Genomic DNA, 140,894 nt, shown 5'->3' with positions numbered 1-140,894 from the left:
CTTAATGTACTGCAAGACTAAGTACTTTAATTAGTTCAAAGAGTACAAGGCTGATGCGGAGAAATGTTAAAGTAAAAGTCACTATGGTAAGATCGTAGTGGCAAGTACCTCTTGGGAGAATTTAGGAGTCACTTATCAGAAGTAGGGATTCAATCCCAACTAACTGCACCTGGTACACCCCAACAGAATGGTGTAGAAAAAAAAGGAAGGTATAGGACTCTTATGGAAATAAGTAGATTGATGATGAGTTATTTTGAAAATTACCAAATTCATTTTAAGGATATACTCTGGAAACAGAAGTGAACATAGTACCTTCCAAAGTCAGAATTCTCTACTCATATAGAATTGCTAAATAGGCATAAGCCTATTTTGAAGCATATTCGGATTCGGGTAGTCCAGCACATATGCTGAAGAGAGACAATGATAAGTTGGATAGGAATTCACTTGTTTGTAAGTTATCCTAGAGAAATGAAAGTAGGTTTATAGTCTTAAAAATCAGAAGGTTATTATTAGCATCAATGACCGATTTTTAGAAAAGGACTATGTAATAAACCACAAGCCCATAAGTAAATTTGTTCTTAAAGAAATTATAAAGGACATGTCTAATCTAGTACCAACTGTACAAGATGAAAAATCACAAGAAACTACAACATGTATCACAATTGATACACAATTATAGACAGTGCATCATCGTAGTGGGAGGATTGTCAAACAACCAAAAGGATTCATGTTTTGGGAGAGTTTTTGGACTTGATCCCAAATGAACATGAGTCTGATCCCGGAAATATGATGAAGCACTCCAAGATAAAGATGCAGTATCTTGGCAAAGAGCAATGAATACAGAATTAGAATATATGTATTCTAATTAAATCTGGAAGCTTATAGAACCACCAGATGGTGTAAAAGCCATTGGGTGAAAATAGGTCTACAATAGGAAAAGTAGGATAGACAGGAAGGTGGAAACTTTCAAAGCAAAGCTTGATGAAAAAGGAAACTTTTTCACTGGTAGTCATGCTTAAGTCTATCAGGATTCTTTTATCTATTTGGCAAGAGGATGTCAAGACAACATTCCTTAATGTAAGTCTTGAAGAAAGCATCCATACAAAGCAACCAGAAGGGTTCATTGCAAAGGCCAAAGAGCATCTTGTGTGCAAGCTCAATCAGTCTATGAACTGAGGCAAAGCTTCAAGGTCTTGGAACATCCGGTTTATCAAAGGAATCCAGACCTTTGGATTTATTGAGTAAACGGATAAGTCTTGTGTATATAAAAGGTGTGATGGAAATGTGGTGGTATTTCTTGTACTATACGTAGATAACATTTTTGGTAGTTGGAAATAATATCAAAATGTTGTCAGAAGTAAGGGTATGGTTGTCCAAATAATTTGATATAAAGGACTTGGGAGAATGTATATATTTTTGAGATCAAAGTAATAAGGGATCGCAAAAAAAGAATATTTTACTTATCCCAAGCTTCATATATCGAAAAAAAATCCTTGCTCGTTTTAAGTATGCAAAACTCCAAGAAAGGTTTCTTACCTTTTTAACATGGAGTAACTTTATCTAAAGAAATGTCTCCGTAGACATCAAAGGAGATAAAGGTCATGAAGGCAGTTCCTTATGCTTCGGCTATGGGAAGCCTAATGTATGAAATGCTGTGTACGAGACTGGATATCTATTTTGTCGTGGGCATAGTTAGTAGATATCAAAGCAACTCTGGATAAGGACATTGATCTACGGTAAAGCATATATTGAAGTACCTTAGAGGCACTAGAGATTATATGCTAGCTTATAAGGCAGATAATTTGTTTCCTGTGGGTTGCATGGATTTTAACATCCAATCGGAAAGGGACAATAGTAAGTCAACCTCGGGGTTTTGTGTTTACTTTAGGAGGTAAAGTCATAACTATGGAAGAGTGATAAGCATAGGTGTTTTTCTGGACTCTACCATAGAAGTTTAGTATATGGCAAGCCTCTGAGGTAGCCATAAAAGCTGAATGACTCAATAACCTCAAGATAGACTTAGATATGATTTCTGGTTTGTCCAAAGATTATTACAATTTATTGTAATTATATTTGTGCAGTAGCAAACTTGAAGAAACCATAAGTCTATAAGGCAAGTAAACACAATAGAGCGCAAGTACCACCCAATACGAGAAATCGTATAAACGAGGAGAAGTTGTTGCCGCCTAGATTGCATCAGGTGATGATCTATAGATCTTTTCACTAAGGTCCTTAAGGCAAGAGCTTTTGATGGGCATGTTGAAGGGTTGGGAATCAGATATATGGTAGCAGATATGGCAGCTTAGTCTTTTAGTATAAGTGGGAGATTGTTAGGAAGTATACTAAAAGCCTAGCTTTTGGTATAAAACATTTATCTAGAAATAAGAATCACATTGGTCAAATGTCTACATTTGTGATAAATGTAGTTGTTCAATTAATTTATATTGTAGATAACATGGTGTGTGGTGTCACACACAGAAGATCATGTTATTAGTACCTTAAAAATTATAAACAGTAGCTCATGACCAAAATGGAAAGGAACAAACCATTGGAAGGTCATAGTGTAATTAGGAGTTAGTTTATCTTAACTATATAATTACACTAGTACACTTAGAGTGTATTGAGTAGGACCATTTGAGGTCGTTTCTTTTATACTATCTTTATAAAGGAACAAATACCTCAGTTATTATGGAAGTGTGTGCTCTTAATCCTAATATAATAACAAGCACATATATTTGATATTTATTTCTTTAATTTATCAATGGGTGAGATTTAGTTCGATGAATCAATAAGCTCGATAAGTTGGGAAATGATATTACTTATAGTGTGTGTTGTTGATTATAGAAGGAAACTGTGTCCTAGTAATCTAGGTTGATAATGTCCCCAAGATGAGCTCATAAAGATTGTCATGTTAAACCCTGCAGGTGGATTTAGTCCGACATGACGATAAGGTTGAGTGGTACTACTCTTGAACTAAGATATTAATTAAATGAGTTGTCAGTAACTCACTTAATTAGTGGACATTTGACATCTTAAACACAGAGAGACTAACACACTCATAATAAGAAGGAGCCCAAAAATGTAATTTGGGATTGGTGCGGTAGTTCAATAATAGTTCTCTAGTGGAATGAATTATTATTGATAAAATTAAGTTGTATGTTCGGGGCGAATACGGGATGCTTAATTTTATCGGGAGACCAAAACCAATTCCTCCTCTCGGTCTCTATCATAGTCTCTTATTTATAGAGTACTATACCCACCTTCTATACCCACCTAAAGGGGCCGGCCAAGCTAGCTTGGGAACCAAGCTAGGGTCGGCCTAAGCATGGTTTAGGGTGGCCGGCCCTAGCTTGAACCCAAGCTAGAGGGGGCCGGCCACATTAAATTAAAAAAGAATTTTAATTTTAATTTTTATTATGTGGAAGATATAATTTATTACAGAGAATTAAAATTAAAACATCTCTCTTTAAAAGATCTACAAAAGATTAAAAGAAAGAGATTAGATCTCTTTCCTTATTTGTAGATTGGAAAGATATTTTATTTTTTCTCTTTGAAAATTATTCACATGTAGAAAATTAAAATTATAGAAATTTCTTTTTATCTACCATGAAGGGATTTTAAAAGGAAATTTTATTTTTTAAAATTTCCAAGGACAAATAAAGAAGTTTTAATTATTGATTGAAACTCTCCTAATTTTTCTATTTGAGATGGCCGGCCATGATTAGTTGATTAAGAAATTTTATTAAATTTTTCTTAATTAATTATTGTCAAAGAAAGTTAAGGAAATTTTATTATAAATAAATTTCCTTATTTGCTAAAGCCAAGGAATATAAAAGAAGGGGTAGGGATGTCTTCATGGGACAACCTCTATTATTCTCCCTCTCCTATTCCTTGGTGTGGCCGGCCAACATCTTCTCCCTCTCTTCCTCTTTGTGGTGGCTGAAACATCCCTCTTGCTTGGAGTTCTTGTGGTGGCCGGATACTACTTGGAGAAGAAGAAGAAGAAGGAGAGAAAGCTTGCATCCCTTGGAGCTTGGTTGGTGTTTTTCTTCTTCCTTGGTGAAGCTCTTTTGTTTTGGCCGAACCTAGCTAGGGAGGAGAAGAAGGTGGTTGGTGGTTTCTCATCTCGGAAGATCGTTGCCCACACAACGTCCGAGGTTAGAAGAGGAATACGGTAGAAGATCATGAGGTCTTTCTAGAAGGTATAACTAGTACTTTTTCCTTTTCCGCATCATACTAGTTATTTATGGAAATAATACCAAATACAAGAGGCTTACGATTCTAGAATTTCGAATATGTTTTTCGATGTTGTATTCTTTTGTTTTTTCTTTTCCTTGTGATTTGATTGTTCCTTTCGGTTAACCTAAAGTTATTTTAGGAAATTAAATATTAGCTTTCTATAAAAGGTTTTGTCTAGTCGGTGGTGGTTGCTCCTATATCCAAGAAGGTCATGTGCCTCGCCACGTCAGTACTGAGAACCAATTATGGAAATTAATATTTAATGAAATTAATAACTTAAGGTGACTTGGGTCGAACGTTTTAAGTTCCGCAGGAGATCCAAGTCAAAACCTAAAAGAATAAATAGATTAAGTTTTGGATCAAACGTGTTAAGTTCCGCAGGCGATCCAAAATTTAATTTAAAAGAACACATGGTAGCTAGGAAAAGGTTCAGACCTTTGTACAAAATTTTTGTATAGTGGAACCTCTAGGTTTTCCGAGTAGCCTATCCTCCTACCCTAAATCAGAAATGGGTGAGCTCAATGCTCTCATCTCCCGGTACACAATGACAGAGAGGGATCCCTGACGTGCTACCACACTGCGTCACACTACCTATGAGCGGACCAACGGAGCACCGACAGAGTAAAACTGACGTGCTACCATGCTGCATCACGCTACCCATGAGCGGACCAACGGAGCACCGACATAGATGAAACTGGCGATGTGCTCAACAATAATGGAGCAGACTATCACGCAGCATGCAATCATGCGAATGGTGCATGACACTAAGCATGTCAATATCCTGAACAACATAGCGATATCTATATATAAATATAAAATGTGTACCATAGGACAATGAATCAAATCAAAGGTACACAGATCAGATAAGGTATCAAAAATCCTAGGTCCTGAACATAATATAAAACATGGTTGTGTCACTACCCCTATAAGCATGTATAATCAGATAGGTACTAACATGATGTGCATAACAAATAAACAAACAAGCATGTAACAGATCGGGTAGTGATCAACCGAAGCAGATAAGAAAACACAATTGTAGCTATTTGTTAAAGACATTACTATGCATATCAAATGACATAAAGTCAAAGTACCCGCCTCCAATAGAAAGGATCGTATCCGGTCCAAACTCAACGTCGAGAGGCTCGTCTCGCGTCAAAGTCTTGTGTCATCAATATATATACTTTTATTTAGCTAACATTCAAAGGAATGGGTAAATAAAATCCTTAAGGCTAAATTAGGGTAAAACCCTAATCAACCTAACCATCGAGTATAATTCATCTACAACAAAAATGATCATACCTAACTAATATCAAATTCGAAACATGACTATAATTTACCATGTATCAAAACGTACCTAAATCACTCCATAACCAATGATGTATGTAACAATTCATACCTAAAACAATATGTATCAAGAGCGTGCCAACTCAATCCATACACCAAACCCTTACCTTACTGCTAGAGGAGGTTGCTACCTGAAGAAGTAGCTGCTGGAAACCCTCCTTGCTGCCCAAATCTATTTTGGTTAGCCACTTAACTAGAACACACCAAAACAAAACTAAATTCAGATTCAGGAGAAGAGCCCACCTCAATACTGGCCGCCAGAACCCTAGGTCAACGATGGTAGAGAAGGCTGTGGAGAAGGCGTCGGCTGTAGTAATCAACTCCGGCGCTATGGTGGCTCTGTGCCGGCATGAAAGAAACCCCTTAAGATCGGAAGAGGGTAGAGAGGAGGTGGCCGACGTTAGGGCAGAAGGTGCGGCGGTGCTGCTCGGATCGAGAGTCGTTGGTGGCGGCAGTGCTAAGTCGGAGGTGCACTTTGGGTTGTGGCCGACTGTCGTCACTAGGGCAGAGGGAGAACTAGGGCTCAACGTTGGTGAGGAGAAAAGGGATTCGGCGCTGCTAGGCGTCGGGAGAAGGAGAGGAAGGGAAAGCGGCAGTGGCGTTGGTTGTGCGGCTCGGGAAGGAAGGAGATGCACAGATCCGAAGAGGAAGAGGGGATCGGCTGGGGGAAGAAGAAGGGAAGTTTTTAAATCACCAAGGAGAAAAACCGTCGTCGGTTAGGGCTTCGGCGTTGGGCGCGCGGAGAGGAAGAAGGAACGACACAGTAATGGGGAGGAAAAGAAAATAAATAAATAAATCTTTTCCTCGCTTAAATGGGTAGCCAAACAGGCTTTCCCGAGGCCCACTTTTATCCCCGTAAACTTGTCCATACGAGCTCCGAAAAATTCCTGAAAAATTTCCAAAAATTCCAAAAATTTCCCTTATCATTATTTGTCATTTTCGATATTTTACATTCTCCCCCACTAATAAAAATTTGGTCTCCAAATTTCGTTATCTACCATCAACAAATACTAACAACAGGTAAAGAGTATAAAATGCTGAATGATAAATTAAATCACATACCTCAAATGAAAAGATGGGGATATCGAGCTCGGATAGTATCCTCGAGCTCCCAAGTAGCCTCCTCGTCCGAATGATGCTGCCATCCGACTTTAACCAGTTGGATTGTCCTATTCCGTAACTGACGCTCTTTCCGGTCCAAAATCCGTACCGGAACCTCCTCGTAGGTAACATCGGGCTGAAAAGGAACTGAGATATCTGTCAGCACACATGCTGGATTGGGTAGGTATCTCCTCAACACACGTGGAATACGTTGTGGATGCCTGCTAGGAACGGGGGTAGTGCCAACCGGTAAGCTACCGCTCTAATCCTCTCTAAGATCATGAAAGGTCCAATGTATCGCGGAGCTAGCTTACCTTTGAGGCCAAATCTCTTCACCCCTTTCGTGGGTGAAACTTGCAGAAATACATGGCCGCCTGTAGAGAATTCCAGGGGTATGTGTCTCCAATCAGCATAACTCTTCTGGCGGTCCTACGCCTCTGACATCCTCCGTTTGATAATACGGACCAACTATGCCTCATGCTAAGTTCTATAAGGTCCCAACAACTGGACCTCCCCAACCTCATCCCAGAGGGTGGGTGTCCGAACAAGGCCTACCATACAATGCTTCAAACGATGTCATCTGGATAACTGAATGAAAGCTGTTGTTGTAAGCGAACTCTACCAATGCCAAATGGTCCTCCCAATTGCCTCCAAAACCCATTATACATGACCTCAGCAAATCCTCTAGAGTCTAAATGGTCCGCTCTGACTGTCCATCTGTCTGCGGATGGAAAGTTGTACTGAAACGGAGCTGAGTGCCCAAGGCCTGCTACAGACTCTGCCAGAATCGAGACGTGAAACGAGGGTCTCTATTCGAAAGAATACTCAATGGGACACCATGTAATCTGATGATCTCCCTGCAATACAGATCTGCCAATAGATCCAGGGAATCTATCCTCCGGATCGCTAAGAAGTGCGCGGATTTGGTTAATCGATCAACGATTACCCAAATTACGTCATGGCCTCGTCGTGTCCTCGGCAATCCCACCACAAAGTCCCTAGTAATGTGTTCCCATTTCCACTCAGGAATAGGAATCCGCTGAAGTAAACCTACAGGTCTCTGGTGCTCAGCCTTCACCTGTTGACAGACAAGACATCTCGCTACAAATTCCGTGATGTCTTTCTTTATACCGTTCCACCAGTAGGAACGCCTTAAATCTCGATACATGCGGGTCCCGCCTGGGTGGATCGCAAATCGAGAGCGATGAGCCTCCTAAAGTAGCTCCTGTAAAACCGGATGAGACTGAGGTACGCATAATCTGTCTCGAAAGTATATAATACCCTCCTCATCTCATGTGAACTTGGTCTGCTGCCCGGAAGCTATCTGGCTGCCAATAAACTGCAAATGCTGATCACTGGCCTGAGCCTCTCGGATCCTCGTCCTAATCGATGACTAAGCAACCATGGTAACCAGAATACCCTGCTCTGTCGGTCCCTACTCCTCAAGGTCTAACCCGGAGAAACCCTGAATCAAGTCCGTGACTGAAGTCCGATGGCAAGCCAAAGTCCCTCTGGACTTCCTGCTGAGTGCATCGACAACCACATTAGCTTTCCCCGGATGATAGCTAATGGTACAATCATAATCCTTCAGGAACTCCATCCATCTCCTCCGTCGGAGATTAAGTTTCTTCTGGGTGAAAATATATTTGAGACTCTTATGGTTAGTGAGAATCTCAAATGTAATGCCGTATAAATGATGCCGCCAAAGCTTCAGAGCAAAGATGATGGCAGCTAACTCCAGATCATGAACTGGATAGTTCTTCTCATGCTCCTTTAACTGTCGAGAAGCATAGGAGACTACCCTGCCGTGCTGCATCAGAACAGCGCCTAAACCCTGAAGAGACGCATCGGTATAGAGCACAAATCCGTCCTCTCCAGAAGGTAAAACCAACACTGGAGCCGACACTAATCTCCACTTCAGCTCCTGGAAGCTAGTCTCGTAATCCTCGGACCACGTGAACTTCACGCCTTTCCTGGTAAGGCGTGTCAGTGGCATAGAAATCCGGGAGAAACCCTCGATGAACCGTCTATAATATCCTGCTAGTCCCAGAAAACTGCGGATCTCCTGTACTGATTTCGGCTGCTCCCAACTGGTGACAACCTCGATCTTCTGAGGGTCTACTGAAATACCTCTACTCGAGACCACATGTCCCAGAAAACTAACTGAGGATAACCAGAATGCACACTTGCTGAACTTCGCGTACAGCTGATGTTGTCGAAGAGTCTCCAAGACTAGGCGAAGATGCTGTGCATGCTCCTCTTCGGAACGTGAGTAAACCAATATGTCATCGATGAAAACGATAACAAACTGATCAAGATACTCCAGAAAGACCCGGTTCATCAGATCCATAAATATCGCTGGAGCGTTGGTAAGCCCAAATGGCATTACCAAAAACTCATAATGACCGTACCTGGTACGAAAAGCTGTCTTCTGAATATCAGATTCTTTGACTCTCAGCTGATGATATCCGTATCGCAGATCAATCTTAGAATACACTGATGTACCTCTGAGCTGATCAAACAAATCCTCGATCCGTGGTAAGGGGTACTTATTTCTGACGGTCACTGCATTCAGCTGTCTATAGTCAATGCATAATTTCAGTGTACCATCCTTCTTCTTAACAAATAACACCGGAGAACCCCATGGAGAAACACTAGGGCGAATAAATCCCCTGTCTAAAAGCTCCTGGAGTTGAACCTTCAGCTCGTTCAACTCTTTTGGTGCCATACGATAAGGAGCTTTCGATGCCGGCGCGGTCCCCGAAATCAGCTCAATAGCGAGCTCCACTTGCCTTCTGGGAGGCAAACCTGGTAGCTCCTCTGGAAATACATCTGGGTACTCTCGGACTACTGGAACATCGGAGAGATGCGAACTACTGCTGCCATCAGTACTAATCAAAGATAGCAGAAAACCCTGACAACCATGCGACAGCAGCTTCTGAGCCTGAATCACTGAAATGATTGATATGCCGTCGTCTCTGATGCCAGTGAAATTCCACGAGGGTTGGTTCGGAGGCCGGAATGTGACCACCCTCGTCTGGCAATCAACAGTGGCATGATATGCTGACAAACAGTCCATGCCAAGTATAATATCAAAATCGATCATTTCCAATACTAAAAGATCTACTGTAAGTATCAGGTTGCCAAAATCTAACGGGTAACCTTTGACCTCCTGAGTGACGTCCAATAAATCACCGGACGGTAGGGAGATGGTCAGTCACTGCAGTCTGAAAGTGGGTAGTCTACCAATCTCCCGCATAAAAGTATGGGATATAAAAGAATATGAGCTACCAGTATCTATCAGTATATATGTAGATAAGGCATAAATAGAAATCGTACTGCGGAAAACGGATCCATCGGCTCGCTACGCATCCTCTCTGGTGACCGCATGAATATGCCCAGTCTCTGGCAGAGGATGAGGTGGTAACGCTGCCTGTGACTGCTGCGTCTGGGCAGGAGCCTGCCACTGAGGCAGTACTGGATACTGTGCCAGAGAAGTCTGAGAGGGCGACGATTGATATTGTACAGATGGCTGGGACTGCGTCTGATACTGAGCCTGTGGCTGGGGCTGCAGCTGATACTGCCCCTGAGTCAGATAATGAGGTCCCGGAATGGAGCTCTGGGGTACTATGGGAGTACTGGGGTACTCCTGTTCGAGCATCCAAAATGCAGCTGCTAAAGGGGAAGCTGTTCCCTGCTGGCGATGGGAGGGTGAAAATCTCCGCCCTCCTTGTCTAGCCCTTGACTGACTGTGCTGTCCTCCCTGAGCAGTAACTCCGGGAGCAGTATGCTGAGCCTTCCACGGGTAATCTCGACTCTAGTGCCCAGGTAGTTTGCAATAAAAGCAAACTGGCTGTCCCAAAGAGCAGGCTGGGGTGATGTGATCTCTGGACCCACATCTGAAACAGCGAACATCGCTGGCGGGTTGTTTCCGATTCTGCTGTAGAGACCAGAAACGTCTTGAGGAAGACTGTCCTGACTTCTGAGGCCTACGTAATACCCCAGAAGTACCCTGATCTGGCCGACTGCGCCCGCTCTGCTGCTGTGTAGCCTGTGGCTGCTGGATCTGTCCAGATGTCTGACCCGACTGTTTCCTTTTTCTGTCGGGAAACACTCTCTTCTGAGTTGACTCAATCATGAGGGCTCTGTCCAAAGTCTCCAGGTAAGATGCGTTCCCAAAACCGGCAAGCCTTACTTGGAAATGTCCATCCAGCCCCTGAATGAACTGCTGCATACGTGAACTGTCCTCAGCCACTAGCTCTGGACAAAATCTGGCCAATCTGTCAAACTCTGCATTGTACTCTATCATCAACCGGTTGTTCTGTCATAGACTCAGGAAATCCTGCCGACGAGCCATCTGATAAGCTCGTGGGAAGAAGCGGCTCTCAAAAGCCTCTCTGAACCTGACCGAAGTAATGTTCTGCTCGCCGATGATGGAACGCTGAGTAACCCACCAGGGCCTCGTCCCGTAAGTGAAAAGCAGCCAGCTCTGCTTTCTCCCACTTGGAGCAAGCCATATAGAAGAAGGTCCGCTCCATAGTCTCTATCCATGACAGGGCCATACTCGGATCAAGGTCTCCTCGGAAGAGTGTAAATCGACTCTTCATCGACTCTGCTAACCCTGGAATCCTGGCTTGTGCCGCGACAATGTCAGTGAGGTGTGTCGGAACGGCTGCAGGAACTGGCTGAACCACTGGAGCTGGTGCTACAGGTGGTACCGCTGAATAGACCGGAGGAGGTACTCCCGGTGTTGCTGCATAGACTGGAGCATATGCCGACGGTGGCACTGCAGGGTCAGCATAGGTGGCCGCGGCTAGATGTACGGTAGGTAGTGGTACCGGATGTGGAGCAACCGGTGTCACTGGTGTAGGTGCTGCTGGGTACACCGTAGGTACTGGGGGCACATGTGCCATTGGTATTGGGTACACGGTAGGTCCAGGTGGCGGTGGTGCCGGGTACGCCGTAGGCTGGGGCGGAGCAGGTGCGGGGTATGCCGGTAGTACCCCTGGTGGTACCGTAAATACAGTAGGGATGGGTACACCTGGTACAGCCGAGGTAGGTACCTCTAAATGATCCATCGGGGTCTGAGAGCGCGACGCGCCCGTAGCATCCTGAGTCTGTCCCGGACTGACAGACTCAACCCCAGTAGGCATCTCTGGCAAGTCCAGAGATCCCAAGGTCCTCGTACGTGGTCGTCCAGCACCACGTCTCGCAGCAATACATGTAGATCTCCTCATATCTATTAAGTTATATAACAGATATTGCTACGAGTATAACAATCATAAAATAAACATCATACCTATTTGCCGTTTGGAGATGTTCCGTCGCTGTCCAGTCCCCATATTACCTCGGAATTCCGTACAAGAAAATCACCAGAAATCCATATAAATTAGAAACTGAAGTCCAAAACATAAACATAATGGACATCCGTGCTAATCCGAAATAAATACCCAAGTTTACTAGTAAACTCGGGCTAACTCCAAAAATCCAGAATACCATAAGCTGGTATCATAACCCACTCTGATACCAATAAATTGGTATCAGCTAAATCTCGAAAATCCGTAACATGAAAATCAAACAAGTATCGCCAACCTGCCTCTGATAACATAAACCCAAAACCTAAACCTAAATGTTCAATAATTTAGGGGGAGACTCCAAATTAGCTGACACCTCTAAAAATCAATAACTTACCCAGATGGGTTGTCACGCCCAGAGGAGTCCCTACCAGATGAAAATCCGGTAGCATCTCCCCTGTACCGGTGACAATATGAAACCTAAGTTATAGCCCTCAGAGTCTCTCAATCCTCGGACAACATGGTCGGTACATAAGCAATAATTTAAATAAACATTTCACGCAGTTATAATGGTACAACCTCAGGCTGACTATACAACAAATTTCAATTACGCAGTTAAATATAAAACCTACTCCACTACAATGCAACACAACCCACAATGAAAAACCATCGCAGTAGAAAACATGGGCAACATACCAAAATCTCGATATAGAATACACGAGTACAAGAACTATACATCACAAGTCTAGTTCACATAATAAGGAACTAAAGTATGGAAATAAAATTGACACAAAGTAGGGACTAGCAACGGGAACTTCCTGATGGCTTCAACCTGAAATAGGAAATAATCAACGGAGTGAGTTCAAGAACTCAGCGGGTATCGATTAGACATGCATAGTAAGTTATAACTATCAGTAATAATCATGCAGTATAGTCTTCTGGATAATAGCAGGAAATGCAAAACTGAACAACAAAAGAAGCTGCACTTACCAGGATCTCCTATCCGGATACAAGGGTTGTCAGACCAAATACCTCATGTCTCCTGCATGCATGTCAATCATATGCAACCACCAAAATGCAGCATCCAAAATGTAGCAATTACAAGCAATAAATACAATCCATGCATTTGATGCAAATGACATGGTCACCCCTGACACTAGTCAACCACCTCACACGCGATGGTGAGGTCGAGTGGGTAGGGCTATGACAGCTGTGCACTCTGTCATCACTACTCCTGAGTGACCGAGTGGATAGGATGCTATCGGAGTACACCTATCCTCCTATCACAAACATAGTGGGGGAGCCTAAGTTCTCATTTCCCTGTGTCATAGTCAAGAGGAGGGATCCCTGCCCGCTACCACGCTGCAGTCACACTAGCCATGAGAGGACCAGCGGAGCCCTGACAGAGCAAACTACACACACCCTGCCTGATGTACCACTAACCCATGAGTGGTTGTGTGTGCAGATCATGTAACTGGCGATGTGCTCAACTATAAAGGAGCCGACAATCGCTCAGCATGCAATCATGCAAAATGGTGCATGACACTAAAGCATGTAACTCCTAAAAATATCAACCTCCATATAATATATACTAAAAGAAAAACTGAGTCCATAACAAGGATCTAGGTATATATGCCAGATAATAAAACTAGGTACACATGCCAAGTATATCTAGTAGCTATGCCTATACCCGGTAATGCATTATATGTCACTACTTTTATGAACATAAATACACATGGCAATAATCAAGAGGTATAAACATAAATGCATAATAGATAACAATATGGGCATACTACGGGTATCAAGTAGTGACATCATAACCATTACTACTAGCTATAACGTATTACGCGTATCAGAATGATAATATCAAAAGAGATAAGTCAAGGTACCCACCTCAAAAATGAAGATCATATCAGATAAAGTTCATGTTGTAATGCCGTCTCAAACAGATCCTACATCAAAGTATTTTACTTAGCTAAGTTCCTTTGAAATAAATAACTAAATAAAATCCCCAACACTAGTTAGCGAAAACCCTAATCGATTCCTCCATAAATCTTTGATTAATCCCCTTAATCAATAATCCAATAAGGTATTAATTCCATCATCTTCTAAGCATTATGACTCATGCATGTATAACTCATCCACATGATCAAATGTTTACCACCATATTTAATAACCGATCTCATACACTAAATAGACTAGATTACTAAAACATCCACCTTAATCACTTACCCAATCCGTCTTCTTTGTTGACTCACAGCCGAGGATGGTTGTTGTCGGAAAGAGTGATCGACACTAGGTGTAGCTACTATCATTTAAACCAAATACCCCAAATCAATAATGTATGTAGATCCTACACTCAAATCATATACTAAGCTAACGAATTACCTCAATCCAAAATTGCAGCCGCTCGGTGAAGGAATCAAAAGTTACTGCAATGAAGAGGAATCTCTCCACTCAAACCCACATCCACTCAAGGAAGGTTGGCGTCGGCTGTTAGCGCGAGGAGGTACGACGATGTCAGTGCGATCGACGATATAGGGTAGAGACGCGAGAGAAAGGCTCGTCACTAGTTGACTAGCTCTTGTAGTGGCTGGAAGTGGGAGGGGATCGGGCTGTCGACGCTAGGGCAGAGGGAGGGTGGTCGGCTGCAACACAAGGCATCAACGTCTCAGAGTTAGCACCTGGCTTCGGTGATCGGGCTCGTAGCTGTCGGCGTCGGAGCTCTAAGGTTGGCGGCGCACGGACAGAGATGGAAGAGAAGATGAGGAATCAGCGCGAGGAAGAGAAGGCTCAAGTCTTTCCTTGGCCGAGGGGTTTTGTACTCGTGGGAGATGAGGCATCGTGAGGAGGCGCCGTTGGGTTGGGGAGGCGAAGAGCTCGGAAGAGGCAGCGGTGGCTTGACATCATGAGAGGGGAGAAGGAGAGGAAGGGAATCAACGTGAGGGATGGCTAGGGCACTGATTTTTATTTTTTATTATTATTTTTTATAATTTCGAACTTAGGTTTAGTCAAATCAAAACCTAAGTTTATTCCTCAATTAACTCCTATTTTTTTTGGTATTCCAAACAAGCTTTCACTTAGCCTATGAATTCATCTCCTTAAACTCGTCATACGAGCTCCGAAAAATTCTCAAAAAATTCTTAAAAATTTCTAAAAATTCCCTTATGGTTATTTGTCCTTTTCAGTATTTTACATGAGTAATTAGGACTAGTCTAAATATGGACAAAAGTTTAACTTGACCAACGGTGCTAGTAAAGTTTTGGATGATAGTAGGTTAGGGAAACTATGTCTATGCATGTATAGGAGGATATGACTTCGACCTGGTACATTTGGCTTAGTGGAACTAACTAAAGCTACTCCTTATGGATCATAACTAGTTAGACCAAGATTTTGTACTAAGTTCAGTGTAAAGGACTATTTGGAAAACCTCAAAGGCATGGTTACTCTAATGATATCCAAGTGACTCACCATAGCCTAGATGTTTATCCAAAAAATACCTATTGTGTGAGACCAAAGCTAAACTTGAATCTAACACAAAGTTAAACAAAACCTTGAAATTGAATCTAACTCATCTCACAAAATTATAGGATTCCTTGATTGAAAGATCGGGTGAAATGAATAAAGATTAAATTTAATTTTATTAAATTAATTAAACCCTAAAATCAGAATTAAATTAAATTTAAAAAAAATTTAAAATATTTTTAAAAATATTTTAAAAAATACTTTAAAAATATTTTAAAAAAATACTTTAAAAATGTTTTTAAAATGACTTTAAAAGTGTTTTTAAAAATTACTTTAAAAATGTTTTAAAAATTACTTTAAAAATATTTTAAAAATTACTTTAAAAATTACTTTAAAAATGTTTTTAAAAATTACTTTAAAAATGTTTTTAAAAGTTACTTTAAAAATATTTTAAAAATTACTTTATTTTAAATTACTTTAAAATATTTAAAAAATAATTTTCATAACTTTAAAAATTATTTTTACCTTAAAAATTATTCTAAAAATTACTATAAAAATTATTATTTCAAAAATTATTTTAATAACTCCACAAGGACTTTCAAATTAAATTAATAAATAAAATTAAACTAAGTAAACACTTGAAACTAAATCTAAATCTTAAAAATTCAAGTTAATCTATCCAATTGATAAATAAATTCCTAATTTCTTTGTATGAAACAAAGTGGATATTGGATAGTGGATGTTTCAGACACATGACTGGAGATCACACCAAGTTCACCCAACTAACTTAGGAAAACTTAGGAACAGTTACCTTTGGGAATAACGACAAACTCAAGGTAATTAGGATAGATAATATCGAACTCAAAACTAACTTTATTGTTAAAATGTGCTATTAGTTGATGACTTCAAATATAATCTGCTTAGTATTAGTCAACTGTGTGATTCTGGATATAAGATTAGGTTCTTATCTTCTGAATGCTTAATCAAGCACTTATATAACCCTAATATAAACCTAAAAGGGTTTAGGAAGGACAACATCTATGCAATCAATCTAACTGCCTCTTCACTCAAGTGTCACCTGATACAAAAAGATGAAACTTAGTTATGGCATAGAAGCATGCCCCACATAAACTTTAGGAACCTAATAAAATTAATGGTTTAGTTAGAGACTTATCAAAATTACCCAACTTAGATGCAACAATCTGTAATGCTTGTCAACAAGGAAAGCAGACTAAATCAACCCACAAATTAATTAACCAAAATCAAACTAACTCAATACTAGAATTATTGCACTTAGACTTATTTGACTCTCATGGAATCAAATCCATAAATGCGAGTCTCTATTGCCTAGTAATAACAGATGATTACTCAAGATTCACCTGGCTAAAATTACTTAAGAATAAAGATGAAACATTTGAAGTATTCAATAAATTATGTAAACAAACTAAAAAATGAAAAGATTTAAAAATCAAAAGAATCAGAAGTGATAATGGAGGAGAATTTAAAAAACACAACTTTAATCAATTTTGCCTTGAAAATGACTATCATCACGAATGTTCATGTCCTAAAACACCTCAACTGTTGGGTTTTTAGGGCCGCGAAAACCACTTTTTCGCGTCGCGGAAACCCCAAAACTCCCTAGCCAACGGATCCGTGCGAAGAGTATAGAACAAAAATTTTACATGTACGAGTTTCTTACCTAGATCGACTCTTAGATCTATATGTTTAGAAAATTACCCTTGATGGATGCCCTTTTCGAATCCCGCTCGTCCAAGGAAGTGCCGGATCTCAAGATTGTCAACGTAGACAATCCTCTAGAAGTATCCACACGAACAAGATGTGTTCTCTAACACACAAGGATGGAGAAGAGAACACCACAAGTGTGCTAGCACTTCTTGATGCTCTCGGATGGGATTTAAAGAAGAAGAAAGGAAAAGAAGAGAACACACTCCTCTAAAAAAATCTCTATGTGACTTTCACTAACCTTTCTTCTTGGATTAGACTCACTCTCCTTTCTTCTCCCTTGCTTGAAACCCACGACCAAGAGAAGAGAAGGAGCAAAAAGAGAGTTTGAGGAAGAAGATGATGTGAATGTGAGTGAATGAAAAATTCATTCTCATTCAAAACTAAAAAGGTAAACCCCATTCTCATTAAATGTGACCATTAAAGAGAATAGATTTGTAACCCCCATGTGGTGGCACACTTTGATGATGTGGCACATCATCATTAGTACTTCTAATGCCAAATCACTAATGATGTGGCAAATAGTCAAGTCAAACTTGACTCTTCCTCTTCCTCTCAAGTCAAGTCAAACTTGAATTAATCTCTCTCATGGTTGATCTAATCCAACCATTTAATTCAAGCCAATTTAATATAATAAATCTAATTCATTTAATTAAATTGATTCAATGAGTCATAATCTAAATTAGACTCATTGAACACATGAATCAACATGAGTCCAACTCAATTAGCCCAATTAGGATTACTCTTAATCCAATTTGATTCATCAAATGAATCTAATCCTCTTGGTTCATCATATGAACCTAATCTCCATCCACTTGTTCTTTGTGTGTGACCCAATAGGTTCTTGTAACGTTGGCAATGGCCCTAAACTCATTTAGAAGCATAAGTAATGAGCGGTATCTAGCAATACATCATTACTACCCAAGTTACAAGAATGTTGAGATCCAACATCATCTTGTGACTACTAATTGTGACTCCTCACAATATATGACAAGTGTCCTTCTATCCTAGACATCTAGATTGATCATTGTGAGGCATAGACCATGTCATCCTCTGACCAATCTAAATCTTGAACTCCAAGTAGACTCACTAAATCAAATGAGCTCAATATCTTATATTGACTCATTTGGGCATGGCCATGCACTTCGTGGTCTTACTCTATCAAGAATACCGATGTCTCTCCCGTCATATAGGAGGGATAGATCCCATCTACATCACTCACATCCCTCCGCATAATTTGTTACATACCCAGTAATCGCCTTTATAGTCCACCCAGTTACGGGTGACGTTTGACGAAACCAAAGTACATAACTCCTTATGTAGGGAACCATGGTGACTTCAGGTCTAAGGACTAGTAGTCATACTAATAGCCACATGAGAAAGTATATAACACTCATATAACAATCCATGATACTTTCTCATGGCGGGTCATTCAGTATACATTCTCCAATGTATACCCATGTGTCAACTTGATATCTCTATATCCATGAATTGTGAGATCAAGTCATCGAGTTGACCTACATGCTAGTCTTATTGCATTAACATTGTCTCTGAATGTTAATACTCGACTAGGAATGATTAAGAGTAGTGTTCCCTATATCATCTCACTATCGATTCAACCAATCGATTGATATAGGTAAGAACCTTCTACTCAAGGACGTTATTATACTTAGTTTATTTGGCACCAATACAAGTAAGTATAATAACTAAAAACCAAATGCCTTTATTTATATAGAATATGATACAACAAGTCCATAATATAATCATCAAATGATTGGCTCTAGGGCTCTAGCTAACAATCTCCCACTAGCACTAGTGTCAATCAGTGTAGGCTCTAAGCCCCAATGACCTAGTGTGACCATCATGCTTCCTCTGTGCCAAAGCCTTGGTCAATGGATCTGCGATGTTAGCCTCTGTGGGTACTCTACAAATCTTCACATCTCCTCTCTCGATAATCTCTCGAATGAGATGGAAGCGCCGTAGTATGTGTTTGGTCCGCTGGTGTGAGAGAGGTTCTTTCGCCTGTGCTATAGCTCCATTGTTGTCACAATAGAGCTCAATAGGGTCAGCAATGGCAGGAACCACCCCAAGTTCAGTGATGAACTTGCGAATCCAAACTGCCTCCTTTGCTGCCTCTGATGCAGCAATATACTCGGCCTCTGTCGTAGAATCAGCTACTGTGTCCTACTTCGAACTCTTCCAGCTCACAACACCACCATTTATGCAAAACACGAACCCTGGCTGCGATCGATAATCATCCTGGTCGGTCTGGAAGCTAGCATCACTGTAACCCTTTACAGCTAGCTCATCATCTCCTCCATATATCAAGAAATATTTTTTAGTCCTTCTTAAGTACTTAAGAATATTCTTGACCGCTATTCAGTGACTTTCACCTGGATCTGACTGGTATCTGCTCGTCATGCTCAAAGCATACGAGACATCAGGTCGAGTATATAGCATGGCGTACATGATAGATCCTATGGCTGAAGCATAAGGGATCTGATCCATGCGGTCTCTCTCCTCTCTAGAAGAGAGACCTTGAGTCTTTGAAAGACTCACGCCATGTGACATCGGCAGAAACCCCTTCTTGGAGTTCTGCATGACAAACTGAAGGAGTACCTTGTAAATGTATGTACTCTGACTTAGGCCAAGCAATCTCTTAGATCTATCTCTACAGATCTGTATCCCTAGAATGCGGGATGCCTCACCTAAGTCCTTCATTAAGAAGCAACTCCTTAGCCAGGTTTTGACAGACTGAAGCATAGGGATGTCCTTCCCAATGAGTAGTATGTCATCCACATACAATATGAGGAAGACAACTATATCCCCTACAACCTTCTTGTAGACACAAGGCTCATCTTCGTTCTTGATGAAACCAACTGTTTGATTGCATCATCGAATCGAAGATTCCAGCTCCGAGAAGCTTGCTTTAGTCCATAAATGGACCTATACAGCTTGCATACTCTGCTAGTATGCTGTGGATCTACAAAACCCTCAGGTTGTGTCATGTACACATCCTCGAGCAGGTTTCTATTCAGAAACGCGGTTTTGACATCCATCTTCCATATCTCATAGTCATGGTATGCTGCAATAGCAAGCATGATCCGAATGGACTTAAACATCGCTACTAGAGAAAAGGTTTCATCATAGTCAATACCATGAATCTGCTTGAAACCTTTAGCTACCAAGCGACCCTTATAGATAAGTCCATCCATGTCAGTCTTTCTCTTAAAGACCCACTTACACCCTATGGATTTTACCCCTTCAGGTGGATCAACCAAAGTCCATACTTGGTTGGTGTACATGGATTCCATTTCGGATCTCATGGCCTCTAACCATTTCTCAGAATCTAGTCTCATCACAGCTTCCTGATAGGTGGTAGGCTCATCATCTATGAGCACAACGTCATCATGGTCAGACAAGAGAAATGAGTATCTCTCAGGCTGACGACGTACCCTATTAGACCTGCGAAGAGGTAGGTCTACTTGAACTGGTTGTTGTTCCTCAACTCTTTGTGGAACAACATCATCCACAACACTTTGTGGTTCCAGTTCAACTTCCATTGAGGATTCAGTGCGATTGTTCGCATCTTGAACTTCTTCAAGATCGAACGTGCTCCCACTAGTCTTTCTAGAAACAAAGTCTTTTTCTAGAAAGACCCCAGTCTTTGCTACAACTACCTTGTGCTGACTGGGAATGTAGAAATTGTTGGAACCCCAAGGTGTTTTGATGTGATCAAACAAGCTAAGTTAGGTCCTGCGTTTGTTTAATCCTTGTGTCTAAGTGTGCAGGAGCTTAGGAACACAGGAAGTCGAGCGGAAGACGCGACTAGCGAGAAGGACGGCACGGGAGAGAACCGACGGGCTCGGTGCGTCTGAGGGACGAGGTGTCCGCGGAAGAGTACACCGGTGGACGAGAAGAGCGTGCGCGGCGCTCGAGGGACGAGAAACCGGGAAGGAAGGCTGCTCGAGGAGAAGGCCGGAACATGGGTTCGGGTGAGCCTTATTCCGAAAGGCCGAGATCACCCAAGCTAACGGAGCCGGAGCGAACAGACCCGGACCGAAACAAGCTAAACCGGAGTAGTAGAATCGGACCACAAAAAGTCAACAAAGTTGACTTAAGGCTCCGGCGAGCCCGGAGCATTCCGGGGCGCCCGGAACCCTTCCGGGCGCCCGGAGCTGACTTTTGACCAGGATCAAGATTTGACGCGATCTGATCGTTGGGGGATAGAATTTATCCCCCCGAGGGCGCCCGGAACCCTTCAGGGCGCCCCGACCAGTATTATAAATATAGTACTGGTCTGCACATTCATTTATCTCACTTGTAATCAATTCTTTACGTGCTTTCAGTTGTGTTCTTTTCATTTGTGCTGTCAACGTTGTAAAGAGGCTTCTCCGCCTAGAGGAGATCATAGTGCGCTTACTTTCCTTGGATTAGCAATCCTCTGATTGCAAACCAAGTAAATCTCTGGTGTATGATTTCTTTACTTAGTCTCTACTTTTTATTACAAGTGTTTATGTTATATAGTTGAAATCCGGGAAAGGTTCGAGTTTAATTTTGTAGGGCAATTCACCCCTCCCCTCTTGCCGGCCTCCAAAGGGACCAACAAGTGGTATCAGAGCAAGGCGCGCTTCAGGAGGACTAACCGCCGATCGAAGCAACAAGATGGTCGGACCAAGCATCGTCCCACCAAAATTCGAGGGGAACTTCGCAGACTAGAAGCGTCGTATGGAGGTATTCCTAAAAATAGATTTTGAAATTCGATTTATTATGAAATATGGTTTTGTAGCTCCAATAGATAAAGATGGAAAAGAAAAAGAAGAGAGCGATTGGACAAAGAAGGAGCAGAATGAGTCGGTAGCAAACAGCCGTGCGGAACATCACCTGCTGAGCGTGTTACCGCCTCAAGAGGTCAACCGCATCGGAAACTATTTATCTGCTAAAGAACTTTGGGAGAAGTTCTTGGAACTCCATGAAGGCACGTCCGAAGCAAAGCTCGCTAGAAGGGACATCCTCCGCAACAAACTGATGAACATCCGTCTGGAGAAAGGTGAGAAAGTAGCTGGTTTACACGCAAAGGTAAAAGAACTAGTTACTGGTCTCGAGAACCTCGGTGAAACGATAACAAATCGGGACACTATACGCTATGCGCTCAACGCGTTTCCAAGAACTCCGGAATGGACATCAATCGTCGACGCCTACTACATCTCAAAAGACCTGGAGGTAAGCACTTTAGAAGAGTTGTTTTCTACTCTTGAATTGCATGAAACCAGGTATGCAGGAACGACAAAGGATACAACCCAGACTATGGCGCTGAACGTAACCCAGAAGGATGAACTCGAGTCAGACTCCGAAGACGATCAAGAAGCATACATGGTAAGAAATTTTAAAAAGTTTTTTAGATCTAATAAATTTAAAATGCAGAATAAAAGGAATAAAAAAGGTGGAAGAAAGGTGCGGTGCTACCAGTGTCAGAAGGAGGGACACCTAAGAGAAGACTGCCCAGAACTCAAGAAGGCCAAAAGGAAGTCTCCCAAGAAACACAACCTAAAAGCAACTTGGGACGACACTTCTTCATCCGAATCAGAAGCTCAAGAATATGCCGGAATAGCACTAATAGCAAGCTACGATAGACAAAGTATATCAGAACCTAACATCGATGAAGGGGGAGCGACCTCGGATGAAAGCAGTGAAGCAGGGGGAGATTCAGGCTTCAAGTCCGATATGGTAAGTGAGGTATGCCTCTTATCCCCTGATCAACTTTATTTTGGCATTAAGGCAATGACGAAATCCATGTATAAATTAGAAAATGAAAATATCAAATTAAAAAATGAAATTTTGGAAACAAAAAGAATTTTAGCAAAATCATGTCTTATAGAGGATTTTGATAAATTGAAAATTGAAAATGAAAAACTAAAAGAAGAAATAGAAAGATTGAAAAAATATAAAAGTTCAAATATTTCTACTTTTAGCAATTATAGAGGTTTAAATTGGTATTATAGATTTCATCAAAGTCAAATTAGAAATATATCAAAAATCTATGTACCTAGAAAATACTTGGTTAACCCTGTAGGTAGGAATCTCTACTGGGTTCCAAAAACCTATTTAACCTAAAATTAGACTTAGCATTTTCAGCAAGGAAATTAAACGACTAATTTCATTATGAGGCTTTGTCTAAGGAAGTGGTTGTTGCTCCAATAACCAAGAAGGCCTAGTGTCTCGCCACGACCTGGAAGCCAAGTATCGAAATGAAAAGTTTAATTGACTAACTGAAAAAGCATTAATTTAATTTACCTAATGCTTTAAAAGAGTTATTCAATTGTGTTAGAAAATATTTAAAATTAATTTATAAATAAAAAAAAAATTTGGAAAATAATTTTTTTTAATTGACTTAGAAAATTTCTGAAAATTATTGACTTAGATATTTTTTAACTTAGGAATTTTTCTATGAATATTGTCTTAGACATTTTTCTTTGAAAATTGCCTTAGAAATCTTTTATGAAAAATAACTTAAAATTTTTTCTGTATATTGACTTAGATTTTTTTTTAAACTAGATATTCTCTTTTGAAACATTGCCTTAGAAATTAATATTAATTATCTTAGAAATTTTTATGAAAATTGACTTAGAAATTTTTTGAGTTATCTTAGAATTTTTTTTATTGCCTTATAATTTTTCTTAAAATTGACTTAGAATTTTTTTAAAGTTAACTTAGAATTTTTTTTATGATAATTTTGCCTTATCATTTTTTCTTAAAATTGACTTAAATTGTTTAATTAGAAATTTTTTTGGGAATGTTGAGATAAGTTTCAAACTTAAAATTTTTTTTATAAACACTTGTGACTGTTTTTATTTGAAAAGTGTTTGAATTTACCTTAGACTTGTTTATCACCCCAATTTTTATGTGATCAAAGGGGGAGAAGTATGTTAAGTCTAGGGGGAGATACTATAATTTTTCAATAGAAAAATATTTGGACTTAATGGAAAATAAATCGTTTTTATTGCATATGGTTACCCTAACTTAACTTGGGTTGCTCACATCAAAAAGGGGGAGATTGTTGGAACCCCAAGGTGTTTTGATGTGATCAAACAAGCTAAGTTAGGTCCTGTGGTGTTTTAACCTTGTGTCTAAGTGTGCAGGAGCTTAGGAGCACATGAGGTCGAGCAAAAGATGCAGCTAGCAAGAAGGACGGCACGGGAGAGAGTCGACGGGCTCGGAGTGTCCAAGGGACGAGGTGTTGCGGAAGAGTCCGCGGGCGGACGAGAAGGAGGCGTGCGACGTTTCCGAGGGACGAGAAGCCGGAGCGGAAGGTCCCGAACTAAGGCGAGTAAAGCCGGAGCAGAGGGTCCGGACCAAAAAAATCACCCAAGTTGACTTTGTAAGTTCGGGGGCCCGAAACCCAAATGTTATCATAATCGATGTGAACTTTGACCGGCACATCGGTGATAGAATTCTAGCCCACTATTGACGCGTGAACCCCTTCCAGCGCCCTGACGGATTCGCGTCAAACGCGATCTGATCGTTGGGGATAGAATTTTATCCCCTCCAGGGCGCCCGGAACTCTTTCCAGGCGCCCGGACCAGTACTATAAATATAGTACTGGTCTGCACATTCAGTTTATCTCACTTGTAATCAATTCTTTCTGTGCTTTCAGTTGTGTTCTTTTCATTTGTGCTGTCAACGTTGTAAAGAGGCTTCTCCGCCTAGAGGAGATCATAGTGCGCTTACTTTCCTTGGATTAGCAATCCTCTGATTGCAAACCAAGTAAATCTCTGGTGTATGATTTCTTTACTTAGTCTCTACTTTTTATTACAAGTGTTTATGTTATATAGTTGAAATCCGGGAAAGGTTCGAGTTTAATTTTGTAGGGCAATTCACCCCTCCCCTCTTGCCGGCCTCCAAAGGGACCAACAGAAATAGTATCCCTTAGTTTCCTTGGGATATCCTATAAAGTAGCACTTGTCGGATTTAGGTCTTAATTTATCTGAGACTTGACGTCTAACGTAAGCCTCACAACCCCAAATCCTCATGAAAGACACCTGGGCATCTCTCCCAGTCCATATCCTATATGGTGTCTTTATCACGGCCTTAGATGGAACTCGGTTGAGTATAAAAACTGCCGTGTCTAGAGCATAGCCCCAAAGGAATGTCGGAAGATCTGTGTGACTCATCATAGACCGTACCATATCTAATAAGGTACGATTCCTCCTTTCAGATACACCATTCCACTGTGGTGTTCCAGGAGGAGTGAGTTGGGATAGGATCCCACACTCATCTAGATAGTCACGAAACTCATGGCTAAGGTATTCTCCACCTCGATCTGATCGAAGTATCTTAATACTCTTGCCAAGCTGGTTCTGTACTTCATTCTTGAATTCTTTGAACTTTTCAAAGGATTCAGACTTATGTGTCATCAAGTACACATAACCATATCTACTGAAGTTATCAGTAAATGTGATGAAGTACCTATAACCGCCTCTAGCAGCGACATTGAAAGGGTCACATACATCACTATGTATAAGTCCTAACAAATCAGTCGCTCTTTCACTGTGCCCACTAAAAGGTGTCTTGGTCATCTTGCCTAGTAGGCATGACTTGCACGTCTCATAAGATTCAAAATCAAATGAGTCCAGCAAACCATCCTTATGGAGCTGGGATAAGCGCTTGTCATTTATATGACCTAAGCGACAGTGCCGGAGATAGGTTTGGTTCATGTCATTTGACTTGAACCTCTTGGTATTTATGTTATAGATAGGGCTCTCAAGGTCTAGAATATAGAGTCCGTTCATCAGAAGTGCACTACAATAGAATATATCGTTTAAATAGATGGAACAACATTTGTTCTTTATTGTAAACGAAAATCCTTTCTTGTCCAACAAGAAACTGAAATTATGTTCTTAGTCAAGGCAGGCACATAACAACAATCATCTAATTCTAGTACAAGCCCAGAGGGTAGAGATAGATAGTAAGTTCCTACAACAATAGCAGCAACCCGTGCTCCATTGCCTACTCGTAGGTCTACCTCACCCTTCGTCAATGCCCTGCTATTTCTCAGCGCTTGTACATTAGTACAAATGTGCGAAGCACATCCAGTATCTAATACCCACGATGAAGAAATAGAGAGGTTGACTTCTATAACATGTATACCTGAAGTAGAAATCTTATTTCTCTTCTTCTTAAGACCTTCCAGGTATTCTTTGGAGTTCCTCTTCCAGTGCCTTGCTTGTCCTTGATATAGGTGACAAAGATGTTCAACCATATCGTAAGCACCCATCAACTCATGTTGCTTTTGAAGCTCAGAGTTCATGGTCGCGAGCATAAGACAGGACACATCTAATGCGTCATCTTGATGCTTCTTGTGAGCATCTCGGTCTGCTCGTGTGGCAGTGGCAGGAGGAGCCTCCGGAATGGGCTGCTCCAGAACGTACAATTTATGTTATTAGATGAGAACTATTCTCAGGTTCCTGTACCAGTCCAGGAAATTTGCTCCGTTGAGCTTGTCCTTCTTAAGGACAGAACGCAGAGAGAAGGTGTTCGTATTCGACGTCATGGTAATGTACAACAGAAATAAATGCAGAAATAAATATCATATTCTTAATCATTTAATTAGGCCTTTAACTAAATGATGCTCCCACTGAATTTTATAATTCATGTGGGACAAGATCCACATCATACTAACCCTTGAGTTAGCTTTGGCTAATACACCCAAGACTTAGTATGATCGGTAGGTAACGATTACCAATTACATCTCTATGCAACCCTTGTTTATAGGATCAAGATCCGCATTGATATTAAAACTCGAGTTAGCTTTGGCTAATACGCCCGAGAATTAATATAAACGTGATTTTGTCCTACCTTTCCAACCGTTGGAAGAATGCCTATAGTTGTACTCGATCCAACCGAGTAAACTAGGAATACTCAATTTAATTGAATTTGTACTCACCCATGCGTTGATAAGCGGGACCAAGATTGTCCCTCCGTACCCTACCAAGATAATATGTGTTGCTCTGCTTTGGCAGATTCAACAACGACATGTGATTGAGGTAGTAGTAGGTATCACGGCACGGTAGGCATTTTGAGTTGTCGTGATTTAGATCTAATCTAAATGTCGATGTTGTATCATATACTCGATATAGATCTAATCTAATCGATAGAGTGCATCTTGTACACGATGTAGATCTAATCTAATCGTAAGGGTGCATCTTGTGCACGATTTAGATCTAATCTAATTCGTTAGGCACTAATTAATTACTTAATTAAACATACATCACATACACAAGTAATTAACTAAATTTTGTGATTATGTCATGGCCCTACTACGATCTTCTCAAGCCAATGAGAAGATCGGATGGTCAACCTAAGGTCATCAGCTTCTCAAGCTCCTTCCTTTGACCACCTCGTGTTGCTCGCGCCCTCCTAGTAACTCCGTCTCGAGTGGACCTTCCACCGCTTCAAAATTTACATTACAATTTTGAAACCCGAGATACATTCGAGTCTAAATCTAATTTACAACCAAAATATAAATAGGGAGGCACGACGCGCAGGTCGCGTATCAAATACAGCACACACAAACACATGACGGCACGCAGGCCGTATTATAAATTACAACACAAATCCAATCATATTGGGTCTTTTTGGGCCATGACTATCACAAAAATAATATATAATTCTAAATTATATATTTTTTCATAATTTTCTGTAATTTTTCATAATTTTTACAATTTTATGAGTAAATTTTTCCCCGCGATTCCGATTAGCGATTTCGGGCGCAATCGCGGAGCAAATCCCCTTGCAGGGTTAGGGGCAGTACCTGTGACGCCCCAGGGAGTCCCTGTCCGAAGAAATTTCAACAGCACCTCCCCTGTACGGGTGACAATCTGAAGCATTTTTACAGGCATAATATACATCAGCCACATGCGGCTGGAATATATACACAACCACGTAGTTAATAATCTCAGCGTACACGACTGGACAAGTATAACAACAACCACGCAGTTATATATATTTAAAACAACCCACTCGACTGAAACCAAAACCAACACAGCAGAAATACATAAAAACAAGCTCATACAAAACAAAACAACAAACTGCTAGCCGGCTAAGCTTACACCACACAACGACACAATACTCGGAAAACAAAACTGGAACACACCAAGCCAAAAACACACATATCATATACCAAGATAAAATAAACAAGAAGGCGGAGACATGTCTTATGATGTGACGTGGGGACCAGCAGGCAGAATACTCCAAGCGAATCCATAAACAATCTGGTACCTGAAAAATATAGAGTCCACGGGGGTGAGTTCAACAACTCAGCGAATACCAATAGACATGCCTAGTAAGATATATCTAACAGCAATAAACATGGAATACAGCTTCCTAATCATATATATAGGAAAGATGCAAAACTGAAAGGTAACTGAGGAAGCTGTACTCACCAGGAACTCCTATCCAGAACAAAAGGGTCGTCAAACCGAAAGTGTCCTAAATCCTGTATTCATGTCAAACATATGCATCCAACCAAAATGCAACAAACACAATCACAAGAAATAAATGCATCAATGCGTATGATGCCAATGATGCGTCCTGATCACCCCTGACGCCAGTCAGTCATCTCACATATAAATGGTGAGACCGAGTGGGTAGAGCTGTGACAACCGTGCACTCTGTCGTCACTGCTCCTGATGAGTGACCAAGTGGACGGGATGCTGTCGGAGTACACCTATCCTCCTACCCCAAATCATAAATAGGGGAGCGCAATGCTCTCATCTCCCGATACACAATGACGGGGAGGAATCTCTGCTGGCTATCACGCTGCGTCACACTACCCATGAGCGGACCAACGGAGCCAAACAAAGTCCCTGCTGCAACACACTCTGCCTGAATCGACCACTAACCCATGAGTGGTGGTGTGTGCAGATCCATGTAACTGGCGATGTGCTCAACAATAATGGAGTCGACTATCGCACAACATGCAATCATGATGCATGACAATATCCTGATCATCATAGAAAAATCCATATATATATAATATGGGTACCACAATATCAGTAAGTCAAATTCATGGATCCAGGGTATACTGGTCCTCTATGGTATAACAACCTATATCCTAAACATATCCCCCTCCATAACATATGTACCAACAATATGCACAGATCAAAGAAAAAGGGTCTAGGTACACAAATTAGATATGATATACAAATAGAGGTACACAAGTCAGGTATGGTATAAAAACCTAGGTATCAGATAATCTAGATACACATGCCAGAAAATAAAATCCAGAACCTAGTCCTAACCTCAGTAAGGTATGGTATGTCACTTACTCTAGGAACTAAGGTACTCATGGCAATAATCATGAAACGTAAACATGGATACATAACAAACGGCCAACAGATCATGCTATGGTATCAAACAGTGACTTACCAAAGCAAACATGATCATTGCTTGCTGCTATAAAATACTATGCATATCCAATAGACAATATCATAAAGATAAGTCAAGAGGTACCCGCCTTTATACGTAGTCAGTATCGCAATAAATCTCGTATCAAGACATCTGTCTCCAAACAAAGTCCTGCAAACACATAACGCATAGTACAACTAGGTCAAATATGGACTAGTGAGCTAAATCTATCATGAACCAAATAGTTAACTTTACCCTAATCTGATTAGGAATCCATTCTCGTTAATCCAATTAAATTAAACTCAATCCATGAACCCTTATCATCCTATAAACTCACCAAATTTTGTCGTAGCTAATGGTGGCTCACGACTGAAAGGGTTTCACCATCGAAAGATGATCTACTGCTACCCACTCTTTTCTTGTTGACATAATAATGCCGAATCAACCAATCCAAACTATCATTTCATAAATGCAATGAAATTCTACACATTTCTTACCTCAATCCAAATATGTAGCCACTGTTGATGCTAGAACAAGGGAAATTACTGGTTGGAGTGGCTGTCGGTACCAAGAACACACTATAGCACAGAACCTCACTGTTGGAATCTACCTCAACAATCAGATCAAGTAAGGGAATCAAGAAATTCAACAAGATAATCCATCTCTATTCAATTTCCAGCAATAATTCTGCACACTACCTCTTCTCTAATCTTATTACCTCAATCCACAAGCAAAGGCAAGAAGGTGCAACATCTGATCAGGAGGAAAAAAGGAATGAAACTGATCCACCCCATTCCCTAAAACAGAACAAGAAGGATTAATGTAGAACAGAGCCCAATCAACCGAAATCTGGCAACACCTTACCTTAAGGATCGATGCTAGGGCACGGAAGGTGAAGCCTGCTGTGGCCCTGTGCCGGCGATGAAGAGTCTCGGCGCTAGGTGGTGGCTCGGCTTCACAGAGAAGAGGAAGAAGTAGGGACCTCGGCTGGCGACGACGACTACTAAAATCTAGGGCTCGGCTCGAAGAACGCCGGCGCTTGGGTGGAGAAGGAGAAAAGAGGAAATGGTGGCTCTCGTCGCTGGCGGCCTGACTTTGGGCAGAGAAGACAGTGAGATCGGGAGAAGGTTTGGTGAGGAAGAAGATGAGAAGAGGGGAGAAGAGCTTCCATGGGCGTTTAGGGCATCGGTGAAGATGAACAAGAGGTGCGTCGGTTTCGGTGGTGAGGCAATGAAAAACGGCGTTTAGGGGAAGAAAGAAAAGAAAAAGAAAAAAATATAAATAAATAAACTTTTCCTCTCTTAAATGGGATAGCCTAAATAGACTTTCCCGGGGCCCCATTTTCATCCCCGTAAACTCATCCATATGAACTCCGAAAATTCTCGAAAAATTTCTAAAAATTTCGGAAAATTCATTTATCCTTATTCGCCATTTTTTTGGTATTTTACATTCTCCCCCACTAATAAAAATTTGGTCCTCCAAATTTCCTTATCGACCATCAGCAAATACTAACAACAGGCAAAGAGTATAAATACTGAACGGTAAATTTAACCACATACCTCATGTGAACATATGGGGGTATCGAGCTCGAATAGTATCCTCGAGCTCCCAAGTAGCCTCCTCATCCGTATGATGCTGCCATCCGACTTTAACCAGCCGGATAGTCTTGTTCCGGAACTGACTCTCTTTCCGGTCTAGAATCCGTACCGAAATCTCCTCATAAGTGACGTCAAGCTGAACCGGAACTGGGATATCTGTTAGTACATGTGTTGGGTCGGGTATGTATCTCCTCAGCATAGATACGTGGAATACATCGTAAATTCCTGCTAGGAACGGTGGGGGTACCAACCGGTAAGCTACCACTCCAATTCTTTCCGAGATCTGGAATGGTCCAATGTAACACGGAGCTAACTTACCTCTGAAGCCAAATCTCTTCACTCCTTTCATGGGTGAAACTCGCAGAAATACATGGTCGCCTATAGAGAACGCTAGGGGTCTACATCTCCGATCTGCATAACACTTCTGGCGACCCCGTGTCTCTAACATCCTCCGTCTGATAATACGGACCAACTCTGCCTCATGCTGAACTCTATGAGGTCCCAACAGCTGGGCCTCTCCAATCTCATCCCAGAGGGTGGGTGTCCGACAGGGCCTATTATACAATGCTTCAAAACGGTATCATCTGGATAACCGAATGAAAGCTGTTGTTGTAAGCGAACTCTACCAATGGCAAATAGTCCTCCCAACTGTTTCCAAAATCCAATACATAAGACCTTAGCAAGTCCTCTAGAGTCTGAATGGTCCGCTCCGATTGTCCATCTGTCCGCGGATGGAAAACTGTACTGAAACGGAGCTAAGTGTCCAAGACCTGCTGTCGACTCTGCCAGAAACGAGACGTGAACCGGGGTATCTATCCGAAATAATAGTCAAAGGGATACCACGTAATCTGATGATCTCTCGCAATACAGATCTGCCAATCGATCCAGGGAATCAGTTTTCCGGATCGCGAAGAAATGCGCGGATTTGGTTAATCGATCAACGATTACCCAAATTGCGTCATAGCCTCGTCGTGTCCTAGGCAGACTCACCACAAAGTCCATGGTAATATGTTCTCATTTCCACCCAGGAATAGGAATTCGCTAAAATAATCCGGCAGGTATCTGGTGCTCTACCATCACCTGCTGACAAACAAGACATCTAGCTACAAATTCCGCGATGTCTTTCTTCATACGGTTCCACCATAGGAATGCCTCAAATATCGATACATGCAGGTCCCGCCTGGATAGATCGCAAATCGAGAACGATGAGCCTCCTGAAGTAGCTCCGACAAAACCGGGTGAGACTAAGGTACGCACAATCTGCCTTGGAAGTATATAATACCCTCCTCATCTCGTGTGAACTTGGTCTGCTGCCTATATTTTGCAAATGCTGATCACCAGCCTGCCCTCTCGGATCCTCGTCCTGATCGACGACTGAGCAACCATGGTAACCAAAATACCCTGCTCTGTCTGTCCCTACTCCTCAAGGTCTAACTCGGAGAAACCCTGAACCAAGTCTGTAACTGAAACTCGGTGGCAAGTCAAAGTCCCTCTGGACTTCCTGCTGAATGCATCGACAACCACATTAGCTTTCCCCGGGTAATAGCTAATGGTACAAATCGTAATCTTTCAGAAATTTCATCCTTCTCCTCAGTCGGAGATTAAGTTTCTTTCTAAGTGAATAGATATTTGAGACTCTTATGGTCAGTGAGAATCTCAAATGTAATGTCGTACAGATAATGCCGCCAAATCTTCAAGGAAAAATAATGGCGATCAACGACAAGTCATGTACTAGGTAGTTCTCCTCATGTTCCTTCAACTGCCGAGAAGTAAGAGACTACCCTATCGTGCTGCAGCAAAACAGCGCCCAAACCCTGTAGAGATGCATCGGTACAGAGCACGAATCCGTCCTCTCCAGAAGGTAAAACCAAAAATCGTAGCCGACACTAATCTCCGCTTCAGCTCCTGGAAGCTAGTCTCGCAAATCCTCAGTCCAAGTGAACTTCACGCCTTTCTCGGTCAGGCGTGTAAGTGGCATAGCAACGCGTGGAAAACCCCCAACGAGCCTCCGGTAATAACTAGCTCGACAAAAGGGAGTTGCGAGTTTCATCTATTGACTATGACAACTCCCAACTGGTAACAACCTCTATCTCCTGTGGAACCACGGTATACTCCTACTGGTGACCGTGTATCTCAAACATCTCACAGGAGACTACCAAAATACGCACTACTGATTTTCACATATAGATGTTTCCGTCAAAACATCTCTATAACTATGCGAAGATGGTGTATGTGACTCACCTCAGATCCGAAATAGATCACAACATCGTCAACAAGACAATGGAAACCGATCCAAACATCCTAGGGATACCCAAATCATCGAGTCCATGCTAACATCTAGGGCACCGCAAGCCATAATGGTAAAACCAAGACACATAATGTCCGTATCACAGACATTCCTAACCATAAGATCCTCAACAATAAATAGATCTGATCCCCAACGATATAAATCACCAAAGAATATATCCTCCAGTTTGAGAGCAACGCTCCATCACACGAAATACCATATATGTGGGAGCAACGCTCTACCACAAGAAATACTCCATATGTGGGAGCAACGCTCCACCACAAATAATCCGAAATATGTATCTACAATAAACATGGGAGCAATGCTCCGCTACAAGCAATCCGCAATATGTGGGAGCAACGCTCCACCACAAAACAATCCCTAAATATGTGGGAGCTACGCTCTACCACAATAATCCAGAATATGTGGGAGCTACGCTCTACCACAAACGATCCATAACATGTGGGAGCTACGCTCTACCACAACAATACATAAGTGCCCAAAGCACCTAACTATCTAGCTAGAGACTGCACGAGATCTCTCTATCACAGATCACTGTGGGTAGCCTAGGGTATAACCACCCAATAAGCAAATCAAATCCATAGTCAACTCTATCATCCTCCTAGTGGGTCGATCACCCACTAATGGGAGAATTAGTTGACAGGGTAAAACAACCAATATCATAATGTAGACATTTAACATTCTACATTTAACATAGGCAGAATCATCATGATGCTACCAACCATACATCTGACACACGTGCACACACAACATATGTATGATCGACATAATCCTCCAATTAGTACACACCAAATATACTCACATCATAGGTATAAATCACCGTGATACCTCCAACAATGTATACCGAACCCGTGTGCATATATCATCGTAGGTAAAATCAACAATACCCCTCAAACAACACTCACATGACAAATATACACATATGCCAAGAGTATAATCAACATATACTTCAAATAAGGCATACTAAACCCAGGTGCACTCACAAATCACACATAATCAACAAGATACCTCAGATACCACACCAAACACATATGTACATATCACAACACATATTTAAATCGATAAGATACCTCCAATATGTCAATCAGGCACGTACAACTAACTAAATAGCTATAATACACAAGGAACCTACAATAACCATATCTAGATGGGAATACCCACACTATCTGCAAATGAACTATCCATCATAGAACTCCTTCAACTCATAACAATCATATGTACATGAAACAAAGATAGGAACAATCAACATATTTGACCCAATCAACCTGACATTCCGAAACGGCAGGGTCACCTTCTAAGTTATCCAACTAGATACATACCGTCTAAAATTAAAGTACCCATAGAATATGATACATCGATCCTTTATAGACTGACCAAAATCGACAATGATATACGATCAACTCAGTCTTTTCCACGTCAGTACAAAACATGTACTCAAATGTGCTCTAAATACCAAACTAAGCACAAACAACCCAAAGATTCAGATCGGACCAATAAAGCTAAATCGGTCATCTATTAACTAATCAAGAATACCTTAATCTTCCATAAGCTACTAAGGTATATCAATCTACGACTACCCAAGTTGACAAGCGTAAGTCAGTCTTCCACTGACCAATCTAACAAGAGTAAATCGATTATCTACTGATGTAATTAATTAAGATAAAATGGTATACTACTGGCTAGGTCAACATGAAGATATAGATACTATCCACTACCCAGCTAATACTAGCAGAGGCTGGTATATGCCTCAATATGCTAATCAACTAGTAGTAATAGAAGCTAATACTACTAATGGTATGATATGAAAAATCAACAGAGACTATATTCCTTAATCTCTATTAAGGTTGATCAAGATCAGTGGCTAACCCATCACATATAATATGTGCTACAACAACCAGACAGGTACTAAATAAAAAGTGCTAATACATGTCATAACTATCATGGTCAACTATGCATACACTAACAGAAGTATATGATAACAGTATACCAAGATACCTCCTATAGCTTGGAGATGTCCTGCCGCTACCAGGTTCCAAAACCCGAAAAGTCACATCAAGAAAACTAAAACACGAAATCCAAAAACACAGGAAATACGACCTGTAAACTGTGCTCTGATACCAAATAAATTGGTATCAGATAAATCTCGAAAATCCAAAACACATAGCAAGTATCGTATACCTGCTCTGATACCACTAAATTGTCACGCCCCGAGAGAGTCCCTGTCCGAAGAAATTTCGACAGCACCTCCCCTGTACGGGTGACAATCTGAAGCATTTCTACAGGCAAAATATACATCAGCCACATACGGCTGGAATATATACACAACCACGCAGTTAATAATCTTAGCCTACACGGCTGGACAAGTATAACAACAACCACGCAGTTATATATATTTAAAACAACCCACTCGACTGAAACCAAAACCAACACAGCAGAAATACATAAAAACAAGCTCATACAAAACAAAACAACAAACTGCTAGCCGGCTAGGCTTACACCACACAACGACACAATACTCTGAAAACAAAACTGGAACACACCAAGCCAAAAACACACATATCATATACCAAGATAAAATAAACAAGAAGGCGGAGACATGTCTTCTGATGTGACGTGGGGACCAGCAGGCAGGATACTCCAAGCGACTCCATAAACAATCTGGTATCTGAAAAATATAGAGTCCACAGGGGTGAGTTCAACAACTCAGCGAATACCAATAGACATGCCTAGTAAGATATATCTAACAGCAATAAACATAGAATACAACTTCCTAATCATATATATAGGAAAGATGCAAAACTGAAAGGTAACTGAGGAAGCTGTACTCACCAGGAACTCCTATCCAGAACAAAAGGGTCATCAAACCGAAAATGTCCTAAATCCTGTATGCATGTCAAACATATGCATCCAACCAAAATACAACAAACAAATGCAACAAACACAATCACAAGAAATAAATGCATCAATGCATATGATGCCAATGATGCGTCCTGATCACCCCTGACGCCAGTCAGTCATCTCACATATAAATGGTGAGACCGAGTGGGTAGGGCTGTGACAACCGTGCACTCTGTCGTCACTGCTCCTGATGAGTGACCGAGTGGACGGGATGCTGTTGGAGTACACCTATCCTCCTACCCCAAATCATAAATAGGGGAGCGCAATGCTCTCATCTCCCGATACATGATGAAGGGGAGGAATCTCTACCGGCTATCACGCTGCGTCACACTACCCATGAGCGGACCAACGGAGCCAAACAAAGTCCCTGCTGCAACACACTCTGCCTGAATCGACCACTAACCCATGAGTGGTGGTGTGTGCAGATCCATGTAACTGGTGATGTGCTCAACAATAATGGAGTCGACTATCGCACAGCATGCAATCATGATGCATGACAATATCCTGATTATCATAGAAAAATTCATATATATATAATATGGGTACCACAATATCAGTAAGTCAAATTCACGGATCCAGGGTATACTGGTCCTCTATGATATAACAACCTATATCCTAAACATATCCCCCTCCATAACATCTGTACCAACAATATGCACAGATCAAAGAAAAAGGGTCTAGGTACACAAATTAGATATGATATACAAATAGAGATACACAAGTCAGGTATGGTATAAAAACCTAGGTATCAGATAATCTAGATACACATGCCAGAAAATAAAATCCAGAACCTAGTCCTAACCTCAGTAAGGTATGGTATGTCACTTACTCTAGGAACTAAGGTACTCATGGCAATAGTCATGAAACGTAAACATGGATACATAACAAACGGCCAACAGATCATGCTATGCTATCAAACTGTGACATACCAAAGCAAACATGATCATTGCTTGTAGCTATAAAATACTATGCATATCCAATAGACAATATCATAAAGATAAGTCAAGAGGTACCCGCCTTTATATGTAGTCTGTATCGCAATAAATCTCGTATCAAGACATCTGTCTCCAAACAAAGTCCTACAAACACATAATGCATAGTACAACTAGGTCAAATATGGACTAGTGAGCTAAATCTATCATGAACCAAATAGTTAACTTTACCCTAATCTGATTAGGAATCCATTCTCGTTAATCCAATTAAATTAAACTCAATCCATGAACCCTTATCATCCTACAAACTCACCAAATTTTGTCGTAGCTAATGGTGGCTCACGACTGAAAGGGTTTCACCATCGAAAGATGATCTACTGCTACCCACTCTTTTCTTGCTGACATAATAATGCCGAATCAACCAATCCAAACTATCATTTCATAAATGCAATGAAATTCTACACATTTCTTACCTCAATCCAAATATGTAGCCATTGTTGATGCTAGAACAAGGGAAATTGCTGGTTGGAGTGGCTGTCGAAACCAAGAACACCCCATAGCACAGAACCTCACTGTTGGAATCTACCTCAATAATTAGATCAAGTAAGGGAATCAAGAAATTCAACAAGATAATCCATCTCTATTCAATTTCCAGCAATAATTCTGCACACTACCTCTTCTCCAATCTTATTACCTCAATCCACAAGCAAAGGTAAGAAGGTGCAACATCTGATCAGGAGGAAAAAAGGAATGAAACTGATCCACCCCATTTCCTAAACTAGAACAAGAAGGATTAATGTAGAACAGAGCCCAATCAACCGAAATCCGGCAACACCTTACCTTAAAGATCGATGCTAGGGCACGGAAGGTGAAGCCTGCTGTGGCCCTGTGCCGACGATGAAGAGTCTTGGCGCTAGGCGGTGGCTCGGCTTCACAGAGAAGAGGAAGAAGTAGGGACCTCGGCTTGCGATGGCGACTACTAAAATCTAGGGCTCGGCTCGAAGAAGGCCGGCGCTCGGGTGGAGAAGGAGAAAAGAGGAAATGGTGGCTCTCGTCGCCAGCGGCCTGACTTTGGGCAGAGAAGACAGTGAGATCGGGAGAAGGTTTGGTGAGGAAGAAGATGAGAAGTGGGGAGAAGAGCTTCCATGGGCGTTTAGGGCATCGGTGAAGATGAAGAAGAGGTGCGTCGGTTTCGGTGGTGAGGCAATGAAAAACGGCGTTTAGGGGAAGAAAGAAAAGAAAAAGAAAAGAATATAAATAAATAAACTTTTCCTCTCTTAAATGGGGTAGCCTAAACAGGCTTTCCCGAGGCCCTGTTTTCATCCCCGTAAACTCATCCATATGAACTCCGAAAAATTCTCGAAAAATTTCTAAAAATTCCGGAAAATTCATTTATCCTTATTCGTCATTTTTTCGGTATTTTACAGTACCCCTACCCACGATCTAACCATCGCGAGTTGCTCCTAAGCGATCCTACAGAGCCTTAGCCCGATGTCCCAAAATGTTTTGTGACGAAACATTGTCGTTACGGAAAAATCTTCTCTGTAGTCGAAGCCGACAAGTGTCTAAACACTTGTGCTTCGCTTCTACAAGAAAAAAATACCCTTTAAAACTATAAAAATCATGAAATTACAGAAATTCACAGAATGTTTATTTTTCATAAAAACCAAAATAAACTCGTACACGCCTTCGCACGTGGCTCTGATACCACTGTTGGGTTTTTAGGGCTCCGAAAATCGCTTTTTCGTGTCGCGAAAACCCCGAAACTCCCTAGCCAACGGATTTGTGCGAAGAGTATAGAACAAAAATTTTACATGTACGAGTTTCTTACCTAGATCTACTCTTAGATCTATATATTTAGAAAATTACCCTTGATGCGTGCCCTTTTCGAATCCCGCTCGTCCAAGGAAGTGCCGGATCTCAAGATTGTCAACGTAGACAATCCTCTAGAAGTATCCACACGAACAAGATGTGTTCTCTAACACACAAGGATGGAGAAGAGAACACCACAAGTGTGCTAGCACTTCTTGATGCTCTCGGATGGGATTGGAAGTAGAAGAAAGGAAAAGAAGATAACACACTCCTCTAAAAAAATCTCTGTGACTTTCACTAACCTTTCTTCTTGGATTAGACTCACTCTCCTTTCTTCTCCCTTGCTTGAAACCCACGACCAAGAGAAGAGAAGGAGCAAAAAGAGAGCTTGAGGAAGAAGATGATGTGAATGTGAGTGAATGAAAAATTCATTCTCATTCAAAACCAAAAAGGTAACCCCCATTCTCATTAAATGTGGCCATTAAAGAGAATAGATTTGTAACCCCCATGAGGTGACACACTTTGATGATGTGGCACATCATCATTAGTCCTCCTAATGCCAAATCACTAATGATGTGGCAAATAGTCAAGTCAAACTTGACTCTTCCTCTTCCTCTCAAGTCAAGTCAAACTTGACTTAATCTCTCTCATGGTTGATCTAATCCAACCATTTAATTCAAGCTAATTTAATATAATGAATCTAATTCATTTAATTAAATTGATTCAATGAGTCATAATCTAAATTAGACTCATTGAACACATGAATCAACATGAGTCCAACTCAATTAGCCCAATTAGGATTACTCTTAATCCAATTTGATTTATCAAATGAATCTAATCCTCTTGGTTCATCATATGAACCTAATCTCCATCCACTTGTTCTTTGTGTGTGACCCAATAGGTTCTTGTAACATTGGCAATGTCCCTAAACTCATTTAGAAGCATAAGTAATGAGCGGTATCTAGCAATACATCATTACTACCCAAGTTACAAGAATGTTGAGATCCAACATCATCTTGTGACTACTAATTGTGACTCCTCACAATATATGACAAGTGTCCTTCTATCCTAGACATCTAGATTGATCATTGTGAGGCATAGACCGTGTCATCCTCTGACCAATCTAAATCTTGAACTCCAAGTAGACTCACTAAATCAAATGAGCTCAATATCTCATATTGACTCATTTGGGCATGGCCATGCACTTCGTGGTCTCACTCTATCAAGAATACCGATGTCTCTCCCGTCATATAGGAGGGATAGATCCCATCTACATCACTCACATCCCTCTGCATAATTTGTTACATACCCAGTAATCGCCTTTATAGTCCACCCAGTTACGGGTGACGTTTGACGAAACCAAAGTACATAACTCCTTATGTAGGGAACCATGGTGACTTCAGGTCTAAGGACTAGTAGTCATACTAATAGCCACATGAGAAAGTATATGACACTCATATAATGATCCATGATACTTTCTCATGGCGGGTCATTCAGTATACATTCTCCAATGCATACCCATGTGTCAACTTGATATCTCTATATCCATGACTTGTGAGATCAAGTCATCGAGTTGACCTACATGCTAGTCTTATTGCATTAACATTGTCCCCCTGAATGTTAATACTCGACTAGGAATGATTAAGAGTAGTGTTCCCTATATCATCTCACTATTGATTCAACCAATCGATTGATATAGGTAAGAACCTTCTACTCAAGGACGTTATTATACTTAGTTTATTTGGCACCAATACAAGTAAGTATAATAACCAAAAACCAAATGCCTTTATTTATATAGAATATGATACAACAAGTCCATAATACAATCATCAAATGATTGACTCTAGGGCTCTAGCTAACATCAACAAAATACAATAGTAGAAAAAAAGAATAGATCTCTACTTGAAGCCTCTAGGACTATGCTAAATGAATACAACCTTCCAAAATATTTTTTGGCGGAGGCTGTTAGCATAGCCTGATATGTACAAAATAGAACCATAATTAATAAAACTTATAATAAAACCTCATTTAAACTCTATTATAGCAAACAACCTAATATCAAATACTTTAAAGTATTTGGAAGCCCAACCTACATACTAAACACAAGAGAATACTTAGGAAAATTTACCTCAAAAGTAGAAAAAGAAATTTTTGTAGGTTACTCATTAAACATTAGAGCTTGCAGAGTATATAACAAGGTTACACTAAGAATTGAGAAAACCATAAATGTAAAGTTTGAAGAATCTACCTTGAACTTAGAACCAACTCAAATTCAACTAATTAACTTTTTAAGAAGTAGTACAAGTTAAGGGGGAGAAAGTGAAAATCTAAGTCAAGAATATGAAGAAGAACATCAACCAAGAGGAAATGAACCTAATAGAACAATAAGGGTTAACCCAAACCATCCACTTGAACAAGTAATTGGTGACCCAGACCAAAGAGTCCAAACTAGATCAACCCTCAGAAACCTAAGTCAAATATCTCTAATTTCTAAAATTGAACCCAAAACAATAGAAGAATCCATACTCGATCCAGACTGGATTATAGCCATGCAAGAAGAAGTAGCCCAATTTGAGAGAAATAAAGTCTGGGAATTAGTACCACTACCTGATAATAAAAAGGTAATAGAAACAAAATGAGTATTCAGAAATAAGCTAAGTGAAAATGGGGAAATTATTAGAAATAAGATTAGACTAGTGGCTAAAGGGTTTACTCAAGTAGAGGGGCTTGACTATGATGAAACTTATGCCCCAGTAGCTAAACTTGAGTCCATCAGAATGCTATTTAGCTATGCAACCCATAAGGGATTTAAATTTTATCAAATGGATGTTAAGTCCACCTTCTTAAATGGGCTAATAAAAGAAGAGGTCTATGTAGGTCAACCACCAGAGTTTGAGAGTTAGATCATCCTGACTATGTCTTTAAACTTAAGAAAGCCTTGTATGGTCTTAAACAAGCACTTAGGGCTTGGTATGAAAAGTTGACCTCCTACCTAATTTTCAAAGGATTCAACCAAGGACAAATTGATCCAACACTATTTGTAAAATCAATCCAACAAGATATCTTTATAGCTCAAATATATGTAGATGATATAATCTTTGATTCAACCAATTCAGAATTTTTACAAGAATTTATAACCTTAATGGATCAAGAATTTGAAATGAGTCTAGTAGGTAAACTAACTTATTTTTTAGGATTACAAATTAAACAAACTACTGAAGGGAATTATATTTATCAACAAAAATATATCAAAGAATTACTTAAAAAATTTGGAATGGAAAATGTCAAAGAAATAAAAACACCTATGAAAACTAACACAACCTTAGATAATGACCCTAATTGAAAACCCGTAGACTTAAAATACTATAGGAGTGCTATAGGCAGCCTCATATACTTAACTGCAAGTCAACCTGATATTTAATTTGCAGTTAGTATGTGTGTTTGATACCAAACCTATGCTAAGGAATCCCACTTAACAAATGTAAAAAGAAATTTTAGATATCTAAAAGGAACACTAAATGTAGGAATTTGATATCCACGAACAACTAATTTTGAACTAATAGGTTACTCTAACTGAGACTATGCTAGTTGCAAACTAGATAGAAAAAGTACAAGTGGTGGATGCCAATTACTTGGACCATCACTTGTTAGCTGGTTTAGTAGAAAGTAACACTGTGTTGCTTTATCCACTATTGAGGTAGAATATATAACAATAGGAATGTGTTGCACAGTTGTAATGGATGATGCACGCTTTAAAAGATTTTAATTTAAACTTCAAAAATACAGAAGTACTAATTGACAATATTAGCTCAATTAACTTAACAAAAAATCTAGTGCATTATTCAAGAACCAAACACATCGAAATTAGACACCACTTCATCAGGGATCATGTCGCTAAAGGTGATATTGAACTCAATTACATTAAGCCCAAGTCCAACTTAGCTAACATATTTACCAAACCTCTCCTTGAAAGTAAATTTAGCGATTTACGTCGACAACTAGGAATGTGTTTAATAGACTAGGACCACTATTTTCAAAATTATTTTTCAAATAATTTGCAAATTCTAGGGTAAATTTTTTTTCTTTCATTTTTCTCAAAATTCCCTTATTCTTAGAATTTTTAAAATCAATTTTAACCTTAGTCTAGATCAAATCCATAGAAAGCATGTTCCTATAGATTTAGGACTTGAGCATCTCACCAACACATTGGTGCTACCTTGTTTGTGTATTGCCAAACTTAGAAAGGGGTGAGATGCATAGACATATTACATGAACTTAAGATACTTATATCAGTGCCTTCCTCTATTTGTCGCCTTCCTCCTCATTGACAAAACATTCCTCTTCCTCTCTTCATTGCCAAAATGTTCATTGCCTTCCTCTTCCTCTCTTTAGCCAGACATTCTGACTCGACGCTCTTGCTTCACGTCTCCCTGTCATTGTCGATTGGTCTCAGCAACTCGCCAAACCCTGAATCGCCAAAAGCTCCAGGTATTTTGCCTTTCACGATCCTTTTCTTTGAATTTATTTTTTTTCTTCCCCATTTCATTGTCAAATCTGAAGTGGGATATTAGGGCATTTTGAAAACTGTAAAAAGAGTAGAGATCTTCTTAAGACCAAATAAGAGCACGATGTTGTATTTGCATTATGTTTTGGCTACAAATCTTCTCGGGCTATAACTTATTGTTTAGGTTTGAATTGATATAAGTTCATTTTGCAAATCTAATTTAGTAATAATCAAATGTCTGTTAGAGCTCATTTCATTCACATGCCTCACAACTGGTATATGCTTTGAGTACTCTGTCACATTTGTTGTTATTTTAGAACCACAAATAGGAAAATACAAGAGTTAATGCTCAAGATTATTTCATGCTTTATTGATTATGGCATTCTACATTGTTGTTGTTTTTATGGATATTTAGTTAATGAATTGAAAAGACTTTTATTCATATCAAGATATACACAACTGATGGTGTGACCAGTGTGCATTGGAAAAAAATTTAAATTGGACTATTTGCATGTTTCAATAGTAGTCACCACTAAAAAAAATTATGATCCCACATTTCTTATTCTCAAACATGCATGAGTAAAGGTCAAACAAGAAAAATGAGTATGAAAGTGCTTTCAAACAAAAATAAGTACCAGGAACTAGAAAATGTACAGATTTTATTTGAAAGCTTGAAGGCTTATGAGCATACAGGAAAGACTTAAACACTTACTTCTCAAGTAAACTCTCAGATGACATCTGAATGAGTTTTGGAAGAGGTAGTCAGGGGTTTATATAGGAGTAGAGATAAGAACTGGGTACTTGTGGGCGACCCCATCGTATCCTCATATTCTACTTTACAACACACCCTTATCTTTTATTTTCGAGTAGAGATAAGAACCGGGTACCTGTGGGTGGCCCATCGCATCCTTATCTTCTACTTTACAACACACCCTTATACAATAATTCACAAAGTGATAAGAGTCAGTACAATAATGCACTGAGTGATCACCGAAAGTAGATTTAGATTGGACAGGTCATCTAAAGAAAATCTCTTTTTGGATTTTTAGGTCCACCATGTCCGCTTTAGATGCTAAACGATGGAGTCCTTTGTGCCGTATCCTTCACAAGGTAGAGGGCCTGTTCTAGTTGATTGTCTTGTTGTTGTACAACTGACAGCCAGTCTCCATACCAATTTCATCTTGTACTTCATCGCTTATACTCTTGAAGCTTGATGGAATGTATTTCTCTGTATTGTTGTTGTGACTTAATAGCCTGCTGGGCTGCTTCATTTTAGATTTGGCCCAACAACCTCTCTGCTTCATGGAGGATATCAAGCTTGAGTCCAATCTTGGTTCTTTCGTTGATTTCTTCAACTTTAACTCTGTATAGCTTGACAAGGTCTTGAGTATCATCTTTTGGAGGTGGGCTTCCGCCTTCAAGTTGGGCCTTTCCCTGAGCTCTAGGAGGGCAATTGCAATCATATGTAGCTGGTCCATTTTCTCTTCCTTCCATCTTGTCAGGATAATAACAGAGATTAGTCTTGACAGAGAATCTGCTAATTGGTTACATTTACCCTCTATGTGCTCAAAGGTTACTTCTGGTCCACTTCCTGTAATATAATCCACGAAGGCCATCCATCTCACCCTAGAGGGTTTATTTTGGGCTGATTTGTTGAAGAAGCTTATTAATGCTTAACAATCAGTCCGAATAATTATTTCCTTTTTATCCAAATAACAGATCTTCAAACTATCCATTATCTTCATGATAGCATGTATTTCTGCATCAATTGTGGATTTAATTGGGTAAAATCATCCACTGAATAGGTAGATACCTTTTCTGTGGATTTTGGGTCATTTTTCCTGGCCTTCCATTTACAGATCCCGCCCCATCCACTCATGCATCCATCAACTTCTAGGATAATAAAACTTTCTGGGGGTGGTACTTCGAGATTTGGTAGTTGTTGTACTTTGTCTTTGATTGCTTTTACCAGCTCCCAGTCTTGCTGATTCATTTTCCTTTTGCCTGTGCTACTTGTTTTGGCATATAAGGGGCTTAGCAATTTTTCCAAATTTGGGATATAATTGTTGGAGCAATCCCAATGGTCCGTGCGACCATGTTTTTTGGTGTTTGGGCAAAGGGTTTAAGTTAGGTTTACCCTTGTATTTGATATGTGTATTTGAGTTGTGCAGATTTGCAGGATACACATGTGACTCAGGTTGATGGCTTCGGGTTCGGTGAAGGATGGAGCATCCGAGGGACCGTGGACAAGGCAGCGAGGACAAGGGCCGAGGGAAGCGACTTTGAGGCATACGCGAAGGATGACATTGGGGATGAGCCGTGGGCTTGAATGCATCCGAGGAACGAGAGCCAAAAGAAGTAGGGTTGAAGGCAAGAAGTCAAGGCTGCAAAGAAGAGTCAAGTGAGTCATAATGGTGAGGGTACAAGTGCACGAGAGATTATACTCGGAGTAAAATCCAAGTTTTAGGATTTCACTGTAGCGTTACTGCAGCAGTACTGTAGCGTTACTGTAGCAGTCGACCACATATTTTAGCAATCGACTGTGCAGTCGACTAGGAGCGAACAAAATATTTTTATTCGTTCGGTTAGTGTGGAGCAGTCGACTGCTAGTTTTAACAATCGACTGGTATCGAGCCGTTGGGATGTAATGGTCAAATTTCCACAGAGGGCAGTCGTCTGCATGTTTTGGTAATCGACTGGTAGGCGGGATTAACCAAAGGAGTTCTTGTGAGGGTTGTGGTGAGGTTTCTCCACCCACAAGGAGCTATGTGAGCTAGTCAGAGTTTGTCGGAGAGTAATCCACCGAAGGATCGGGATCATCCACCTTACGGATAGCCGTGGAGTAGGAGCCCTAATCTCTGAACCATGTTAAACAGACGTGTATTGGTTTGCATTTCATTTCTTGTCTTAGTTTTAGTTTAGCTTGTTTGTTTTGTTTGTATTTCCGCTGCGCAAGCTAACAATAGTGTAGGAAGAGAGGATTTGGGGGTGCCGTCTATCCAACCCCCCTTCAAGCCGGCCACTGATCGCCCAATAAGTGGTATCAGAGCGAGGACGCTCTCCGTTGGACTAACCACCAAGGAAGCATAAGATGACCGACTTGATAGAACCGCCAAAGTTCGAAGGCGGAGGCCTATGGGACTTCACATATTGGATGATGAAGATGGAGGTATTCTTTAACATGGATTGGGACACCATGATGGTGGTCAAAGAGCCGTTCGAAGTCTCGAAGGACAAGAAGGGAAAGAGACTCCGACCGCATCATTGGACGGAGGAGTAAACCTCACGGTCAAAGGAAAATTCAAAGGTAATATCGATTTTAATTGATATTTTACCTAATAACATGATGAGTCGTGTAGGTGAATATGAGAACACCTACGATTTGTGGAGCAAGATAAAGAAGATTCCATGGGAAGAACCTTTGTCTACACAAGAGGAGGAAAAATCCGAAGAAACGGATGAAGAAGCTCAAGTAGAGAAGGATCAATTGGATGTGGAGACCAATTCAACATCAAAAGAAGAAGAGGAAGTGAATTTGGTCACATTTGAGGAAAATCCTTGGAGATCCTTGGAGAGTAAATCCTAATAGGTTTTCTGCCTATCCTAATAGGTTTTCTATAAATTTAGCCTTACTAGTTGCATCAGTAAATCCTTGGAGAGAAACCGGATTATTTGTAACTGATTCCCATCTCATAAATACTTCATCAAACCTTCCGAGTTCAGTGGGAATTAAAAACATTGCACCTGTTTGGTGGAAGGCTGAGGGTAGGTTCCACTGCTCAGAATAGTCTTTCGATTTAAATTTTCCATTCCCTCTATATCCTTCAAAATCTGGTCTTTGTTCATAGCCTGTCCCTATTTTTACCGCCGGGGAGTAATTGGGCGGTCCCATGGTTGTATCTTCTGGGGGTCGATATGGTGAAATGGCTGAAGAGGAGTATACTTGTTCTGAGAGTCTTGCTAATTGTGGATACTCTAGCTCCCAGTTTTCCTCCAATTCCTGACCAGCTGCCACTATTTCTGGGGTTATTTTTGTAGGGTATGGTAGTTCCTTTTCCCCGCCACCTTCGACTGCGCTAGAGAAATAAGAATTCAAGGAGTCCTGGATATCTTCTACATCAAAATTGGAAGTATCTATAGGTTGCTACACCTGGATTCCATTCTAGTTCCCCTGTACAAAAATTTGTACAAGCATAGAACTATCCTAGCCACCCATGCGCTCTACTGAACTTAAATTTGGATTGCAAACGATGCTTAACATTATTAATCCAAATTGTCCTTCAGAAGTTAAACTTGAATTGGAAATGAAACTTAACATTCTTACTCTAAGTTTAACCGATGTGTTCTTCATAAGTTAAACATTATTACAGAAGTTGATTAAATATCTATTTCAAAGATCGACTTCCAGGTTAAACATGGCGAGGCACTAGGCCTTCTTGGATATGGGATCATCCACCACTTCCTAGACAAAGCCTTTCAAGGAAATCAGACATTTAAACTTCTTACAGTAAACTAGGTTTAACTACAGAGATCTCAATAGAAGCACAATATCAAAACATGAAATCGAAACACAAAATTGATAACAAAAATGATAGCCTAAAATCGATGGCCTCTTATGTTTGTTTTTTCAAAATCTATACAAAGAAGATGAACTAGTTATGATGCAGAAACAAATAACTAGTTATACCTTTCTTAGTAGCTTATAAACCTCTTGATCTTCTATTGTATTCCTCTCCTTCTCTTGGACGTCGTGTGGGCGACGATCTACCAAGATGAAATCCACCCAAGTTTCTTCCTTTGCTTCCAAGTTTCGGCCACCAACTAACCTCCAAGGGATGCTAGACAAGAGAGCTTCCTTCTCTTCTTCTTCTACTTCAAGCAACCGGCCACCAAGAGAAAACCAAGCTTGATGCCGCCGACCTCCAAGAAAGAAAACAAAAGAAGAAGAGAGAAGGAAGAGGGCCGACCACCAAGGAAAAAGGAAGAGGAACAAAAGATGTTATTCTATCATGAAGGCACCCTCTACCTCTCTTTTATAATCCTTGGTGAATATAAAAAGGAAAGTTTTAAAACAAAAAATTAAAACTTCCTTTTATTCCTTTACATGGTCGACCACATCATGTCCAAACAAGAAAAGACTTTAAACAAAAATTAAAATATCTCTTTTAAGATTCCTTTTGTGGATAGCTATAAAAGACATGTTTTATAAAATTAAAATCTTCTCTTTTAAATCTTTTTGTGGATATCTATAAAAGAAAAGTTTTAAAATAAAACTCCTTTTAAATCATGGTTACAAAAAAAAAAAAGGAAAGTTTTATAAAAAATTAAAATATTTCTTTTAAACATTATAGATAACTACAAATAAGGAAAGATTTTAAATCTCTCTTTTAAACCTTTGTAGTAAGCTATAAAAGGAAAGATTTTTAAAAATTTAAAACTCTCTTTTAAAACCATGTGGATAGCATCAAAATCTTATTTTAAATAAAATTTTCCTTTTCTCTTCTTATATGGCCGACCCCTTGCTTGGGCACCAAGCAAGGCTTGGCCGACCCTAGCTTGAGCTCCAAGCTTGGCTTGGCCGGCCCCTTGCTTGGGCTCCAAGCAAGGATGTGGACGACCCTTAAGCTTAGTTAAGAAGCTGGGCTTTGGGTAGATATAAGGCTTTATAAATAAGAGTCTACAACAGGGACCGAGAGGAGGAATTGGTTTTGGTCTCCCGATGAGCTTGAGCTTCCCATGTTCGCCCGAACACCTAACTCAAGTTCATCAATAATAACTCATACCACTAAAGAGTTATTATTGCACTACCACACCAATCCCATATTACAATATGGGCTCCTTCTTATCATGAGTGCGCTAATCTCTCTGTGTTTAAGATATCGAATGGCTATTAATTAAATGAGTTACTGACAACTCATTTAATTAATATCTAGCTCCAAGAGTAGTACCACTCAATCTTATTGTCATGTCGGACTAAGTCCACCTGTAGGGTTTACATGACAATCCTTATGAGCTCCTCAAGAGGACAACATCAACCTAGATTACTAGGACACAATTTCCTTCTATAATCAACAACACACCATAAATAATATTATTTCCCAACTTATTGGGCCTATTGATCCAACTGAATAAATCTCACCCATTGATAAATTAAAGAAATAAATACTAAGTATATGTGCTTGTTATTATATCAGGATTAATAGCGCACACTTCCATAATAACAGAGGTCTTGTTCTTTTATGCAGTCAGTATAAAAAGAAACAACCTCAAATGGTCCTACTCAATACACACATAGTGTACTAGTGTAATTTTATAGTTAAGATAAACTAATACCAAATTACACTATAACCACTCCAATGGTTTGTCCCATTCCATCTTGGTTGTGAGCTACTATTTATAATTTATAAGGAACTGATAACATGATCTTCTGTGTGACACCTCACACCATGTTATCTACAATATAAATTAAATGGATAACTACATTTAACATAAATGCAGACATTTGACTAATGTGATTCTTATTTCAAACTAAATGTTTATACAAAAGTTAGACTTTTAGTATATATCCTAACAGTATCCTCAAGAAAGGTTGCTAAAAGCTCATCATCCGTTGTCATAGGGTATCCTATGGACCAGTGTATAGAGGGCCCTAGCCTTGTATCACCTGCATAGGCACCAGATGACGAAGGATAATGACTAGTAACCTCAGGGGGCAGAGAAGTCTGATAATATCATCGGGTGGCTGATTAATAGTATTTTCTGATGAAGGACATGGATTATCATCCCATGAAGGGGTTGGTAATTCCAAGTTAGGAATAGCTTCAGGAATTGCATAATTAACATAGTAGTCAATTTTTCCACTTGGTTCTCCCAAAGTGTCCCATCACCCTGCCTTCCTTGGTTTAGTAGAGTGCTTGTCAACTTGGATAGAGCTAATTACTTTTGACATTAGCCATGTGGTTGTCAGTTGTTGTTGTAACTGCTCTATGTGGTTTTATGATGTTGATCCAAAGGCATTAGTGTCTCGTACTGTATTATCTAAACTTTCTACTTCATATACTTCTGGTGTAGAAATATTTTCCAAAATAATTTGTGCGATGCATTCATTCTTCTGCAGAAAGATGTGTTGGTCAGTGATATTGAATGCTAAAATTTTTACTTCACCTCGAAAATCAAAATCCACTACGCCGACTCCAATTAATATTCCTCTTTTTAGTGCTGCTCTTGATTGTGCGACAATCCTTGCATAAGTCCCATCAGGTACTTTAATGCTGAGCCCTGTTGTTAATAATGCCCTGCTATTTACAGGTACATCCTGAGCCCTGTTAATTGGTAAATCATAGCCAGCAGCTCCTGAAGTTGCCCTTCTGGGTAAGGCAACTGAGGGGTACAATCTTCTCACGAGGAGCCTTCTTTCTTCAATTAAGACTGCTATTGTATGCAGTCTCAATTCTTCTTCATCACTTGGAGCTTCATCATCATTTCTATTGTAGATTGTTTCACGTGTTGATGGGGTTGCTTGATAATTTGAGAAGCTGATTGAGAGCCTTCCATCTATCGAGTTGTCACTTGATACCTCTCTAGGTTGTAAGGGAATAATTCTATTTGTTGGGCACACCACCCAATTTAATCCTTGCAGTTGCCTGGTATTATATCGTCGTCCTGGTAAAGCAATTACTCCATGACTTGTTAGATAATCAACAACACCGTTTACCTCATAGGTGAAGGCAACATTTGGTGTATTTGAAAGCCTTCCGATTAGTCCCCTGGTAACAAGAAAATTTTCTTCGCCATTTTGTCATGTCTCATAGCCCCTGGTTGCTATGGTTAATTGGATATTTCTAAAGAAATCCCCAATTGTCATCATAATATCCGGAATTACATAAATAAGTTGACTTCCTCTAGAGAGATCTACTTCTATAGTTGCTATTATTGATCTATCATCCTGCCATCGATTGTCCTTGAACAGGACTAGGGCCAAAGTTCCTTCTTCCTGTCGGTGAAGAATTTGAAGTCGTACCTGAAGAATGCCTATGTGGATGTATTGCATCCTGCTCCTTTGTAACTGACTAAAGCTTGTTTCTTGAATAAATGTGCGATCTATTTGGTGGTTGTCGGTATATAAAATTGCTTCTTCCGATCGGTGCAAGTAAACACGATGGTTGGCATCATCTCTTTGGGAGTGATATAGCACTTCAGCTAGGGCTATTTCCACCCTCTCTCGCATGGACAACCTCAATTGCTCTTGGGGATCTAGCTGTTGTTCCAGCATGTGCTGGGTTACTGGTCTTCTCATTATTCGTTGCCCCATTCGTCGGGATGCTTGTTGTAGGTTGTAAAGACGCCTTTGATTGTGCTGGTATTCCCGTATTTGATCCTCTACCAGAGGTGTAGCCGGTACTTCTTGAGTTCTGGTTGTCATTTTCCAACTTCTCCTTTTCTTGCCGGAGGATTTTAAGGGGGTCTTTAAACACCAAAAGCCTTCCTTTTGGTTCCTTAGGTCGCTCTCTTAGATCCAAAGATAAATTGGAAAGTTTTGTAATTAAATCATCAGGTAGAATAGGTGTACCTCCCTTCCTTCTTTGATAATCAAGAATGCTTTTTAAATCATCACGGATTTCTTGTATGCCTTCTGCGATTTGCGTTAGTAGTTGAAGATTGTTTTGCTTGATTATTACTGTTCTGTTGGCGATAGTATTTGAATAATCACTTGGCCTTATAAATCCAAGCGCAGGAGGTTCCAGAGATTCAATAGCTCCGATGGCTTCCTTGTAAGAGTTTGTATTTTTGGATAGCGTATAGCTCATCCAAAAATTTGCTTCTCAATTTTTGCCAATAATTGCTCTACATGGTGCATCTTTTTATCCAAGTTTGCTGATAATTTAAGAGTCTTTTCCTCAACAAGCTTTGATTGCTGTGAAATCTCAGTAATTAGAGCCCTGCCCCCTTGTTGAGTAAGAGGTCTGTTATCAGCCTGCAAAATGGTTAGAGCTTGTATCGCCTTCTTAAGTTTTTGTAGTTCTTTTTCAAGGACTTGGTTTTGTTCTTGGAGGACTTTGAAAATTTTCAAATGGACTTTACTGGATAAACAGACTTCAACAATATTATGAGCTAGTTCCTTGTGGGATGACTTTTCTGTTTTTGCTAGATCAAGGTATTCTAGGTTTGACGTACGTGAACTAGTAAACCAGTATTGTATTGCTTCCTCCCATTGTTCAGACATCAGAATTGATTATAAATGCTCATCAATTTTCTTTCCCTAAAAGAGTTTTCACCTCACCTTTTTAGTGGTTTTGTTTGGGACCTATCCTTTGTAACGCCCCAATTTTCCCTATTCTGAGTTTCAAACGTTCATAAAAATGTTTGAAAATACTGTTAAAATATTCTAGAGATTTTTAGAAATTTTTAGAGTATTTTTGCGTAATTTTTGGAGGTTGTTTAGTATTTTTACAAAATCAAAGAAGTTTAAGCAAAAAAAAAAAAAAAAAAAAACATTGGAGGAGAGGTTTAAACCCGCGACCTCAGGTCGGACTGAACCAAACCAAACCGGCTTGACCAGCTGGGATAAGAGATTTATGTTAATCTCATATAGAGTTAAATAAGGTTATAGTATAGTTGGGTTATATCCGAATACTTATAAAAGGAAATAAGTTTTGGGATTTTAAGAAAACCTAACTTTTTCTCCCGAAAACCTAATCTCTTTCGCTCTTCTCCCTCGCGACGGCGCAAAGCTGCGACGGAAACCTAGAGCGAGCTAGGGTTGGAGATTCCGGCGTCGGCGAGACTTGATTCCAGCCGTCCCTCATCCACGGTGGCTATTCCCGACGGAGAGAAGCCCGAGAGCTCCGAGAACACGCCGGAAAAGCTGCTACCCGAGCCCTAGAAGCCCTCCTTCCCTTCTTCTTCGGTTGTAAGTTAAAGAACACCAAGGTGAGTTGCTTCTCACCTGCAGTAGGAGTAGCTCCGATTTTTGCTTCGATGTTTCCTTGTTTTCTTGAGTTTTACCGTGAGGAAATCTTGGTTTTTGTTTGCTGCCGTGAACCCTAAAGAAAGAAGGGAAGAGTTAGTACAGTTTAGGCATGAAGAACAGTAGCAAGATTTAAGGTTCTAAATTCCAGCAAGTTTAAAATTTGATTTCGAAGCATGTTTTGGAGGAAGTTTATAATTAGGTTGCTGCCATGAAACCTAATGAAGAATTGTTAGATTGATCCTTACCTTGGAGGAACTATAGTTCAGTTCAAGCACGTGGAATTGTTAGATTCGGAAGTTAACAGATTGTTTAGCTTTGATTAGCCATGTGTGGCACGTTGGGCTTCTTTTGCTTCCTTGCCGTGGCACCACAGATAGTTGCAACAAGTTTTGATTCCGTTGCTTTGTGAAAGTATGAGTTTTCAACAAGTTTACATAGATTTTAAGCTTTAGCATGTTTAGTTTTGGTTGGCTATGAATTGGTTCTATTTTCTTATGTAAGGATAGCAAGATATTGATTTGGCTTGAGGTGTACATGTTTGCTTGTGAAGGCTTTGAATTCATTAGTAGCACAGATTTAGGTTTCCCTTATTACCTCAATGGGCACAGGAAATATGCTACGAGAATAAGTAAAGAGTGGATAGCTTATATTTGTAAAAGTTGTAAATCCTGGCAGAACATAGTATACAGATTTTTAGTACAGGATTAAGCTTGATTTCATCGCAGATAAAAGTGCAGAATAGGTTGAAAACATTATCAGATTTTATTGAGATTACAAGTGCAGAATTTTTATAAGTAAAGTATACAGATTTGAGGTTTAGCTATGCTACTTTCATTTAAGTATATAGATTTGAGTTTCTTTATTCTAGCATGAGGTTTAGCTATGCTTCCTTGCTACCATTCAGATAAGCATACAGATTTTGAATTATATAGCATTGCAGTTTTGATGGTTTAACATTGGAAGATCCAATTAGATCTCTAGTAGCTTAATTAGACTTACAGATTTTAACTAAGCCTATAGTGCAGAATTTATTAAGTTTATAAGAGCAGAATTTTATTAAGCTTATAAGTGCAGAAGTTAGTTAGTGTAGTGAGCAGATTTTTATCAAGCTAGTATGCAGATTTCTGTTAAGCATTAGTATAGATTTCAGATTTGTTAAGTATAGTATGCAGACTTTAATAAGCAGATTTTTTATAAGTATAGCATGCAGATTTTTAAAGTATCAGTTTAACATGAGCAGTAATGATTCCTATCTTTAGTCTTTTGCTATTGGACTAATATGAGAAGTTATAAGCTAAGAAAGACCAAGACTTTAACTTGATCTCAATTTCAGAAGTTTAAGATTAAAAGCACACACAAGGTGTTTAATATCAAAAGCGCACACAAGGTGTTTGCTTAAAGGCCAAGTAAGGGCAAGTATAAAGAAGTTAGTAAGAAAGTATTTTACTTTTTAATGGCATGTACCGGACACAAGTTCCAAGGGATGGGCTCCAAGTTGCCCCTAGGCATAAGGCCTAGAAGTATCTTAGTAGTTTCGGGATTAGCTACCTCGATTCTTATTAAGAATGCGCGCAAAGTGGTACAATGCCGGGCCCAAGAGAAGTTGATTATTATTTTGAAGTATTAAAGTATAAGTTTTGAAACAAATGAAACAAGCTTCAAATATGTTTAGAATTAGAAAGTTTAGTTTCTTGTTATTTGAAGCATGCAGTAGTAGTTTCAATTGTTTCCTTGCTACTAGTTTATTCAGCATGTTTAGCTTTACATGTTTAGTAGTTTTATATGTTTAGTAGCTTTACATGTTTAGTATTTCAGTTAGTATGATTCTTTTATTGGATTTTGAGCATGATTAGCTATACATGTTTAGTATTTCAGTTAGTATGATTCCTTTATTGGATTTTGAGCATGATTAGCTATACATGTTTAGTATTTCAGATAGTATGATTCCTTTGCTATTTATGAGCATGAGTAGCTTTACATGTTAGCATTCAGTTTTAGCATGTTTTTATTTATATACATGCATATCGAGTTTTTGTGAGTAGATAGCGCTCACTAAGCTTTTAGCTTATAGATACTACTTTCCTCCTACTGCAGATAAAGGAAAAGCTAAAGTATGAAAGGAAGGCGACAAGGTGGTGGTGATGAAGGTGTGTGATGGCTGGACTATGGAGAGATCATGAGTTTGCTAAGGAAACTGACAAGACTCCTTCTTTGGAGTTTTCTTTCAGTTATTAAATTGATAGAGATTGTTTTAGTAGTTTCCCTTTGTCTATGTTAAGTTTATTCCGCATTGTAGTTGAGTTATTTCCTATTGTTGGAGTTCTTTTGTTTACTATTGCTAGGATAGTTTATTTTTAGTTATATATAAACTGCGTGGTGATGTTATTGCTTTGTATATGTATGTACTTATGATTATTGTCACCGGTACAGGGGAGACTCTGCCGAAATTTTTCGGTAGGGATTCCTCGTAGTTAAGTAGCGTACCGGTTAAGTAGAGTTAGTAGTTAAGTAACGGTCATCCTTAGAGTGTAGTAGCAGTAAGAAGGGTGGTCGTTACAGTTGGTATCAGAGCAGTTCCCATTCTCCAGCATCACACACATCAGCATCATCCTTGCCGTCTTCAAGTAAGAAAGTATTTAAGTTCTTTCTTTATTGCTTTCCTTATTATTAACTGCAGTACAGAGTAATTGCTTATGAGTACTTAAGTAAGATAGAAATTATGGTTTCTCCTTTCTTGATCCATATGTATGTATGTTAGAAAGGATAGAGGAGATATGAAGTCTTTTTCTCTGCATAACTAGATGTCATGAATAGGACATCCCCGTACCGTTCGTACTAAGAACCAAGATCAGGAGAACGAAGAGCTTAGATTAACTGAGCCCAATCTCTTTGAAGTTGTTACCCAACTCCAGAGACAAGTAGTAGAGCAGCAACAAGTGATTTCCAATCTGATGACCAATCAGAAGCCAGCTCCTCCCATTCCCCCCAACCATTAACGTGGAGACCCTAGTGGTGATTGAAGTCCCATTAGTTGCCCTAGAAGTCGCCACAGCACTTAGAAGACAAGAAGCTTACCTCATACAGTGGCTGAAATTGAAACTAGAGAGCTTCTCAGGCACGACTGAGCCCTGGGATGACCAGGCTTGGTTCAAAACGCTAGAGAGCACAACGGAGCTTCTTGACTGGCCAGAAGTCAAGAAGGTTAAGTGTGCCTCTTTCTGCCTATCTGGAGATGCTTGTATGTGGTGGGAGCGAGTTAAGAGTAAGAGATCAGTCAACCAGATGAGTTGGGTTGACTTCGAGATAGAGTTTTACGAAGAAGTCTTCCGTCAACGGATCACCAATAAACAGTATGAGGAGCTTATGGAATTCAGACAAGGTGACCTACCAGTAGAAGAAGCGGTTAAAAGATTTAACAGGCTAGCTCACCTTTGCCTAGAGTTAGTAAGTACAGTGAAAGAATGAGTCAGACTGATGCTCCTAATGCTGAGACCAGAAATAACACCTAATGTGATGTAGTGAAACTCACCGACCATAGATTGGTGAAGAGCTAGTCAGCAGGGCATTAGTGAGCACTATCTGAACAGCAACAAGGCACAACAAACACAACACAAGCCAGTCAAAATAGAAGACAAGACAGTGGGGAAATAGAGACCCTAGTCAAGTAATCAGAACTGGAGTACAGAAGAACAAGAAAGACCCAAGCAGGAAGATGTTCGGGTAGTCTGTGAGTATCCAAAGGTATTTCTAGAAGAGCTACCTGGACTACCTCACAACAGAGAAGCGGAATTTGAAATTGAATTGGTTCCTGACGCCAGCCCAATTTCAAAAGCCCTGTATCAAATTTCTCTAGCAGAGCTAAAAGAGTTACAAGAACAATTTCAGGAGCTACTTGACAAGGGTTTCATCCGCCCTAGTCACTCACCTTGGGGGAGCTCCTGTGTTGTTTGTCAAGAAGAAAGACGGATCTATGCTAATGTGCATAGATTTTAGAGTGCTGAGCAAAGTAACAGTTAAGGACTAGTACCCTCTTTCCAGAATAGATGATCTATTTGATCAGCTAAAGAGAGCAACAGTGTTCCCTAAAATATACCTGCGTTTTGGGAACCATCAGTTGAAAGCGGAAGGAAGTAATACACCCAGGTAAAGCTAACAAAGTGGCAGATGCACTAAGCAGAAAGTCCAGTGCATCCCTGATGTCTCTGTCATCATTAGCCCTACCACTGCAGAAAGAGTTGTCAGACTTTGGAGTCGAAATTATTTAAGGGCAACTCTCTGCATTGACCTTAGAGTCAACCCTGCTTGAGGATATACAGAGAAAGCAAAGTGAAGATCCAGATATCCAAAAGATCAAGCAAGGGATACAAGAGGAAGGAAGTTCAGAATTTCGAGTATCAGACAGTGAAATTCTTTATCAGGGGAATCACCTTTGTGTTCCAAATGATGAAGAGCTGAGAAAGAAAATTTTAGAAGAAGCCCATAGTACACCATACTCCATGCATCCTGGTTCTACCAAGATGTACCAAGACGTGAAGCAGAAGTTCTGGTGGTCTGGACTCAAAAGAGATGTGGCTAAATATGTCAGTACCTGCCTGACATGCCAGAGAGTCAAAGCAGAACAACAGAGACCAGGAGGGATGCTACAACCTCTCTCAATACCAGAGTGGAAGTGGGAAGACATATCCATGGACTTTATAACAGGTCTCCCAAGAACTACGAATGGATATGATGCAATATGGGTGATAGTGGACAGATTGACCAAGTCTGCTCATTTTCTAGCCATCAAAGTGTCTCACTCTATAGAGCAGTTAGCACAGCTGTATGTTAAAGAGGTGATCAGACTTCACGGAGTTCCTAAATCTATTATTTCTGATAGAGATGGGCGCTTCACCTCTCACTTTTGGGAGTGTGTACAGACTGCACTAGGCACCAAGCTCAAGTTCAGCACAGCCTTCCATCCTCAGACTGATGGACAGACAGAGCGAGTAAATCAGATCCTAGAAGATATGCTCAGGGCTTGTGCACTAGATTTTAAAGGCAGTTGGTGCAAGTATCTGTGCTTAGCTGAGTTTGCCTACAACAACAGCTACCAAGCCACCATCAGGATGGCACCATATGAAGCATTGTATGGCAGAAAGTGCAGATCACCTATATGCTGGCAAGAAGCTGGAGAAAGAAGAGAAATGGAAGTAGAGCTGGGCATTCAGACTGAGATGATAGAAGAAACCACTCAGGTTATTCAGAAGATCAGACAGAGGATTGAGACTGCCCAGAGTAGACAGAAAAGCTATGCTGACACACGCCGAAGGCCACTGGAATTCCAAGTAGGAGATTCAGTCTTTCTCAAGGTTGCTCCTATGAAAGGGGTGATGAGATTTGGCAAGAAGGGCAAATTAAGTCCTCGCTATGTAGGACCGTACCTGATTTCAGAAAGGATTGGTAAAGTGGCTTATAAGCTGGATTTACCACAAGACATGTCAGCAATACACAATGTGTTTCATGTCTCCATGTTAAAGAAGTGCCTCCACGACCCTAGCCAAGTGATTGAGCCTCAGTCAGTGCAGATCCAAGAGGATCTTAGTTATGAGAGTAGACCTACACAGATAGTGTACAGAGCAGTCAAGAGACTAAGAAATAAAGAAGTGCCACTAGTGAAGGTTATCTGGCAGAACCAGAAGCACGAGGAAGTCACTTGGGAGCGGGAGGACAGTATGAGACAGAAGTATCCAGAGCTATTCTAAGTTCGAGGACGAACATTTTATAAGGTATGGGGGATTGTAACGCCCCAATTTTCCCTATTCTGAGTTTCAAACGTTCATAAAAATGTTTGAAAATACTGTTAAAATATTCTAGATATTTTTAGAAATTTTTAGAGTATTTTTGCGTAATTTTTGGAGGTTGTTTAGTATTTTTACAAAACCAAAGAAGTTTAAGCAAAAAAAAAAAAAAAAAAAAAAAAAAACGTTGGAGGAGAGGTTTAAACCCGCGACCTCGGGTCGGACTGAACCAAACCAAACTGGCTTGACCAGCTGGGATAAGAGATTTATGTTAATCTCATATAGAGTTAAATAAGGTTATAGTATAGTTGGGTTATATCCGAATACTTATAAAAGGAAATAAGTTTTGGGATTTTAAGAAAACCTAACTTTTTCTCCCGAAAACCTAATCTCCTTCGCTCTTCTCCCTCGCGACGGCGCAAAGCTGCGACGGAAACCTAGAGCGAGCTAGGGTTGGAGATTCCGGCGCCGGCGAGACTTGATTCCAGCCGTCCCTCATCCACGGTGGCTGTTCCCGACGGAGAGAAGCCCGAGAGCTCCGAGAACACGCCGGAAAAGCTGCTACCCGAGCCCTAGAAGCCCTCCTTCCCTTCTTCTTCGGTTGTAAGTTAAAGAACACCAAGGTGAGTTGCTTCTCACCTGCAGTAGGAGTAGCTCCGATTTTTGCTTCGATGTTTCCTTGTTTTCTTGAGTTTTACCGTGAGGAAATCTTGGTTTTTGTTTGCTGCCGTGAACCCTAAAGAAAGAAGGGAAGAGTTAGTACAGTTTAGGCATGAAGAACAGTAGCAAGATTTAAGGTTCTAAATTCCAGCAAGTTTAAAATTTGATTTCGAAGCATGTTTTGGAGGAAGTTTATAATTAGGTTGCTGCCATGAAACCTAATGAAGAATTGTTAGATTGATCCTTACCTTGGAGGAACTATAGTTCAGTTCAAGCACGTGGAATTGTTAGATTCGGAAGTTAACAGATTGTTTAGCTTTGATTAGCCATGTGTGGCACGTTGGGCTTCTTTTGCTTCCTTGCCGTGGCACCACAGATAGTTGCAACAAGTTTTGATTCCGTTGCTTTGTGAAAGTATGAGTTTTCAACAAGTTTACATAGATTTTAAGCTTTAGCATGTTTAGTTTTGGTTGGCTATGAATTGGTTCTATTTTCTTATGTAAGGATAGCAAGATATTGATTTGGCTTGAGGTGTACATGTTTGCTTGTGAAGGCTTTGAATTCATTAGTAGCACAGATTTAGGTTTCCCTTATTACCTCAATGGGCACAGGAAATATGCTACGAGAATAAGTAAAGAGTGGATAGCTTATATTTGTAAAAGTTGTAAATCCTGGCAGAACATAGTATACAGATTTTTAGTACAGGATTAAGCTTGATTTCATCGCAGATAAAAGTGCAGAATAGGTTGAAAACATTATCAGATTTTATTGAGATTACAAGTGCAGAATTTTTATAAGTAAAGTATACAGATTTGAGGTTTAGCTATGCTACTTTCATTTAAGTATACAGATTTGAGTTTCTTTATTCTAGCATGAGGTTTAGCTATGCTTCCTTGCTACCATTCAGATAAGCATACAGATTTTGAATTATATAGCATTGCAGTTTTGATGGTTTAACATTGGAAGATCCAATTAGATCTCTAGTAGCTTAATTAGACTTACAGATTTTAACTAAGCCTATAGTGCAGAATTTATTAAGTTTATAAGAGCAGAATTTTATTAAGCTTATAAGTGCAGAAGTTAGTTAGTGTAGTGAGCAGATTTTTATCAAGCTAGTATGCAGATTTCTGTTAAGCATTAGTATAGATTTCAGATTTGTTAAGTATAGTATGCAGACTTTAATAAGCAGATTTTTTATAAGTATAGCATGCAGATTTTTAAAGTATCAGTTTAACATGAGCAGTAATGATTCCTATCTTTAGTCTTTTGCTATTGGACTAATATGAGAAGTTATAAGCTAAGAAAGACCAAGACTTTAACTTGATCTCAATTTCAGAAGTTTAAGATTAAAAGCACACACAAGGTGTTTAATATCAAAAGCGCACACAAGGTGTTTGCTTAAAGGCCAAGTAAGGGCAAGTATAAAGAAGTTAGTAAGAAAGTATTTTACTTTTTAATGGCATGTACCGGACACAAGTTCCAAGGGATGGGCTCCAAGTTGCCCCTAGGCATAAGGCCTAGAAGTATCTTAGTAGTTTCGGGATTAGCTACCTCGATTCTTATTAAGAATGCGCGCAAAGTGGTACAATGCCGGGCCCAAGAGAAGTTGATTATTATTTTGAAGTATTAAAGTATAAGTTTTGAAACAAATGAAACAAGCTTCAAATATGTTTAGAATTAGAAAGTTTAGTTTCTTGTTATTTGAAGCATGCAGTAGTAGTTTCAATTGTTTCCTTGCTACTAGATTATTCAGCATGTTTAGCTTTACATGTTTAGTAGTTTTATATGTTTAGTAGCTTTACATGTTTAGTATTTCAGTTAGTATGATTCTTTTATTGGATTTTGAGCATGATTAGCTATACATGTTTAGTATTTCAGTTAGTATAATTCCTTTATTGGATTTTGAGCATGATTAGCTATACATGTTTAGTATTTCAGATAGTATGATTCCTTTGCTATTTATGAGCATGAGTAGCTTTACATGTTAGCATTCAGTTTTAGCATGTTTTTATTTATATACATGCATATCGAGTTTTTGTGAGTAGATAGCGCTCACTAAGCTTTTAGCTTATAGATACTACTTTCCTCCTACTGCAGATAAAGGAAAAGCTAAAGTATGAAAGGAAGGCGACAAGGTGGTGGTGATGAAGGTGTGTGATGGCTGGACTATGGAGAGATCATGAGTTTGCTAAGGAAACTGACAAGACTCCTTCTTTGGAGTTTTCTTTCAGTTATTAAATTGATAGAGATTGTTTTAGTAGTTTCCTTTGTCTATGTTAAGTTTATTCCGCATTGTAGTTGAGTTATTTCCTATTGTTGGAGTTCTTTTGTTTACTATTGCTAGGATAGTTTATTTTTAGTTATATATAAACTGCGTGGTGATGTTATTGCTTTGTATATGTATGTACTTATGATTATTGTCACCGGTACAGGGGAGACTCTGTCGAAATTTTTCGGTAGGGATCCTCGAGTTAATAAGCCGGTTAAGTAGAGTTAGTAGTTAAGTAACGGTCATCTAGTAAGAAGGGTGGTCGTTACAGTTGGTATCAGAGCAGTTCCCATTCTCCAGCATCACACACATCAGCATCATCCTTGCCGTCTTCAAGTAAGAAAGTATTTAAGTTCTTTCTTTATTGCTTTCCTTATTATTAACTGCAGTACAGAGTAATTGCTTATGAGTACTTAAGTAAGATAGAAATTATGGTTTCTCCTTTCTTGATCCATATGTATGTATGTTAGAAAGGATAGAGGAGATATGAAGTCTTTTTCTCTGCATAACTAGATGTCATGAATAGGACATCCCCGTACCGTTCGTACTAAGAACCAAGATCAGGAGAACGAAGAGCTTAGATTAACTGAGCCCAATCTCTTTGAAGTTGTTACCCAACTCCAGAGACAAGTAGTAGAGCAGCAACAAGTGATTTCCAATCTGATGACCAATCAGAAGCCAGCTCCTCCCATTCCCCCCAACCATTAACGTGGAGACCCTAGTGGTGATTGAAGTCCCATTAGTTGCCCTAGAAGTCGCCACAGCACTTAGAAGACAAGAAGCTTACCTCATACAGTGGCTGAAATTGAAACTAGAGAGCTTCTCAGGCACGACTGAGCCCTGGGATGACCAGGCTTGGTTCAAAACGCTAGAGAGCACAACGGAGCTTCTTGACTGGCCAGAAGTCAAGAAGGTTAAGTGTGCCTCTTTCTGCCTATCTGGAGATGCTTGTATGTGGTGGGAGCGAGTTAAGAGTAAGAGATCAGTCAACCGGATGAGTTGGGTTGACTTCGAGATAGAGTTTTACGAAGAAGTCTTCCGTCAACGGATCACCAATAAACAGTATGAGGAGCTTATGGAATTCAGACAAGGTGACCTACCAGTAGAAGAAGCGGTTAAAAGATTTAACAGGCTAGCTCACCTTTGCCTAGAGTTAGTAAGTACAGTGAAAGAATGAGTCAGACTGATGCTCCTAATGCTGAGACCAGAAATAACACCTAATGTGATGTAGTGAAACTCACCGACCATAGATTGGTGAAGAGCTAGTCAGCAGGGCATTAGTGAGCACTATCTGAACAGCAACAAGGCACAACAAACACAACACAAGCCAGTCAAAATAGAAGACAAGACAGTGGGGAAATAGAGACCCTAGTCAAGTAATCAGAACTGGAGTACAGAAGAACAAGAAAGACCCAAGCAGGAAGATGTTCGGGTAGTCTGTGAGTATCCAAAGGTATTTCTAGAAGAGCTACCTGGACTACCTCACAACAGAGAAGCGGAATTTGAAATTGAATTGGTTCCTGACGCCAGCCCAATTTCAAAAGCCCTGTATCAAATTTCTCTAGCAGAGCTAAAAGAGTTACAAGAACAATTTCAGGAGCTACTTGACAAGGGTTTCATCCGCCCTAGTCACTCACCTTGGGGGAGCTCCTGTGTTGTTTGTCAAGAAGAAAGACGGATCTATGCTAATGTGCATAGATTTTAGAGTGCTGAGCAAAGTAACAGTTAAGGACTAGTACCCTCTTTCCAGAATAGATGATCTATTTGATCAGCTAAAGAGAGCAACAGTGTTCCCTAAAATATACCTGCGTTTTGGGAACCATCAGTTGAAAGCGGAAGGAAGTAATACACCCAGGTAAAGCTAACAAAGTGGCAGATGCACTAAGCAGAAAGTCCAGTGCATCCCTGATGTCTCTGTCATCATTAGCCCTGCCACTGCAGAAAGAGTTGTCAGACTTTGGAGTCGAAATTATTTAAGGGCAACTCTCTGCATTGACCTTAGAGTCAACCCTGCTTGAGGATATACAGAGAAAGCAAAGTGAAGATCCAGATATCCAAAAGATCAAGCAAGGGATACAAGAGGAAGGAAGTTCAGAATTTCGAGTATCAGACAGTGAAATTCTTTATGAGGGGAATCGCCTTTGTGTTCCAAATGATGAAGAGCTGAGAAAGAAAATTTTAGAAGAAGCCCATAGTACACCATACTCCATGCATCCTGGTTCTACCAAGATGTACCAAGACGTGAAGCAGAAGTTCTGGTGGTCTGGACTCAAAAGAGATGTGGCTAAATATGTCAGTACCTGCCTGACATGCCAGAGAGTCAAAGCAGAACACCAGAGACCAGGAGGGATGCTACAACCTCTCTCAATACCAGAGTGGAAGTGGGAAGACATATCCATGGACTTTATAACAGGTCTCCCAAGAACTACGAATGGATATGATGCAATATGGGTGATAGTGGACAGATTGACCAAGTCTGCTCATTTTCTAGCCATCAAAGTGTCTCACTCTATAGAGCAGTTAGCACAGCTGTATGTTAAAGAGGTGATCAGACTTCACGGAGTTCCTAAATCTATTATTTCTGATAGAGATGGGCGCTTCACCTCTCACTTTTGGGAGTGTGTACAGACTGCACTAGGCACCAAGCTCAAGTTCAGCACAGCCTTCCATCCTGATGGACAGACAGAGCGAGTAAATCAGATCCTAGAAGATATGCTCAGGGCTTGTGCACTAGATTTTAAAGGCAGTTGGTGCAAGTATCTGTGCTTAGCTGAGTTTGCCTACAACAACAGCTACCAAGCCACCATCAGGATGGCACCATATGAAGCATTGTATGGCAGAAAGTGCAGATCACCTATATGCTGGCAAGAAGCTGGAGAAAGAAGAGAAATGGAAGTAGAGCTGGGCATTCAGACTGAGATGATAGAAGAAACCACTCAGGTTATTCAGAAGATCAGACAGAGGATTGAGACTGCCCAGAGTAGACAGAAAAGCTATGCTGACACACGCCGAAGTCCACTGGAATTCCAAGTAGGAGATTCAGTCTTTCTCAAGGTTGCTCCTATGAAAGGGGTGATGAGATTTGGCAAGAAGGGAAAATTAAGTCCTCGCTATGTAGGACCGTACCTGATTTCAGAAAGGATTGGGAAAGTGGCTTATAAGCTGGATTTACCACAAGACATGTCAGCAATACACAATGTGTTTCATGTCTCCATGTTAAAGAAGTGCCTCCACGACCCTAGCCAAGTGATTGAGCCTCAGTCAGTGCAGATCCAAGAGGATCTTAGTTATGAGAGTAGACCTACACAGATAGTGTACAGAGCAGTCAAGAGACTAAGAAATAAAGAAGTGCCACTAGTGAAGGTTATCTGGCAGAACCAGAAGCACGAGGAAGTCACTTGGGAGCGGGAGGACAGTATGAGACAGAAGTATCCAGAGCTATTCTAAGTTTGAGGACGAACATTTTATAAGGTATGGGGGATTGTAACGCCCCAATTTTCCCTATTCTGAGTTTCAAACGTTCATAAAAATGTTTGAAAATACTGTTAAAATATTCTAGATATTTTTAGAAATTTTTAGAGTATTTTTGCGTAATTTTTGGAGGTTGTTTAGTATTTTTACAAAACCAAAGAAGTTTAAGCAAAAAAAAAAAAAAAAAAAAAAAACGTTGGAGGAGAGGTTTAAACCCGCGACCTCGGGTCGGACTGAACCAAACCAAACCGGCTTGACCAGCTGGGATAAGAGATTTATGTTAATCTCATATAGAGTTAAATAAGGTTATAGTATAGTTGGGTTATATCCGAATACTTATAAAAGGAAATAAGTTTTGGGATTTTAAGAAAACCTAACTTTTTCTCCCGAAAACCTAATCTCCTTCGCTCTTCTCCCTCGCGACGGCGCAAAGCTGCGGCGGAAACCTAGAGCGAGCTAGGGTTGGAGATTCCGGCGCCGGCGAGACTTGATTCCAGCCGTCCCTCATCCACGGTGGCTGTTCCCGACGGAGAGAAGCCCGAGAGCTCCGAGAACACGCCGGAAAAGCTGCTACCCGAGCCCTAGAAGCCCTCCTTCCCTTCTTCTTCGGTTGTAAGTTAAAGAACACCAAGGTGAGTTGCTTCTCACCTGCAGTAGGAGTAGCTCCGATTTTTGCTTCGATGTTTCCTTGTTTTCTTGAGTTTTACCGTGAGGAAATCTTGGTTTTTGTTTGCTGCCGTGAACCCTAAAGAAAGAAGGGAAGAGTTAGTACAGTTTAGGCATGAAGAACAGTAGCAAGATTTAAGGTTCTAAATTCCAGCAAGTTTAAAATTTGATTTCGAAGCATGTTTTGGAGGAAGTTTATAATTAGGTTGCTGCCATGAAACCTAATGAAGAATTGTTAGATTGATCCTTACCTTGGAGGAACTATAGTTCAGTTCAAGCACGTGGAATTGTTAGATTCGGAAGTTAACAGATTGTTTAGCTTTGATTAGCCATGTGTGGCACGTTGGGCTTCTTTTGCTTCCTTGCCGTGGCACCACAGATAGTTGCAACAAGTTTTGATTCCGTTGCTTTGTGAAAGTATGAGTTTTCAACAAGTTTACATAGATTTTAAGCTTTAGCATGTTTAGTTTTGGTTGGCTATGAATTGGTTCTATTTTCTTATGTAAGGATAGCAAGATATTGATTTGGCTTGAGGTGTACATGTTTGCTTGTGAAGGCTTTGAATTCATTAGTAGCACAGATTTAGGTTTCCCTTATTACCTCAATGGGCACAGGAAATATGCTACGAGAATAAGTAAAGAGTGGATAGCTTATATTTGTAAAAGTTGTAAATCCTGGCAGAACATAGTATACAGATTTTTAGTACAGGATTAAGCTTGATTTCATCGCAGATAAAAGTGCAGAATAGGTTGAAAACATTATCAGATTTTATTGAGATTACAAGTGCAGAATTTTTATAAGTAAAGTATACAGATTTGAGGTTTAGCTATGCTACTTTCATTTAAGTATACAGATTTGAGTTTCTTTATTCTAGCATGTGGTTTAGCTATGCTTCCTTGCTACCATTCAGATAAGCATACAGATTTTGAATTATATAGCATTGCAGTTTTGATGGTTTAACATTGGAAGATCCAATTAGATCTCTAGTAGCTTAATTAGACTTACAGATTTTAACTAAGCCTATAGTGCAGAATTTATTAAGTTTATAAGAGCAGAATTTTATTAAGCTTATAAGTGCAGAAGTTAGTTAGTGTAGTGAGCAGATTTTTATCAAGCTAGTATGCAGATTTCTGTTAAGCATTAGTATAGATTTCAGATTTGTTAAGTATAGTATGCAGACTTTAATAAGCAGATTTTTATAAGTATAGCATGCAGATTTTTAAAGTATCAGTTTAACATGAGCAGTAATGATTCCTATCTTTAGTCTTTTGCTATTGGACTAATATGAGAAGTTATAAGCTAAGAAAGACCAAGACTTTAACTTGATCTCAATTTCAGAAGTTTAAGATTAAAAGCACACACAAGGTGTTTAATATCAAAAGCGCACACAAGGTGTTTGCTTAAAGGCCAAGTAAGGGCAAGTATAAAGAAGTTAGTAAGAAAGTATTTTACTTTTTAATGGCATGTACCGGACACAAGTTCCAAGGGATGGGCTCCAAGTTGCCCCTAGGCATAAGGCCTAGAAGTATCTTAGTAGTTTCGGGATTAGCTACCTCGATTCTTATTAAGAATGCGCGCAAAGTGGTACAATGCCGGGCCCAAGAGAAGTTGATTATTATTTTGAAGTATTAAAGTATAAGTTTTGAAACAAATGAAACAAGCTTCAAATATGTTTAGAATTAGAAAGTTTAGTTTCTTGTTATTTGAAGCATGCAGTAGTAGTTTCAATTGTTTCCTTGCTACTAGATTATTCAGCATGTTTAGCTTTACATGTTTAGTAGTTTTATATGTTTAGTAGCTTTACATGTTTAGTATTTCAGTTAGTATGATTCTTTTATTGGATTTTGAGCATGATTAGCTATACATGTTTAGTATTTCAGTTAGTATGATTCCTTTATTGGATTTTGAGCATGATTAGCTATACATGTTTAGTATTTCAGATAGTATGATTCCTTTGCTATTTATGAGCATGAGTAGCTTTACATGTTAGCATTCAGTTTTAGCATGTTTTTATTTATATACATGCATATCGAGTTTTTGTGAGTAGATAGCGCTCACTAAGCTTTTAGCTTATAGATACTACTTTCCTCCTACTGCAGATAAAGGAAAAGCTAAAGTATGAAAAGAAGGCGACAAGGTGGTGGTGATGAAGGTGTGTGATGGCTGGACTATGGAGAGATCATGAGTTTGCTAAGGAAACTGACAAGACTCCTTCTTTGGAGTTTTCTTTCAGTTATTAAATTGATAGAGATTGTTTTAGTAGTTTCCCTTTGTCTATGTTAAGTTTATTCCGCATTGTAGTTGAGTTATTTCCTATTGTTGGAGTTCTTTTGTTTACTATTGCTAGGATAGTTTATTTTTAGTTATATATAAACTGCGTGGTGATGTTATTGCTTTGTATATGTATGTACTTATGATTATTGTCACCGGTACAGGGGAGACTCTGCCGAAATTTTTCGGTAGGGATTCCTCGTAGTTAAGTAGCGTACCGGTTAAGTAGAGTTAGTAGTTAAGTAACGGTCATCCTTAGAGTGTAGTAGCAGTAAGAAGGGTGGTCGTTACATCCTTCTACCACCTTACGTTGTAACGACCCACCTTCTACTGCTAGGCTGCAAGGCGGACCGCTACAGTTTCTTTGCTAACTGCAGCTAAATTTCTAATGCGGAAAAACTGGGCTGAATAAAAATTTTACTAAACTATTGTAGTTGTCTCTGTTAACTCTGTGAGAGTGAGATTTCATGTCCCACTACCTTCTAGATATTCATAGCTAGGCTGAGGAGACAAAATTGGAACTTTGGATCGGTCCGTGGAACGATCCATTGACCCCCCACGCGAACACTGGCTGGATCGGTCTGGGGACCGATCCAGTATAGGCTGGATCGGTCGGCAGACCAATCCAGGAACCTGCAGAATCCTGGGTTCGCTACTGTCCCGTGATGGATCGGTCGGCAGACCGATCCAGGTATGTCTGGATCGGTCGGCTGACCGATCCAGGCACCTGGAATACTTGGGATCGCTACTGTATCGCGCTGGATCGGTCGGCTGACCGATCCAGGAGGATACAGTAGCATACTGTATCTCGCTGGATCGGTCGGCACAGCTCAGACCCTGATCGGTCTGGTGACCGATCAGAGTCTGATTTCACCCGGAAGTTCTGATTTCAGCACTTTGGCGTGCCAAAACCTCACACAGCAGTTCTAAATCAATTGAAGCTACTTCTAACATGCATTAACAAACATTCCTATAATGACTACTAACAATCTAACTCATTCTTTCATAGTTTAGTACGTTCCAAAACTAAAGGTGCATAAAAATGAAAGTATTAAACCATAAACTGTAAGGTGCTAAGGTAAACATGCTAAAGAGTCTAATGTTCATCCTGCTAAGTCCCCTAAGGACCTTTGCTTCCAGTTCCACACACACACACCATCTTCGCATTGTCCTCCAGCCTCCTCTGCTAGTCCATTTTCCTTTTACCTGTATCTGCAGTATAAGGAAAATAGTATCTGTAAGCTAAAAAGCTTAGTAAGAAACCATCTACCTCACTAAATCATGCATACGATGCAAATATGCTTTTAAAACATGCTTTTGGAAAACATACTGAATATGCAAGCATGGCATGGCATAGTATAATACAAGCATGGCATAGCATAAGCTGAAACATAGAGCTAACATGGAAAATTACACTGAAGCATAATGCTGAGCTAAGCTAGACTAAACTGAAGCTGCAATCAAACTCAACTGGTATAACTGATTTTTTTGAGTTTTGAAAACTAATACATAGTAAGTGAAAATACTAAACATGCTGCTATGGCAACTGTACTTGCTGTGCGCGCATCCCTACTAGACCCGGGGTTGCAAGTTCCGAATTTAGCAGGGTTTACTAGGTTATCTGAACCTAGGGACGACTGTGGGAGTCCAACCCAATGGATATCTAATCCAGTACAGTGCCGCTGCTGAAAGTAAAATACTGATATGCTAGTTAGCTGAATCTAGGTTATCTGAACCTAGAACTAGGTTGTCTGAACCTAGAGGCGACTGTGGGAGCCCACCCATTTGGGCATCTAGTCCCATATAAGCTAGAATAAACTGATTTACTGATCTAAATGCTTCTAATGCATTTATCTACGCTGTTTAAAATGCCTAAGTTGCATTTTAGCTGGTCTAGTCATTTTATCGAACACTTGGTGTGCCTAAACCCTCCTTTCCCTTAGGGAAATCACCTCTAGGCACCCAACAGCGTCTATGACCTCCAACTGAAGGAGAATAAACGTGTTCGGCCCATCTAAAGGTGCTAACTAAATCCCTAAATCTGAGAGGAGGGTTAAAACACCCTACATGTCAACAAAAATCTGCATATTACTAATCTAATGCATAGAAAGTCCAAACGGAGCTATTATACTGCAGGTGAGGGGTTTCTTACCTCAATCGTAAGGTTTTCTTACGATTCTATTCGCTAAAACTCCGGTGGAGATGGTCCTCTCGACGATCCGTTCACGTCTTCGCGTTCCTCCCGCGGAGAAGAACCCTTTTCGTGTTGGAGTCGTCGCCGGAAAGTGATCCGAGAGCCCTTGGGGGCTTGGGCGCCGAGAGAGGAGGAGGGAGAGATGTGGGCGGCGGTGCAGGTTTTTGGGAGAGGGATAGGTCACGGTGAAGGTTTATGAGGAGATGGCTGCCGAACCAAATTAATCCCAAACCCAACTTAAGTTTTCTATTTATACTTAGTGATAAGTTCCGCCCAAATCCCACTTAACTAGGATTGTTTCCCTTTCCTTTCAGCACAGCCCTGCTGGGTCCACTGGTTACTAGCCTTGTCCACTAAACCATAGGTCTCGGGTTCAATCCCCGCCTAGGCCATTTTACGCTTATATTTATTTTTGCTACTTACGCTACTCGAAAAATTCCGGAAAAATATCTAAAAATTCCAGAAAAATCGTAGAATAATTCTAATGCAAGTTTGAGAATTTTCGGGCGTTACATACGTCTATTGGTGTTAGTTTCCCTCATTAGGAATTACTTCCTCCCGAGAATTTATTTTCAAAACCTTACCAAATTGGTCTTACTAAGGTCTTATTAGGTCCAACCTCTGTGCCTTAGGTAAGCGATCTTTGTTTGAAAGGGCTTATTAGGTCCAGCCTCTATGCCTTCCTATAAGTTTTAGTCTGATCTAATGGAAGTAATTTTAACAAATTGGTACCTATAAACACGATCGCTTCCCTGGAATACCTTGAGGATTTTAATTAGCCATTCCTAACCTTGCCCTGATACCAAAAGGTCAAACAGGAAAAATGAGTATGAAAGTGCTTTCAAACAAAAATAAGTATCAGGAACTAGAAAATGTACAGATTTTATTTGAAAGCTTGAAGGCTTATGAAAGGTCAAATAGGAAAAATGAGTATGAAAGTGCTTTCAAACAAAAATAAGTTCCAAGACCTAGAAAATGTACCAATTTTATTTGAAAGCTTGAAGGCTTATGAGCATACATGAAAGAATTAAACACTTACTTCTCAAGTAAACTCCGCAGACCTGGATTCTTTATTGGATTAAACATTAAGTCAAAAAGTTAAAAAAAAAATAATAGACAAAGAGTTTAAATATAATTTTGATGAGAATTCAATCCTAACAACAAGATAGTATCTATGTTTCGCTTATCACATGAATAGACTAAAATTCAATTCTAGAAATATTTTTTTTTATGTTTGAAGTGTTGGTTGGTCCTAGGAAGATCGTACCGGTTCCACTGTACAAAAATTTTGCACAAGTCCTGAACCTTTCCAAATAACCTATTGTGATATTTAGAAATTAAATTTGGAATCGCAAACATAACTTAACATTATTGATTCCAAATTTAACTTATCTGTTCTTAATGGTTTAGACTTGGATCACAAACGATGTTTAATATTATTGATCCAAATCCACCTATGTTATAAATTTAATTAAATATTAATTTTCTAAAATTGGCTTCCAGGACTGCATGGCGAGGTACTAGGCCTTCCTGGGTATGGGATCATCCACCACTGCCTAGAAAAAGCCTTTTAAAGAAATCTAATATTTAATTTCCTTATATAACTCTAGGTTTAACCAAAAGGAACAATCGAATCACAAAATTGAAAAAAAAACAAACTCGAATCACAAATTCGAAATCTAGAATCATATGCCTCTTGTGTTTGGAATTCATACAAAGAAAAACTAGTATGATGCGGAAAACAATTACTAGTTATACCTTTCTTTGTAAGCAACAACCTCTTGATCTTCTATCGTATTCCTCTTCTTATCTCGGACGTTGTGTGGGAAACGATCTACCGAGATGAGAATCCACCAAGCCCTTCTTCTTCCTTCTTACAAGTTTTGGCCAAGCACCTCTCCTTGAGATGATAAGTTTTGGCCACCACCACCAAGCTCTAAGGGATGCTAGAAACAAAGCCTCTTTTCTCTCTTTCTCCTCCAAGCAAGATCCGGCCACCACCACAAAGCTCCAAGGGATGATGCCGCCGGCCACCAAAATTAGAAGAGAAGAGGAGAAGAGCAAGGACTAGGGCCGGCCACCACCAAGGAAGAGAGGGAGGAAAATAGAATAGAGTTATATCTCATGAAGGCACCCTCTCCCTCTCTTTTATAATCCTTGGTCTTGGTAAATAAGGAAAATTTAAATAAAAACTTCCTTATTTTATTTTCCATGAAAAGGGAAATTTAAATGATTAAAAACAATTTTCTTTTCTTATATTAAGTGGTCGGCCACCTCATAGCTCAAAGCAAGGAAAGTTTTAATAACACAAGAATTAAAACTTCCTAATTTGCTTCCGAAATTTTAATAAAAATTTCTCTAATAATTTTTCCCTTCATGGTTGGTTATAAAAGGAAATTTTATAAATTAAAATCTCTCTATTAAAACATGTGGATGATTTCCAAAAAGAAAAGTTCTCTCTAAAATTAAAATCATCATTTCAATTTACAAATAAGGAAAGATATCAAATCTTTTCTTAATCTATTGTAGAAACTTATAAAAAGAAATATTTAATTTTAAAACTCTCTTTTTAAATTATGAACATGGTTACAAAAAAAAGTTTTATCAAAAAATTAAAATCTTCCTTTTAACTACAAATAAGGAAAGATATCAAATATTTCACTTAATCTTTTGTAGAAAGCTATAAAAGGAAAGATTTAAATTTTAAACTCTCTTTTAAAACCATGATATCCATATAAGAAAATATTTTAAATAAAATCCCTTTTATTTTCTAGTGGTCGACCACCTAAGCTTGGGATCCAAGCTTTGGCCGGCCACCTTAAATTGGCTCCACCCTTAGCTTTGGTTGGCCCTAGCTTGGGCTCCAAGCTAGCTTAGCCGACCACCTAAGGGTGGGTAGGAAGTGGGTATGCGGTAGGTATAATTCTCTATATACAAGAGGCTACGATAGGGACCAAGAGGAGGAATTGGTTTTGGTCTCCCGATGAAATTAAGCTTCCCGTGTTCGCCCTGAACACCCAACTTAATTTCATCAATAATAATTCATACCACTAAAGAATTAGTATTGAACTACCGCACCAATCCCAAATTACATTTTGAGATCCTTCTTATTATGAGTGTGTTAGTCTCCCTGTGTTTAAGATGTCGAATGCCCACTAATTAAATGAGTTACTGACAACTCTCTTTAATTAATATCTTAGTCCAAGAGTAGTACCACTCAACCTTATTGTCATGTCGGACTAAGTCCACCTGCAGGGTTTAACATGACAATCCTTATGAGCTCCTCTTGGGGGCATTATCAACCTAGATTACTATGATACATTTTTCTTCTATAATCAACAACACACACTATAAGTAATATCATTTCCCAACTTATCGGGCCTTTTGATTTATCATGCTAAATCTCACCCTTTGATAAGCTTAAGAAATGAATACTAAATATATGTGCTTGTTATTATATTAGGATTAAGAGCACACACTTCCATAATAACTAAGGTCTTGTTCTTTTATTAAGTCAACACAAAAAGAACTTACCTTAAATGATCCTGCTCAATACACTCAGAGTGTACTAGTGTAATTTTATAGTTAAGATAAACTAATACCAAATTATACTACGACTATTCCAATGGTTTGTTCCTATCCATCTTAGTCGTGAGCTATTGTTTATAATTTATAAAGAACTGATAACATGATCTTCTGTGTGTGACACCATACACCATGTTATCTACAATATAAATTAATTGAACAACTACACTTAACATATAAATATAGACATTTTTTACCAATGTGATTCTTTATTTCAAAATAAATGTTTACAAAAGCTAAGCTAATAGTATACACTCTAACAATCTTCCACTTATACTAAAAGACTAAGTTGCCATATCTGCTGCCATACATCTGATTCCCATCCCCTCCACATGCCGATCAAAAGCTTTCGCCGGAAGGACCTTAATGAAAGGATCTACTAGGTTATCTGCTGATGCAATCTTGGCGACAACAACTTCTCCTCGCTTGACGATGTCTCGTATCAGGTGGTACTTGCGCTCTATATGTTTACTCGCCTTATGGGCTCATGGTTCCTTCGAGTTTGCAACTGCACCGCTATTATCACAATAAATTATGATGATTTTGGGCAAACTAGGAATCACATCTAAGTCCATTAGGAAGTTCCTAAGCCATACAACTTCTTTTGCTACCTCAGAGGCTACCACATACTCAGCTTCCATGGTTGAGTCTGAAAGGTATTTCTACTTAACACTCCTCCATGCAATGGCTCCACCTCCTAAAGTAAACACATAGCCTGATGTAGACTTACTATTATCCCTATCTGATTGGAAGTCTGAATTCGTATAACCTATAGGGAGCAAATCATCTGCTTGGTAAACTAGCATATAATCTCTAGTCCTTCTCAGGTTCTTCAATATATGCTTTACAACAGTCCAATGTCCTTGTCCAGGGTTACTTTGGTATATGCTAACCATGCCCATGGCAAAATAGATATCCGGTCTCATACAAAGCATTGCATACATTATGCTTCCCACAGCCGAAGCATAAGGAACTGCCTTCATATCCTCTATCTCCTTTGATGTCTTCAGAGACATCTCTTTAGATAAAGCTAATCCATGTCGAAAAGGTAAGAAACCTTTCTTGGAGTTTTGCATGCTAAAACGAGCAAGAATTGTATCTATATATGAAGCTTGAGATAGGCACAACATCCTTTTCTTGCGATCCCTTATGACTTTGATCCCAAGAATGTGTGCATATTCTCCTAAGTCCTTCATATCAAATTGTTTGGACAACCATACCATTACATCTGATAAAACTTTGACATTGTTGCCAATTAACAAAATGTCATCTACATATAGTACAAGAAATACCACCACATTTTCGTTACACTTCTTATATACACAAGACTCATCCGGACACTAAATAAATCCATATGACTAGATTACTTCATTAAATCGGATGTTCCAAGATCTTGAAGCTTGCTTCAGTCCATAAATGGACCAATTGAGCTTGCACACTAGATGCTCTTTGCATTTTTCAATGAATCCCTCTGGTTGCTTCATATGGATATTTTCTTCAAGACTTCCATTAAGGAAAGCTGTCTTGACATCCATTTTCCAAACCTCATAATCCATATGAGTGGCAATAGATAAGAGTATCCAGATAGATTTAAGCATGACTACCGACGAAAAAGTTTCCTCATAATCGATTCCCTCTTTCTGAGTGTACCCTTTCGCAACAAGCCTTGCTTTGAAGGTTTCTACCTTCCCATCTGCCCCTCTTTTCCTTTTGTAGATCCACTTGCATCCAACGGCGTTTACACCATTTGGTGGTTCTACAAGCTCCCAGACCTTATTAGAATATATAGATTCTATTTCAGAATTCATCGCCTTTTGCCAAGATACTGCATCTTTATCTTGGAGTGCTTCGTCATATATCCGGGGATCAGGTTCATGTTTACCCGGGATCAAATCTGAAGATTCTCCCAAAAATATGAATCTCTTAGGTTGCCTCACAACCCTCCCACTACGACGAGGCATTGTTTGTAACTGTGCATCATTTATGACACGTGTTACAGTTTCATGTGGTACTTCATCTTATACTATTGATACTAAAGTAGACGTGTCATCTTTAAGTTCTTCTAGAACAATTTCACTATGGGCTTATGGTTCATTACATAATCTTCTTCTGGAAATCGAGCATTGGTGCTAACAATGATCTTCTGATTTTTAGAATTATAAAACAAACCACCTTTTATTCCCTTAGGACATCTGACAAACAGACAAACTTTTGTACATAATTCTGACTTGTTAGTATCTCCCTTCAGCACATGTGCTGGACTACCCCATATCCGGATATTGTTGGATCGAGACCGCGCTAGAGGGGGCGGGGGTGAATAGCGCTCGCGGCTAAATTGTACGTTTATCATAAAACTATCGGAGTAATTAAAACCTCGTTCAGAAATTAATGCAGCGAAAATGAAATAGAGAAACACACACAGAAGAACACGGAGGATTTACTTCGTTCGGAGCCTAAGGCGACTCCTACTCGAAGGCCCGCGATCCTTGATCACTTCCGGTGGGCAACAACTATAAGCTCGATAAGAATTACAAATTACAACGAAAGTATTAAAATAACTTTGTACCGACAACTTAAGAAAGAAGAAAATGGAGCTTCGGGTCGTCGGAATATTGCAGCAGCACTTCGGAATGACTTTGTTAGCAGCACGTTGAAGACAAAAAGCCTAGAACTTGATTGATTAAGGTGCTACTCGAAACCCCCTTATAAAGGGTGTTTAGGGCGCCTTGAAGGCTGTTCAAGGCGCCTCCATGCTGCCGAGTCCTCCGCGTGGATCAAGCTTGAACAGGTCGAAGTTCATCTGCATAAGGCGCCTTATGCCCTATCCAAGGCGCCTTCCAAGGCGCCTTATACATCCTTCAAGGTGCCTCCATGGGTGCTTCACAGCCAGCTCCAGCTTTGCACCGGAGGCGCCTCCAAGCTCCATGGAGGCGCCTCGGACACTGTTCATCCGAGGGAAAACTTCATTATTTTGTACCTACAAGACATGTTAGTCCCAAACAATATCCTGCAACACAAAGTTAGCATAAACAGCAGCATGAATATGATAAAGAATATTATGACAATCTCCGGACTGTCCGGGTCTGACTTCGGATTTCTGTCCGGAAACCCTAGGTCGACTCGACGCCTACTGTTCCCTCTATGGGGAATGCGTCCTCACCTACTCCACTCAGGAGATTTACCTGTTGCCAGTGCGAACCTCCAGATCGACTGGACTTTTGCTCAGCACTCGACGCTTCCGGACTTTCTGCTGGACATCCGCTTCCCGGTTAGTCCAGTCTTTCACCTGGTTCGCGACACCAGGACTTTCCACCTAGGGTTACCACCCCCTAGGACTTTTGCCTGAAGCCATCGACCTGCCAAGACTTTCCGCATAGGGTTACCACCCCCTATGACCTAGGGTTACCACCCCCTAGGGTTTTCCCTTTGCATAACCGCAGCTAGGACTTTTCTCCACCTAGGGTTACCACCCCCTAGGTCCTAGGGTTACCACCCCCTAGGGTTTTCACTTGCCTAATCGCAGTTAGGACTTTCCTGAAACACTCATTCAACATGTTAGATAACAACAAGACTTAATTTTGAACCCTTTGCCATTATCAAAACTTGGGTTCGATCGTCGGATGCTTCCCGCACCAACAATCTCCCCCTTTTTTATTATGGAAACCCAAATTCAAAGTTAAGTAAAACAAATGCATAAGTATATTAAAAGGTTTTAAGTGAGCAAGCTTAAGTATATAAATTCAAATGAACGCCTAACTTAAGCTAACACTTAAACTCTTGTGAAGCTCCCCCTTAATACAGGGTTTCCTTTTTGAATTTAAATAAAGTTTTACTTTTGAATTACCTACTCTCCCCCTTAATAAAACACTTTTTACTTTTGATTTTGAATTTCCTACTCTCCCCCTTTGCCATATATCAAAAAAATAAGCCAGTTGGAAAGCATGTTTTAAGTTTTTAGAAAAAATAGTTTTAGTCTTTTGAAAAAATGCTTGTGAAACACTTATCTAGTAACTGAAAAATTTGTTAGTTATTTTTCTCCTAAGTTAAAAAGGCTAATTTATGGATGATTTGAAGGATGGCTTTAGCCACTTTCTAAACTTAGTTGGTTTTAGAGGAAAAGAGAAAAAATATGTAACTAAGTTTAGAAAAAACTTAGCTAGATTTTAATGAATTTTGGAGGCAAATTATTTTGAAGCCTCTTTTTACTTGGAAATTTTTTTTTTTGAAAGCCATGAGTTAAATTTTGCAAGGAATATGCTTTTAATACTTTTAGCTAAGTATAGAATGAATCTAATAGGTAACTCAGCAAAAATTCATAAAGATGGCTAAGTTTGAAAGTTGCTTAATGAGTCACTTAGCTAAGCCTTTTGCAAACATTAAATTTTGAAAATATAGCTTAAGTGAAAAAAGGGACTTAGCTTAATTTTGAATAAAATAATACTTATTTTTGAAAAAGAACTTGTTAATTTTTTAGGTTGAAGAGAGAGAGTAGCTAAAATTTAGGATATTTATTCAGTTGGTCCTTAAGTCCAAGCATAAGTCTAGCAATCAAATTATTTAATTGGTGTTGATCAGGTATCAGAGCCCTAAAGTTTAAAGATTTTTAAAAATGATTTTGAAAGATTTTTAAAATAATTTTGAAATTAAGTTTTGAAAGATTTTTAAACTGATTTTTAAAAGATTTTTCAAATAATTTTGACATGAAGTTTAAAAAGATTTTTAAAATGATCATTTTTCAAATAATTTTGAAATTAAGGTTTAAAAGATTTTTAAAAAGATTTTTCAAATAATTTTGAAATTAAGGTTTAAAAGATTTTTAAAATGACTATTTTTCAAATAATTTTGAAATTAAGGTTTAAAATATTTTTTAAAAGATTTTTCAAATAATTTTGAAATTAAGGTTTAAAGGATTTTTAAAATGGTTTAAAAGATTTTTAAAATGATTATTTTTCAAAAAATTTTGAAATTAAGGTTTAAAAGATTTTTAAAATGATTATTTTTCAAATAATTTTGAAATTAAGGTCTAAAACATTTTTAAAATGGTTTCTCAAATACTTTTGAAATTAAGGTTTAAAAGATTTTTAAAATGGTTTTTCAAATAATTTTCAAATTAAGGTTTAAAAGATTTTTAAAATGATTATTTTTCAAATAATTTTGAAATTAAGGTTTAAATGATTTTTAAAATGGTTTTTCAAATAATTTTGAAATTAAAGTTTAAAAGATTTTTAAAATGATTATTTTTCAAATAATTTTGAAATTAAGGTTTAAAAGATTTTTAAAATGATTATTATTCAAATTATTTTGAAATTAAGGATTAAAAGATTTTTAAAATGGTTTTTTAAATAATTTTGAAATTAAGGTTTAAAAGATTTTTAAAATGATTATTTTTCAAATAATTTTGAAATTAAGGTTTAAAAGATTTTTAAAATGGTTATTTTTCAAATAATTTTGAAATTAAGGTTTAAAAGATTTTTAAAATAATTTTGAAATTGATTTTGAAAAGATTTTTAACTAATTTTGAAATTTATTTTGAAAAGATTTTGAAAAGATTTTTAAAGGAATTTTGAAATTAAGTTTTGACAGATTTTTAAAATAATTTTGAAATTGATTTCGAAAAGATTTTTAAAGGAACTTTGAAATTAAGTTTTGAAAGATTTTTAAAAAAATTTTGAAATTTATTTTGAAAAGATTTAAATAATTTTGAAATTAATTTTGAAAATATTTTTAAATAATTTTGAAATTGATTTTGAAAATATTTTTAAAGGAATTTTGAAATTAAGTTTTGAAGGATTTTTAAATAATTTTGAAATTAATTTTGAAATTAATTTTGAAAAGATTTAAATAAATTTGAAATTGATTTTAAAAATATTTTTAAATAATTTTGAAATTTATTTTGAAAATATTTTTGACTAATTTGAAAATTAATTTTTGAAATATTTTTAAAATAATTTTGAAATTCATTTTGAAAATATTTTTAAAGGAATTTTGAAATTAAGTTTTTAAAATATTTTGAAATTAAGTTTTGAAAGATTTTTAAAATAAATTTGAAATTGATTTTTAAAATATTTCGAAAATATTTTTAAAGGAATTATGAAATTAAGTTTTGAAAGATTTTTAAAATAATTTTGAAATTGATTTTAAAAATATTTTTAAAGGAATTTTGATATTAAGTTTTGAAAGATTTTTAAAATAATTTAGAAATTGATTTTTAAAATATTTTTAAATAATTTTGAAATTAAGTTTTGAAAGATTTTTAAAATAATTTTGAAATTGATTTTGAAAAGATTTTTAAATAATTTTGAAAAGAGTTTTTAAATAATTTTGAAATTAATTTTGAAAATATTTTTAAATAATTTTGAAATTGATTTTGAAAATATTTTTAAATAATTTTGAAATTTATTTTGAAAAGATTTTTTAAATAATTTTTAAATTTATTTTGAAAATATTTTTAAATAATTTTGAAATTAATTTAGAAAATATTTTTAAATAATTTTGAAATTAAGTTTTGAAAGATTTTTAAAATAATTTTGAAATTGATTTTCAAAATTTTTTTTAATAATTTTGAAATTAATTTTGAAAAGATTTTTAAAGGAATTTTGAAATTAAGTTTTGAAAGATTTTTAAATTGATTTTGAAAAGATTTTTTAAATAATTTTGAAAATATTTTTAAATAATTTTGAAATTGATTTTGAAAAGATTTTTCAAATAATTTTGAAAATATATTTTAAATAATTTTGAAATTGATTTTGAAAAGATTTTTAAATAATTTTGAAATTAATTTTGGAAAGATTTTTAAATAATTTTGAAATTATGTTTTGAAAGATTTTTAAAATAATTTTTAAATTTATTTTGAAAATATTTTTAAACGAATTTTGAAATTAAGTTTGAAAAGATTTTTAAATAATTTTGAAATTGATTTTAAAAAGATTTTGAAAAGATTTTTAAAGGAATTTTGAAATTAAGTTTTGAAAGATTTTTAAAATAATTTTGATATTGATTTTGAAAAGATTTTTAAAGGAATTTTGAAATTAAGTTTTGAAAGATTTTTAAAATAATTTTGAAATTGATTTTGAAAAGATTTTTAAATTGTTTTGAAATTAATTTTGAAAAGATTTTTAAATAATTTTGAAATTGATTTTGAAAATATTTTTAACTACTTTTGAAATTGATTTTGAAAATATTTTTAAATAATTTTGAAATTAATTTTGAAAAGATTTAACTAATTTTGAAAAGATTTTTAAATAATTTTGAAATTTATTTTGAAAAGATTTTTAACTAATTTTGAAATTGATTTTTAAAATATTTTTAACTAATTTTGAAATTAATTTTGAAAAGATTTTTAACTAATTTTGAAATTGATTTTGAAAAGATTTTTAAAGGAATTTTGAAATTAAGTTTTGAAAGATTTTTAATATAATTTTGAAATTGATTTTGAAAAGATTTTTAACTAATTTTGAAATAAAGTTTTTAAAATATTTTGAAAATATTTTAATTTTTGTAATGCCCGAAAATTCTCGAAACTGCATTATAAATATTCTATGATTTTTCTGGAATTTTTATATATTTTTCCGGAATTTTCCGAGTAGCGGAAGCAACAAAGATAATTAGAACCGCAAAATAGCTTAGGCGGGAATCGAACCAGAGACCTATGGCTTAGGGATAATGTTGGGAACCAGTTGAACCCAGCAGGGCCATGCTGAAAGGAAAGGGAGACGATTTAATTTATATTAGAGTTGGCCGAATTAGTTACTTAGTATAAATAGAAGGTTTAAGTGGGGTTTGGTTATTTTTGGGTTCGGCAACTTCTCAACCCTCACCACCGAAACCTCACCGCCGCCTCTCCCTCTCCTCTTCCTCTCGGCGCCCAAGCCCCAAGGGCTCTCGGATCATCTTCCGGCGACGACTCCAACACGAAAGAGGTTCTTCTCCGCGAGAGGAACGCAAAGACGTGAGCGGATCGTCGAGAAGGTCATCTCCACCGGAATTCTAGCGAATAGAATCGTAAGAAATTACGAACAGGAGGTAAGAAACCCCTCACCTGCAGTATAATAGCTACCGTTTGATTTTCTGTGCATTAGTTTAGTTATATGCATATGTTTTCGACATATAGGGTGTATTTAACCTTCCTCGCAGGTTTAGGGATTTAGTGAGTACCTTTAGATGGGCCGAACACGTCTTTTCTCCTTCAGTTGGAGGTTTAGATGCTGTTGGGTGCCTAAAGGTAGTCTCCCTAATAGAGAGGGGAGTTAAAGCACACTAGGTGGTCGATTAAATAACTAGCTTAGAAAAATGCAACCTAGGTATTTTTATTAGCACAGCTGAATGCATTAGAAGCATCTAAATCAGTAAATCAGTTATCCTAGCTTATATGGGACTACGGTCCAATGGGTGGGCACCCACAGTCGCCTCTAGGTTAAGACAACCTAGCTCTAGTTTCAGATAACCTAGAAATAGCTATTTAGAACAGTTTAGCTATACTCAGTATTTTACTTTTCAGTTGTCGATTAGATATCCATTGGGCTGGGCTCCCATAGTCGGTCCCTAGGTTTAGATAACCGAGTAGCTCTACTAAATTCGGGATTTGCAACCCCGGGTCTAGTTGGAGATGCGCGCATAGCAAGTACAGTTGTCGGGCCCAAACAGCAGCATGATTACTATTTTCACTTATTATGATATTAGCTTTCAAACTCTTAATCTAATCCAGTGATTATAGTTTAAGATCAGTTTTGGCTTAGTTCAGTTTCAGTCAGTATCATGCTCCAGCTTAGTTTTTCCGTGTGAATATGCATGATAACTTTATGTGCAGTTGTTATACATGTTTATATGTTCAGCTTTAGATATGCCATGATTGTATGCTTACATGCCATGCCATGCTTAGTTGATTCAGTATATCCAACATAGGTTTTAAACAGCATGATTTAAAATCATATTTGCATCGTTGCATATTTTTGTGAGGTAGATGGTTTCTTACTAAGCTTTTCTTATACTGCAGATAAAGGTAAAGGAAAAGTGGACCAGTAGCGGAGGCTGGAGGTCAATGCAGATCAAGATGTGTGTGGCAGGAACTGGAATAAAAGATTCTAAGGGATTTTAGCAAGTTTTACTTAAGCATCAGAACTTTACAGTATTTTGGTTATTTGCACTCTAGTTGTTAATCACTATAAATTAGTTAGCTATGCACTCTATTATGCTTAGAACCCTTTGTTTATGATGTGAGAATGTTAGTTTCCATTGTTAGAGTGTTTCCTAGCCTTGTTAGAATTGTTGTGTGGGGTTTTGGCACGCCAAAGTGCTGAAATCAGAGTCCCCGGACGAAATCAGAACTCTGATCGGTCTCCAGACTGATCAGAGCCTGAGCAGTGCCACTGGATCGGTCGGCCGACCGATCCAGACAGATACAGTATGCTACTGTATCCTCCTGGATCGGTCAGCCGACCGATCCAGTTGGGAATAGAACGACCGCAGCTCTGATCGATCTGTGGATCGATCGGCAGGTCTGTGAGTAGTTGGGAAGTTAGTTTCTAGCCCCTAGCTCAGTTGGGATGTTCAGTTTCTCCTCCTTAGCATATGTACACCAGCAAAGAAGGTCTTTAGACCTTTCTTATCAGTTGTATCTGTCATTAGTAGAGTAAAATTTTAATTAACCCAGCTTTCCGCACAGTATAGTTTAGCATTATTGTGACGATCGGCCTTATAGCCAGTGATCAGAAGGCGGGTCGTTACAGAGTGGTATCAGAGCAGGGTTCCATACTTCCTACACACACATCAGCATTGTACCTACAGCTTCCAAGTAAGAATACCTCTACTTTATTTATGCTCCTTGTTTGTTATTACAGTTCATGTTTATATGCCTATTGCTTGTTAGTATGTGATAGTTTTTGAACATGATATCAGTAGTTATATAACTGTGATTACCTTAGTTATGTTATGTTCTCCATGTCTTTAGAAATGGCACGAGGACGCCCAGCTAGAAGGGCACTAGCTCGAGCCCCAAGAAGCGGCTCGGTGCCTCCTCCGGACCTGACAGATTAGTGGCTCGTTATAGCAATGAGAACAATGAACAGAAATAGCCACCTTAAAGGCTAATCGGCAGAATACCCCCACCGGAACCGAATTTGACGACTCCGGTAGTCTTAGAGGTTCCACCACCTCACCTCTGGACCTGACCCGATGGTCGTGGCGGTGAGCTAAGAAAGGAAGCCTATCGATCCGATGGCGTGAGTCAAGCTAGAGAACTTCTCAGCACTAGTGAACCATGGGATGCACAAGCTGGTTCAAAACCTGGAGAGCACGATGGAGCTTCTGGTGGCGAACACGAGAAGGTGAAGTGTGCCTCCTTCTGCCGAGAGACGCACGCATGTGGTGGGAAAGAATCGAGCAGGCGCCCAAGAAACCGGATGTTATGGGTGACTTCGAAGGAGTTCTTCGAGGAGTTCTTTCACATCGGGTCACAAAACGCCACTCACGACGAGTTCACCGAGTTTCGTCGGGCAACCTTTCAGTTGAGGAAGCCGTGAAGAGATTCAACAGGTTGGCTCGTCTATGCCCGAGCTAGTCAGCACAGAGAAGGAACGAATCCGGTTGATGCTCAAGATGCCGAGGCCGGAGATAGCAACGTGGCTGGTGGCATACATAGGCCACAAACCACGGAGGAGTTAGTGAGCGGTGCCTTGACCATAGAGCATTACCAGAACAGCATAAAGCAGTGCGAAGCAAGTCTCCACAGAATCCAAAGGCCAAGGAAACTCTCACACTCAAAAAGCAAAGAAGGCCACTCTAGCGAAGGAACTCCAACAGCAAGCGCAAATCGGGAGTGACCCAAAAGGAGGACCATCTAGCAAGCGACCCAGTTATCCAAAGTGTGCTACTTGTGAGAAATTCCACCAGGGGTTTATCGCAAGGGCACACGAGGATGCTGAATGTGGACAAGAAGGGCACATGGCCAAGGTGCCGAACAAGACCGGTCTTCCTCGGCCACAGCAGATTCAGTATTTCAGTATGCAGGCCGCTCTAGAAGGTCCACTTATCGGCCGGGCATTAGAAGCCCCTCCAGCTACGAATGCGAGGATCTACTCACTCACCGAGAGGACGTAGCCAATGCCTCGGCAGTTGTCACAGGTCGACAGTATAGTGCTACTGTTCTATTTGATACTGGGGCAACCCATTCATATATAGCTAGGGTGTTCTCCGAAAAATTAGAAATACCCTCAGAGGTACTCAATGGCCAGTTTTTGACGGCACTACCTTCAGGAGAGATCATGGCATCCACGCACTGACCGGTCATTATAGCAAACAGGGAACTCTTTTGCGATATGATCCTGCTGGAAATGACTGACTACGACGTCATCCTTGGAATGGACTTTCTGATCAAATACGGTGCTTCCATAGAGTGCCGTAAACAGAAGGTCGTATTCCAACCTGAAGCAGAAGCACAGAAAATTTCTCTCAGCTATGAAGGCACAGAAGTTGATGGATTCGGGATGTACGGGGTACTTAGCACATGTAGTCAATACCAGCCAGGGCAAGGACCAACAGCTAGCAGGGGTCCGGGTTGTATGTGACTACCCAGCAGTCTTCCCTGAAGAGTTACCAGGCCTAGCACCAGTCAGGGAGATTGAATTTGAGATAGAGCTCTTCCCCGGCACCAATCCTATTTCCAAAGCGCCATATCGCATGGCTCCAGCAGAACTGAAGGAACTTCAGGAGCAACTATAGGAGCTGCTTGACAAGGGTTTCATACGCCCTAGTCACTCACCATGGGGAGCGCCTGTGTTGTTCGTGAAGAAGAAGGATGGAAGCATGCGACTGTGCATAGACTACAGAGCACTGAATCAGGTCACGATCAAGAACAGGTATCCTCTTCCCAGAATAGATGACCTATTCGACCAGTTAAAGGGAGCAGCAGTGTTCTCTAAGATTGACCTCAGATCAGGATATCACCAAGTCAGAGTCAAGGAGGGTGATATACCCAAGACAGCCTTCAGAACCAGATACGGACACTACGAGTTCGTAGTCATGCCCTTTGGCGTGACCAATGCTCCAGCTACATTCATGGATCTCATGAACAGAGTATTCAGGGAGTATTTAGATAAGTTTATTATTGTGTTTATCGATGACATTCTTATCTACTCAGGAACTCAGGAAGAACATGCAGAGCACCTGAAGACAGTACTACAGACACTTCAGCAGAACCAGCTATATGCCAAGTTCACGAAATGTGAATTTTGGCTAGATCAGGTGTCCTTCCTGGGTCACATCATCTCCAAGGATGGTATTATGGTAGATCCCAGCAAGATAGAAGCAGTAAGTAACTGGAAGAGACCTAAGAACGCCAGCGAAATCAGGAGCTTTCTGGGATTACAGGAAGTTTGTAGAGGACTTCTCCAGGGTAGCCTCCCCACTGACAGCTCTTACCAGAAAGAACAGGAAATTTCAGTGGACAGAGGACTGTGAGAACAGCTTCAGTGAGCTAAAAAGGAGATTGACCAGTGCTCCCATTTTGGCTCTACCAGACAACACCAGCAGCTTTGACATCTATAGTGATGCCTCTAAGTTGGGACTAGGAGCAGTATTGATGTAAAATGGCAAGGTGATCGCCTATGCCTCCAGACAACTCAAGGATTATGAGAAGAATTACCCTACTCATGACCTTGAGCTTGCAGCAGTAGTGTTCGCTCTCAAAATTTGGAGACATTACTTATATGGAGCTCAGTGCAGAGTGTATACAGATCATCAGAGTTTGAAGTACTTCTTCACACAGAAGGATCTGAATATGCGACAGCGCAGATGGCTTGAGCTGGTCAAAGACTACGATATAAACATCCTCTACCATCCAGGGAAAGCCAATAAGGTAGCCGACGCACTTAGCAGAAAATCCAGTGCTACCTTATTATCGCTTACAGCCATGTCACCGCCCCTACAGAAGGAGATCGTAGATTTCGGTCTTGAACTCATCGTGGGACAGCTCTCTACTATGACCTTAGAGTCTACCTTGCTTGGTGATATTCAGTCAGCTCAGGAGCAGGACCCTGGAATTCAGAAAATCAAGCAAGGGCTAACAGAATCAGAAAGTAGAGAATTCAGAGTGTCCGATAGCGGGGTGTTGTATTTCGGTGACAGACTCTGTGTTCCCGATCAGGAGGAGCTATGGAGATAGATTTTAGATGAGGCTCACAAGACTCCCTATGCGATGCATCCAGGTTCCACTAAAATGTATCAAGACCTGAAGAAACATTTTTGGTGGCCCGGAATGAAGCGAGACATCGCCAGATATGTTAGCACCTGCCTCACCTGTCAGAGGGTCAAGGCAGAACATCAGCGACCAGGGGGAGTTCTGCAGCCTATACAGATTCCAGAGTGGAAGTGGGAGGATATCTCTATGGATTTCATAGTGGGACTGCCCAGGACCATGAATGGTTTTGACGCCATCTGGGTAATAGTCGACAGGTTGACTAAATCAGCTCACTTCTTAGCTATCAAGATATCCTACTCCATGGAGAAGCTAGCTCAGTTGTATCTCCAGGAGATCGTCAGACTACATGGAGTCCCACGAACCATCATTTCAGACAGAGATTGTGTACAGTCAGCGCTGGGCACTAAGTTAAAGTTCAGCACAGCATTCCATCCTCAGACAGATGGTCAGACGGAGAGAGTAAACCAGGTACTCGAAGATATGCTCCGAGCGTGTGCCCTAGAATTCAAGGGAAGTTGGTGCAAATATCTGAGCTTAGCAGAATTTGCATACAACAACAGCTATCAGGCCACTATCGGCATGGCACCTTACGAGGCTCTCTATGGGCGGAGGTGTAGATCTCCAATCTGCTGGTATGAGAGTGGTGAACAGAAAGAACTAGAACTTTAGATAGATCTTGTAGCAGATACCACAGCAGCTATCCAGCAGATCCGCCAGAGGATAGAGACAGCTCAGAGCCGCCAGAAAAGCTATGCTGATATACGGCGCAGACCCTTAGAGTTTTCAATTGGGGATTCAGTGTTCCTCAGAGTGGCTCCCATGAAGGGAGTAATGTGTTTTGGGAAAAAGGGCAAGCTAAGTCCCAGATATGTGGGACCATACCTTATCAGCAGAAGAGTGGGCAAGGTAGCATATGAGCTAGAGCTACCCCAGGAAATGTCAGCTGTCCACAACGTATTTCATGTCTCCATGCTGAAGAAGCATACCCCAGATGCCACCCAGGTGATTGAGCCCCAGTCGGTACAGATCCGCGAGGACCTCAGCTATGATAGTCGGCCTATTCAGATAATAGACCGAGCAGTTAAGAAATTACGGAACAAGGAAGTACCATTAGTCAAAGTCATTTGGCACCGTCACACAGCAGAAGAGGCAACTTGGGAGACAGAAGCCAGCATGAGACAGAAGTACCCAGAATTGTTCTAAGTTCGAGGACGAACTTTTTATAAGGTATGGGGGATTGTAATGCCAGAAAATTCTCGAAACTGCATTATAAATATTCTATGATTTTTCTGGAATTTTTAGATATTTTTCCGGAATTTTCCGAGTAGCGGAAGCAACAAAAACAATTAGAGCCGCAAAATAGCTTAGGCGGGAATCGAACCCGAGACCTATGGCTTAGGGATAATGTTGGGAACCAGTTGAACCCAGCAGGGCCGTGCTGAAAGGAAAGGGAGACGATTTAATTTATATTAGAGTTGGCCGAATTAGTTACTTAGTATAAATAGAAGGTTTAAGTGGGGTTTGGTTATTTTTGGGTTCGGCAACTTCTCAACCCTCACCACCAAAACCTCACCGCCGCCTCTCCCTCTCCTCTTCCTCTCGGCGCCCAAGCCCCAAGGGCTCTCGGATCATCTTCCGGCGATGACTCCAACACGAAAGAGGTTCTTCTCCGCGAGAGGAACGCAAAGACGTGAGCGGATCGTCGAGAAGGTCATCTCCACCGGAATTCTAGCGAATAGAATCGTAAGAAATTACGAACAGGAGGTAAGAAACCCCTCACCTGCAGTATAATAGCTACCGTTTGATTTTCTGTGCATTAGTTTAGTTATATGCGTATGTTTTCAACATATAGGGTGTATTTAACCTTCCTCGCAGGTTTAGGGATTTAGTGAGTACCTTTAGATGGGTCGGACACGTCTTTTCTCCTTCAGTTGGAGGTTTAGATGCTGTTGGGTGCCTAAAGGTAGTCTCCCTAATAGAGAGGGGAGTTAAAGCACACTAGGTGGTCGATTAAATAACTAGCTTAGAAAAATGCAACCTAGGTATTTTTATTAGCACAGCTGAATGCATTAGAAGCATCTAAATCAGTAAATTAGTTATCCTAGCTTATATGGGACTACGGTCCAATGGGTGGGCACCCACAGTCGCATCTAGGTTCAGACAACCTAGCTCTAGGTTCAGATAACCTAGAAATAGCTATTTAGAACAGTTTAGCTATACTCAGTATTTTACTTTTCAGTTGGCACTGTACTGGATTAGATATCCATTGGGCTGGGCTCCCATAGTCGGTCCCTAGGTTTAGATAACCTAGTAGCTCTACTAAATTCGGGATTTGCAACCCCGGGTCTAGTTGGAGATGCGCGCATAGCAAGTACAGTTGTCGGGCCCAAATAGCAGCATGATTACTATTTTCACTTATTATGATATTAGCTTTCAAACTCTTAATCTAATCCAGTGATTATAGTTTAAGATCAGTTTTGGCTTAGTTCAGTTTCAGTCAGTATCATGCTCCAGCTTAGTTTTTCCGTGTGAATATGCATGATAACTTTATGTGCAGTTGTTATACATGTTTATATGTTCAGCTTTAGATATGGCATGATTGTATGCTTACATGCCATGCCATGCTTAGTTGATTCAGTATATCTAGCATAGGTTTTAAACAGCATGATTTAAAATCATATTTGCATCGTTGCATGTTTTTGTGAGGTAGATGGTTTCTTACTAAGCTTTTTAGCTTATAGATACTACTTTTCTTATACTGCAGATAAAGGTAAAGGAAAAGTGGACCAGTAGCGGAGGCTGGAGGTCAATGCAGATCAAGATGTGTGTGGTAGGAACTGGAATAAAAGATTCTAAGGGATTTTAGCAAGTTTTACTTAAGCATCAGAACTTTACAGTATTTTGGTTATTTGCACTCTAGTTGTTAATCACTATGAATTAGTTAGCTATGCACTCTATTATGCTTAGAACCCTTCGTTTATGATGTGAGAATGTTAGTTTCCATTGTTAGAGTGTTTCCTAGCCTTGTTAGAATTGTTGTGTAGGGTTTTGGCACGCCAAAGTGCTGAAATCAGAGTCCCCGGACGAAATCAGAACTCTGATCGGTCTCCAGACCGATCAGAGCCTGGGCAGTGCCACTGGATCGGTCGGCCGACCGATCCAGACAGATACAGTATGCTACTGTATCCTCCTGGATCGGTCAGCCGACCGATCCAGCACGATACAGTAGCGTTCCAGGAGAGCTTCAGGTGCCTGGATCGGTCAGCCGACCGATCCAGACATACCTGGATCGGTCTGCCGACCGATCCAGCCACACCTGGATCGGTCAGCCGACCGATCCAGTTGGGAACAGAACGACCGCAGCTCTGATCGATCTGTGGATCGATCGGCAGGTCTGTGAGTAGTTGGGAAGTTAGTTTCTAGCCCCTAGCTCAGTTGGGATGTTCAGTTTCTCCTCCTTAGCATATGTACACCAGCAAAGAAGGTCTTTAGACCTTTCTTATCAGTTGTATCCGTCATTAGTAGAGTAAAATTTTAATTAGCCCAGCTTTCCGCACAGTATAGTTTAGCATTATTGTGACGATCGGCCTTATAGCCAGTGATCAGAAGGCGGGTCGTTACAGTTTTGAAAAGATTTTAAAAATAAATTTTGAAAAGATTTTGAAATGATTTTGAAAAGATTTTGAAAATAAATTTTGAAAAGATTTTGAAAATAATTTGAAAATAAATTTTGAAAAGATTTTAAAATGAAGTTTGATATTTAGTTTTTTTTTAAAAATAATATTAATTAAGAATTTAATTATGGAATTATAGTAACGAATTTAATTTTGAATTTTTAATTGAATTTTTAATTTTTAATTTTTTAATTTAATTTTGAATTTTTAATTGAATTTTTAATTTTTAATTTTTTAATTTAATTTTGAATTTTGAATTTTTTAATTTAATTTTGGATTTTTTAATTGAATTTTGAATTTTTAATTTAATTTCAAATTTAATTTGAATATTAATTAGAATTATGTTCTTAATATTGTTTTTCTATTAGCTCCCCCTGGATCATAGCCTCGATATGGTCTATCAAGGTAATAAACATGATCCTTGGGGACCCAATAGTGACCAGTTCCAACTTGATTAACCAAGTTGGATTTTGGCACCCATGCTTGGATAATTTTTCTATTATTTCTATTAACTAGCGATAAATCTGATTTGTATTTTATTTTAGTTTTAAATCCAAGTCCAGTTTTGTTGAAAACGGCTCGCTGTTTTCCAAGAATCAGATCCAGATTCTTAGAGCCCAAGGTGAACTGTTCCAACGTGTCCTTGAGTTCTTTAATTTGAGTTTTCAAATTGGAATTTTCTTCCTCAAGTTGTTGGACTTGAGTTGAACTTCCAATTTGAACTGACTCAGTTAAAGAGCTCGAGTCAGTCGCTTCCTTAAGGGCTGTTACCTCCTTTTGGAGCGACTTAACCCGGACGTTGGATTTAGCCAACTTTTTTACTAAGTAAGGTAATAATTCATGCAAGTTATCTAATTGAAATTCTGCGAGTAGTGAACTTACAGTGGGTTTTGGTCCTTTGGAAATGAATGCGGATTTGTGGCTTCGATCAGACTCAGTCCCGAATTCGCTCTCGGTTTCTAACTCATACTCGGACTCAGTTTCCACCACGGTTGCTAGTACCAGTAGAGCGAGGAAGCTCGTCGATTCTTCTTCGTTGGACCCGGATTCATTTGAAGACTCGGACCATATCTTTTCCTCTGTCTTACTTGTACCTGCAACCATCGTAATACCTTCCTCGGCCGAAGTAGTATTATTCTGCTCATCTAATTCAAATAAATCATTTATTAAATTATGCTTACTTAACTTGAGCGTCAGAAGTGCCCTCGTGTAGTTCCATCAACTTTTGCCACAACTCTTTTGCACTTGCGAAGGGGCCGATGCGGTTCAGTTCTTCATTGGTTAGGCCACATTGTAGCATGCAGGTTGCTTTGGCATCGGCTTCAACTTTTTTCATTGTGCTAGAATCCCAGTTGATGCATGAGATAAGTTCTCCAGTGTTGTCACGTGGAAGTTCGAGTCCGGTCTGGATGATGATCCACATCTCAACTTGCGTCTTGAGGTGGTATTCCATCCGGTTCTTCCAGTATCCAAAGTCCTCGCCAGAAAAGAGCGGAGGTCGGACGGTGCAGAATCCTTCTTGGAATGCCATTTTGAAAGAACCTTGCACACAAAAAATAGCAAAAAATGTATCAGGACTTGATCCTGGATTAGCAGTGCGGTATGGAAGGATAGAAATAGAAGTTCACCAGTTTCGAGAAAAAATAATAAAAAAATATTATTAAAAAATATTTAAAAAATATTATTTCAAATTTTGCCAAATTCAATATTTTATCAATACTAATAAACCGTGAAAGGATGAAAATGAATTTTTCGAAAATAATTTTGGAGGGAAAAAAACGAAAGGCGTAATTGTGGTTGCACCAGTTCAAAGCGACCCCGCTCTGATACCAATTGTTTGATCGAGACAGCGCTAGAGGGGGGGGGTGAATAGCGCTCGCGGCTAAATTGTACGTTTATCATAAAACTATCGGAGTAATTAAAACCTCGTTCAGAAATTAATGCAGCGGAAATGAAATAGAGAAACACACACAGACGAACACGGAGGATTTACTTCGTTCGGAGCCTAAGGCGACTCCTACTCGAAGGCCCGCGATCCTTGATCGCTTCCGGTGGGCAACAACTATAAGCTCGATAATAATTACAAATTACAACGAAAGTATTAAAATAACTTTGTACCGACAACTTAAGAAAGAAGAAAATGGAGCTACGGGTCGTCGGAATGTTGCAGCAGCACTTCGGAATGACTTTGTTAGCAGCACGTTGAAGACAGAAAGCCTGGAACTTGATTGATTAAGGTGCTACTCGAAACCCCCTTATAAAGGGTGTTCAGGGAGCCGTGAAGGATGTTCAAGGCGCCTCCATGCTGCCGAGTCCTCCGCGTGGATCAAGCTTGAACAGGTCGAAGTTCATCTGCATAAGGCGCCTTATGCCCTATTCAAGGCGCCTTATACATCCTTCAAGGCGCCTCCATGGGTGCTTCGCAGCCAGCTCCAGCTTTGCACCCGAGGCGCCTCCAAGCTCCATGGAGGCGCCTCGGACACTGTTCATCCGAGGGAAAACTTCATTATTTTGTACCTACAAGACATGTTAGTCTCAAACAATATCTTGCAACACAAAGTTAGCATAAACAGCAGCATGAATATGATAAAGAATATTATGATAGTCTCCGGACTGTCCGGGTCTGACTTCGGATTTTCGTCCGGAAACCCTAGGTCGACTCGATGCCTACTGTTCCCTCTATGGGGAACGCATCCTCACTTACTCCACTCAGGAGATTTACCTGTTGCCAGTGCGATCCTCCAGATCGACTGGACTTTTGCTCAGCACTCGATGCTTCCGGACTTTCTGCTGGACATCCGCTTCCCGGCTAGTCCAGTCTTTCACCTGGTTCATGACACCAGGACTTTCCACCTAGGGTTACCACCCCCTAGGACTTTTGCCTGAAGCTATCGACCTGCCAAGACTTTCCGCATAGGGTTACCACCCCCTATGACCTAGGGTTACCACCCCCTAGGATTTTCCCTTTGCCTAACCGCAGCTAGGACTTTTCTCCACCTAGGGTTACCGCCCCCTAGGACCTAGGGTTACCATCCCCTAGGGTTTTCACCTGCCTAACCGCAGTTAGGACTTTCCTGAAACACTCATTCAACATGTTAGATAACAACAAGATTTAACTTTGAACCCTTTGTCATTATCAAAACTTGGGTTTGATCGTCGGATGCTTCCCGCACCAACAGATATGACTCAGACTAGGCTTACGCCCATTCCACAATTCCATGGGAGTAGAAGGAACTGTTTTAGAAGGTACCATATTTAGAATGTACACTACTGTTTCCAAAGCATATCCCCAAAACGAATTTGACAAATCTGAATAACTCATCATCGATCTAACCATTTCCATAAGAGTCCTATTCCTTCTTTCTGCCACACCATTCTGTTGAGGTGTACCCGGTGCAGATAATTGGGATTGGATCCCGACTTTTGATAAGTAATTCCTAAACTCTCCAAAGAGGTATTTGCCACCACGGTCATATCGTAGTATCTTGATACTTTTACCAAGACATTTCTCCACATCAGCCATATATTCTTTGAACTTATCAAAGCATTCAGACTTGCAGCGCATCAAGTACATGTATCCGTAACTTGAATAATCATCTATGAAAGAGATAAAATATTCATAACCACCTCTTGCCTGGATAGACATAGGACCACACAAATCATAATGAACCAGTTCTAACACATCTTTGGCTCTATACCCCTTGGCCTTAAAAGGTCCCTTGGTCATTTTACCTTCCAAGCAGGATTCACATGTTGGAAAATTTTCCAACACTAATGAACCCAAGAGTCCATAGGCTATAAGTCTTTGAATCCTACTTAAGTTAATATGACCAAGACTTAGATGCCAAAGATATGTTTGTTTCATCTCCGAAGGTTCCTTTCTCTTATTGGAATTAGAAGATGTGTTATTAATTTCCATTTGTTATTTTGTGGGAGAAATTGAATTTAAAGTATATAAATTACCAACCAATACACCAGAACAGATAATAACCCTATTTCTCTTTATAACCACATTATTATTAAAAGAAACAGAATATCCATCCAAATACAGTTTAGAAACTGAAATTAAATTCTTTCTGAAACTGGGTACATAAAACAATTTCTTAAAATCAAACTTCTATTCCTATCAAAAGATAAGTAGACGTCTCCCACTGCAACAACCGCCACTTTAGTAGCATTACCCATGTAGACTGTTATTTCTCCTTCAAATAGTCGTTGGGTTTCCTGGAACCCCTACAAAGAGTTGCAGACATGATCAGTGGCTCCCGTATCTACACACCAGGTGCTGGTAGATAACACCGCTAAACATGTTTCAACTACTAGAGAATGAGATATACCTTTATTGTTCTCTTTCCTACGAGGACAGTCTGCCTTCCAATGTCTTGACTACTTGCAGATGAAGCACTTGCCCTTCGACTTCTTCATTCCAGCTTTTGGTCTTGTACCTAGAGGTTTATTCACCTTCTTTGCTGAGACAGCCTCTTTCTTCTTCTTCTTGCCTTTCAACTTAGAAGTAGAATCATTTTCAGCATAGTGATATGAGAACTGTGACAAAATATACCTTCTGCTGCCTATAGTTCTATCAGAAGTTCCGCCAACGTATACTCCCTTTTGTTCATGTTATAGTTCAGGCGGAACTACTCAAAACTTCTGGGTAGTGTTTGGAGAATATTATCGACCTGAGTTTCCCCATCGATTTCACCTCCAAGGATCTGTATTTCGTTCAGATAAGCTATCATCTTGAGGATATGATCCTTTACGGGTGTCCCCTCTAACATAGTGGTTGTCATTAACTTTCTCATTGCCTCTTGCCTAGCAGCCCGACTCTGGTGTCTGAAGAGTTCTTTGAGATTGTTCACTATGTAATAAGCAGTTGGTAAATCCTGATGCTGATGTTGCAGCACATTTGACATTGAAGCCAAAATGTAACACCACGCCATCTCATTTGACTTTTCCCATTTCTTATGAGCCTCAATCTCCTCTTGACTAGAATCACTATTAGGCACATTAGGGCAGACCTCTAACAGTACAAACTTATAGCCTTCAGTAATTAGGACAATGTCCAGATTTCTTTTCCAATCTATATAATTGGGACCAGTGGGTTGAAAGACATCCTAAGAATCACAAAACAAACTTTGGTCAAGACTCTAAATTTAGAATAATATTGATTCCTCAAAAAATACTATTTAAATTTACCAACACCTCAAAACACCGGGAATATTGCATGCCACGTTAGTGTGGATGTATACAAATTGTAAGAGGAGGTTTTACCCATTAATTTTATTATCTTATCATCCTAACTTTATAAAAAATAAAATTAATAGTTGGTTTTCCTTTGGTTACGCAAAACAATAGCAGTGACTCCGTTGGGAAGGATACTATTTAATGTATCTAAGTGTATACCATTACTTGATACTTAGTCCATTAAATAGGATTGTGCCCCTTCAGTTGGAGAAGATCACATGCTCCTAAATAATTTCCTATAACCATCCATAAAGGAAGTTTGATCTAGTGATCCGCAACAAACCCATCTGTTGTGGAGGGAGGCACTCAGAGCCAACATGCAAGCTTGTTGCATCACTTACAAACCAGTAATGGAGACTGTGGAATTTATTTAAAAAAATCCCTCTCCCACTTAGTTATTTAAGGTGATGAATTTTAACCTAACAAGCACACATCACACACATAACAGTAAATAAAAGTAATAAATATGGAAATTAATTTTTCAACTATTATGGCCTTTTCCATCACTGTCCTTCGCATGCTGCCAACCCTAGGGTTCATGTTGTCAGGTCCATCGAGTTTCCTTTTCCGCTGCACCTCTGCTCCTTCAATAGTACCACGCCTCGCAAGGATACGATCCGCGACAGAAAATAAAATTTTACATACATCGATCCTATATTCCACAAGGGAATGTACATCAAGTCTAGATCGAACATAAATGTAAAATCCTAGGGCTAATACAGCTCCTGCTGTAATAGTTAAATACAATCATGCACACACAATAAAATGCCCTTGACATGTCCAAGGGTCCAATCACACACAATAACCATAAGCCATAATAGTTGGAGCCTGCAACCACAGAGTTAGCGCATCCTACTATTATCCTGCCTAAATTATCTATGACATGTGCATAATTAAACTGCAAACCAAACACACAGAGGCAAACCCTAGCTCTGATATCAATTGTTATGGCTGGTCCTAGGAAGATCGTACCATTCCACTATACAAAAATTTTGTACAAGTCCTGAACCTTTCCTAACAACCTATTGTGATCTTTAGAAATTAAATTCGGAATCACAAACGGAACTTAACATTATTGATTCCAAATTTAACTTATCTGTTCTTAATGGTTTAGACTTGGATCGCAAATGATGCTTAACATTATTGATCCAAATCCACCTATGTTATAAATTCAATTAAATATTAATTTCTAAAATTGGCTTCCAGGACTGCATGGCAAGGTACCAGGCCTTCTTGGGTATGGGATCATCCACCACCGCCTAGACAAAGCCTTTTAAAGAAATCTAATATTTAATTTCCTTATATAACTCTAGGTTTAACCAAAAGGAACAATCGAATCACAAATTAGAAAAACAAAAAAAAAAAACTCGAATCACACATTCAAAATCTAGAATCATATGCCTCTTGTGTTTGGAATTCATACAAAGAAAAACTAGTATAATGCGGAAAATAATTACTAGTTATACCTTTCTTTGTAAGCAACAAACTCTTGATCTTCTACCGTATTCTTCTTCTTATCTCGGACGTTGTGTGGGCAACGATCTACCGAGATGAGAATCCACCAAGCCCTTCTTCTTCCTTCTTGCAAGTTTCAGCCAAGCACCTCTCCTTGAGATGATAAGTTTCGGCCACCACCACCAAGCTCCAAGGGATGCTAGAAACAAAGCCTCCTTTCTCTCCTTCTCCTCCAAGCAAGATCCGGCCACCACCACAAAGCTCCAAGGGATGATGCCACCGACCAACAAAGAAGAAGAGAAGAGGAGAAGAGCAAGGACTAGGGCCGACCACCACCAAGGAAGAGAGGGAGGAAAATAGAATAGAGTTATATCTCATGAAGGCACCCCTCCCTCTCTTTTATAATCCTTAGTCTTGGCAACTAAGGAAAATTTAAAAAAAAAAACTTCCTTATTTTCTTTGTCATGAAAAGGAAAATTTAATTGATTAAAAACAATTTCCTTTTCTTATATTAAGTGGCCGACCACTTCATAGCTCCAAGCAAGGAAAGTTTTAATAACACAATAATTAAAACTTCCTAATTTGCTTCCGAAATTTTAATAAAAATTTCTCTAATAATTTTTCCCTTCATGGTTGGTTATAAAAGGAAATTTTATAAATTAAAATCTCTCTATTAAAACATGTGGATGATTTCCAAAAAGGAAAGTTTTCTTTAAAATTAAAATCATCCTTTCAATCTACAAATAAAGAAAGATATCAAATCTTTTCTTAATCTTTTGTAGAAACTTATAAAAGGAAATATTTAATTTTAAAACTCTCTTTTTAAATCATGAACATGGTAACAAAAAAAAAGTTTTATCAAAAAATTAAAATCTTCCTTTTAACTACAAATAAGGAAAGATATCAAATCTTTCACTTAATCTTTTGTAGAAAGCTATACAAGGAAAGATTTAAATTTTAAACTCTCTTTTAAAATCATGATATCTACTTAAGAAAAGATTTTAAATAAAATCCCTTTTATTTTCTAGTCGCTGGCCACTAAGCTTGGGATCCAAGCTTTGGCCAGCCACCTTAATTGGCTCCTCCCTTAGCTTTGGTCGGCCCTAGCTTGGGCTCCAAGCTAGCTTAGCCGACCACCTAAGGGTGGGTAGGAAGTGGGTATGCGGTGGGTATAATTCTCTATATACAAGAGGCTACGATAAGGACCAAGAGGAGGAATTGGTTTTGGTCTCCCGATGCAATTAAGCTTCCTGTGTTCGCCCTGAACACCCAACTTAATTTCATCAATAATAATTCACACCACTAAAGAATTATTATTGAACTACCACACCAATCCCAAATTATATTTTGAGATCCTTCTTATTATGAGTGTGTTAGTCTCCCTGTGTTTAAGATGTCGAATGCCCACTAATTAAATGAGTTACTGACAACTCTCTTTAATTAATATCTTAGTCCAAGAGTAGTACCACTCAACCTTATTGTCATGCCGGACTAAGTCCACCTGCAGGGTTTAACATGACAATCCTTATGAACTCCTCTTGGGACATTATCAACCTAGATTACTAGGACACAATTTCCTTCTATAATCAACAACACACACTATAAGTAATATCATTTCCCAACTTATCGTGCCTTTTGATTTATCATGCTAAATCTCACCCTTTGATAAGTCAAAGAAATGAATACTAAATATATGTGCTTGTTATTATATTAGGATTAAGTGCACACACTTTCACAATAACTAAGGTCTTGTTCTTTTATTAAGTCAGCACAAAAAGAACTTACCTTAAATGGTCCTGCTCAATAAACTCAGAGTGTACTAGTGTAATTTTATAGTTAATATAAACTAATACCAAATTATACTATGACTATTCCAATGGTTTGTTCCTATCCATCTTAGTCGTGAGCTACTGTTTATAATTTATAAAGAACCGATAACCTGATCTTCTGTGTGTGAAACCACACACCATGTTACCTTCAATATAAATTAATTTAACAACTACACTTAACATATAAATGTAGATATTTTTGACCAGTGTGATTCTTTATTTCTGTAACGACCCACCTCCTACTGACTAGGCTGCGAGGCCGATCGTTACGTAATGCTGTGCTAAATTACTATTGCAGAAAATCTGGATTGATTAAAATTTTTCTAAACTGATTACTGTAAAATTATAACTTCATATTCTAGGTGTACCTAGGAGTTGTACACATACTAGGGAAGATAACCTATGCCTCTCGAATGACCTGCTAGTTGTAATCAGGCATTTCAATCGTCCCCTAGATCGATTGGGCTGTCGGATCGATCCAGTGATTGATCCAGCTTGATACTGGCACGGATGGAGACTCTGGATCGGTCGGCTGACCGATCCAGAAGCACACATCGCTTCTGTATGTGGCTGGATCGGTCTACCGACCGATCCAGGAGCACACTGATCGGTCGGTAGACCGATCCAGTGGCTCACTGATCGGTCGGCTGACCGATCGGTCGGCTGACCGATCCACAACAGATGCCAACTCTCTGTTCGCGACTGGATCGGTCAGCTGACCGATCCAGCGGCACAACCCAAACTCTGATCGGTCTGCAGACCGGTCTGGGTTCTGATCTCACCCTGAAACTCTGATTTCAGCACTCTGGCGTGCCAAAACCTCACACAACAATTCTAAAATCAATTGGAATATATTCTAGCAACTATTAACCAACATTCTAACATAATTACTAACAAACTAAATAAATCTCCCATGGTTTAAACATTCTAAGGTCTAAAAATGCATGAAAGAAGAAATACTAAGAATTCAACTATTTAAGCTTGCTAAAACCCCTGAGAATCTTTTATTCCAGTTCCTGCCACACACACCATCTTTGCATTGAACTCCAGCTTCCTCTGCTAGTCCATTTTCCCTTTACCTTTATCTGCAGTATAAGGAAAGTAGAATCTGTAAACTTAAAGCTTAGTAAGAAACCAACTACCTCACTAAAACATGCAACGATGCAAACATGCTTTTAAAGAATGCTATTTAAAAACATGTACTGGCATGGCATACTATGGTTGCAAGCATAAACTGAAATAACTGAACATGTAAGCTGAAGCATGGCATAGCAAGCTAATCACATAGAACAATAATAGAGAACTAAGCTAACTGAAGCTAACCTGAAGCTGAAATCAAACTCAACTAACATAACTGATTTTATGAGTTTTGAAAACTAATAGCATAGTAGATCAAAATAATAATCATGTGCTGTTGGGCCCGACAACTGTACTTACTGTGCGCGCATCCCTAACTAAACCCGGGTTTGCAAGTCCCGAATTTAGTAGGGTTTACTAGGTTATCTGAACCTAGGGACGACTGTGGGAGTCCAACCCAATGGATATCTAATCCGGTACAGTGCCAACTGAAAAGTAAAATACTGAATATAGCTAAACTGTTCTAAATTGCTATTTCTAGGTTATCTGAACCTAGAGCTAGGTTGTCTGAACCCAGAGGCGACTGTGGGAGCCCACCCATTGGACCGTAGTCCCATATAAGCTAGAATAAACTGATTTACTGATTTAGATGCTTCTAATGCATTCAACTGAGCTGTTAAAATGCCTAGTTTGCATTTTTACTTAACTAGCTATTTTATCGAACACTTAGTGTGCCCCAACTCTCCTCTCTATTAGGGAGACCACTTCTAGGCACCCGACAACGTCTAGAAACCCCCACTGAAGAGGGATTACGTGTCCGACCCATCTAGAACTGCTCACTAAATCCCTAAACCTGCGAGGAGGGTCAATTTCACGCTATGCGTCGATAAAAATCTGCTTATAGCTAAACTAATGCGTAGAAAACCCAAACGGAGCTACTTATACTGCAGGTGAGGGGTTTCTTACCTCATACGCTAATTTCCTTACAATACTATTCGCTAGAATTCTGGTGGAGACGACTTCACGACGATCTTCTCGCGTCTAAGCGTTCCTCTCGCGGAGGGGAGCGTCCTCATGCCCTTGATGTTGCCGGGAGGTGCTCCTAGAAGCCCTTGGCTTGATGCGCCGAGAGAGGGAGGAGAGGAAGGGGGTGGCGTGAGGTTAGGTCTCGGTGGAGAAGTTGCCGAACCAAACCAAATCAAATAATCCAAACCCCACTTAAACTTCCTATTTATATTAAGTGGGTACTTTGGCCCAACTCTAATATAAATTAAATTGAATCCTCTTTCTTTCAGCACGGCCCTGCTGGGTTCACCGGTTACTAAGGCTAACTAAAAGTTATCGGATCCGAGGGGTTCCGGGTTCGATTCCCGCCTAAGCTATTTTGTGGTTCTAATTATTTTTCCTGCTTCCGCTACTCGAAAAATTCCGGAAAAATATCTAAAAATCCCAGAAAAATCATAGAATATTTATAGTGCAGTTTCGAGATTTTTTCGGGCGTTACTATCCCCCATACCTTATAAAAAGTTCATCCTCGAACTTAGAATAATTCTGGGTACTTCTGTCTCATGCTGGCTTCTGTCTCCCAAGTTGCCTCTTCTGTTGTGTGACTTTGCCAAATAACTTTCACTAATGGTACTTCCTTGTTCCGTAATTTCTTAACTGCTCGGTCTATTATCTTAATAGGCCGACTGTCATAGCTGAGGTCTTCGCGGATCTGTACCAACTGGGGCTCAATCACCTGGGTGGCATCTGGGGTATGCTTCTTCAGCATAGAGACATGAAATACATTGTGGACAGCTGACATTTCCTGAGATAGCTCTAGCTCATATGCTACCTTGCCCACTCTTCTGCTGATAAGGTATGGTCCCACATATCTGGGACTTAGCTTGCCCTTCTTCCCAAAACGCATTACTCCCTTCATGGGAGCTACTCTGAGGAACACTGAATCCCCGACTGAAAACTCTAGGGGTCTGCGCCATGTATCAGCATAGCTCTTCTGGCGGCTCTGAGCTGCCTCTATCCTCTGGCGGATCTACTGTAACAACCCAATTTTCCCTATTTTAAGTTCTAAAAGTCCAAAAAATATTTGGAAATACTTTTAAAATATTCTAGAGATTTTTAGGAATTTTTAGAGTATTTTTACGTAATTTTTGGAGGTCGTTTAGTAGGTTTACAAAAAGAAAGAAGTTTTGACCAAAAATCGTTGAAGGTGAGACTCGAACCCAAAGACCTCCTGCCGAACCCGACCTAACCGGATACAGCCAACCAACTGGGCTGCGCACGCTTTGTTAACCAAGTATGAGGAGAAATAAGTTTAAGGTATAGTATAATGGGAACCCAAAATTAGACCTAGCTATAAAAGGTTAAGTGAAAAGGGATTATTTTTATTCTTCTTTTTCTCCCGAAATCCCTTCTTCCTCTCGTTCTCGCGTGCGACAGCGGCGGCGTTGCTTGGGCGAAGACGAAGCCGAAATTAGGGCTGCATTCCGGTGGCTGGTGAGCGTTCTTCTTCAAGGGTTTTTCACAAACCAAGCTTCTCTCGGCAAGGCAAACGCTCGGGCAAGAGAAGAGGCCGAGATTTGGAGCTTCGCTCGAACCCTAGACCTCCTCCTCGGTTGTAAGTCCAAGAACAGGCAGTAAGTACTACTCACCTGCGGTAGGAGTAGTTTTCAGTTTTGTTTCTCCTTGTTTTTGAATCTGCCGTGAGTTGCTTGTTTCGGTTTTGTTCCTTGTTTTCTGGAGCTTGTTGAAAACCCTAGAGTGGTTCCGAGATTGGTTGCTCCTTTTTGTTTGTGAGCATGATGCTTAGATTGGGCGGCGTTGGTTTGATGTAGCTGCCGTGTACCTCAAATGGGCAGCAAGTTCAACTTGAAATTTTGCAAAAATAGGGATACGAGCAGCTTCATTTGGAGCTTAGAACAACCCCATGCCTTTTGCATTTCTGCAGGCATGAACCAAGCCATTTGGAGCTTACGGATTGGGTCTGTTTTGGTAATTGCAGTAGATAGTTAGAAGGGAACAATACATTTAGCACCGTTGGTTGTTGTTCATTAAGTGCATAATTCTTTAAGCATGACATATGTTTTATTTTAATAGGAATCTATTCCTTCTGGTAATTGCTTCAAGTATTGCTTCTGGTATGCATGACTTTAAGTTCATCATATTTCTAAACATGATTCATCTTATTGCTTCTGGTATGCATCACTTAAAGTCCACCATAGCTTTTGGTACGTTGTTTATACCCAAGTTTAGTTCTGAGTTTCATGAAGGCAAGATCAAATTAGTTTTCTTTTGCTCCATTTTGTAGCATGATTAGCAAGATCAAATTAGTTTTCTTTTGCTCCATTTTGTAGCATGATTAGTAAGCTTAAGGTTACTTTCTTTGGCTCTATTTTATAGCATGATTAGTAAGCTTAAAGTTGTTTTCTTTTGCTCTATTTTATAGCATGATTAGTAAGTTCAGATTTGCTTTCCTTTGCTCTATTTTATAACAGGCTTAGGGAGTTCAGATTTGTTTTCCTTCGTGTTATTTTTATATAGCATGCTTGGTTAGTTGTAATCCTATACTTGTTAGATATATATCTAAAGGATTCTAATAAGCTCTAATAAAGGATTATGAGAAGTATGAGTAAAGAAAAAGACCAAGGTCTAATTAAAAAGAGATAACAAGTAAATTAAAGTAAGAGGCTAGTACCCAACATCCAAGAGCTTGTCGTTAAACAAATCCAGGTGACCATTTCCGAGGTCTTGGCCCTGGTAGACCTAGGTCTGCTCTTTTAGGATTGGTGGCTCGCAACCCCAACCTATTAGGGAACGCGCATGAGTTGGTACTAGGCCTGGGCCCAAGAAAAGAAAACCAAAGAAAAGAAAAGTTAAGTAAGAAGGAAGAAAGAAAGAGGAAGAAAGTAAAGGATAGAAATTAAAAGATTAATTTCTAACACAAGGATATAAGAAATGAAATAAGTTCCAAGCTTAGAATAAATAAGAATGGTTAGTTTCTTTGATTCTAAGTTCACAGTGTTATTTTCTTGTTATCCTGCTTGATACTGAGTATGATTTGTATTCCGTCCATTTTCTGTATACCATGAGCACATACAGATAGCTTTATTATTTCAGTTTCAGCATTTATGCATTTCATTTATGCATTTCGAGTTTTGTGAGATAGATTAGTACTTACTAAGCGTTTTCGCTTATAGATCTTGTTTTCTTTCCTCCTACTGCAGATAAAGGAAAAGCTAAGATATGAAGGGAGGCGACAGGGTGGTGGTGATGATGGATGTGTGTGGTGACTGAACTATGGAGAGGTCCAGAGGGGACTAGCAAGACTTATTTATTTAGAGTTTATGTCTAGTTCATTTTCCTTATTTTCGTTATGAAATTATGAGTTATGATTGAGTTTGATGTGCATTGTAACGTATTATGCTTCATTCTGGGAGATTGAGTTTAGTTCATGTTGCTAGATTAGTTTTTGATTATGATATGATTTATTACTGCGTGGTTGTGAATAAATTGTGAACCAGCCGCATGTGGCTGTGTATATATCTTGTGTATTATAGATTTGGTCACCGGTACAGGGGAGACTCTGCCGAAATTTTTCGGTAGGAATTTCTCTGAACCGTGATAAATCTAAGTGTCGCTAATAATAGCATAAGTGACACTAGTAAGTAGAGTAGGAGTTAGGTAACGGTCGCCCTTAGAGAGTAGTAGTAAGAAGGGTGGGTTGTTACAGTTGGTATCAGAGCAGTGTTCCATTCTCCAGCATCACACACACATCAGCATCATCCTTGCCGTCTCCAAGTAAGAAAGTATTTAAATCCTTTCTTTATCCTGCTTTTCTTATTTTTACTGCAGTATAGAGTACTTTCCTTTTTGAGTACTAAAGTAAGATAAAAGATTTAGTTTCCCTTTTTTTTATTCATATTTATGTATGATTAGAAGGGTTAAAGTAAGATATCAAGCCTTTACCTTGCATAATTAGATGTTAAGAAAAAGGATGTCCCCGTACCGTTCGTACTGAGAACCAAGATCAGGAGAACGAAGAGCTCAGATCAACTGAGCCCAATCTCTCTGAAGTTGTTGCCTAACTCCAGAGACAAGTAGTAGAACAGCAGCAAGTGATTGCCAATCTGATGGCAAACCAGCCAGCAGTTCCTCCCCCTCCTCCAGCCATCCCTACAGAGACTCCAGTGGTAATTGAGACTCCACCAGCTACTCAGGGAGCCGTCACAGCATCCCAGAGACTAGAGGCATACCTTATACAGTGGCTGAAGCTGAAACCAGAGAGCTTCTCAGGCACGACTGAGCCCTGGGATTCCCAGGCTTGGTTTAAAACACTAGAGAGCACTATGGAGCTTCTTGACTGGCCAGAAGTCGAGAAGGTCAAGTGCGCCTCTTTCTGCCTGTCTGGAGATGCTCGTATGTGGTAGGAGAGGATAAAGACCAAGAGAGCAGCCGATCAGATGAGCTGGCCAGATTTTCAGTTAGAGTTCTATGAAGAGTTCTATCACCAACAAGCACTATGAGGAGTTTATAGAGTTCAAGCCAGCCAAGATAGAAGACAAGACAGTAGGGAGCCCGGAGCCCTAGTCAAGTAAGTGCAGAAGAACAGAAAGAAGGTAAGAAAGAGGGGGTTCGGGTGGTCTGCGAATATCCCGAAGTATTCTCAGCAGATCTACCTGGACTACCTCCCAATAAATGAGTGGATTTGAGATTGAATTGGTTCCTGGAACCGGTCCAATTTTAAAAGCTCCGTATCGCATGTCTCCAGCAGAGCTGAAGGAGTTACAAGAACAACTATAGGAGTTACTTGACAAAGGCTTCATTCGCTCTAGTCATTCACCCCGGGGAGCTCCAGAGTTGTTCGTTAAGAAGAAAGACGGATCCGTGCTAATGTACATAGATTTCAGAACGCTGAGCAAAGTAGCAGTTAAGGACAAGTACCCCCTTCCCAGGATCGATGACTTATTTGATCAATGAAGAGGAACAACAGTGTTCTCGAAGATAGACCTGCGCTCTGGGTACCATCAGCTGAAGGTGAAAGAAAGAGGCATACCCAGAACAACTTTCAGAACCAGATACGGACACTACAAGTTTGTAGTCATGTATTTTGGTGTGACTAATGCACCAGCGATCTTCATGGACTTAATGAACAGAGTGTTCAGAGAATATCTTGACAAATTTGTCATCGTATTCATCGACGACATTCTGGTCTATTCAAGCACCCCAGAGGAGCATGACACGCACTTGAGGATGGTACTGCAGACTCTGCAGCAAAAGCAGCTTTATGCTAAATTCTCAAAGTGCGAGTTCTGGTTAAATCAGGTGGCATTTTTAGGTCACATAATTTCTAAAGAAGGTATCCAAGTGGATCCAGCCAAAGTGGAAGCGGTCAACAACTGGAGTAGACCCAAGAACGTTAGAGAGATCAGAAGCTTCCTTGGTTTAGCTGGGTACTATAGGAAGTTCGTGGAGGACTTTTCCAGGATAGTTTCTCCACTAACAGCCCTCACCAGAAAGAACAAGAGGTTCGAATGGTCAGATAAATGTGAGCAGAGTTTCCAAGAGCTAAAGAAGAGATTGATCAGCGCTCCCATTCTGACCGTTCCACAGAGCGACAAGAGTTTCGACATCTACAGTGATGCTTCCAAGATGGGCTTACTCATGCAAGAAGAAAAAGTCATAGCTTATGCTTCCAGACAACTCAAAGATTATGAGAAGAACTACCCTACTTATGATCTTGAGCTGGCAGCTGTGGTTTTTGCACTTAAACTCTGGCAACATTATTTGTATGGAGTTCAGTGTAGAATCTTCACATATTATCAGAGTCTTAAGTACTTCTTCACTCAGAAGGACTTAAACATGAGATAGCGCAGGTGGTTGGAGTTGGTCAAAGATTACGACTGTGAAATCCTCTACCACCCAAGCAAAGCTAACAAAGTGGCAGATGCACTCAGCAGAAAATCCAGTGCATCCCTGATGTCTTTGTCATCATTAGCTCTGCCACTGCAGAAGGAGTTGTCAGATTTTGGACCTGAAATTATTGAAGGGCAACTCTCTGCATTGACCTTAGAGTCTACATTGCTTGTGGAGATGCAGAGAAAGCAAAGTGAAGATCCGGACATCCAGAAGATCAAGCAGGGGATACAGAAAGAAGACAACTCAGAGTTTAGAGTAACAGATAGTGGAATTCTTTATCAGGGGAGTCACATTTGCGTGTCCAATGATGAGGAACTGAGGAAGAATATCTTAGAGGAAGCTCACAGTACACCATATTCCATGCATCCTGGTTCTTCCAAGATGTACCAAGATGTGAAACAGAGGTTTTGGTGGTCAGGACTCAAAAGAGATGTAGCTAAGTATGTCAGTACCTGCTTGACATGCCAGAGAGTCAAAGCAGAACACCAGAGACCAGGAGGAGTTCTTCAGCCTCTTCCAATACCAGAATGGAAATGGGAAGACATATCCATGGACTTCATAATAGGCCTTCCAAGAACCACCAATGGATATGATGCGATATGGGTAATAGTAGACCGATTGACCAAGTCTGCTCATTTCCTAGCCATCAAGGTGTCCCACTCTATTGAACAGTTGACCTAGCTATATGTTAAAGAGGTAGTCAGACTTCGTGGAGTTTCTAAATCTATCGTTTCTGATAGAGATGGACGCTTCACCTCACACTTTTGGGAGTGCGTTCAGAATGTACTAGGCACCAAACTCAAGTTCAGCACAGCTTTCCATCCGCAGACTGATGGACAGACAGAGCGAGTGAATCAGATTTTAGAAGACATGCTCAGAGCTTGTGCGCTAGATTTCAAAGGAAGTTGGTGCAAGTATTTGTGCTTAGCTGAATTCGCTTACAACAATAGCTATCAGGCTACCATTAAGATGGCACCTTATGAAGCACTATATGGCAGGAAATGCAGATCACCCATATGCTGGCAAGAAGCAGGAGAGAGAAAAGAGATAGAAGCAGAGTTGGGCATTCAAACAGAGGTGATAGATGAGACTACTCAAGCAATCCAGAAAATCAGACAGAGAATTGAGACTGCCCAGAAGAGTTATGCTGACACACGCCGTAGGCCATTGGAATTCCAAGTAGGAGATTCAGTTTTCCTCAAGGTCGCTCCTATGAAGGGAGTGATGAGATTTGGCAAGAAGGGCAAATTAAGTCCTCGCTATGTAGGACCTTACCTGATCATAGAGATGATTGGGAAAGTAGCTTACAGGCTGGACTTACCACAAGACATGTCAACAATACACAATGTGTTTCATGTCTCTATGCTAAAGAAGTGTCTCCATGACCCGAGCCAAGTGATTCAGCCTCAGTCAGTGCAGATCCAAGAGGATCTTAGTTATGAGAGCAGACCTACACAGATAGTGGGCAGAGTAGTCAAGAGATTGAGAAATAAAGAAGTACCACTAGTGAAGGTCGTCTGGCAGAACCAGAAGCACGAGGAAATCACTTGGGAGCGGGAGGACAGTATGAGACAGAAGTATCCAGAGCTATTCTAAGTTCGAGGACGAACTTTTTATAAGGTATGGGGGATTGTAACAACCCAATTTTCCCTATTTTAAGTTCTAAAAGTCCAAAAAATATTTGGAAATACTTTTAAAATATTCTAGAGATTTTTAGGAATTTTTAGAGTATTTTTATGTAATTTTTGGAGGTCGTTTAGTAGGTTTACAAAAAGAAAGAAGTTTTGACCAAAAATCGTTGAAGGTGAGACTCGAACCCAAGACCTCCGGCCGAACCCGACCTACCAACTGGGCTGCGCACGCTTTGTTAACCAAGTATGAGGAGAAATAAGTTTAAGGTATAGTATAATGGGAACCCAAAATTAGACCTAGCTATAAAAGGTTAAGTGAAAAGGGATTATTTTTATTCTTCTTTTTCTACCGAAATCCCTTCTTCCTCTCGTTCTCGCGTGCGACAGCGGCGGCGTTGCTTGGGCGAAGACGAAGCCGAAATTAGGGCTGCATTCCGGTGGCTGGTGAGCGTTCTTCTTCAAGGGTTTTTCACAAACCAAGCTTCTCTCGGCAAGGCAAACGCTCGGGCAAGAGAAGAGGCCGAGATTTGGAGCTTCGCTCGAACCCTAGACCTCCTCCTCGGTTGTAAGTCCAAGAACCGGCAGTAAGTACTACTCACCTGCGGTAGGAGTTGTTTTCGATTTTGTTTCTCCTTGTTTTTGAATCTGCCGTGAGTTGCTTGTTTCGGTTTTGTTCCTTGTTTTCTGGAGCTTGTTGAAAACCCTAGAGTGGTTCCGAGATTGGTTGCTCCTTTTTGTTTGCGAGCATGATGCTTAGATTGGGCGGCGTTGGTTTGATGTAGCTGCCGTGTACCTCAAATGGGCAACAAGTTCAACTTGAAATTTTGCAAAAATAGGGATACGAGCAGCTTCATTTGGAGCTTAGAACAGCCCCATGCCTTTTGCATTTCTGTAGGCATGAACCAAGCCATTTGGAGCTTACGGATTGGGTCTGTTTTGGTAATTGCAGTAGATAGTTAGAAGGGAACAATACATTTAGCACTGTTGGTTGTTGTTCATTAAGTGCAGAATTCTTTAAGCATGACATATGTTTTATTTTAATAGGAATCTATTCCTTCTGGTAATTGCTTCAAGTATTGCTTCTGGTATGCATGACTTTAAGTTCATCATATTTCTAAACATGATTCATCTTATTGCTTCTGGTATGCATCACTTAAAGTCCACCATAGCTTTTGGTACGTTGTTTATACCCAAGTTTAGTTCTGAGTTTCATGAAGGCAAGATCAAATTAGTTTTCTTTTGCTCCATTTTGTAGCATGATTAGCAAGATCAAATTAGTTTTCTTTTGCTCCATTTTGTAGCATGATTAGTAAGCTTAAGGTTACTTTCTTTGGCTCTATTTTATAGCATGATTAGTAAGCTTAAAGTTGTTTTCTTTTGCTCTATTTTATAGCATGATTAGTAAGTTCAGATTTGCTTTCCTTTGCTCTATTTTATAACAGGCTTAGGGAGTTCAGATTTGTTTTCCTTCGTGTTATTTTTATATAGCATGCTTGGTTAGTTGTAATCCTATACTTGTTAGATATATATCTAAAGGATTCTAATAAGCTCTAATAAAGGATTATGAGAAGTATGAGTAAAGAAAAAGACCAAGGTCTAATTAAAAAGAGATAACAAGTAAATTAAAGTAAGAGGCTAGTACCCGACATCCAAGAGCTTGTCGTTAAACAAATCCAGGTGACCATTTCCGAGGTCTTGGCCCTGGTAGACCGAGGTCTGCTCTTTTAGGATTGGTGGCTCGCAACCCCAACCTATTAGGGAACGCGCATGAGTTGGTACTAGGCCTGGGCCCAAGAAAAGAAAAGTTAAGTAAGAAGGAAGAAAGAAAGAGGAAGAAAGTAAAGGATAGAAATTAAAAGATTAATTTTTAACACAAGGATATAAGAAATAAAATAAGTTCCAAGCTTAGAATAAATAAGAATGGTTAGTTTCTTTGATTCTAAGTTCACAGTGTTATTTTCTTGTTATCCTGCTTGATACTGAGTATGATTTGTATTCCGTCCATTTTCTGTATACCATGAGCACATGCAGATAGCTTTATTATTTCAGTTTCAGCATTTATGCATTTCATTTATGCATTTCGAGTTTTGTGAGATAGATTAGTACTTACTAAGCGTTTTCGCTTATAGATCTTGTTTTCTTTCCTCCTACTGCAGATAAAGGAAAAGCTAAGATATGAAGGGAGGCGACAGGGTGGTGGTGATGATGGATGTGTGTGGTGACTGAACTATGGAGAGGTCCAGAGGGGACTAGCAAGACTTATTTATTTAGAGTTTATGTCTAGTTCATTTTCCTTATTTCCGTTATGAAATTATGAGTTATGATTGAGTTTGATGTGCATTGTAACGTATTATGCTTCATTCTGGGAGATTGAGTTTAGTTCATGTTGCTAGATTAGTTTTTGATTATGATATGATTTATTACTGCGTGGTTGTGAATAAATTGTGAACCAGCCGCATGTGGCTGTGTATATATCTTGTGTATTATAGATTTGGTCACCGGTACAGGGGAGGCTCTGCCGAAATTTTTCGGTAGGAATTTCTCTGAACCGTGATAAATCTAAGTGTCGCTAATAATAGCATAAGTGACACTAGTAAGTAGAGTAGGAGTTAGGTAACGGTCGCCCTTAGAGAGTAGTAGTAAGAAGGGTGGGTTGTTACATCTACTGTATAGCTGCTGTGGTATCTGCTACTAGATTTGTCTGAAGCTTTAGTTCCTTCTATTCACCACTCTCATACCAGCAGATTGGAGATCTACACCTCCGCCCGTAGAGAGCCTCGTAAGGTGCCATACCGATAGTGGCCTGATAGCTGTTGTTGTATGCAAACTTTGCTAAGCTCAGATATTTGCACCAACTTCCCTTGAAGTCTAGGGCACATGCTCGGAGCATATCTTCGAGTACCTGATTTACTCGCTCCGTCTGACCATCTGTCTGAGGATGGAAGGCTGTGCTAAACTTTAACTTCGTGCCCAAAGCTGACTGTACACACTCCCAGAAGTGTGATGTGAACCTACTGTCTCTGTCTGAAATAATGGTTCGTGGGACTCCATGCAGCCTGACGATCTCCTTGAGATACAACTGAGCTAACTGCTCCATGGAATAGGATATTCTGATAGCTAGGAAGTGGGCTGATTTAGTCAACCTGTCGACTATTACCCAGATGGTGTCGAAACCATTCGTGGTTCTGGGTAGTCCCACTATAAAATCCATAGAAATGTCTTCCCACTTCCATTCTGGTATCTGTATGGGCTACAAAACTCCCCTGGTCTCTGATGTTCTGCCTTAACCCTCTGACAGGTTAGGCAGGTGCTGACATATCAAGCGATGTTCCTCTTCATCCCAGGCCACCAAAAATGTTTCTTCATGTCCTGGTACATTTTGGTGGAGCCAGGATGCATCGCATAGGGAGTCTTGTGAGCCTCATCTAAAATCTTCCTTCTGAGTTCCTCCTGATCTGGAACGCACAATCTGTCGCCAAAATACAACACCCCGCTATCTGACATTCTGAACTCCCCACCTTCTGATTCTGCTAAACCTTGCTTGATTCTATGAATAACAGGATCCTACTCCTGAGCTGTCTGGATGTCACCGAGCAAGGTAAACTCTAATGTCATAGTAGAGAGCTGTCCGACTATGAGTTCGAGACCGAAATCTGTGATCTCTTTCTGTAGGGGCGGTGACATGGCTGCTAGAGATAATAGGGTAACGCTGGACTTTCTGCTGAGGGCATCTGCTACCCTATTTGCTTTTCCTGGATGGTAGAGGATATCTATGTCATAGTCTTTGACCAGTTCTAGCCATCTGCGTTGTCGCATATTCAGATCCTTCTGAGTGAAAAATACTTCAGACTCTGATGATCTGTATACACCCTGCACTGAGCTCCATACAAGTAATGTCTCCAAATTTTGAGAGCGAACACTACTGCTGCAAGCTCAAGGTCATGGGTAGGATAATTCCTCTCATAATCCTTGAGTTGTCTGGAGGCATAGGCGATCACCTTGCCATCTTGCATCAGCACTGCTCCTAGTCCCAACTTCGAGGCATCACTATATATATCAAAGCTATCTGTGTTCTCTGGCAGAGTCAGAATAGGTGCACTGGTCAATCTCCTTTTCAGCTCGCTAAAGCTGTTCTCGCAGTCCTCTGTCCACTGAAATTTTCTGTTCTTTCTGGTAAGAGCTGTCAGTGGGGAGGCTATCCTGGAGAAGTCCTCTACGAATTTCCTGTAGTAACCTGCTAATCCCAGAAAGCTTCTGATCTCACTGGCGTTCTTGGGTCTTTTCCAATTGTTCACAGCTTCTATCTTACTGGGGTCTACCATGATACCATCCTTTGAGATGATGTGACCCAGGAAGGACACCTGATCTAGCCAAAATTCACATTTCGTGAATTTGGCGTACAGCTGATTCTGCTGAAAGGTCTGCAATACTGTCCTCAGGTGCTCTGCATGTTCTTCCTGAGTTCTGGAATAGATAAGGATGTCGTTGATGAACATGATAACAAACTTATCTAAATATTCCATGAATACCCTGTTCATGAGGTCCATGAAAGTAGCTGGAGCATTTGTCACGCCAAAGGGCATGACTACGAACTCATAATGTCTGTATCTGGTCCTGAATGCTGTCTTGGGTATATCCCCTTCTTTAACCTTCACCTGATGATAACCTGATCTGAGGTCTATTTTAGAGAACACTGCTGCTCCCTTTAGCTGATCGAACAGGTCATCTATTCTGGGAAGAGGATACCTGTTCTTGATTGTGACCTGGTTCAGTGCCCGGTAATCTATACACAGGCGCATGCTTCCGTCCTTCTTCTTCACGAACAATACAGGCGCTCCCCATGAAGCCGTTGTCAAGCAGCTCCTGTAGTTGCTTATGAAGTTCCTTCAGTTCTGCTGGAGCCATGCGGTAAGGTGCTTTGGAAATATGATTGGTACCGGGAATGAGCTCTATCTCAAATTCAATCTCCCTGTCTGGTGCTAATCCTGGTAACTCTTCAGGGAAGACTGCTGGGTAGTCACTTACGACTCGGACCTCTGCTAGCTGTTGGTCCTTGTCCTGACTGGTACTGACTACGTGTGCTAAAAATCCCGTACACCCTGAATCCATTAATCTCTGTGCCTTCATAGCTGAGAGAAACCTCTTGGCCTTTCTTTTGGGTTCTCCGACGAATTCGAACTGTGCTTCTGCTTCAGGTTGGAATATGACTTTCTGCTTACGGCACTCGATGGAAGCACCGTATCTGATCAAGAAGTCCATTCCAAAAATGATGTCGTAGTCAGTCATATTTAGCACGATCAGATCACAGAAGAGTTCTCTGTCTGCTATAATGACTGATACTGCCCTGAGCCAGTGCGTAGATGTCATAATTTCTCCCGAAGGTAATGTCGTCAGAAACTGACTACTGAGTACCTCTGGAGGTATTGCTAACTTGTTTGCGAATGCACTGGCTATATAAGAATGGGTTGCCCCAGTATCGAATAAGACAATTGCTATTTACTGAAAAATACTAATCTGACCTGTAACAACTGTCGAGGCATTTGCTACGTCCTCTCTGGTGAGTGAGTAGATCCTCGCATTGGTCATAGCTGGAGGGGCTTCTAATCTACCCTGGCTGATGTGTGGACCATCTAGAGCGGCCTGCATCTGATGCAACTGTGCTGGCTGGCCTCCGTACTGAATCGGTTGTGGCTGAGGAAGACTGGTCTTGTTTGGGCACTGCTTAGACATGTGCCCTTCTTGTCCACATTCAAAGCATCCTCGTGTGCCCTTACGACAAACTTTAGGATGGAATTTCCCACAAGTAGCACACTTTGGATAATTGGGCTGCTTGCTGGCTGGTCCTCCTTTTGGGTAACTCCCTGGTTTGCGCTTGTTACTGGAGTTCCCTTTCCAGTTAGAGCCATGAGAGCTGTGGCCCTGCTGCTTCTGGGTACCTGAGCCTCCTTGACCCTTAGGTTCTGAGGGGATTTGCTTCTGCTGCTTGATACTATTCTGGTAGTGCTCAGTGGTCAAGGCGCTGCTGACTAGTTCTTTGGTGGTTTGCGGCCTGTGGATGCCGCCAGCCACGTTCATTGCTATTTCTGGTCTCAGCATCTTGAGCATCAACCGGACTCGTTCTTTTTCTGTGCTAACTAGTTCTGGGCATAGAAGAGCCAACCTGTTGAATTTCTTCACGGCTTCCTCCACTGAAAGGTTGCCCTGACGAAACTCTGTGAACTCGTCGTAGTGGCGGTTCGTGACCCGCATGTGAAAGAATTCCTCAAAGAACTCCTTCTCGAAGTCAGCCCATAACATCTGGTTCACTGGGCGCTTCGCTCTGATTCTCTCCCACCACATGCGTGCATCCCCTGTCAGGCAGAAGGAGGCACACTTCACCTTCTCGTGTTCTGGCCAGTCCAGAAGCTCCATCGTACTCTCCAGTGTTTTGAACCAGGCTTGTGCATCCCATGGTTCACTAGTGCCTGAGAAGTTCTCTGGCTTGACTCTCTGCCACTGGATCAGATAAGCCTCTCTCCTTGCCTCTGCTGCTGGGGCTGCTAGTGCTGATGCTGCAGGCTGGACTGGTGGAACCTCTAAGACCACTGGAGTCGTCAGATTTGGTTCCGAGGTGACTGTGGGGGTATTCTGCTGATTAGCCCTGAGGGTGGCTATCTCCTGTTGCTGTTCAGCTAGCTGCTGCTAAGGTCTGGGGGAGGCACTGAACTGCCTGCCTCATGCTGGGGCTCAGTAGCTGGTGTCCTTTTAGCTGGGCGTCCTCGTGCCATTTCTAAAGACCTAGAGGGCAGGACATGTACAACTAATACAATTATAATTGTATAACTATTGCTATCATGTTATCTATTATCACATACTAACATACATCAGTTATCTATAAACATGAACTATAACAAGAAAGCAAGGAACATAAATAAAGTATAGGTATTCTTACTTGGAAGCTGCAGGTTCAATGCTGATGTGTGTGTAGGAAGTATGGAACACTGCTCTGATACCACTCTGTAACGACCCACCTCCTACTGACTAGGCTCCGAGGCCGATCGTTACGTAATGCTGTGCTAAATTACTATTGCGGAAAATCTGGATTGATTAAAATTTTTCTAAACTGATTACTGTAAAATTTTAACTTCATATTCTAGGTGTACCTAGGAGTTGTACACATACTAGGGAAGATAACCTATGCCTCTCGAATGACCTGCTAGCTGTAATCAGGCATTTCAATCGTCCCCTGGATCGATTGGGCTGTCGGATCGATCCAGTGATCGATCCATCTTGATACTAGCACGGATGGAGACTCTGGATCGGTCGGCTGACCGATCCAGAAGCACACATCGCTTCTGTATGTGGCTGGATCGGTCTACCGACCGATCCAGGAGCACACTGATCGGTCGGTAGACCGATCCAGTGGCTCACTGATCGGTCGGCTGACCGATCAGTGAGTTGCTGCAATTTCAGAATAAATGTTTACAAAAGCTAGACTTTTAGTATACACTCTAACATGAAGAAGGTTATATAGCATTCAAAAGATGATAAAAATGGGCAAAAAAAAACATGTAGTAAAATCGTTGTAGATGAAATTAAGATGATATTGTATTTTGTTTTAAATTTTGGTTTATTTTAAAAAAGTACACTTATACATTTCAATCTCTTTTTTCTATTTTGTATGAAAATATAGCTTCTAATATTCCACTTAATTCATCACAAGATTTGTATGGTAAAGAGAGAATTGATGATGACAAAATTGATAAGAAAAAAAGGAACGATGTTCATCAGAGTTGAATTTGGTTAGTAGTCAACAAAAGTCTAAAGAGATGAAGCTTAATGAATTTAGACAATTGATTTGAGATAATTCAGTGAAGTACATTTTTTTTCTAGGTTTCATGATAAATGAATTTGTGCCATATACATTAGATGGATGGAATAAAGTAGACGAAGAAGTGAAGAATTGGATGTGGAGTTATCTTTAGGTAATGTCTTTAGTCACTAAATTTTTCTTGTCCTATTCTATAACAAAATGTAAATATATTTTTGTACTTCTTAATGTATAGATGAATTATAATGTTGAGGCATGGGAAGAGAAATCAATCTGTCAAAAGTTGACTAAGTTGTGACATGATAAAAAGTAACTATAGATACTTATACGGGAAGCTAATGCTGGTCCAGTGGCTTTATGAAATCTTAGTATTTTAAAACTTAAATTTATGGATCAAAATAAGTGGGGATTGTTTGTAAAGAGAATCACTACAAAAAATCCAGCATTTAGCGATCAACGACGAAATATATTCTGTCATTTAGATTTCTATCAGTTGATTCTTTTAACGACGGGATATACAACATTGTCATTGAGTAATGATGGATTATATATGCCATCACTAAAAATAGCAATAGATTTATATATTCCGTAAGATAATTAGCGATGAAATTAAATAAATCTTTCATTAGTTAGTGACAGTAAGTTATTATCCATCGCTAACATCCTGAATAAAATTCAAATTCTGTAAACAAATTAGTGATTGTAATTTAATATCCATCACTAATTAGCGATGAAAATTACATCTCTGTTGCTAATTCGATAAATAGAACTTGACGTTCAGTTAGTGACAAATATTAAATCCGTCGCTAATTTTCATTAAAAAAAACCCTCCATTTTCAGACATTTTTCTTGTTTATATCCAAATATAATCAAATACAATCATCACAAATGATGATTTTCACAACAAACCCACATTACAATCAATAACAACAAGCTCATAGTACAAAATCACATTAACAAACATCCATATCAACTTAAACAATACAATCCATACACAAAAAAGATAACATTCAAAACTAATAGAATATATTGCATAGTACATCCAAAATTATCTCACAAAGTTTATATCATCCATACAAGACATCTTTATGAAAATCTAATACCAAATAACCAAATAAAAAAGCATATCTCACTTTAGATTTTGGATATTTGGATATGGTGATAAAACACCCTATCGGATTGATTAGCTGATCGATTCAGTCAATTTTTCGTGACAAACTTCTTCCCCTTGAATTGATTAGTTGATCATTTCAACACTACAAATCGATCAGAAAGGGAAGGGAAAAAAAGTAGAAAACGTGGATTTATAAATTATATATTTTAAACTTTGAATCGGGATTTTCAACCGCCCTAAACCTCATCATCTTCTCCCTCCCCTTCTTCTTCTTCTTCTTCTTCTTCTTCTTCTTCTTCATCCCATTCTCTTCTCTAACCTTCCTCAGTTTCTAGCTTTTCTCCCTCCCCTTCTAAAAAATCAACGAGCAACAAGGAGCTACCCTAGCCTCTTCCTCCTTCAGTCTTCATCAAGGAGCTTGCTATCGCCAAGCCTACCAAGTGCCAACTGTTAGTTAGAGCCCTAGAGCTAATCATTTTATGATTGTTGTATAGACTCATTGTATCATATTTCTTATGTATATAAAGACATTTGTTTATAGTTATTATACTTACTTGTATTGATGCCAAATAACTAAGTATAATAGCATCCTTGAGTAGAAGGTTCTTACCTATATCAATCGATTGGTTGAATCGATAGTGAGATGATATAGGGAACACTACTCTTAATCATTCCAAGTCAAGTATTAACATTCAGGGACAATGTTAATGCAACGAGACTAGCATGTAGGTCAACTCGATGACTTGATCTCACAAGTCATGGATATAGAGATATCAAGTTGACACATGGGTATACATTGGAGAATGTATACTGTTGGATTGAGAAGCGCTAGAGGGGGGGGGGGGGTGAATAGCGCTCGGGGCTATTTCATTTGATTTGTAAAACTATCGGAGTTAAAACACGCAGCGGAATAAAGAAAGACAAACAGAAAGAACAAGAGGATTTACTTCGTTTGGAGCCTAGATCGACTCCTACTCGAAGGCCCACGATCCTTGATTGCTTCACGTGGGCAACAACTATAAGCTCGTAAAAATGTACAACAAGATATTACAATTGAAAGCACTAAAACAAATTACACCGACAACAATAAAGTAGTAGAATCTGAAGCTCTGGGTTGTCGGGGGCTTGTAACAGCACTTCTGGACATTTCTTGAGCAGCTTGTATCGTAAGGATTGCTTGGAATTTGTTATGTTTAGCTGCTGCTTCGAGACCTTTATTTATACTGTGTTCAAGGCACCTTCAAGCCCTCTCAAGGCGCCTCCAGCGCGCCGAGTCGCACGCGTGGATCAGCACAGACCTGGTCAAACTCTATCTGGTTCAAGGCGCCTTCAGCCTTCCCAAGGCGCCTTCAGCCTTCGGTCCAAGGCGCCTTGAGCTCCAACCAAGGCCCCTCCAGTCTGCTGCGCTGGCTTTTCCTGGCTCGCACCCCAGGCGCCTCCAAGCTCCATGGAGGCGCCTCGGACACTGCTCATCCGAGGTGAACTTGTGCTCCTTTAGTCCTGCAAAAGTGTTAGTCCCAAACACATACCTTGCAAAACAAAGTTAGAACAAAACAACAGTAAAAATGATAACACAATATAATGACAGTCTCTGGACTGTCCGGGTCTGACTTCGGATTTCCAACCGGAAACCCTAGGTCGACCCGACGCCTACTATTCCCTCTACGGGGAACACGTCCTCACCTACTCCACTCAGGAGATTTACCTGATGCCAGTGAGATCCTCCAGATCGACTGGACTTTTGCTCGGTGCTCGATGCTTCCGGACTTTCTGCTAGACTTCCGCTTCTTGGCTGGTCCAGTCTTTCACCTGGTTCACGACACCAGGACTTTCCACCTAGGGTTACCCTCCCTAGGACTTTTGCCTAAAGCACTCGACCCACCAAGACTTTCGCCATAGGGTTACCACCCCCTATGACCTAGGGTTACCACCCCCTAGGGTTTTCACCTTGCCTAACCACAGTTAGGGCTTTTGCCTAAGTACACTTAGGACTTTCCTGCAATCTCATTCAGACCGTTAGATCACAAAACCCCTTAACTTTGAATCCTTTGCCATTATCAAAACTCAGGTTCGATCGTCGGATGCTTCCCACACCAACAATCTCCCCCTTTTTGATTATGGCAACCCAAATTCAAAGTTATGTACAACAAATGCATAAATATATTAAAAGGTTTAAGTGAGCAAGTTTAAGTATATAAATTCAAATAAAAACATAACTTAAGCTAACACTTAACCTTTGTGAAGCTCCCCCTTAATACAAGGCTTCCCTACTCTCCCCCTTAAACTTTTGAATTTCCCTACTCTCCCCCTTTGCCATTTATCAAAAAACAATTGAAATCAAGTTTTAAGTTTTTAGAAAAAACAGATTTAGGCTTTTTGTGTAACACTTAGCTTATAATTTAATTTTACTGAAAAAATTGTTAGCTAAGGGAGAGGGAGGACATAAAAGGAATTTTTCACCTAAGTTTAAAAGGCTATTTTATGGTCGACTTCGAAGGATGACTGTAGCCACTTTTGAAACTTAGTTGTTTTTAGAAAAACTACTTAACTAAATTTTGAGAAAAACTTATTTTAATCCTTTAGCTAAAAATATGCTTTAGCTTATTTTGAAATATGCCTTTTAATCTTTTTAGTTAAAAAATTTATAAAGATGGCTAAGTTTGAAAGTTGCTATATGAATCACTTAGCTAAGCCTTTTGTAAACATTAAATTTTGAAAATATAGCTTAAGTGAAAAGGTACTTAGCTTAATTTGAATAAAATAATACTTATTTTTGAAAAATTAGGAGTAAGACCTTGTTAATTTTTAGGACGAAGAGGGAGTAGCTAAAAATTTAATTTAGGTTATTTATTCAGTTGGTCCTTAAGTCCAAGTATGAGTCAAGTTAAATAGCAATCAAATTATTTAGTTGGTTTTGATCAGGTATCAGAGCCCTAAAGTACAAGCATGCTTAACCTTAAGATTTCTATCTCCTTCACCAACTGTCTAACCTTTAGATACTTACTGATTGCCTAGAGGGCATCAACTTTCACTTGGTTAGTCAAGTTAAGTCATTTAGTCCAGTTAGATTTGACTAAGGCTAGAAGACTTGACTTGATTATTGTTAATAAAGTATTTAACGACCAGACTCATAATGATGCACAGATATAAGCATACTGGAGTCCAGGCTGTACCCTATGCATCTCACACCATTCTATATTTTTCAAACACAAGCAAGGTATACCTAGGTGTTTGTGAGATTCTCTGGCTTAAATCTAGGGGAGCAGGATTTCTAGGGTAGAGCCTAAACTAAGTCCATTTTTTGGAAATTCTAAGAAAAGGGGATTTTGAAATCATTATTTTTCCTAGAATTTTTGAAACAATTTAAAAGTGATTTTGAAATTATACTCACAAATTTGAAAAGGTGACAAATAAGTGCTGAATAAAAGCATAAGTCAGCTAATCATGAAACAACCAACTCCAAGATACAATCAAAAGGTGAGTATGATATCCAGATCCAAAAAGTGAGTGACATATCCAAATAATCTAAAAAGATAGAGTCAAGCAGGCGGATCGTCAGCTGGAGGATCAGCTAGAGGCTGCTCGGGGGCCGGCTGAGGCTGTCCCTGACGCCGTATCTCGCCTCGGAGAGACTCGAATCCAGTAGCTATCTCAGAACGCATAGATCGAAGGAAGCGATGGCTATCTAGCACAACTCATCGCGTTTGAGAGGACTCGATCTCGAGCCGAGTGAGTCTATCCTCGACAGAAAGTGGTGCCGAAGCCGAAGGCCCGGCTGATGTGGATGGCTCGGCCGAGGAAGAAGGATCCGTGAAAAAATCCTCGGCTAAGAAATCGGCCCACTCCTCTCCCTCGCCTGGTATATCCTCGGCCTCCGGAGCGATAGGTGCAGCGGCTAGCTGTGGGCGACGTGTCCAGGCTAGAACTCCATCAGCGTTGACCTCAGCATGGGCTAGTTTACAACTGCGTGACCCTAGTTCGTCATATATGGTTAGAGAGATAACTGTCCCTCTGGTCACATCTATGCCCTCTATGGTCGAAAAGATGGAAGTCAAAATATGGCAGTAGGGCATATGCACTATACGGGATGTGACTGTACTAGATGCTGAGATAATGTTCTGGAACATGTCTAAGGCTATATCTATGTCCAACCGATGGCTCAGGGCATATAGAAAGAATGAATGTGAAGATTGCATCATCGGGACATCCCTAGACGAGATCGGTAATATGCAAGCTGTCATGACCCTATACAGAACATAGTCCTGGACTCCAAGTAAAACTGACCTGAACTCAGTCAAGCCGAGTGGTCGCTCCCCTCCAAAAAAATACGTATAGATAGTGTCTAACGTAATATGAGAGTAGGGATCGCCAAATGACAGATCCCTACTGGGGTAGCACAGGAAGGTACACTCTGACGCTCTAAGTCTTAAGGCGGTATGTAACAAAGTGGGGGTAAGCTGGATGTCAGTGCTACCAACTCTAGAGGAGTATGTGCAATCATCAACCCTTTTAAGGTTGTGATAGAACTGTGCACATAAAACATGATTTACTACATTACTACAGTAAACAAATTTGTCCAGCTGATAGTACTCTATCATCTAGACCGATGGGTGACAGAATTGACTAAAAAAGGGTCTATTTAGGTATCTAGGTTTGATAGGGGTAAATGTGAAGCTAGAAAATGTGGCCCTAAGTTGTTCAGTTGGGAATCTGAGGTCGGCTGATGGGAGTCTAGCTGGATTGGGATCAACTTGACGTCGTTTCCTATTTTCAACGATTTTACACAAAGATTGGCAAAATAAGCACAAAGATTATGTAAAAATTGACTGGGAAGTGTTTAGTGTTTACCTAGGAGGCATTGTGGGGTGTAGAAGGGGAGGAACGGGTTGAAGGCGCCTTAGATCGTGAAGAAATCGCACGAGTATCGTGTGCTCGGCGTCGGCAGAAAACGAGCAGAAACACTTCTGTTCGTTTCAATATTATCTAATGAAGGCGCCTTAAACAGGAGTTTAAGGTGCCTTATAAAGTCGGTGAAGGCGCCTCGGACATGATCCGAGGTGCCTTAGTTTCAGGCGGCGAGAGTTTTCCCGTCGCTTTCTAGGGCGCCTCCCGTGTAAGGGAGGCGCCTCCAACAGGCGCCATAGTTTTTTTTTTTTTAGAATTGTGATATGAGTTTAATTAAGTTAACTTTGAAAAATAATTTTTAAGTTAATTGAATTTGGAAAATAATTTGAAAAATAATTTTCAATTTTGAAAGATTTTTAAAATAATTTTGAAAATAAGTTTTAAAAATTTTAAAGTAATTTTGAAAATCAGTTTTTAAAAAAATTTTAAAATGATTTTTGAAAGATTTTTTCAAATAATTTTGAAGATAAGTTTTAAAGTTTTTTTTTTAAATAATTTTGAAAATAAGTTTTAAAAGATTTAATATAATTTTGAAAACAAGTTCTAAAAGATTTAAAACGATTTTACAAATAATTTGAAATTAAGTTTTAAAAGATTTTTAAAATGATTTTGAAATTAAGTTTGAAAAGATTTTTAAAATGATTTTTAAATTAAGATTTAAAAGATTTTTAGAATAATTTGAAATTAAGTTTTAAAAGATTTTTAAAATGATTTTGAGATTAAGATTTAAAAGATTTTTAAAAGATTTTTCAAATAATTTGAAATTAAGTTTTAAAAGAATTTTAAAAGATTTTTCAAATAATTTTGAAAATTTTTTAAAATGATTTTGAAATTAATTTTGCAATATTTTTAAAATGATTTTGAAATTAAGTTTTAAAAGATTTAAAAAGATTTTTAAAATGATTTTGAAATCAATTTTTAAAAGATTTTTTTAAAAAATAATTTTATTTAAAAAATAATATTAATTACGAATTGAATTTTGAATTTGAATTTTAAATTCCTTAGTCATCTCACCCGATCTATTTCAATCAGGGAATCCTATCATTGTTGTGAGATGAATTGAGGTTCAATTTAAGGGTTATGTTTAACTTTGTGTTAGATTCAGGTTTAGCTTTGGGTTCAACAAGTAAGCATTCTTTGGATAAACTTCTGGGCTATTGTGAGTCACAAGGAACTCATTAAAGTAATCATGCCTTCAAGGTTTTCCAAATAGTCCTACCCATTGAGCTTAATACTAAACCTTGGTCTAACTAGTTAGGATCCATTTAAGGGTAGCTTCGGTCAGTTCCACTTGGCCAAATGCACCAGGTCGAAGCCATATCTTCCTAGACATGCGATGCTCAAGCTTCCCTAACGTACTATCATCCAAAAACTTCACCAGTACCGTGGGTCAAGTTAAACCTAGCTCCTTTTAATCTAACCTTAATTACCCTACCGAGTAGTCTACTCTTATTTATCCATTTCGGGTAGATTAAGTTCGGTTACCCAGTCGGGTAGTTTAGTTGGGGGTGCCAGCTAATCTGGATCCTCCTTCTATTTTTTTTTATTAAATTGAATTTTTAATTGCATTTTGAATTTTGAATTTTAATTTAATTTCGAATTGAATTTTGAATTTTGAATTTTAATTTAATTTCAAATTTTTAATTTAATTTTGAATTTTAAATTTTGAAATTTAATTTTGAATTGTTAATTGAATTTTGAATTTTAAATTTTAAATTTTAATTTAATTTCGAATTTTTAATTTGAATTTTGAATTTTGATTTTTGAATTTTAATTTAATTTCGAATTTGTAATTTGAATTTTGAATTTTGATTTTTGAATTTTAATTTAATTTCGAATTTTTAATTGAATTTTGATTTTATGTTCGTTTTATTAATATTGTTTTTCTTTTTGCTCCCCCTAGATAATAGCTTCGATATGGTCTATCGAGATAGTGTATTTGATCCTTCGGGACCCAATATTGACCAAGTCCAACTTGATTAATCAATTTGGACTTGGGGACCCATGCTTGGACTGTATTTCTATTTGTTCTTTGTACAATAGATAAGTAAGATTTATATTTCCTTTTTGGTTTAGATCCTAGACCAGTTCTATTGTAAATGACTCTTTGTGTCCCAAGAATTAGGTCAAGATTATTGGAGCCTAAAGAAAACTGTTCTAGTATTTTCTCCAGATCCTTGACTTGGGTTTTCAGACTGGAGTTCTCTTCTTCAAGTTTTTGAACTTGAGTTGAGTTTCCAGTCTGAACTGGTTCAGTCAAAGATTTGGAGTCAGTCACTTCTTTAAGGACAGCTATTTCCTTTAGAAGTGACTTGATTCTAAGATTCGACTTAGCTAATTTTCGTAATAAATAATTGACTAAGTTATTGAGTCGAGGGATACTTACAGAGGGATCGGGCCCTTTGGAAACGGATACGGATCCGTGGCTTCGCTCGGACTCGACCTCCGACTCGATCTCGCTCTTAGATTCGTCGATATGGTCCCGGGCCATCAGAGCAAGTAAACTCGTCTGATCGAGTTCGTCGTCGTCATCTTCTGAGCAAGATTCGTCCCATGTCGCCTTTAAGGCCTTCTTCCTTCTTTGCTTTTTTGCATCCTTTTGATTAGGGCAGTTGGCCTTGATGTACCCCTTCTGGTTGCACCCGTAGCAGATCACTTTGAACTTTTCCTTAGAACTTGATTGGGCCTCCTTGGATTGGACGGCCTTCTTTAGGTCCTTCTTGTTAAAGCCTTTCTTCTTCTTGTAGAGTCTCTTCTCAAGGTTCATGAGATCTGTTGTTAGTTCTTCATCTTCATCATCTGAGTCGGGTTCTTCTTCTGACTCTGGTTCAGTTCTTCGTCATGATCTCGGTTCACGCGTTCGACTGGTACCTACAACCAAAGCACCCCCTTCTCGGTTGGCTATGCATTAGTCTGCTCATGTAATTCAAACTCACAGAATAATTCATCTAACTTTATTGAAGATAAATCCTTGGAGACTTTGTAGGCATCTACCATTGATGCTCACAATGTGCTCCTCAGAAACGAGTTTAGTGCGTACCTTATGACGTCCCGATTCTCTACCTTTTGCCCGATTCCGTGGAGAGAGTTGAGGATGTCTTGAATTCTTGCGTGTAGAGAACTTGCCGTCTCACCTTCCTGCATTTTCAGATTATATAATTTATTAAGTAAAAGATCTCTTTTACTTACCTTGGTGTCGGAGGTGCCCTCGTGGAGTTCTATCAGTTTCTCCCATAGCTCCTTTGCGGTTGAAAATGGACCGACTCTGTTGAGTTCCTCCTTGGTAAGACCACACTGGAGGGTGCAGGTAGCTTTGGCGTCGGCTTCCACCTTCTTGATTAGGGATGGCTCCCAGTTCTCGCAGGGTGTAGGCTTGCCATCACCGTCGGTTGGTAGTTGTATCCCAGTCTTGATTATCATCCAGGTTTCGAATTAGATTTTCAGGTAGGTTTCCATTCGTCCCTTCCAGTACCCGAAATCTTCTCCGGAGAAGAGGGGGGGACGAACGGTGCTGAAACCTTCTTGTTGGGCCATTGAGAGAATATACAATAGAAATAGGGAAAAAAAATATGTCCCAAGACTAAGTCTTGGATTAGTAGTGCGGGAGTAAAGAATTGAAAAAGAACTAACTCGAGTGGTGTTGCATCAACCTCGAGCGAGATCAATTATAAATTAATTGAACAATTACATTTAACAAATAAATGTAGATATTGACCAACGTGATTCTTTTATTTCAAAAATAAATGTTTACAAAAGTTAGGCTTTTAGTATACACTCTAACAATCTCCCACTTATACTAAAAGACTAAGCTGCCATATCTGTTGCCTACATCTGATTCCCATCCCCTCCACATGCCGATCAAAAGCTTTCTCTGGAAGGGTCTTAGTGAAAGGATCTGTCAGGTTATCTGCTGATGCAATCTTGGCGACGACAACTTCTCCTCGCTTGACAATGTCTCATATCAGGTGGTACTTGCGTTCTATATATTTACTTGCCTTATGGGCTCGTGGTTCCTTCGAGTTTCCAATTTCACCGCTATTATCACAATAAATTGTGATGATTTTGGGCAAACCAGGAATCACATCTAAGTCCATTAGAAGGTTCCTGAGCCATACAGCTTCTTTGGCTGCCTCAGAGGCTGCCACATACTCAGCTTCCATGGTTGAGTCCGAGATGCATTTCTTCTTAACACTCCTCCATGCAATGGCTCCACCTCCTAGAATAAACACATAGCCTGACGTAGACTTACTATTGTCCCTATCTTATTAGAAGTCCGAATCCGTGTAACCCACAGGGAGCAAATCGTCTGTTTAGTAGACTAGCATATAATCTCTCGTCCTTCTCAGGTACTTTAATATATGCTTTACAGCAGTCCAATGTCCTTGTCTAGGGTTACTCTGATATCTGCTAATCATGCTCACGACAAAACAGATATCAGGTCTCATACACAACATTGCATACATAAAGCTTCATACAGCTGAAGCATAAGGAACTGTCTTCATATCCTGCATCTCCTTTGATGTCTTCGGAGACATCTCTTTAGATAAGTCTACTTCATGCCTAAAAGGTAAGAAACCTTTCTTGGAGTTCTGCATGCTAAAATGAGCAAGGATTGTATCTATATATAAAGATTGGGGTAGACACAACATTCTTTTCTTGCGATCCCTTATAACTTTGATCCCAAGAATGTGTGCACATTCTCCTAAATCCTTCATATCAAATTGTTTGGATAGCCATACCCTTACGTCCGATAATACCTTGACATTGTTGTCAATTAACAAAATATCATCTACGTATAGTACAAGAAATACTACCACGTTTTCGTTACACTTCTTATATACACAAGACTCATCCGGACACTGAATAAATCCATATGACTGGATTACTTCGTTAACCCGGATGTTCCAAGATCTTGAAGCTTGCTTCAGTCCATAAATAGACAGATTGAGCTTGCACACTAGATGCTCTTTGCCTTTTCAATGAACCCTTCTGGTTGCTTCATATGGATGTTTTCTTCAAGACTTCCATCTGTCTTGACATCTATTTGTCAAATCTCATAATCCATATGAGCAGCAATGGATAAGAGTATCCGGATAGACTTTAGCATAGCTACAGGCGAAAAAGTCTCCTCATAATCGATTCCCTCTTTCTGAGTGTACTCTTTTGCAACAAGCCTTGCTTTGAAAGTTTCTACCTTCCCGTCTGTCCCTCTTTTCCTTTTGTAGATCCACTTAGATCCAATGACTTTTACACCATCAGGTGGTTCTACAAGCTTCCAGATCTTATTAGAATACATAGATTCTATTTCTGAATTCATTGCCTTTTGCTAAGATACTGCATCTATATCTTGGAGCGCTTCGTCATATGTCCGGGGATCAGGTTCATGTTTACCCGGGATCAAGTCTGAAGACTCTCCCAAAAATATGAATCTCTCAGGTTGCCTCACAACCCTCCCACTACGACGAGGCACTGTCTCTAGTTGTGTATCATGTGTGACACGTGTTGCAGTTTCTAGTGGTACTTCATCTTGTACTGTTGGTATTAAAGTAGACGTGTCCTCTCTTATTTCTTCTAGAACTATTTCACTCATGGGCTTATAGTTCATTACATAATCTTCTTCTAAAAATCGAGCATTGGTGCTAACAATGATCTTCTGATTTTTAGGATTATAAAACAAACTACCTTTCGTTCCCTTAGGATATCCCACAAACAGACAAACTTCTGTACGTGATTCCAACTTATCAGTATCTCCCTTCAGCACATGTGCTGGACTACCCCATATCCGGATATGATTCTGACTAGGCTTACGCCCATTCCATAATTCCATAGGAGTAGAAGGAACTATTTTAGAAGGTACCATATTCAGAATGTACACTGTAGTTTCTAAAGCATATCTCCAAAATGAATTTGGTAATTTTGAATAACTCATCATCGATCTAACCATTTCCATAAAAGTCTTATTCCTTCGTTCTGCCACACCATTCTGTTGGGGTGTACCAGGTGCAGACAATTGGGATTGAATCCTAACTTCTGATAAGTAATTCCTAAACTCTCCAAAGAGGTATTCGCCACCACGGTCAGACCGTAGTGTCTTGATACTTTTACCAAGACATTTCTCCACATCAGCCATATATTCTTTGAACTTGTCAAAGCATTCAGACTTGCGGCGCATCAGGTAAATGTATCCGTATCTTGAATAATCGTCTATAAAGGAGACGACGTATTCATAACCACCTCTTGCGTGGATAGACATAGGACCACACAAATCAGAATAAACCAGTTCTAATGCATCTTTGGCTCTATACCCCTTGGCCTTAAAAGGTCTCTTGGTCATTTTACCTTCCAAGCAGGATTCACATGTTGGAAAGTTTTCCAACTCTAATGAACCCAAGAGTCCATCAGTTACAAGACTTTGAATCCTACTTAAGTTAATATGACCAAGCCTTAGATGCCAAAGATACGTTTGGTTCATTTCCGAAGGTTCTTTTCTCTTATTAGAGTTAGAAGATGTGTTAATAATTTTCATATTTTGCTTTGTGGGAGAAATTGGATTTAAAGTATATAAATTGCCAACTAATGCACCAGAACATATAATCACCTTATTTCTCTTTATAACCACATTGTTACTAAAGAAAACTGAATATCCATCCAAATACAGTTTAGAAATTGAAATTAAATTCTTTCTAAAACTGGGTACATAAAGACAATTTCTTAAAACCAAATTTCTATTCCTATCAAAAGATAAGTAGACGTCTCCCACTGCAACAGCCGCCACCTTAGTAGCATTGCCCATGTAGACGGTTATCTCTCCTTCAAATAGTCATCGGGTTTCTTGGAACCCCCACAAAGAATTGCAGACATGATCAGTGGCTCCTGTATCTACACACCAGGTGCTGGTAGATAACACCGCTAAATATGTTTCAACTACTAGAGCATGAGATATACCTTTATTGTTCTGATTCCTACGAGGACAGACCGCCTTCCAATGTCCTGACTGCTTGCAAATGAAGCACTTGCCCTTCGGCTTCTTCATTCCAGCTTTTTGTCCTATACCCTGAGGTTTATTCACCTTCTTTGCTGAAAGGACCTGTTTCTTCTTCTTCTTACCTTTTGACTTAGAAGTAGAACCATTTTCAGCATAGTGAATCTGAGAACTGTGATGAAATATTTCTTCTGCTTCTTGTAGTTCTGTCAGAAGTTCCGTCAACGTATACTCTCTTTTGTTTATGTTATAGTTCAAGCGAAACTGCTCAAAACTTCTGGGTAGCGTTTGGAGAATTATATCGACCTGGGTTTCCCCATCGATTTCTCCTCCAAGGACTTGTATTTCATTCAGATAAGCCATCATTTTGAGGATATGATCCCTTACGGGTGTTCTCTCAGATATGGTGGTTGTCATTAGCTTTCTCATTGCCTCTTGCCTAGCAGTCTGACTCTGGTGCCCAAAGAGTTCTTTGAGATTGTTCATTATATCATAAGCCATTGGTAAATCTTGATGCTGATGTTGTAATACATTTGACATTGAAGCCAAAATGTAACACCGCGCCATCTCATCTGCTTTTACCCATTTCCTATGATACTCAATCTCCTCTGGGGTAGAGTCACCGTTAGGTGCATTAGGGCAAACCTCAGTTAGTACAAACTTATAGCTCTCGGCAGTAAGAACAATGTCCAGCTTCCTTTTCCAATCTATATAGTTGGGTTCAGTAAGTTTGTTCTCTTTCAGTATAATGGCCAGTGGGTTGAAAGTCATCCTAGGAATCACAAAATAAACTTTGGTCAAGACTCTAAATTTAGAATAATATTGATTCCTCAAACAATACTATTTTAAATTAACCAACACCTCAAATCACCGTGAATATTGCATGCCACGTTAGTGTGGACGTATACAAATTCAACATTTGTAAGAGGAGGGAGTAACCCATTAATTTTATTATCTTGTCATCCTAACTTTATGACAAATAAAATTAATAGTTGGTTTTTCTTTGGCCACACAAAACAATAGCAGTGACTCCGTTGGGGAGGATACTATTGAATGCGTTTAAGTGTATACCATTACTTGATACTTAGTCCATTAAATAGGATTGTGCCCCTTCAGTTGGAGAAGATCACACACTCCTAAATAATTTCCTATAACCATCCATAAAGAAAGTTTGATTTAGTGATCTGCAACAAACACATCCGTTGTGGAGGGAGGCACTCAGAGCCAACACGCAAGCTTGTTGCATCACTTACAAACCAGTAATGGAGACCATGGGATTTATTTAAAATCACTCCCCCACTTAGTTATTTAAAAATGAGGATTTTAACATATGCTAGCATACATCACATGCACATAAACATCATAGTAAATAAAAGTAATAAATTTGAAAATTAATTTTTCAACTATTATGACATTTTCCATCATTGTCTTCAGTATGCTCCAACCCTAGCTGCTGCCATCTTTAGCCACCACCATTGGGTTAAGTTGTCGCATCTATCTTGTTTCTTATTCCGCTTCGTCTCTGGTCTCTAAAAGCACCACGCCTCACAAAGATATGATCCGCGACAAATATAGAATTTTACATATATCGATCCTATATTCCATAAAGGAATGTACATGTATTCTAGATTGAACAAAAATAAAATTCTAAAAATAATACAGCTCCTGCTGAATTTAATACATACAATCATGCACACAAAATAATGCCCTTGACATGACCAAGGATCCAATCACACAATATCTAAAAGTCATAATAGTTGGAGCCTGCAACCACAAAGTTAGCACATCCTACTATTATCCTGCCTAAATTATGTATGACATGTGCATAATTAATTTCAAAACCAAAACACACAGAGGCAAACCCTTACTCTGATACTAATTGTTGGTTAGTCATAGGAAAACGTATTGGTTCCACTGTACATAAATTTTGTATAAGTGTCGAACCTTTCCTTAAATAACCTATTGTGTTCTTTAGAAATTAAATTAGGAATCGCAGACGGAACTTAACATCATTGATTCCAAATTTAACTTATCTATTCTTAATGGTTTAGATTTGAATCTCAAGCGAAACTTAACACTATTGATTCAAATCCACTTATGTTATTAATTCCATTAAATATTAATTTCCAAAATTGACTTCCAGGACTGCATGGCGAGGCACATGACCTTCTTGATATGGGAGCGACCACCACCGCCTAGACAAAGCCTTTTAAGGAAAGTTAATATTTAATTTCCTTAAATAACTCTAGGTTAACCAAAAAGAACAATCGAATCACAAATTTGAAAACAAAAAAAAAACACAAACTCGAAAAACTAATTCGAAATACTAGATCTAATGCCTCTTGTGTTTGGAATTCATACAAAGAAAAATAACTAGCATGATGCGGAAAACAATTGCTAATTATACCTTCTCTTTGTATTCTAATGACCTCGAGATCTTCTGCCGTATTCCTCGCCTTGCCTTGGATGTCGTGTGGGCGACGATCCTCCAAGATGAACACCACCCAAGAGCTTTCTTCCTTTTCCTCTAAAATCCTGCCACCACCACCACCAAGGAGAAGAGAGCAAAGGGAAAGGAGAAGGAGAAGGGGCCGACCACACCAAGATCTCCAAGCAAGAGAATAAGAGTTGTTTTTCATGAAGCCTCCTCACCCCTTCTTTTATAATACTTACCCAAGGCAAATAAGGGAAGAATTTTTACAAAAAATTAAAATCTTCCTCTAGTTTTTCATTTTTCCCATTTAAGTTTTCCTGTTCTTTCCTCTTGATTGAATCAATCACCAAATCAATTTGGATGATGATTTATTTTATTTTCTTTTTGGCCGACCACCTTGCTTGGGCACCAAGCAAGGGTGGCCGACCCCCAAAGAAGGAAGAAATATTATTTTTTATAAAATTTTACAAGAAGAAAAACTCTTATAAAATTTTACAAGCTCTCTTTCCTAAAGTAGGAATTAAAAAAGGAAAGTTCTAAAAATTAAAACCATGTTTTAAAATTTAAAACCTCTATTATAAATTTCCTTTTTTAACATGGTGATAGAAAATTTAAATTTTAAAACTCCTCTTCCTTTTTTTTCTAAACCATGAGGATGGTTAAAAAAGAAAAGTTTTAAAATCTTTTAAACTTTCTTTTAAAACATGTGGCTTAATTCAAATAAGGAAAGTTTTAAAAATTTAAAAATCTTTTAAAACTTGTAGTTTTCTACAGAGAGAAGATTTTAAAAATTCAAAACACCCCTCCTTGTTTGAATTATTGTGGCCGGCTCCTACTAGCTTGGTCCCCAAGCAATAGGTTCGACCCCTATAGAAGAGGATGTGGTCGGTCCATTGCTTGGTCACCAAGCAATGGACCGTCCCCCTTCTTGTACACCAAGAAGGGCCTTACATTTGGATGGACTTGAGGCTATAATGAGGGTACGTCAGGGACCTAGAGGAGAAATTGGTTTTGACCTTCCGATGAGCTTGAGTATCCCGTGTTTGCCCCGAACACACAACTCAAGTTCATCCATAATAACTCATTCCACTAGAGAGTTATTATTGCATTACAGCACCAATCCCAAATTACATAATGGGCTCCTTCTTGTCATGAGTGTGTTAGTCTCCCTGTGTTTAATATTACGAATGTCCACTAATTAAGTTACTGACAACTCACTTAATTAATATCTAGCTCCAAGGGTAGTACCACTTAACTTCATTGTCATGTCGGACTAAGTCCACTTGCAGGGTTTAACATGGCAATCCTTATGAGCTCCTCTTGGGGACATTCTCAACCTAGATAACTAGGACACAGATTCCTTCTATAATCAACAACACACACTATAAGTAATATCATTTCCCAACTTATCGGGCATATTGATTTATCGAGCTAAACCTCACCTTTGATAAGTCAAAAAAATAAATATTAAATATATGTGTTTGTTATTATATTATGATTAAGAGCACACACTTCCATAATAACTAAGGTATAGATCTTTTATTAAGTAAGTACAAAAAAGAACTTACCTAAAATGGTCCTACTCAATACACTTAGAGTGTACCAGTGTAATTTATTAATCAAGATAAACTAATACCTTATTACACAACGACTATTCCGATGGTTTATTCCTTTCCATCTTAGTCGTGAGCAACTATTTATAATTTATAAAGAACCGACAACATGATCTTCTGTGTGTGACACCACACACCATGTTGTCAACTATATATAAATTAATTGAACAATTACATTTAACAAATAAATATAGATATTAACCAACTTGATTCTTTTATTTCAAAAATAAATGTTTACAAAAAGCTAGGCTTTTAGTATACACTCTAACACTGCCAACGCTGGGATCCGAGCTTGTGCCGCGACTATATATGGGAGGTGGGTAGGGATAGCTGCTGAAACGTGCGAAAACACTAGAGCTGGCGCTACAGGGGGTACCGCTAAATAGACCGTGGGAGGTACTCCCAGTGCTGCTGCATAAACTGGGGCATATGCCTCTGGTGGAACTCCAGGGTCAGCATAGGTGGCCGCGACTGGATGTCTGGTGGGTGGTACTGAATGAGGAGCAACCGGTACCGCTGGTGCAGGTGCTGCTGGATACACTGTAGGCAATGGGGGCACGGGCGCTGCTGGTGCCGGGTACACGGTAGGTCCATGTGGTGGTGATACAGGGTACACCGCAGGCTCTGCTGGAGCAGGTATCGGGTATGCCAGTGGTACCCCTAGTGGTACCGTAAATACAGTAGGGGTGGTTACAGCCGGTGCAACAGAGGTAGGTACCTCTAAAGGAGCCATCGGGGTCTGAGAGCTCGACGTGCCCGCAATATCCTGAGTCTGTCCCTGACTGATAGGCTCAACCCTAGTAGGCATCTCTGGCAAGTCCAGAGATTCCAAAGTCCTCGTACATGGCTGTCCAACACCACGTCTCGCAGCAATACGTGTAGATCTCCTCATATCTGTTAAGTTATAACACAAATATCACTACAAATATAAAAACTATAAAATTACCTTTATACCTATTTATCGTCTGGAGATGTTCCGTCGCTGTCCAGTCCCCATTTTACCTCAAAACTCTTAACGAGAAAATAAATGGAAATCCGTACAAAATCTGAAAATAAGTACCCAAGTTTACTAGCAAACTTGGGCTAACCTAAAAATCCAGAATACCAAAAGCTGGTATCATAACCTGCTCTGATACCAATAAATTGGTATCAGATTAATCTCGAAAATCCGTAACATGAAACAAACAAGTATCTCCAACCTGGCTTTGATACCAAATAAATTGTCATGCCCCAGGTAGTCCCTGCCCGAATAAAATTTGGACAGCATCTCCCCTGTACGGGTGACAATCTGAATCTTATACATTACCCTCAGGGCCACATATACCTCGGCCAACACGGCCGGAACAATAACAATAATAAAAAATGCAACAACCAAGCATCCTCGTAGTTTAATAGTAAACAAACTAAAGCAATGATAAGAAAAATAAAAAACATCCCTACTCAACTACACCTATAAAACTCAAAACCGATATCCTACTCCACTACACCCATAAAACACAAATCACAATGAACTTACCTCTTCTGCCATCTAGGCAGGCATGTAGCAAAAACACATCCAAATGAAACTCATCGACAATAAAGCAAAACCATACAGTGTCCAGGTGTCCAAAGTAGAACAAGTCTAAAGGTACAAGAAGAAACTCTCGATATGTAGGGAACTGACGATTGGAACTCTCCGGACAACCTCAACCTGAAATGTAATAATAACCACGGGGTGAGTCAACTCCTCAGCGGGTAATATCGACATGTATAGTAAGAAAATAACAACTAGCAGTAATCATGCGTACAGTCTCCAGATATAAGAAAGATAAAATGCAACTGAATAAATAGGAGAAAGCTGTACTAACGAGAACCTGGGTATAAGTATAACAAGGTCGTCAGACCGAGAGTGTCATAAATCCTGTATGCATATCACTCATATGCATCCATCCGAATGCAGCAAATAAATGTAGCAAACACAAGCAATAAATGCATCAATGCGTATGATGCCAATGACATGTCCTGGTCACCCCTGATGCCAGCCAGCCATATCACACACGATGGTGAGACCGAGTGGATAGGGTTGCGACAACCGTGCACTCTGCCATCACTGCTCCTGATGAGTGACCGAGTGGACGGGATGCTGTCGGAGTACATCTATCCTCCTACCCCAAATAATAAGTGGGGGAGCTCAATGCTCTCATCTCCCGGTACTCGATGACGGGGAGGGATCCCAGCGTGCTACCACGCTGCAGTCACACTACCCATGAGCATCCCAGCGGAGCACCACCGAGCACCTGCTGCAACACACCCTGCCTGAATATACCACTAACCCATGAGTGGTTTTGTGTGCAGATCCATGTAATTGGCGATGTGCTCAACAATAATGGAGCCAACTATCGCACAGCATGCAATCATGCGAGATGGTGCATGACACTACGCATAGAAAACATCATGAACCTATCTATATATATAATGTGTACCCTAAAATAAATTGACCAAATCAATGGTCAAGGTACACAGGTCAGATAAGGTATCAAAACCTAGGTCCTGAACATAATAAAAACATGGTTGTGTCACTACCCCTATAAGCATGTATAATCAGGTAGGTACTAACATGAAGTGCATAACAAATAAACAAAACAAGCATGTAACAGATCAGGTAGTGACTAACCGAAAGCAGATAAGAAACATAATCATGGCTATTTGTTAAAAATACTACTATGTATATCAAATGACATAAAGTCAAAGTACCCGCCTCCAATAGAAAGGTCCAAATTCGACATCGAGATACTCGTCTCGCGTCAAAGTCCTGTGTCACCAATAAATATATATTTTATTTAGCTACATTCCTATAAATAGCTAAATAAAATCTCTTACACTAAATTAGGGAAAAACCCTAATCAACAATAACATAAATCTAATCCATTCGAATTAGGACTTGCAATAAGCATAATCAATCATAGCATCTTACCCAATTAGCTCTAATTCAACACACATATCAAATCCTTATGCCTTACCTCAAATCACAGCCTTGTTTAAGAACAAGAAGCTGCTAGAATTTGCTGGAATCAATGACTGCCCGATCCACGAAAACCCACAGCACAAGACTACCCTCGTAATCACTGATTTACCGAAACTCTACACCTGCGGACCAGATCAGAAGGAAAATCAAGCATGCAACCAAGTGTTCCAAGTACAACCAACTCACCTTGTTGGCTCGGTAGTAAAGTACTAGGGCACAGAAGAGGGCAGCAAGGCAGTGTTAGGGCACGACTCAAAGGAACACCGGGGAAACAGAGGAGATGGTCCCTGTAGCCCTAAATCTGAAACCAGCATGCTCGTCGAATCAACATAGTGACCGGTGGTTAGGTTGGAAGATGAACAAAGACAAAGTGACACACTATACCTTCTAGTGGCTAGATCTGCGCCTGCGCTAGGGCACGAGGAAGACAACGCCACCAAGGTCAGCAGAGACACAATGGAGGAGAGGAAGAGGAGATGTCGGGCTCTACCTGATTCGGCCGAAGAGCTCTCACGAAAGGCAGTTGAAGGCGATCGGTGCCGTCACTCGGCGAGGAGGAAGAGAAGGAGGTCTCGGCGCTGCTCCGTGCGGCGGACTACAAAGAGGTTAGGGCAGAGCTTGGAAAGAAGAAGAAGAAGACGCCAAGAACCCTCGGCCACGACTTAAAACCGCGAGGGAGGGGAAAGATGTTGGTTGCTACTCGGAAAACCTAGAGGTTCCACTGTACAAAAATTTTGTACAAAGGTCTGAACCTTTTCCTAGCTACCATATGTTCTTTTAAATTAAATTTTGGATCGCCTGCGGAACTTAACATGTTTGATCCAAAACTTAATCTATTTGTTCTTTAAGGTTTAGACTTGGATCTCCTGCGGAACTTAACACGTTTGATCCAAATCACCTAAGTTATTAATTCCATTAAATATTAATTTCCATAATTGGTTCCCAGTACTGACGTGGCGAGGCACATGACCTTCTTGGATATGGGAACAACCACCACCGACTAGACAAAACCTTTTATGGAAAGCTAATATTTAATTTCCTAAAATAACTTTAGGTCAACCAAAAAGAACAATCAAATCACAAGGAAAAGAAAAATAAAAGAACCCAACTTCGAAAAACATATTCGAAATACTAGAATTGTAAGCCTCTTGTATTTGGTATTATTTCCATAAATAACTAGCATGATGCGGAAAGGAAAAATTACTAGTTATACCTTCTAAAAAGACCTCTTGATCTTCTACCGTATTCCTAACCTCGGACGTTGTGTGGGAAATGATCTTCCGAGATGAGAACCACCAAGCACCTTCTTCTTCCTTGCAAGTTTCGGCCACCACAATTCTCCAAGAGAAGTAGAGGTCCGGCCACCACCACCAAGCTCCAAGGGATGCAAGAAACAAAACCACCTTTCTCTCCTTCTTCTCCTAGCTAGAACCGGCCACCATCAAGAGCTTCACGAGAGGTAGCCACGGCCATAAGAAGAAGGAAGAGGAAGAAGCTAGGGCCACACCAAGGAGGAAAAGAGAGGAAGAATATAATAGAGTTAATCACCCTGAAGGCACCTCTACCCCTCTTTTATAATCCTTGGTCTTGACAAATAAGGAAATTTTAATAAAAATTCTTAATTCTTTTGTTATAAAAAAGAAAATTATTTTAATTAAAAATAATTTTCTTCTTTTAATAATAATGGCCGGCCACTTCTAATTCCCCAAAACAAGGAAAATTTAATTCACACAAGAATTAAAACTTCCTAATTTGTTTCTAGAATTTTATAAAAATTTCTCCAATAATTTTTATCCCTTCATGATTGGTTAATAAAAAGGAAATTTTATAAATTAAAATTCTTCTTCTAAACATGTGGATAATTTCCAAAAAGAAAGTTATCTCTAAAAATTAAAATCTCTTTTCAATCTACAAATAAGGAAAGATATCAAATCTTTTCTTAATCTTTTGTAGAAACTAATAAAAGAGAATATTTAATTTTTAAACTTCTCTTTTAAATTATTATCATGGTCAAAAAGGAAAGTTTTTCTTAAAAATAAAATCTCCTTTCAATCTACAAATAAGGAAAGATTTCAAATCTTTTCTTAATCTTTTTAGAAAGCTTTAAAAGGAAAGATTTAATTTTAAACTCTCTTTAAAATTATGATATCCACATAAGAAATAATTTTAATAAAAATCCTTTTAATATGATATGTGGCCGGCCACCCAAACTTGGGCTCCAAGCTATTGACGCCACCTTAAGGCCAACCTTTAGGCTTAGCCGAGCTTGGCCAGCCCCTATTGGTTGGGTAAGAAGGTGGGTATGTGGGGTATAAATCTCTATATACAAGAGGCTACGATAGAGGCCGAGAGGAGGAATTGGTTTTGGTCTCCGATGAAATTAAGCTTCCCGTGTTCGCCCAAAACACACAAAATTCCATCCATAATAATTCATTCCACTAAAGAACTATTATTGAACTACCGCGTCATCCCAAATTACATTTTGGCTCCTTCTTATTATGAGTGTGTTAGTTTCCTGTGTTTAAGATGTCGAATGTCCACTAATTAAGCGAGTTTCGACAACTCATTTAATTAATATCTTAGTCCAAGAGTAGTACCACTCAACCTTATCGTCATGTCGGACTAAGTCCACCTGCAGGGTTTAATATGACAATCCTATGAGCTCCTCTTGAGGACATTCTCAACCTAGATCACTAGGACAGTTTCCTTCACACACTATAAGTGATATCATTTCCCAACATATCGGGCTTATTGATTCATCGAACTAAATCTCACCCATTGATAAATTAAAGAAATAAATATCAAATATATGTGCTTGTTATTATATTAGGATTAAGAGCACACACTTCCATAATAACTGAGGTCTTTGTTTCTTTATAAAGTCGGTATAAAAGAAACGACCTCTAATGGTCCTACTCAATACACTCTAAGTGTACTAGTGTAATTATATAGTTAAGATAAACTAATACCTAATTACACTACGACCTTCCAATGGTTTGTTCCTTTCCATTATGGTCGTGAGTTACTGTTTATAATTTATAAGGTACTGATAACATGATCCTCTGTGTGTGACACCACACACCATGTTATCTACAATATAAATTAATTGAACAACTACATTTATCATAAATGTAGACATTTGACCAATGTGATTCTTATTTCTAGATAAATGTTTATACCAAAAGCTAGGCTTTTAGTATACACTCTAACAAAAGAAATTGTCGCTGCACCGGTTAGGGCAAAGCACGGGTTCGCGAGGAAGAAGACTTGGGCGAAAATGGCATTCGGCTGAGGAAAAAGGAAAAAGAAAAGAAAAAAAGGCAAGAAAAGGAATTAAAGAAAATCAACATTTCCTCGCTTAAATGGGTAGCCTAAACAAACTTTCCCAGGCCTATTTTTATCCCCGTAAACTCGTCCATACGAGCTCTGAAAAATTTCAGAAAAATTTCTAAAAATTCCAGAAAATTCCCTTAAGGTGTTACGCCCATTTTTGGTATTTTACAGCC

At 39.5% G+C, this 140,894-nt stretch overlaps 1 protein-coding gene across 1 annotated transcript; it reads right to left on the bottom strand.

The window, feature by feature from the left end:
- Positions 1–50,637: 50,637 nt before the first annotated feature.
- Positions 50,638–135,192, bottom strand: LOC122037922 (cell wall adhesin EAP1-like). The gene is made up of 2 exons (XM_042597411.1): positions 134,654–135,192; positions 50,638–51,409 (listed from the first exon to the last, which is right to left on the bottom strand). The coding sequence occupies exons 1-2, from the start codon at positions 135,190–135,192 to the stop codon at positions 50,638–50,640; spliced, it is 1,311 nt and encodes a 436-aa protein (XP_042453345.1).
- Positions 135,193–140,894: the final 5,702 nt, after the last annotated feature.

Source organism: Zingiber officinale, chromosome 1B (assembly GCF_018446385.1).
Source record: "Zingiber officinale cultivar Zhangliang chromosome 1B, Zo_v1.1, whole genome shotgun sequence".
NCBI classification, from domain to species: domain Eukaryota; kingdom Viridiplantae; phylum Streptophyta; class Magnoliopsida; order Zingiberales; family Zingiberaceae; genus Zingiber; species Zingiber officinale.
The sequence above is the reverse complement of the archived record's forward strand: the minus strand, read 5'-3'. Positions and strand labels throughout refer to the sequence as shown.

Bases quoted from the DNA above. Each gene is read 5' to 3' on its own strand.
- LOC122037922 (XM_042597411.1), bottom strand. From the start codon at position 135,192: ATGCCTACTAGGGTTGAGCCTATCAGTCAGGGACAGACTCAGGATATT. The intron at 51,410-134,653 runs GTTAGAGTGTAT...TCTTGTTACCAG, and splicing joins CGGATCCCAGCGTTGGCAGT to GGGACTAATCGGAAGGCTTT.